Consider the following 134,896-nt stretch of genomic DNA (forward strand, 5'->3'; position numbering starts at 1 on the left):
CACCCGGGGTACCAATAAACACTTTCTGGGGCAGCAAAAAACACCTCATTTTCTCACCCATTGAAGTTATTTTGGGCATTCACCACAATTCCTAATTATAAAGAATGTATTGAAAATGTAAATAATTCTCAAAAAAGCACTGCAAAATTTAGAATTAGTGACCAAAATAGCAAAAAACTAAAGCACTGCACACCGAACATATTTGTCAATAGATTTTTCATCATTTTGACATCATGCGACTTCTGACTGGAAAGCAGCGCCACTAAAATCGTGGCAAACACTGTACCTAAAGTTCAAATTTCACGCGCTCTTCTTATTATTTGTAATAAAATCGAGAAATCAGTTGTCAATCCTTGATTAAAATCACTTAAGAATCATTAAGAATCATTTAATGCAAAATTGGGTTCCTGAAACTATATTTCTCTTGAGTCTTGAATGAAAATCCCATGAATGGATATAAATTTCTGAAATCGAACAAAGAGGGAGATGAAGAGTAAGAAAGATAAGAGGAAAAATTTTGCCATTCAAGCTACGCTCGCGACATCTGCAATTTTGAGAAATTTGGCTGTTTTTTGATGCCCCAAACTCTGTTTTGTGATGGATTTTATATTCTTTTAAAAAAATGTGAACATTAATTTCTTTAGTAGATACATAAATATTATCAGAAAACATGTAGGAAAATACTGGTGTAGTGAAATTTGATGTAAATTATTTCAGTTTTATTTTCCAGGTAGATATATAAATTACTAAAATTATCAAAATCTCACAATTTTGCGAAAAAAGATTCTTATTTCTGAACTACTTGAATTATGTGGAGCATTCTTTCTCTGGACAAGCATCCCTATAGTATCTATGATTTCATGTAAGTCTCATTCTCTGAAGTCTTATACCTATTGAAAAAATCGCAGTGTTTGGTGGTACCCCTGTTTGGTGGTGCCTCGGTTTCCCCTATACAATTATGCAAGTTTGTCTTACCTGGGAGTCAATTTATGAAATAATTTTTGAAACACGCCTGAATGCATACTATGTTGGAAAGCGGGAAATTTGAAAACATTTTGCTACTTTTTCAGAATAAAATTTTAATTCCTTTTCTTAAGGTTAATTTTTTTAATATTCTAACCATTTATTGAAGAACTCTGGCCAAAAAGTACTGTTTGTTAATGCATTTCTATTAAACAGTTGAATCTTTTGGTTTGAACTACAGTGAGTGTCAATAGTTTGTTGCTTAATGCATGTTTGAGAAAAAAAGTGAAAAAATGATAGAAAAAAATCCTTTTTAAAATTTTTCTTTTTGCAGATGAGTTATTCCCTGTAATCCGTAGATATTATTATATTTTTCAAAAAGAATAATTTTATTTCATATCAAAAATAATAAGTTTTCCAAAAGTTGGTCATTTTTGAAAAATCAAAAGTTTGTTGCCTCATTTAAAAAACCAATTCAAAATGGTCAAAACATGCAACCAACTTAGTGTAAACCGGTTACATTTTGAGCTTATGTCATTTGAGTTGCAAATGGTGGATTTGTACATTTTTAAGGTTGTCAATGGTAAATATATGTATATAAAAGTGATTATAGATAACAAGAAATAATCTGTTTTTTGATAAATTTATAATTTAGGTTAAAAATGGCAAATTACAAAAGTTAAAAAGTGGGAAATTGTCCAGAGATACTGTTGGAATGAATCGGCGTCTCTTCATTTCCAAATTTTATGGAAACTCACGAAAGGTTATACCGGTTATACATACATATAATGGTCAAATATTGTATTGATGAGGCACGAGTACATCTGAAAAACGCTACTTGTAGACCCAGAGTTTCGACTCAGAGAGTCGATAACCGCATTGTAAGTATCTCTGATAGTAGTAACCCCATGATGTCTGTTCCAAAAATTCAGAGTCAGTTGGTTACAGAAGGCACACAGGCATTACAGATGGCATACACCATTTGCCTTTTAAATGACATAAACTCAAAATATAACCGGTTTACACTATATTGGTTGCATGTTTTGACCATTTTAAATTAGTTCTTTAAATGAGGCAACAAACTTTTGATTTCCCAAAAATGACCAACTTTTGGAAAACAATTATTTTTGATATGAAATAAAATTAATTTTTTTTTTGAAAAATATTATATAAATAATATCTACGGATTACAGGGAACTCATCCGCAAAAAGAAAAATTTGAAAAAGTATTTTTTTTCTATCATTTTTTTCACTTGATTTCTCAAGCCTGCATTAGACAACAAACTATTGACACTCACTGTACCTTTATTCCGCGCGAAATTCGTTCTATACGGCAGATTTACTCAAAAGAAAGCCCCTGCGTTGGGCATTATACTTTCTGTAAAAATACAAGTTTATTAAGCTTTTTAAATGATCTTATTGTCGCAAATGTAAAGATTTTTTATTTATTTGTTTTGAAAATGACTAATACCATATACATAAACATAAAAAGAAATAAATCAAAGTTGAAGTTAAAGAAAACTACTAATAGTATAGAATAGTAAAAAATTAAATTTGATCAGTAAATTATTAAATTCTGCTCAGTAAAACTCTAAATTTATACAAATGAGATCTAATTTATTTAATTCTAAGATGACTGCAAGTAAAATCAAAACCTCACGTTCTTTTTAAAGTTTTAAAATTAGTACTTAACCAAATTAATTTTTTACTGACCAAATTAAATTTATATCTCATCATTTGTATGATCCATAAAATTTAAAATGCAATTAGCAGAACTCGATGTCAATGTGCTTGGATTGGATATAATCTAAATCCGATATTTCCATTAAATATCACGAATTTTAATAGAAAGTTAGTTTTAAAAAATCGAGTATTCTTGCCTTCCGAGTTTACTCACATTGAATTTCACCTACAATCAACTGATCTGCTTATCAGTAATTTTATTTTTACTAGAGCTAAACGATATCTATTTTATTAGATTTTATAATCTTAATAAAAATTCTTTGAGTGCTAAAAGAGTAAATACATCGCTAGGTTCAATATATAGAAGGGAGTGTGTCGTAGTTTCAGGAAGAGGCAGAGGCAGTTTCATTATAAATCTTTTGATTCTTTAGCTTCTTGTATATAACTTAAAAATCGAATTTGCAATTCGTTCTTAAACTACTCCTGAAAACTCCTTAAACTCCTAGGCGAGAAAGGTATATTAAGTATGGTGTAAACTTATATTATTTCTTTCCTAAGCCTAATTCAATAACCCCTAATTTTTCCCAAAGCTGGACTATTTTTTTAATTGGAGTGGAAGATTTAAATTTAAGACACTTAGAAAAATCAATACTATTTTTCCTTGAAATAACTTGATAAAACCATTAATTATATTATTAAAGATGTTGCTCGTGGGAGTTAAAAAAGGGTTTTAGGACTATTAACTTTTTGTTTACAAGTTGGAAGAGGAATATTCACACTTTTAGTCTGATTCTTACACTTTTTTATTGAAATATAAATTGTACAAATAGCGTAAATTGCTACTGATAAGAATGTTTACGATTTTCTCAACCTGCTCTCATAAATGCTAGGCTTTTTGTAAAGAGTGAATTACCAGAGATGAAAAGATAATTGGGCCAATTGGGGGTTTCTACTGTTCTGACATTTTTATAATTTAATTCTGTCTCTATGCAAGTTGCATACCTCTCATATCTGCATTCTAATTCAACCCGGAATTTAGCCCAGTTGTCGAAGATTGAGCAGAATACCAGGGAGAATTGTTTAGAGCGAACACTTGAAATTTTATTGAATTGACCAAAGTGCTTTTATAAAGATAATACTTTCTGGATGTATCTTTGTATTTTCTCATCCTCAAGCACATCAAATCGACAATATTATGTGGAGCATGGAGACGTATCTTTATCATTGCCGTTGATAACTTACCAGAGCAAATTCTCATGAGTTCCAAATTAGTCTTTATACGTTTGCGGTGTTGAGAAGTTCATTCAAAGCAAAGCAACACTTGTTCAATTAAAGAATGAATTAGTTCAGTAATTTTTAAAAATATTTTTCTAAGTGTTTTTTTTTATTATTATTTCAAAATGGCAATACAAAATATTGAAAATTCTGTTGGAATCGCTGGAGATGTCGGTGAAAATCCAGAAAATATCAAAAAGGATAAAACAATCAGGTGATTTGATTTCAAGTGGCAATATCTGTTAAACCCAAGCTATATAATCTCAAAAAAATCTCTCAATTTTAAGTGAAACTTTAGTGGATGATAAGATCACATGGAGATTTTGGAGGAAGAGACGTTACGTGGTGGTGTTAATGGCCTTTTTGGGGTTTTTCAATGTATATTCCTTGAGGGTGAATCTGAGTGTGGCTATTGTGGCCATGACCGAGAAGAGAAATGTAACTCTCCAAAATGGGACAGTAGTTCAAGAGCAAGATTTCAATTGGGACTCAACAGAACAAGGACTGGTGCTTAGTTCTTTCTTTTATGGATACATCTTAACTCAACTAATTGGAGGATATTTAGGATCTAAGTTTGGTGGACATTATGTAAGTTTTTATCTCTGATTAATTTCCTGACTTCCTGTATTTATAAAACACAATAATTTATTTACGCATTTAGTATTAAAATGCAATATATGAAGAAATGTGTATTTACACACATGTGTAATCTTTACTTCAAGTGATACTAGTAGAATCTACTTGAATTCACTTACCAAGGTACTTGAAAAGAATGATTTTGCAACTGAAATGAGAATAGAAAACAGATTCTACATCTATCTCTCATTTCATCTTCACTCAAGAGTACATAATAAGATTGGATTACCTACGTAACTCAAGAACGGAGTTAATTTGGGGGATTAATAGTACTAAAAAAAAGTAATGTGGAAAAGTTACACTAAAGGGGTGTTATCATGCAAGAAAGAATACGTGATCAGTTCTTGGTTTCTGAAAGCAATCCTATATCTTTTTCCTAAAGTCCGAAAATTGTTAAATATTTTAATGGGATCAAAACATGTAGGGGAGACCGGGGTACTTATAGCCAGGAATAGAATTAGTCAGTGGATTTTTCTCATATTCCTTAAAATGTACATCGAGCAAAGTATTTTTTTTAATGAAAGTAGGAACACATCCCCATATTTTCAGAAATATTTATAACTCTGATCCTGTTATCCTACAATATTTAGAAGCATTTCTATTATAATATTTAATAGAAATGTATAAATCTCATAGGAAATATCAAAGAAAATTCACATTATTTGAAGACATGAACGTTCAAAGTGAGAGTACTTTCCCCTAAACTTAAAATATCAGACGGATTGATGCCGGTGGTAGTCGACTGGATCTATAAGGATTTCAAAAGGTGTGATAGATAGTGATAAAATCACATCCACATTATAATATTACTAATTTTGCTAATGATTTTACTTTAATTTTAACTAAAAATAAAATAGAAACATATAAATTGTTCTAAACCTACATTATGAAGCATTTTTTTCCTTCGACAAGTCCAGTTATTCAGTCCTTTTCCTATTCGTTTGAATCCACAGAAAATTGCAATATTGATTATTTTAATACCTCATAATTATTCTTTTTTCTTACAAAGTTCTCGACCTTCCTCTTGTTAAATTTTAGATTTAACAATTAGGTTCTTCCCAATTACCAATATTCTCATTGAATTTCGATTACTTTGTGTACTATTTTTGCTAAATTAATTTATATTTTGGCATTACTAGGATTTTGACCGGGACCCATTCAAGTAACATTTCAGGTTACTTTCATATCTCGAAGATAAAGAAAAAAATATATGGCAAAGCGTTACAGTTTTACAGAATACTCGAACTTACGAGATAGAGCTATTCGTGAATTTTCTTTTCGCTTGATTTTCTGAGCACATAATCATGTAATTTATAAATTATCAGAATTCCATTCTAAAGTCGAAAATTGAATGAGTAGTGTATTAATCAGAGGCCTCTCGGCTTTTCATTTTTCCATACGTTTTTGCATAGTGGCACTGCAGACTAATGGCAAGATTTGTCCTAAATGCAATTGACTTACCACTCTAATATATTTCGAAATCATGCATTAAAAGCAATCTAAAAATACATCATAATGTTCCCCGAAATATTATAAGAACTACGAGAAAATTTATTTAAGTCACGGTGCAATATCTGCAAAATTTTTACAAGAAAAAGTGAAAAATAGCTTCACTTTTTATTAGGCTTGATGCGGGCCCCTGGTCTTAACATTAGTCATAAAATTATACACAAATAAGAAGTAAATATTCTAGAAAATAAATCAAATAACGGGTATTTTATGTAAGGGAAAGTGCCCATGCTTGATACCATTGGAAGCTTCGTAATGACTAAATTTTTCCTATGTTTTTCAATAAACATGACTCTGAAAAATATTTTAAAAACTGGCCACTTTCCCATAGTTTTTAAAATATGGTTCCGATGAGTCACATATATATTGTGAAGCATAGAAAATTTAGTCATTACGAAGCTTCCAATGGTATCAAGCATGGAAACTTTCCCCAATTCATTTCTGACTGGGACTAATATACGCCGATGAGAAATTTTAAGACATTTCCAAAATATTCAAGTTTGACTAAATCGGTTGCGAATAAAGCTTTCTAAAGAATAGTTACAGTTTGACCTTCGAAAATTCAAAATAGTGTTTTTTTTAAGTCGTAGATGTAGTTTTAAGTCGTAGATATAGGCGAAAAGATCACCTGAAATATTCCCTAAGGATATCATAATCAAAGAAAACGTAGAGACTGGTTTCGAAATAAACCAAAAAACTTGGTTTTGGAGAGAACAAAATAAGTTGATACACTGCAACGATACCCATGCAAAAATATTAAATAATAATTTTCAACTGTTATAGGGTAAAGTGATATAATTTGGAATTAGTGTTACAAATTGGACAATTTGCCGGTACAAGTTGGATATGGTATTTTTCTTGATAAATATAGTACAAAATTTGTTTTTAAGCATAAGGAACCAAATTATAAGACTAAAGCATTAAAAATATACAAATAAAAATGAAGTACTAAATTTATCAAGCCAAAAAGCCCTGTCCAAATTGTACAATTGTCCAACTTGTACCATTTTACCCTAGGTCTGCAGTCTACACATATTATTACATTTTAATTTTCTGCTCAAAGTTTTTTAAATGAATCCTAACATTCCACGGGGTTTTCGGTCAGGAGGATTATCTGAATAAAATTTGTAGTGATTTTTATATTTTCAAAAAGAACCTTAATCTTTGTCCGTTATGAAATAAGATAGGTTAAAGATTCTTTAAGTTGTAGTCTCACTGAGAGGAATCCGAAAAAGTTAAAATAACATTCCGGAAATGTTTATTTTACCCTGCAGTATTGATCCGAAATCGGTGTAAATATTACCCTTTTTAAGTGTATTATGGGTTAAAGTGACCCTTTTTCATGTTAATTTCACCCTTAAAAAGATGTAAAATTAACATTAAAAAATGTTGATATATTTTTACACCTTAAAAGTGTTAAAGTTATGAGGAAAAAATCTTATTCGCACCCCCGTTTTTCTCTCAGTGCTGAAGCCATAAGATCCGTTTGAACTACATTTTTTCTTCATAGGTTTTTGCCAGTGGCATAGGGGTAACTGCATTGCTGACAATCCTGACTCCAGTAGCTGCAAATCACAGTCTTTACATGCTTTTAGCTGTGAGAATAATTGAGGGCATCTTTGAAGGAGTTACATTCCCTTGTATCCATGCTGTATGGGCTCGATGGGCTCCAGTTTACGAACGTTCCAGAATGGCCACTATTGGCTTTGCGGGAAATTATGCAGGAACAGTAGTTGCAATGCCCCTTTCAGGTGTTCTTGCTGTTGCTTTAGGCTGGGAAAGTGTATTCTATTTCTTCGGATCGATTGGAGTTGTATGGGCAATTGCATGGATATTTATCGTGAAGGGTGGACCCGATGAAGACCCCTATATATCTGAAGAAGAAAAGACCTATATCATGAACAGCATTGGTCAGCAGGAACAAAAGAAAACAATTGTACATCCTTGGAAGGCAATCTTGACATCAACTGCAGTTTGGGCTATTATAGCATCGCATTTTGCTGAGAACTGGGGATTCTTTACACTTCTTACTCAGCTTCCGACATTCCTTAAAGGTTAGTATAGTCAATTCGGATTAACACAGATTTATAACATGAGGAAAATATGAAATTTCAGATACTTTGAATTTTGAATTGGAAAAGACCGGCTTCATATCTGCCATTCCATATTTGGCCATGGGATGTCTTCTTGGAGTTTCTGGATATCTGGCTGACTGGAGTCAAGTCAAGGGATACCTAACTACTGTGCAAGTTCGTCGTTATTTCAATTGTGGAGCTTTCCTCGCTCAGACAGTATTTATGATGTTAGCAGCCTACCTTCTAGATCCTGTGGGAACTGTCGCTTGTATCACCGTAGCTGTTGGATTTGGAGCTTTCGCTTGGTCTGGATTCATGTAAGATCACTGGAAATGTATATAAGCAAATTGGTCTGATCAATTTTATATCTTTCAGAGTAAATCCTCTTGATTTAGCTCCAAATCATGCATCTGTAATTCTTGGTATATCGAACACCTTTGCCACAATTCCAGGCATTGTGAGTCCCTTGCTAACAGGGATCATCACGAGTGATAAGACTAAAGAACAATGGCAAATAGTTTTTTACATTTCTTCAGGGATATATTTGGTGGGTTGCATAATCTATTGGATTTTCTGTAGGGGTGATTTACAGCCCTGGGCGCAAGTAAACACTCAGGATGAGTTTTCCGTAGAGTCTCCACAGGAAAAACAACTGGGAATAGTTAATGACCAATTTGATATGTCCAGCGAAGGGAAGAAGATTGAGTGATAGTTTGTGCTAAATAAAAATAAATTGTTCAACATGCCTTACTTTGGCATTAATTTTATCCTGTAAACTATTTTTAAATAAGAATTAAACCCAGATTGTGTCATAAATGGTGTTATAGTGTCATAACAACGAGAATATTTCAAATAGTTTTACACTGAATTCTACAATTCACTAAGGAAAAGAATGGCACAAAGCCAATTATGATGAAGCATCGAGAGGAAGTTCATGTCATCTACCTACACTTTACAATAATTTTCACTTTGAAAATTCTTTTTTCTTGGAGTTATCACGAGATTTCGGGGAAATACATAAAAAAAAAGCTTGTGGAATGTGTAGGCTTTATTGCGCGTGTAGGTATAATGGTGTTATAGGGAAAACAAGTACACTGTATGGCCATTGATAACTTTGTAGGATGTTCAATGTTATATATAGACATACCAGAGAAAGCGGGGAAAAGAAAAGCTGTGAGAAAATTTTTCGTGAAGTGACGCGCAAATGAATCAGCCACACAAAAACAGACGGTTTTGAGGAAAATCGAAGCACTCTGTGCCTCAGTCGCCTAGCGATCGCCTACTAGATCACTCACATCGTATAAATATTTCCCTGAGATATTTATTTTTGCGAAAAACCCATAATTACGAGTTTGAGTTCTTCAGTACAATATTCACATGAAAATTTAAGTGCTTTTGTGTTGAAAAAGAGCAGTGAAAGTGATGATATTTCGGGTGAATATTGGTGCATCGTAAATTTTATTGCAATTGAGAGACTTTCGTTTTCGTTGACTTTTGACAAATTGTTTATTAGAATATTTTGCAAATTATTTCTTATCAAACTGAACTCCATTCAAAGCGGCAAAATTTGAGATAAGATGACGGAAAGTGAGAATAAACTTGCTACATTCTTCTGTGATACCCTTATGCAAGAAAGTTGTCAACGAGAGGATCCTGTGGAGCATATCTTTGGCAAAAAATTATGCGTATTAAGTTCAGGAATTGAGGAAAGGTGGGTGACTCTCTTAGCTCTAACTGATGGTTTATTTTTGGCAAAACATTAGAAATGCGTTGTTTTAATTTTCGTTTTTTTTCTCACTTGTAACACCTCCATTGTGCCATTTTTGAATGGAATTTCAGTCCCTAATGAATAACAGGCTCGTGTAGCTGGTGTTATTATAAAGATCAAAAATACTTGAGATATTTGGGCTCACTGCCAATTCATCAGACTCTATATAATCTCATACAAAATTTATAATAAAGCGAAATAATTCGTACTTTCGCAGAAACATGTGAGGTTTATTGCTAAATTGAGAATGTTTTTATTGAAATTCTTCTGCATTTTCTTTTAAAGTGCAACTGACTGGGTGTTTCGACTTTCCAAAAAAAAAAAAATTAAATTTGAAAATATAAAAAAAGACTATACAACCAGGTGCTGCAGATTAGATATCTGTCTGTTTGCCGTCATGAAAAGTAACACAATCCATTAATCTGCTATCCTTCGCATTGATAAATTGCGACACACTCTTTTTATGTTGTTATCCAACTAGATCTGTGAACTACCATGACCTATATGCTCTGTTTTTCATCAAATACAAAAAAATCCCTGTTCAACATTTCCTGCTCTGCGTGGACATCTGACAGCCCTGTTGAAACTTTTATAGACTCTTGTGACTAAACTCGTGATATTGCCAAATCTTAAGATGTGTCTCCTGCATTAGTGAAAATATGTTATATATCTGGCATCAAAACAATCTTGTTTACCATTTTTTTTTCTCCTCAAAATTTTCACTTCACCGTTTCTCACGCAAATGAAGAACTGCGCTTTTAAATTGCCAAATAAATATTTTTAGAAAATAATATTTTTAGATGAAATTGTTGTCTTATGAGTCATGGAATGTTTGCCTGAATTCCTTTCAAAATGTGCTGAAATGACAAGGATGGATTCTTGAGAAATCAAAAAGAATTGGGGCGGTAAAGAAATATGATTTTTTTTTAATGATGAGAATATATCTTTTTATTTAATTTTCATCCAATACCATTCAATAAGTTTTATTGTATCAAGTCCTCGAATTGCATTAGGGGGAGGTGGGGCTACATTGAGCTGTGGGGCTAGATTGTTATACGACTTTTTCGCATATTTCTAAATGAAACTGGTCCTTGCAATTATTTTATTTAGATTCACAATTATTTTGTCTATCCAAATTACATCATGTTAAAACCCAGTTTCATTTAGAAATATGAGAAAAAATCGTATAACAATGTAGCCCCACAGCTCAATGTAGCCCCACCTCCCCCTAGTGCTTTTATAATTTATAATTATAAAGAAGTTTAATAATTTATTAATGTAAAACTTTCTGTTATTTCCTTTCTTTGAATAGACAAAATCCCAGTAATTCACTCAATGGTCTCTCTCAAATACTACCATCCTTGTATTTATGTGGAGCTGGAGCAGCACGTCCGGACGTAATATCAGATCTCGGTGTCACTCTAATAGTCAATGTGGCTCCTGAATTACCGGACACACCATTGCCTGAACCTCCACCTGCGTATATGCGTGTTTCAGTTCTGGATAAGGGAGAGAATGACATAAGGACTCACTTTGATGAAGTAACATCGAGAATTGAGACTGAGAGACTGAAAAAAGGTGTAACCCTCGTTCATTGTGTGGCCGGGGTCAGTCGGTCAACATCCTTCTGTCTCGCGTACTTGATACGCTATTTCGGTATGACCCTCAGAGATTCCTTCCTATACTTGAAGGCAACAAGACCCCAAATACGTCCCAATGTGGGATTCTTCAGGCAACTGATAGCGTACGAAGAGGAAGTTCTTGGCCTCTCTACAGTGTCGATGATCTTCATAGAGGCCATCGGTCAGGAAGTTCCCGATGTCTACGCACCGCAGTACAAAGCCATGGAACAGTTCTACAGAAAACACCGAAAGCATGCCAGAAGGAGAGATTGAAGAAAACTGACAACATAAGACATTTTATAAAATATTATTCATAATTTTAATTTAAAGTGATTAGAAAATAAAGTACTTTTAAATTGACAGTAAGGAGTTCGTTTATGTACCGTCGTTGCGGGTGACTTTGCACTCGGGGGGTGACTTTGCACTCTGCTGTTCGTGAGACTTTGAACAATTCTAGCACTTATTGATAGTCTTCGCCGATCCGGTCTACCATGTCAAAGTATATAGGGATATGTTAAGTACCAAGTAAGATACAATGATCCTCAAAAGGATTCTTGTGGTTTCAGTAATAGTCAATGAAATGCTAATATAGGTATTTTGTCAAAAAACGGCTCCGTAAAAAAGTTATCTGAAGGTGCAAGTTTAAAATCGATTTCAGAGTAGTAAATTGCCCAAATCTATTCTAAATTTATCTGTCTAGAACAATCCACTTCGATTTTGTTCATTATTTTTATTAAAATATTTATTTTCCCTATTATCATTCTAAGAACGCATGATTTATATTATAAAATTGCATGTAATGGTCTTTCTAAAGCTTTATTATAAAAGTATTTGGCTAAAAATTATCCAATTTTTTGATAATTTAAGATAAAGTGACCGAGATCTACAAGATGGTGTGGTCGCCATCTTGGTTTGACGTTTCTGTCCGCCATTTTGAATAACTGTCAAAACCTAAAACTGGTCCGATTGAGCTGAAATTTTAATATGTTCTAGCTGATGTCAAAACCTTTTCAGAACATATATAACATCCGACCTAGGTCAAGCGATTGCCTGGATACAGGAGCTCCAAGTTCAAAATTTTGACATTTTCATGAATACAGAACTACGGAGAGCTTCTTTTATCGAAATCATCACAAAAAAGACAGTACTATCGTTAGGCGATGAGATCTAAATAACAAATAAAAAGAAAAGTAATGTTTTTCTTTATAACAGCATATTATTTGAATATCTGAAAAACTGTTTTTGCAAAAATGAAAAAATAAAAAAAATTAATAAATGCACTTTTCATTTATTTTTTTAATTATGTAAGAGTAAATAAATATATAAAATAAAAGCCTCAACCATTTTTAATAGTTACTGAGGCATTTCATTTAGATTTTAAAATTAAGGATTAGTAAATAAAGATCGCCAAAATATGATGATTTCAAAATTTTAAAATTTGAGCCTCTGTATCTAGGTAAATACTTGACGTAGACTGGGACATAGATACGTTCTGAAAAGGTCTTGACTTCAGCTACAACATACTAAAATTTCAGCTCAATCGGACTAGTTTTAGGTTTTGACAGTTATTCAAAATGGCGGACAGAAACGTCAAATCAAGATGGCGATCATGTCATCTTGTAGATCTCGTGCATATTACCCTTAGATGTAAAGATCTTCATTGTCGTTTATTATCAGAAATTGTTGATTTTTTAGTATTTATTAAAAAGTGCAAAGTCACCCGCACCTTATCCCCAGTGCAAGCCTTTTTTCTTGATTTTTTTAAACATAGTAAAATTTTATAAAATTAATGCTAGTGGCACAAAATCCATTCATTAACAACTGAATACAAATAATTTTACTCAAAAACCCCCCTCCCTTCACTTTAACTATCCACTTTTAGAGAGCAAAGTTGAAAAATAGCGAAAAAACGTGCAAAGTCACCCGCAACGACGGTAAATCTTTTAAGTGGTCAAACAACAAGGGTGACATGATAACTTCTTTTCGATAGTATCGACTGTCGATTCTGAAAAATTAAAATGATAGCTGTACTTTTTGTAGCTAATACAAATATTTATCAACAGTCACATTCTATTAAGAATGTCACAATAAATGGCCTAACAAAGCGTAAAAAGTCATCATTCACTTAATCTAAAAGATACAGATTTATCGATACAATCATTTCGATAGTATCGAAAAGTTATCATTACACCCCAGATTTTGAATATGTTGTGGAAGAAGAGCCTAATATTCAGGATAGATGCTGCTTCAGTTTAAGATAATTGAACAAATAATCGTTTTGAAAACTTAACTTTCAAAATCTTCCACATTTGGCCCGTTATCTTCCCGTCTGTTAAGAGTCCCGAGGAGTGCAAATCGTTGAAGATTTTTTTATTATGCAAAATGAGTCATGCCCACGAAGAAAATGGGGATAAAATTGTTCTGATTTCTCTGATCTGATTTCAGAAAAATCTATAAATACAGCGACATCGGGATCTTTTGACTATAATTCCCCCCTTTTCTCCCTGTCTGAAATCACTAAGATAGATTAAGAACTCATTCAAAATATCCAATCATTTCTCACCATAAAAACTCCTTTGGAGATTATCGTCCGTCGATCATTGTCGTATCTGCATTTATTTTGTAACTGAAGTTTTGAATTTCTTGTATCAAATGCTGACACAAATACAGATACGGTAACGGTCGATGCAACACCGACGATATCTTAAAAATCAAAACAGAAAAACCATCCATTATTGGATATGTTTAGGAAAATATCTTTGTGACGTCTCTCCCTCTTTCTGTTTGTGGTAACAATCCAGTCAAAAGAATGTAATTTCTTCTGATCAATTTTTTGATAATAAGAATGATCTTGATGTCAGTAAAAAATGTGATTATATAAGAATCCCACGTAAGTAAAGGATATCTGCAGAAGTCCATGTCCTCGGGTATAGATGGCGCTTCTAGGTTGGGACCAGTAACTTTTTTCCAAAGTACCAACATTAAAAAGATTAATTATCAAGTTTGGCGGCAATGCGCTGCTTAGTTTTTTTTACAGCTGTTAAAAGTGGATGCTCAGAAAAACAATTTTGAACACGGAAAAAATGGGCCATCGTTACGTGATCCAGTACCTGTTTTTAAAAGGTCTTAAGGCACCCAATATTAAAGCCGACCTGGATTCTACTTTAGGGAAGTCTGCTCCTTAGATTTCCACTGTAAAATTTTGGGTAGCAGAATATAAGCGTGGTCGAAAGAGCTTAAATGATGGTCAACGCACTGGTCGCCCTAAAGAAGCGTCCTCACCGCATGTGACGAAAATCCAAAAAATTATATTGAGTGATCGTCGATTGAAAGTGCGTGAGCTTGCTGACATGTCAAGCCTTTCAAAAAGTGCCGTACTTCGCATATTGACAGAAAATTTGAACATGAAAAAGTTTTATGCAAGATGGGTGCCGCGTTTGCTCACACAGGAGCAAAAACACAGTCGTTTCCCGATGGTCAAAATCAAGGTATTGAAGTTCAAACTGCTTCTCCACGCCCCCTACTCTCCAGATTTGGCCTCATCGGACTATTTTCTGTTCCTAAACATGAAAAAATGGCTGGGTGGACAAAGATTTTCCAACAATACTGAGGTCGAACTTGCAGTTGACGCCTATTTCGACAACCTGGACGGAACCTACTATAAGATGGGTATAGACGCTATCCAGCCAGTATCGCTGGGAAAAGTGTGTCGACCTACAAGGAGACTATGTTGGGAAATAAAAAGTAGGGGAGACTGGGGCAAAAAGTCACAAATCGAAAAATTCAAAATTCAATATCTTCCAAGGTAAAAAAAGATAACGACTCAAATTTTTTTCTATAGATAGCCTCCAAATACCTTCTTCAATGTCGTAAATTTGTTAGAATTCGAACAAGGAATTTAGAAAATAAAAATTATCGAAATTTTTAGCCCTATTTTTGAAATATTTTCCTTGCAGAAGATAACAATTATTACCTACTTATTTTCCAAAATTGATGCACTTGGTGAATATTTTCTAAATAAATCGGATTTTTTAAATACAAATCCGCTATCTATTTTAGAATTTCACAAAAGTTCTTTTCTCCAGAAATGCTTTTATTCAAATTGGCCATTTGGGGTAAAAAGTAACAAAAAGTATAGAAGAAAAAGTGACAAAAAAAGCGAAGCAATTTCTGATGTCTCACGGCGAAAAGAAACGTCATTATCATGTCTTGCCGCTTGTGGTTTGCATTGGTCAAACGATTTGCTGTCTTTTGTGTGTGTTTTTTTTTTCTAAAATAGCTTGAAAAGCACTTTTCTCGCAGAGAAAACGGTGTTTTACAAAGGTGTAGATGAATAAATTTTCTATGAAAATATGACCTCTAGGTATTTTTCCAAATTTACGGAAGCCCGTAATGAAGCGAATCAAAATATGATAATATCCAATATCTGGTACTATTTGCTCCAGAATTTTTGAGAATAGTCACAAAATTACCTTTTAGAAATTGGCTCGATAAACGTATTTCCCTACAAAATAGAGGAAAATTACATTCACAAAGTTGTAGAGCGGTAAATTTCCTATGAAACTGCGCTAATTAGAAATTTTTGAAGCGCTCGAGTAGCTTGTAAAAAAATAAAATATCCGTTTTGTGACTTTTTGCCCCAGTCTCCCTTAAAGTTCAAAATATTTTTTGTTTTTCCTCCGAGGCCAGGGACTTCTGTGACTGTCCTCGTAACGTACGACTTTTTTCGGAACGGAGGGAGTAAAACGAGTAAAACATCCTGCCAAAATAAATTTTTGGCAGAAAATTTTGCATTTCAGATTCTATTTACTAAACCGGCATCCGAAAAGCTATGAGGAAACTTTCCGGAATGCTTTAGAGGCAGAGTATTATTTTATCTGTTAATATGGATTTTTTTTCAAACTTTACCAATCAGTTTCCGTTCGTATTGACCTGCTGTATTTGACCTATTTGAAAGTATCACTCAATGATAAATTTGAGAAGACAAACTGTAGCGAATGAACCTATTAAAAAGTTATATCTGATCTCCCAAGATTCGCGGAAAGTTCAAAATGAAAAGAGTTATCTTCTGAATTAGGTGTTGAATTTTCAAAAGTACTTTTAAGAAATGTCAACGTTACCTGTCAATTGACTACTTCGAACAATTAACAAACCCAAATTCAAAACCATCAAATTCTTAAGGTTTTAGAATACCATAAAATAATAATTAGTTGTCATCCCTTTTTTGCCCGAACTCTATAGAAAGAGCAATATTTCATGGTTATGATGTTGACCATCTTCATAAATTTATCAATAACTGTACCAGAAATAAACCTAAAAGATACATTTTTGAAAGATAAGAAATTTTGAGGCATAATACGTAAAATCAAAGGTAAATGTTCAGTCAAGGTAAGAGATTCCTCCTTTTAAATGACTGTGTTAATTATAATACTTATTAAAATAACATCTTCTTATTGTATCTAAAATCTGGAAAAGTTGGGAAAAGTTTAATGTACAGATACTAATTAAAAAATTTAAGATCGATCAGTGCCATTATTTAAGGGATTTTATTTGTCTACTACTTATCGTATAAACCAAGCTTTCGCATGAATTCCGTTCCGTATTGCCTTATTTTATTGAAAGACGTTAAAAATAATTAACAATAATAGAATCCAAATTATAAAATCTCTTATTTTAAAAGTTATTTCTTGTAGAAGCGTATACATTTAGGCTATTTCTTTAAAATCCGGAAATTTTTGTTTGAAGTAATTTTATGCAAGAGAAATGATGAAGTCGCAATGCGCTTTTACCGCTAAATTACAATATGCAATATGCTCAATAAAAAATTGATGGAAATTTGAGTTCAGTCAATATAAATGTTTTGGAAAATCTCTCCCACGCTCAGTCAAAAAATGAATTGAGATCTTTGGATGTCACAGATACAAATGCAGAGGTGTTTGACCATTATGTAGATTGACCTGTATGTTATATATATATATATATATATATATATATATAAATATATGTATATATGTATATATCAAATTAAAGAAATGTTGAAGGTACAGTAATGGGAACACAATCTAATATATCAGAGGAAGTTGTGGGTCCATGAAGACGAACCATCATGACCTACGCTTCTTGGTACTTCTCCATTCTATTTCTTGTGTCTGGTTTCTCTCACCGAAATCTTCCCCCTCGAGAAAATGGAATTCTTTCTTCCATCCCAAAATCGACTCGAAGAACAAGAACAAAAGAAGGTGGGAGATGAAAAAGAACTGAAGAATTATTTTAATGTATGATCGGGAGAAAAGCGAGATGTATGTTGTCTCTCGTGAGTTCTCACCAATTGCTCTTAGTATATCTCGTAGACGGTATCAATTGGATTTTAAAAGTTTCTAACTGGATTTCTTCTTTGTATTTTTCTTCGAGCGCATCAAGAGAGCATTTTCCTCTTTGTAGCCGAAGAAGTTCACAACCGGATTTCTGTGACACAGTGTAGATAGTAAAAAGAAAAAGCTCAACACCAAGATGGAAGAATGTTCTGTTACTTGAGTGGCCTATTTTTCAGTCTCAATCGACTGTGTTCCCCTCAACAAAATTACAAAACGGAAATCTGGTGAACGGCCGCCTCCAAGGAGAAGAACAGCACTTTCAAGAACAGTCACTGTTATTCCCAGCAAAAATGATGAAATGACAATCCCGCAGAACAATTATTCCCATTTTCGAACAATCAGCGTGCAGAATTGTACACTCATACCGCAAACTTTAGAAATAGCAAAAGAACGGAATATTGGATGAAACCGAGTGAAAGGTGCTACTTTTCTTGCCCATTTGAAGCACTAAAAAAATATCATGAAAATCTTATAAAGTTGCTGAATTTATCTAGAGTCTCTTGAACACAAGAAAAAATAAGCTTTCTAAGAGGTTTATGACCTCTTAAGAGAAAAAACTCTTGGCATATTGTACGAATCTTGCAAATCTAATATTGCACAAGCTCCAAAGCCACTGTACATAAAGACAAAAAAAAATCAAATAAAATTCCTATCCTATACGGAACTGAAGAATTACAATTTATTAAAAAAATTTAAAAAAGGGCAAATTTATTTTATTAAAAGCACAGAATTAGTTTAAAAAATTCATAAACTTTTGATTTTTTGTAAATTCTTCAGTGGATGAAGAGTGAATAAACTAAAAAAAGATAATTTTAACACTTGACTTACGTGACTAAATTCTTAAAAAAATGAATTCTTTATTATGACAATCAAAAATATAAAGTACCTAATAATACAACCACAGTATTTTCCAGAGTATGATGAAATTTAAAAATATTTTGTTTTGTTTATTAAATATATGTAATTATATGTAAAATATAGATATTGTGAACGCAGGCAATAATTAAAAAAATATGATGTACTAATTACGGGTATAGGGGAAGGATTTCAGGCTCCGTACAGACTCTGACTTCGAATACATTCATATTTTTCCCATATTCCTTTAATGAATCTAATTTAATCAAGGGGGAGATATTTGGGTAAAAATGTGTACACCATTTCCAGGCACTTCCACAATTTGTATGGAAGAGGCCCTCACACTTCCGAAAAATCGCAATACTCCCGAAAATGTTGCAATACTTCTAACACTTCCTGCACTTCTCATACTTGGAAATCAATAGGGGAAACTGGGGCACCACCAAACACGGGGTACCACCAAACACTGCGATTTTTTAATCGGATATTGGATATCAGAGGATAAGACCGATAGGAATTTATAGGCATTATAGGGATGCTTGTCCACTGGAGGAATGGTCGAGATAGTCTAAGGAGTTTAGAAATAAAAATTAGTGTTTGGTGGTGTCCAAGTTTTCCCTAATTTATTTAATATGATGAAAAATCAAATTAGTAAAACTTTTAAAAAATTTAACAAAACTTATTTTTACACATATTTTTAACATTTCCCTTATATTTTGAATTTCTAGCGCCAAGTATTCTTGCATTTTTTAATATTATCTGAGTTTTACGAACATATTTTGAAATTTCCTAAAATACCAGTGAAGCTACTTTTGGAAAATAGAGTATCTAAAAAAATGTATTGTCATTTGTAATTATTGAAAGTATGCTGGAAAGTCTACAAAAGAGTCCAAAAGTACGAGTGCAACAACTAATTCAGCACTTCAGACGTTATCTTCACTTTTTATTAAGCTCCCCTTATACCTTTCAGTGAAAGAATGTGGCACCCATATATCGAGCTTTTAACCATATCCAGGCTTTTCTAAATAAGAAAATACGATCTAAGTATTGTTTTCGAACATTTTAACAATCTCTTTAATTGTTATCCAAAAATTTTCTTTCACTAGGATACTCACAATATTGCCATCAATATTAGAGACTGTTTAAAATGGAATTGATATTTTGAAGGATAGATCGAGATAAATGTTAGAGCAAGAACACGATTTAAATAAACCTCCAAAATGTTTTTTTTAATGGAAGTCCATCAGATATATCTTTCCAAATTTAGTCTAAAATTAAATATTACAAATGCGCCTTGTGTTACTTATTTTATAAAAGTCCTCAAAACCACAAATCGACTTTTTTACGAATACTTTTGGCATTGAAGAGATGTAAAACACTAAAACCTTTCCAGTATATGCAAAAAGGTAAACAAAAACTGGTGGAGATAACCTATAGGATACATCTAAAAATTAGAATAAATTAGAAAAAAAAATTATATCAAATTAATTCACAGTCAATTGTAACAGCTATGTCATTATTGGTGAGCCCATTACATGAATTTTAAATTCCTGTGAAAATTCAGGAAAATCATTATTCAACTGAATATTTCCTCGGAAAAATTACGACACAAATCAAGCTATAATAAATTTCAATGTCATAACTGAACTTGAAAATTTCAACAAACCTTTCCAAATTATACTGTCGCTCGAATTAACTAAAATTAAAAGGTAACGTTGTCTGAAGAATACGGAATTAGACAGAAAAATACTTTATATTCGAGTACTCCCACTTCCAAAGACTTCCAAGCACTTCATTTTTAGCTGCACACTTTTTCCGACCCTAATATCTCCCCCTTGAATTTAATTTTTTTCAAGAAATGTGTGACTTAATACAAGATATTAAAATATATTACCACATGTCAGATTCAGTAATATGGTTAAAAAAAAATGAAATGTTCGAAGCCAGAGTGTGTATGAAGACTGAAAGTCTCCCCCAAGTATTTGAAAGTCTCCCCGTTGGTATTTGAATTGACATCATATACAGTAAAGTCTCGCTATAGGCCATCGCTCTATAGTCCACAATTTATCGACCGTTGATTTCAAAACACTGATTTTAAGTTAGGTTATGTTTTTTAGTATGCGACATGCATAATTATTTTAATATTTTTGGCAAACTTTATTAAGTAGTTGTGATAATTGTGATCCACAATGAAGAGAGCAAGGACAAGTACCACAATCGCAAAGAAAGTGGAAGCCGTCGAGCAATTTAATACTAAAAATCGTTGATAATTTTAAAAAATTACATGGACTATAGTGCGACCCAAGTGTCAAATTTGAAACCAAATATGGACTATAGCGAGACTCTACTGTATGTCTCTTGGAGCGGTGCCGATTTGTCCTAAGAGCGTTCCTAGTGTTAGGCTGCCGTAGAGAGTTTTAGTATAAAGAGTTAGTTCATGTTGGATCATTGTAGGGAGTAGATCGTTAGAGGAACAAGGTAGAGGCACAAGGTAGAGGAACTCTGAAGGCTTTGGTGAAATCTTTGGTGGCCAAGGTATTCTACCACGTCTTACAGGGCTTCACCCTTACAGATTCCTTGAACGGATCCGACGGATCTAACATATGAACATTCGTTACTTGAATTATTTTTAGCTGAAATTCTTTTCAGTCTCAGTTTTTGCAATTTGAGGTTGAATTTGAACGATTAGATGTGACCCGTTTTAGCTGTTGTATAGAACTTGTTATGGAGAAAGAACGGATTCAATGGACAGTCACACGTTAATGATGTCAGATTTATCCTTTTTTACTTTTTTGACACATTTTGGGATACACATTTTTTATTAGATATTACTGATTAGATTAGATTTGATTTGTTTATTGACAATATTTTTAATAAAGCGTATTTGACCGTAGTCTGTTAAATTCCAGAAGTTTCAACAGGTTATAAATCGATTTATTATTTCGGTTTTGAAAAAAAATATTTTAAATATTCCTAGACAATTTGTTTAAATTTATTTTCAATCAGTAAATATGAAAAGGGTAAAGGGAAACATAAAACATTTCGAAATGTTCGGATTCATACGGTTTATTCGTGTATATAAAATTGTTTTATTCGGTTTTGTTTGTCTAAATAAATTTTGTAAAATCACTCTCTCTAGGCTATAGAGTCTTATACGGTTGTCTTTTCAGACTAAAGATTTACTCACCTTCTTCTTGAAAATCATTAGTTTATAAATTTCTCAAACAGGATCGCAAAATCTTAAGAATCCTAAACAATAATTGCCTTTGTTCTAATAATATTATCCATGTCGAAATTTCTTCAAGAATCCCTACTTCCCACTTTGTGGTTAAACATAAGTCTGAAGAGGATTTTAAATCGAATTTTGAGCTTTCCGTGAATTGTTACATAATCTCTATTTTTACAAAATTTAGCGACATTAGTTTTAACCCTATAATTAACACAGATGTGAAATCTTGAACTTTGTGATTATTTAATATTTTTTTTATATTTGAAGCTCAGAGATATTCAAAATCAATTTTAAAGTTGCTAATAGTTTTATTCTTCCAATGATATAACAAATATTTATTCTAGAAAATTAATGTGATGAAAAAAATTATTCTAAACATTAACCTAAAGTAAAAAAAATGATCCTAAAAAATATGTAATAGAAAGTGGTGCTCTTTTTCTTAATTTATTCCATCTCAATGACCATTAAAGTTACTTGTATTGATTAGCTTTCGCAACAACAAAAAAAATTAAATATACACATACTTGCAGGAGATTCAACCGAGATGAAAATCTCTAAATATTAACATGCAACATAAATCACTCATTTTTCATCTGAAGAATTTGTTATGTATATTCGAGATGAAATGAGCCTACGACGCGCCTCTTCGACCAAGGGCAAATTATGCCGTTTGAACTTTTGACCTCAAAAACGAACATTCACGACTCTTCCGCTGTTTTGTGATTGAACGTGAATGACTCGTTGTGGCTTCAGAGATGTTGCTGTTCCAGTATGAAGGTGCAAAGATATAGAAATGGGAAATGAATGTGAATTTTATATAATAGTAAGTGTAACGAATTGAAATTAGAAAGAATAAGGAAAACAATTGCTGAATATTCCACTTTGCTGACAAATTAAACAATGAAAACGCATAATGGTGTCAATGTACGAACTTGAACTACAGACGTTCACAGACTTTTACACCACAAACACACCATGGATGAAGAAAAATGAGTTCGATTTTTCTTTTTATACTATTTACCTCTTCTCACTACCTTTTCGATCATTATGTGCCGCTTCATGGTGCAGGTATGCAATTGAAATTGTTATCTCGCTTTTGCTTCATTTCAGTGTCAAACACTGTTCAATTTGCTCCAAATTTCTTGCATCCTGAAAATATCCATTTTTCAAATATATCTTCAGAATTTTTAGATTTGTTCAACAAAAAATAAAACATTTATGATCAGCTCCTGAAGAACTTCATCCAATTGAATGTTGAATTTACCGAGAAATATAACACAGAGTCTGAGTGATTTAAGCAATTCACACACGATCTTGTGAGAGTGTGTGTTAAAAAATGAAGAAAATAATATAACCTGAAGCATTCTTCTTTCTTTCATTCGAACGAAAAAGTATGCCAATGAACTTGAGCGACCGAGTGAACGAACATAACTACCAAATGAAATTTTATAAGCGCATAGCAGCACGATCGCAAACTATTACAAACGGATTTACGTTTCAAAGACCCAAACATAATTTTTGCAGTTTTGAAAGCAAAGATTGCATTTAGGAGAGAATGCATCTGAAATACAAAGATTGCCCCTAAGCAATGATAACTTTAAGAAATTCAAACTCTCAAGATCAAAACTCAGCAAAGAAGAGAGGAATCTCAAGTTCAAAGTGGGATGCTGAAGAATTCTTTTCTTTTCCTCTAAAGACAGTTAAGAAAGATTGCCTCAGATTTAAGAACATACAATCCTTCAGTCACGCATTGGATCTTTGTTTTCTTTTTGCAAAATATTGCATGTAATTACTTCAATTAAAAAGTAAATGCTTTAAAGAAACTTCAGACAGGAAGACTTCTCAAAAGGAATTGATTGAATTTTAAGCAAAGACTGCATGAAAGCAAGGCAAAATCACTTCGCAGTACGTGCTTGTATTATTTTAAGCACTATGACAGCTAAATTAGGTTTTCCTTTAAAAACTATTTAACAGGATTGCTTATGTGTTAAGCTTAAACTTACATAATTTTTTTTAAGGAGTTACATGGATTCCTAAATTTCAAATACCAATCCATATAAAAATTCGAATTTCGATTAAAAAAAATCGTTGTACGTAAATTCTAACAGAAAATAATAACTGCCACTACAAGATCTATCAAAATACATTATAAAGATTTATTAAAAAAATCAGTAATACATTTTGAAATCTGCTAATTGTATTTATTTAAAAACATCTGAATAAAACAATGGTTTCATTATATTAAGAACTGTTTGAAACCGAACAAACGTCAAATGAAACTTGTACGTTAGTGGTCAAACGCTACCTGAACAAATTTATTTTGACGTTTATTCGGTTTCAAACGGTTCTGCACACCCCTGCTGTAAAGTGTCAAATTTTTGGAAAAATATACGTTTACCTATAGGATTGCTTATCCCTTTAAGGACGATTGCAACACCGGTGTCCCATAAAGAAAATAATTTTTCCTGAGTACCTAAAGTTATATTTTTCTTATGTTTATACGTAATTGAAAAGTAGTAGGTTTAAGGAATCTAGGATATTTTTTCCGAGTCTTCACCTATTTGCTATATGATAAATATTTAAACTCAAAAATTACGAATTTTTAAATTCTCATATTGAAAATTGATTTTAATTATTTTTTATACTTCATTTTTTTTTAAGTAAAACTGTTTTGAAAAAGGAAACTACAATACACAAACATAATATTTTTCGATAGAGTGAAAATTATGAATCATTAATATCGTCAGAAAAATTACTTGAATTTTTGGGCTATTTTTGCCCCTATCGTTCATAGAGACAAAAAATACACGAAATCAGACTCTGTTGGCTTTTCGAAGGTTAGATGTAAGACGTTTTACAAGTTTTGTTTAACGGTTTTATTTTTATTGCTGATTTTCGGTCAGCGAAAACTGTCTCGTCGTTAAAGGGTTAATAAAGGAATCAAAAGCTATATTAAAATAATACAAAATTGATGAATTGTATTACAGTAGAGTCTTCCAAATTCGAACGCTTCATAGGTATAAATCAAATTCAAAGGGATCTCAATGGCGCAATAGGCAAGACCGTTGGGTCTTGGGCAGTGAGATCTCTCTTTTCCACACAGGAGAAAACCTTCATCGGTAGAATGTAGTAATTCAATATCATTGCAACTTCTGAAAATTCTAATATGTTTAATTGATAGTGGAATATCAATATCCTTACACCTTACACTAACAATTAAGGGATAAAATCTTTCGAGAGAAAGTTTGACGAGCTATAGTAACAACTATTTTCTAGAATAAAACACCATTGTCCAGAGGAACAGAGAAAACCTCGGAAACCCATAGAGTTAAGTAATTGGCCAGTAATTGATACCTACCAATTAGTGGCCAGTAGACCAATGACCAGTAATTGGTTGTAGAACAGTAATGGTATAAGTATTCCCAGAACTTTTATTGAACATTGTTATCTGACACGTTTTAAATATGTCAATTAGGATAAATCTGGGGAATAAGCTTAGACCCAGACAATTTGTTTCTGAAATTAATTAATTTATTGATTTTTAACCGTTGATATTTATGTCGTTGCCATCATTATAGGTTAGTCAAATTTAGTGCTCCTCCAGAGTTAGGTTTATCAGTCTGATGGTGTTTTGCGTCTCTGTGACTATAGATTGATAATAGCTTGTACGTTGTATTTCTTCGATCGTTATCAGTCTAAAACTTCCGGAGTTCGTCAGGGGCAGCTTTTTCCTCAATGTAAAACTCAAAATTTTGCTCCAAAGCTTTCGACCCTTGGTATCGGTTTTCCTCAGAATTTCTTGTCAATTGGGAAACGTCTAACGCCTTGACAATCGCTTTGTCTCAATAGACGTTTCCTAGTTGACAAAAAGTTTTGAATTGACCCACTGAGGAAGACTCCTACCAAGAGTCGAAAGCTTTGGAGCAAAATTTTGAGTTTTTAATTGAGAAAAAAGCTGCCTCTGACGAATACCGGGAGTTTTGAATCCAATACAACCCGTCAGATACCCCACCTATAGGTTATCAGTCTATTTCCTCCGTCACAGAATGCAATCCTGAGGATATCGTTTTGAAAATTAAAACGTCTTTAACCTATAATTTTTTTATTCAAAATAATATTGTATCAATACTCCATAATTTTCTATAACTTCAAAAATATTATATAAATCCTACATTTTTTACGACCCAAAATTTTCACCTTCCAGCCCCTGAGCTTTTCGCATCTTTTCACAACATATCCTGGCGATTCCAGGCGATTTCTGAGAATTGATATTGAGAATTGGTAGCGAGATATTGTATTATAAGGTAAACATTTTTTTCAATTTTATATCCTGTGTTCGAAAAATCTTCTAAAGGTATTGTAGCGGTGCATTATATTACGTTATTATTACATGTGAAAATCGTGTAAATCTGACATTCAAATCTTGCACCGGGCGGGACTCGAACTCACAACAGAAGTCAAGTCGAGGATCTATCCGCCCAAGAGCCAAAGGTCTTGTTTATTGCATTACTGAAATCCCCAAATCATTTCTAATAATGGGTTTTCAAGGTTTAAGTTCAAAAGGCTCTAGATATCGGTTTTCTTCCTTTCGGTAAAAAAAAGTTCATGAACGGTTGGGATCTATTCAAACTTACATGATATTCTAAGACCTTACCTTATGAGAGTCTCATTAGTACGGTCTTAGAATATCATGTAAGTCTGAATAGGTCCCAACCGGGCATGAACTAGTTATGGGTTGTAAACCGATAACTAAGTTTTATTCAAAAATCAATTAAATCCCTCTTAGGGGAAACTGGGGCACCACCAAACACGGGGTAGCACCAAACACTAATTTTCATTTCTAAACTACTTGGACTATCTCTACCATTTCTTTAGTGGACAAGCATCCCTATAATGCATAAAAATTTCTATAGGTTTTGTCATGAGAAGTCGAATATCTGATTAAAAAATCACAGTGTTTGGTGCTACCCCGAGTTTGGTGGTGCCCCAGTTTCCCCTAAGCTATTTTGTACGTTTTTTTGTGTGATTCAATCGATTGTGAACCTTTGAGGTGTACAGTAGAGCCTCGCTATAGGCCATATTTGGTTCCAGATTTGACACTTGGGTCGCACTATAGTCCATGTCTTTTTTGAAAACTATCAACGACTTTAGTATTGAAATTGCTCGACGACTTCCACTTTCTTTGCAATTGTGGTACTTGTCCTCGCTCTCTTCATTATGGATCACAATTATCACAACTACTCAATTAAGTTTGGCAAAAATATTAAAATAATTATGACAACATTGCATGTCGCGTACTAAAAAGCATAACCTAACTTTAAATCAGTGTTTTGAAATCAACGGTCGATAAATTGTGGACTATAGAGCGATGGCCTATAGCGGGGTTCTACTGTAGCATTAAAGTCACGAGTTCGAGTTCGAGAATTTCGTAAACGATGGGACGTCTCGTCACCCCTTTTATACAAAGATGAGGTTGTGATTCTAACAAATTTTATATCAGGAAATATCTGATAATCTAAAGCGAATTTGAACCCAGGATTATAAATCAAGTGCTTTGACTGACGTTTCTGTGTTCTATGTGAATGCGTTCAATTCTATGATTATGATCTTGTGCATTATGCTCTTTCAAATTACTCAATTATAAGAGGGTTGCAAAGCTATAATAAATAAAACTAATAGACTCGGATAGGTCTTATGAGAATAATCCGTTAAATATTTGTTTGAGTTGAAAATTTTCTAAATGCTTGTAGCGATATTACAAATAAAGAAAGTTTCTGACATAGCATACACAGAACTATTCTGTTGGAGTCAAGGGACCATTCTCTTTTTGTATGAATAATTTTGCAAGTGTTCACAGAATGAATTTTAATTGGATCAATCGCGATAGATATATAATTCAAATAAATCTCTTCAAATGAATAAATGCGAACACAAGGAAACGCGAATCAAAAGTGGGTGAATGTACTGTAAACTGTTAAACTCTGCTAAATGTAGCTATAAGAGAAGTTGATATCCAGTGCTAAAGTGTAATTCTTCTTAAGAGTAATTTTTCTTTTTTTTTCTCATTTTAGAGATTATATTTTCTCACAAGATCAACCTTTATAAGATATTTTCTTCAATGCTCTCTCTCTCAGCATCTTCCTTATGGAAATCTCTCTCATTCACCTTTTAGTTTGCTCTCTACGTTATTCCACCATTTCTCTTTGAGCACGAAGAGAGTGTGCTGTGTGAAAATATAAAAAGTAATTGCATAACTTTCATTCTACTTTACCATCCAGAGTTCATTTGCCTCTTGTGCCGCAGCTTTATCACCGATTCCAATTCATTTTATTCAAACACATTTCGCTGTGCCAGAGTCGGCTACACGTGATGATCGAGAGCGCTTTCCTTCGCGTTCGTAGTGCTTTCCGCGAGAAAGCTTTCGGACACGAAGAGATGGCAACAGCCAACGGTTGAGGTGAGATGCAGTGTTCGCGAACAAGAAGGCATTGAACTCGACTACTTTTCTTGCCACTAAAATGGAACACTTCACACAAGAATAATCAACCAGCGAGTGTATTTTTCTGCCTTCTTGCAGAGCAATCCATCCAAAGAGACAAACACACCACACCGATTGAACTCACCATCTCTCCAGCGAATCGATCGCAAAGAATGAGGGAATGTGTGATCAAGAGGGACAGCCATAGCCCAACCAACCTATGCCAGAGTAGGATGGTTGGAGCAAAGTGTGGCAAAAGAAAGCTCTGTAAAAAAATTTTGTGTCTCTCTCACCATCGTACATACTCTCTCTCTATCTGCATGATCTTGATCTGTCCAGGTGAGAATATATGTTGGAAATACAGTGAGACTCTCTTTCACTTCTTGTTGTATATGTGAAACCGTTTGCTTACGTTTTGCGCACACAAGACGAGCCTCGGTCATTGGCACACATTTCAGTTTCGTAATAGAAAACGCAACAGTACATCGATCTCTTCTCTCGATGGAAAAATTGTGTCAACAGTCGCGTCCGTTCATGCCACGAGAGAGATTGTAATGGAACTGTAGGTGATGGGAGGATTGCTGGGATATTTCACAGATTCCTGACCAAAGTAAAGTCCTTGATCCTTAACATCCTCAAATATGTTCGACTAGGGTTTCTAGGTGACATATTTGATGATTTAAAAGTCATTAAGGACTTCGAAACATAATTTTATTAATTGAAAGCTTTTGAACAGCATCTAAAGAAAGATCATCATCTTTGATCCCAATTGATCCATTTCAGAGTAGACTCTTATTTTCACATATGTAATTAAAACGAGGATCGAACTAAAACATGATGGTATTAACAATTTTGTTGTTGACATTTTTTTAATCATGATTAGAATTTTATGAATGCAATTACTACTGTACGAAAGTACTAGGTTATTTTTACACAACGTTAATAACAAATAGACAAAAATGGCTTACAGAATCAAAACGTAATGGATTTACAAAGGAACTTATATGAAAAGAAGAACGATGTAATAAAAATAAAGGACATGATGATGCAAAAATTGATTTATCATAAACTTTCCCAAATGCCCTAAGTCGTTATCTACAACTGCTTGGTTTTTATCTCTGAAAACAGAGAAACTGATCAACAAACAGCCTGATTTGCAAAAATCTAAGAGGGGTACCAGAAGATATATGTTTTGAAATGTGAAAATTTTGAAATTATATGTAGCTATTAAAGTGTGCCAAATTTCGGCATAGTTGCATGCAAGCGCCAAAGTCTCAAGTTTGAAATGTAATATTTTTAATACTAATTGAATTATTTTATTACTTCTTCTTAAGGAGTGTTCCCTGGAACTTTGTAGACAGTTTATCATCTTTATTTTCTCTAAAATCATTTTTAGTACATTTTGAAATGAATTAAAATGTAGACATAGCATTGGTGGCCTATTCCGGCCACCTTCATTCTTATAGTTCCGTGTCCTTCCGGAATTCTACCAACATCTTTTTCAAATCATCTTGTTTGTCGATGCGACATTTTTTTGTTATTTTTTGAAAAACTGAAAATTCATGGAAATTCGACGAACAAAAAAGGTGGCCGAAATTGCAAGCTGGCCGGAATTTAGCACACTTACCCTAGTTCTCTAAACAGAGTTCGCACACTAAAGGTATCCTTTTCAGTGAATTACAGTTTTTTCTTTAACCTAAATCTTTAAAGACTTTCTGATTTTAAATATGTTCTATGAAGAATATTACAAATGACGATTAACAAAGTGACGAAGTATATGTATAGAGATCTCAGTGGTGCAATAGGCAAGACCGTTGGGTCTTGGGCGGTCAGATCTCTGACTTGACTCTCACAGTTGTGATTTTGAATCCCGCCCGGTGCAAAAGTCTGAATGTCTAGAAAAAGACATTTTCACTGTGATATAACGTACTAAAATGCACTGGCTCTGCCCGAAAAAATCCCGGGGGCACGGAAGAAGCATCCACAACGCGGGGAAGGCCCTCCTGGGCGGTCTACAATGGACTTAGCACATTCTTCCAACACGGAATGTACGACTTTGCAGTATGATTACACTGTAAAAAATATATCCCGACACGATTGAAGTATAAAAAATCATTAATTCATGTCGATGTGATGAATATCTCCAATTTTTCTGATTTTCTTTTTGCAGGAAGTAATAACATAAACACTGAGAAAAAAACGGGGGTGGGATTAACTTTTTTTCCTCATAAATTTAACACTTTTCAGGTGTAAAAATATATCAACATTTTTTATTGTTAATTTTACACCTTTTTAAGGGTAAAATTAACATAAAAAATGATAATTTTAACCCCTAATACACCTGAAAAGCATAATATTTACACCGATTTCGGATCAATACTGCAGGGTAAAATAAACATTTCCGGAATGTTATTTTAACTTTTTCGGATTTCTCGTGAAGAAATGTGAAGCTTCAAGTAGATTCAGGTTGATCTTTGAGAATATTTAGCCCGTAAAATGTTGCGGTGAAGAATCAGGTAAAGGAAATTTATGAAAATAACATTTAAACCATGATCATAAACTCTCAATGTATTATAATTTGGGCTGATACTTTACTATCAAATTTTACACGCTTAACATTGAGGATCAATTTTGAAGTTTAGTGATAAGGAATCATGTGAACCTGTTTTTGGGCACGGCTCAAATAAAATTGGCCACAATTCAATAAATCATAGATGTTCTAAAATCTCAAAGGAACCATTCTCTACATTTAATAAACGAACGATAAAAAATTTTAAATTTCTCTCTTTATGAAATTGAAATCTTTTGATTTTTAGTTTTTAGAATTTCTTTTATCCCATTTTTCTATAAATAAAAAAAACACATTACATAAAGCAGAGGTGTGGAAGAACCGTTTGGAACCGAAGAAACGTCAAATGAGGCTTGTACGTCAATGGCCAAAACGCTACCTGAACAAACTTATTTTGACGTTTATTTGGTTTCAACGGTTCTTACACACCTCTGACATAAAGGAAGCACTCGCTGAAGGGATCAATACTGAAGACCGGATTGTTACTCTAAAATAAAATGATCTTTTTCAGTTTTTTGGAAAAGAATTATCCTCTGCATAATGTGTTCTGTTAGCGAGTAATTTTCAAAAATAAAATTATTTTGGGTGACTATTCGACCTTCAGTATCCAACTTCATTCGTATAGAATTTTAAAAGTTTAAAAGTTTTCCGTTAAAAAGTTTCCCGCTTAAAATTTTTAAGATATTCCCACATCAGTTGCAGTCTTTTGTACAGTAACACTTTTTTCGTATTTTAACACGATACTGCTGTAAATTTACATGAACGTGTACACTGAGAGAAATCCGAAAGAGTTAAAATAACATTCCGGAAATGTTAATTTTACCCTGCAGTATTGATCCAAAGTCGGTGTAAAAATTACCCTTTTTAGGTGTATTAGGGGTTAAAGTAACCCTTTTTCGTGTTAATTTTACCCATAAAAAGGTGTAAAATTAACATTAAAAAATGTTGATATATTTTTACACCTAAAAAGTGTTAAAGCTATGAGGAAAATAAATTAATCGCATCCCCATTTTTTCTCAGTGTATAAGCTATGTGTACTAGATACACATGTTAAAATACACATACATTTACGTATAAAATAGTCAATAATAGTAATAAGTCAATAATTGTCATCAGTCATCACCGTTTTTTTTTTTGTAATCATAAGGGTATTGATGAGTACAATAATAAGTAAAAGAATCATTTACACAGAATTGCATTCTCTGTGACTTTAAAACTATAATTGTAGGATGACACTAAAAATTGACCAGATAATTTACTTTATTATTTATAAATCCTTTCAAAATTATTATACAGAACCAGAGTAAAAAATGATTAGAATTAAAAGAAACAAATAATTTTATCCTGGCACATTGGTGATTTAATTGTTTTTTATATGGGTTAATTCAAGTATATAAGTGTATCTCCGGCAAAATGTTATAGATTGTTTCTAATGTATTTTGTTGTATTATATTATTTTTACTACACTGAGATAAATCCGAAAAAGTTAAAATAACATTCCGGAAATGTTAATTTTACCCTGCAGTATTGATCCGAAAACGGTGTAAATATTACCCTTTTTAGATGTATTATGGGTTAAAGTTACCCTTCTTTCATGTTGATTTTACCCTTAAAAGGTGTAAAATTAACATTAAAAATGTTGATATATTTTTACACCCAAAAAGTGATGATGAAAAAAAGTTAATCGCAGCCTCTTTTTTTCTCAGTGTACTAGAAATACTAGAAAACTTGTATTGATTGAATATTTAAAATTGTGGTAAAATGTTTCACTTAAATTTTAAATGTTGTCAGAATTGGATATAATAGGGACTATACAATTTAATTTAAAAAATAACAAAACTGAATACATATTACGAGTGATTTACTAGATGTCTATATAAACTGCTTCAATAATTTCCACTCTTTCCGCTATATGTTTTGTAGAGATATTACTTGTGCTATATTTAGGTCAGCGGGTTCAGCGGCCATTGACTTCTTAGTAGTGTCTTGAGAATTGTTATGTTACTGTAAGCCATGCTAGAATATTTAAAAAGAAATATTTTTTAAATTTATTTTGTAATATCCTTTAAGGTTGTGAATACTAAAATTTCTGACTGAGAAAGAATTTGAAAAAAAAATCACTTTTTTGGGATTTTAAATAAATAAAATTTTACTTTTCAACCTATTTAAGATCGTTGAATAAATCCTTATCCTTAGAATCCCTAGAACTAAATAATTCTATGAAATTGTATAGCCTTTGAATACAATCGCTAAACTTAAATCATGAGCAATAAAGGTTTTAGCTACTGAGGATTATTCTAGAACCTTCGTCACTTTAATCGTAATTTTATCACGATCATATATGAACTAATCCAGTATCCTCAATACTATATTCTTCCGTATCAATAAGTTATTGTCCAACATTAGAAATACTCTATTCTTGGTTCCGATAGTCTTATATTAGTGCTTGGGGTAATTTACCAAGAAAATAAATATTTCAATTAAATAATCCTACTGATTTTGATGTAGTTAGTTTCAAAGCATTTAAAGAGGTGCATCTGCCAATGAAGAGCATAGAAATAACGAGGAAAAAAGCGAAATACTTTTTGATCTATGCACGATGGGTAGTGAAACCATCAAAAGAGTGGCAATTGACTGATATACGTTTTGAAATGAAATCGCAAGAGCATGGACATTGTTTAGAAAGCTCTTCACTGGAATGAAAAATGAGAACGTTATTCATTTAAAGGCAATGAACGGTATACTGAAGAAAGAAATTCGCGGTACATTGATGGTGGCTTGTCTGTTTCTCGAGAAAAAAATTCACCTCAGGAGACAATGAGAGAGGCCGAAGAGAACTCCAAAGAGATACAGCCACCTAACAGTTTTAGTTCAATCGCTCACAAACACTTCCTCTAAATACAACCTATGAGAATATTGGAATACATATAGTAAAGATTTTAATAAAGTTTTAGGTTAGAAAGATGTTCAAATTCGAAAAATTGGTCGGAAGGATATGTATTTGAAAAAAAAATATGAGGCAAAAAAAGGAAATATATAAGTGATATGAGATGATGAGGATGGACAAAGAGAGAAAAAGCTGGTAAAGATTAAATTGGAGGGAATCAGAGTCAGAGTCATCGACCGCGAATGCGAATCTAGGCTAAACGTTCAAGAGTTGTAATGAAAACGAAAAGTACCGTAAGTTACCGCTACTTTTTATCTTTATGTGTTGGTTATGCTGCCGAATACACCATGAGATAGGGTGCCCTCGACAAGCTGTGAATGTCAGATGCAGTCGCCTAACAGAACAAAGAGCATTCGTGGCAATTATTCTGACCAAAACTATCCTCTCCCGCCACCATAGAAAATCTCTTAAATCTCATACCCAGAACCCACAATATATCTATTCTGCAGATCCACAAATGTTGGAGAGTACCACATCTTCTGGGTATTCTGTGGGTCTCTTTGGAGAGGAGAACCACTCGCAAGAGTCAATAACCTTATATGAGGTGTAACACAAAAGCCTCCGTGGAAAGAAAGCATTTCTAATAAATACAAGCAGTGAGCGCTTAAATTACAAAATTCACTGTTATATTACAGTCATGTTGCCCTAGAGATTGTTTTGGATGCATGAATATTATGCTACATCTCTTTGGCCATCTTTCACCTCAAAATGCACCAACGGACTCCATGAAATAACATGGAGATGCAATTATGCTGCAACTTTGTGTTCAATTAAAAAAAAATACAAATTCAACTTTTCCAATTGAAGTGTCTTATCGTTAAGCAAGTTGTATGAAGACTGTTTTATTTTAGTGAAGATAATTGTGATTTTTATGTTAACCAATAGGGTAAGTGTGCCAAATTTCGGCATAGTTGCATGCAAGTGTCAAAGTCTCAAGTTTGAAATGTAATATTTTTTAAAATTCAAATTGATTTTTTTTTAATTCTTTCTTCTTAAGGAGTGTTGCTTGGAACCTTGTAAAGAGTTTACCGTCTTGATTTACTCTCAAATCATTCTTAATACATTTTAAAATGAATAAAAATATAGACATAGCTTTGGTGCCCTATTTCGGCCACCTTCATTCTCATAGTTCCTTGCCCTTCGGGAATTCTTCCAATATCTTATTCACGTCATCTCGTTTTTTGAAGCTAATTTTTTGTTATTCTTTTGCATTGTACAATCTCAAGAGTATGTAAAAACTAAAAATTCATGGAAATTCGAGGAACAAAAAATGTGGCCGAAATTGCAAGCTGGTCGGAATTTGGCACACTTACCCTACCATAGATTTATAGTACAATTCTTGTAGTAATATCGGACATAAATTGTTAACGTATTGGATTAAGAAAAAATAGGTCAAAATGGTGGATTACATAGTCTATAAATATAATTAATGTTTGCTATCAAAGTGTGCAAAGCATTCCAGTTTTATAAGTTCCTAAAAAATATTCATTTATAATCTCTTGAAATTTAAAGAAAAACATAACTTGTTAATTTTATGATATCTATATAATGCATTCCGCCAACCCCTATCTTTTTTACAATTTTACAGTTTTTTGTAGTTATTTTAATAATTTTTAAAATATACAAATAATATTACCGATTATAATAGTTGGGGCTTCAAGGATTTAGAATAGCACTAGTTAATTCTATTCAATTCCTTACTTCCAGAACCACGCGGTAAGCCTTATACTTAATTCAAAATTTTTCGGTTAGATACAACGGAAGAATATCTGTCACAAAAGGGTGGTGTGTGGAAGAGCGAGCACTTTACTTGCCAACGGACAGCCCCAAAACCATTCAGATATGGTTACTAACTTAGCGTCCGGTGGCAATCGGTCGTGAAATTCAAAACCAAAATATTTTCCCTTTGTGCATTATAAAAAAATGTACAACGAGTGTGTGATTATAACAGGTTTGTATAGGTAATAGTGAATTTGCACATTAGCCATATACTTCATGAGAGCAATACGTATACGAACTGAAGTAAGACACTGTGTGCTTTGAGTTGAAAATTAAGAATTTGACGTTCACCCTATACATTTGATGTTCTAGAAACAGGAAAAGCTTGCTCCAACTATCCTTCTTGCACAATCATGATTACCCTCTATAGCCCGAATGACTCCTTTTTGCCCTAATTATCTGCACAAGTTTCGTTAAACATCTCCTTTTGTAGTAAAGCAGTAAAGTTAAATAAAGTGTTTTGAAAACTACTTTTTGGGTTTCTTGCTGTATTCCTGCAAATCCTCCAGGTCTGTCTAGTCTACTAATAACATATTTTGATAGTTTGGAAGACGAAATTACTTTTTCGAAAAGTTAACTTTATTGGAGTAAGTTTAATAATTAATTTTAGAATTGTTAGATTAATAGTTTATATTCAAACGTGAAATAATTTTACCTTCCAGCAAACACCGTATCTTAAAATGTAGAAAAATTAGACAAAAACTGCTAATTTAACTTTTGAGATGTTCGCTATATTATGTTTAAAAAACCTGTAACCACATTTTACTGTTCGAACTCCACAGACAAATCAGTATACAGTGGCGGCCAAAATAATACATAGAATCAGCTCCGCGTATACCAGAATTTTTTCTTTAGCATTTTTGTGTATTTCAGTTCGTTGAAATAATTTTGACATAGAAATGTTTAAATAATTACCTATGTTTTTTAGAGTTTAACCAGGCGGACTATGACTATGTGTGAAAATACCGTTGAATCATTCCTAATAACAGGTTTTGGAGGTCAAAGTTTGTACCCAAGGTTTGTACTCAAAGTCAATATTTGGGCTCATTGAAAAGGTCTTGTAATTTTAGAAAAAAATTGAACCGGTTCTAATCGGTTTTGAACCGGCAATGAATCGGTTTAATGAATTTTTATTCGAAATTCAATTATAATAGTTCTAGGTTATTTTGGGCAATTTTTTGAGTGATTTATAAATCCATTCAAATCGATTGTGATCCGGTAATGAACCAGTTATGAACCGATAAGTAATTTTTGTCCGAAAATCAATTTTATTACTCTTAATTTTTTGTGGGATCTTTTCAGTAATATACAAATCGATTTAAACCGGTTGCGAACTGATAAACGGTAAATGATGCGAAAATAAAATTTAAATTTTGCTTTTAAATTAAGAGATGAGAAAGCTCACAAAATTTAACTGAAATTTTTGATAAATTTTAAGGATATTGTCCTTTGAGGTCGCATGAGAATTACACGATGTAGGCTTCTTAGATACATTCACAATTAAACTTAAATTACAGATTAAATTAAATTATAGGTGTGATAGATTTAACAATATTCCAATACACCGAGAAAAATGGAATTTATTTAAATTGAATATTTTGCATTTAATGTTAAAAATTCTGGGTAAATATTCGAATCAATTGACTTTTCTTTCAATACAAACGAAATAATTTTGATTTTGAAAGTAATCACAATAATTTCAAATATTTTTGCATTCATACGGAGAATAAATAATTTTTCTTTTAGCGCGAATGTTTAAATATTTGAAATAAATACCTCAGCTTTTGAATCAAAGATAATATATGGTAAAAATAACAATTATACATTGAAAATGAAAAACTACACATTTATATTAAATGTGGAACTTTGTGTTGTCAAAAATAAAATTTTACTTTTGATCTAAAAGTACTGTTTTATGAAATCAAATGCAACAAGCATTTATTTAATGGGTAAAATTTAATATTGACATTTTTGTATACATCTTAATATTATCTGTATTTATTTCAAATGAAAAAGACTTTTTAAACAATTGTTTCAAAATTTTATTTCAAATGATTTTTTTTCTATCTAAACATTAAATGACCAGGTATTAAATTGAATTGTGAGAAACTTTTCTGTATAAAATATGCATTTCATTTAAATGTAAAAATGAAATAACTTTGAGTAAATATTTGATACGAATGGTTTTTGTCGTTAAATATAAATAACACTGGTTTTTACATTTACTGCAGTCGTCATAATTTGAAAAATTATTCATTTAAATTAGGGTGAAAATTAAATTCCTTTCATCATAAATATCAATACGTTTTAAGTGAATAACTACTTATTCTAATCGAATACAATATGTAAAATTAATTACATTTTATTATTCAAACCTAAAATTTAGCCAAATGAAACAACATGTTATTTGCAACTAATTTCACATTTTCGTAAAAACCCTCTTTTTTGTTTTCTCAATAGCTTGGTCTCTATGGCATCGATCACGTTCAAATTTCAGTAAGTTATAGCTGGGCCTTAGAGCTTCGACTAAAAAAAAACGCAAAACTTCCCGGGCTAGAGTCAAATTATTTTTCTTTAAATGGTTATAGCTCCGTTTCTAACTGTCATAATTTGATCAATGAGGGCGTTTTGGTAAACTTTCGTGAAATGCCGATCTCCTTTTGACATCATAAGTTCATAAAACTACAGCTAGGGGTGCTATAATTAAAAAGAAAACTTTCCAATTTTCTAAGTTAATTAGCTCCAGCTCTATAGCACGGATCGGGCTGAAATTTTGGTAGAGGGAGCGGATTGAGCTAAAAATTCTTCATGAATCTCTCTTAAACATGCCTAAGAAACTTACTTATGTTATAAAGAATAAGGTAAATACCAATTATTAAAGCATTCTTATTGATTAGGTTTTTTAAATTTTCATTTTAAAAAAAATTGAATGAATTTCGCTCTAAATCATCCAAAAATTTAATATTTGGCTGGCGTACACGCACGAACGCAAATGCACGAGGGTCAGTGTATTGTGTTCTTCAAATGACGTGATTTGCATAAAATAAATAATATTAGTTTCTATATGCATTGGTAAATCGTGGTTAAAACAAATATTTCTACTATTGAAACTATGGTAGTGTTACCCAGAAATTTTTGATTCTACCCATGAAAGTGTTTAAAATCCACTTTAGAAATAAAGTGCAAATGTATTTGATTTAAAAGACATGTTTTCTTTTCAAATACAGTGCCATTCAAAATAAATACAAATATATTTGTTGTGGCTGTGATTACTGACTTTCAGATCAAATGTAAAAATATTTGAAGTAAAAGTCGTCTGTATTCAAATTAAATAAAACATTAGAAACAAATGTATTTCACCATTGGCTGACGAAAAAAATATATTTTTTTGATTTTACCCAGAAAAACATTAATACTACCCATAAAATTTTTCTCGGTGTAAAATTGCTTTTTTAAAGTCAGGAATATTAAAGATAATATTTTTTTAAATTATAAAATTTTATTAATTCAAGCAAAATAATATAAAATAAAGGACAATAATTAAAAATATAATTTATTAAGATTTTTCTGATCAAAACGAATAATAAAGCCTTTTGACATTGAAATTCTTCAATTTAATCTTCGAAATTACATAAAAAGGTTTCTAATGGGACAAAGTATTTTGTATGAGTTGACTGTAACAAACGTAGATTGTAAAATTTAAAATATAAAATAGAAAATAATAGATGGGTTTATATAAAATATACCTCCATAAAATCAAAAATATGCTTTATAAAAAGATATTATTATAACGAAGATTTTCATAACCAATTAAAAATCGCTATCTTTCGACGTACAGTGCCCGCTCTCTAATCCGGATCGGCGTAATCCGGATGAGTTATCGACGGTTACATTTAAAATAATTTTGAGGTCATGTGTCTTCACCAATGAAAATGATTTATCCTGTGATGTTTTTGTTTAATAAATGAAGTATAATAGCATAGAATTCTCTAATTATGTCTTTTTAATCTTCTTTAAAACCGTTATTCTAATTCTACAAAAAAACCTTGTATTATATTTTCGAGACGTTGAACAAATTAAAAAAATCCATCCGGATTATGAAGCGGACATCTGTCATATTGTCTCCCAATAATCCGGATCACACACCAGGCACTGTATATGATTTCTCATTTACCAGAATAAATTCTTCATTGACCAAATGTACTGTTTTTTAATATATTGTCATTCCTGAATTCTATGTTACTGTTTTTTTTAAACTCAAATATTGTAAGCAAAATACCAATCAAAATGCAATATCTGTGAAATTCTTTATTATGAAAATATCTATATAATTCTAAAACACAAAGAAGTTCATGGAATTTGCTAAATTTGTTTGAATTCATACATCAAATATTTGGTTTTAAATGCTTGCAAAAACTAAGTTCTGGAGAAAGTCCTAAATCCTCCGTTTACTATTACAAGCAGGAAGAAGGTCCTCCCAAATGCAAACAGGAGAATTCTCGGAACACTTTCGTCCGCATTTAAGTGAAACTGTCCAAAATCCAATTGATTTATGGTCTGAAAGTGAAATAAACACACAAAAATAAGAAGAGACACTTTGGTCTTTTCTTTTGAAATTCTTTGTGCTTCCACCAAATTTGCCACACTTTTGTCCTGTTTTTATGGCCATTTCTTTCTCAAGCCCAATGAATTCTGAAACAAGGAAGCACTGGCAGTAATAAAAGAAAGCATTTTCAAGGAATAAAAAAATCAAAAGTTCTAACAGAAATTTCAATCTTAAACCTCTTAAACAATTAAAAAGAAATATGAACTAATAAGTTCAAAACAATAACTCTTCATGCATCCGCAGAATCTCTGATTTCCAAACGTTCCCAAAATTTTACCGTTAGTGCGGTACAGGGCTTTGAAAGCATGTTTGAATTTGAAGAAAAAGGTCCTACGGCACAAAAAATACACAAAACTATCAAATTCTGCACCACTCACGATTTTTTGTTGGAAATGTTCATTGAGTGTCTGCTAGACAGGCAGGTAAATATTCAAGAGGTTTCTGAAGTACTGTATGTAGCAATATTTCACTGAGAAATTTTCTAACTGGGATTAGCTGAGATTTTTTGTTTCTATTATATTCATAATCATAATATTATTTTATTGTTTGATAGTGTGTTATATATAATATAATTGAATTACTGAAAACCTTAAAAATTCTCTTCTTTGGATGAGTCATATTTTTATGTAATAAAATTCAAACGTTATGAACGAATTTGATGACGTTGCTAAATTTGTGCGTCCGTTCGTCAGCCTAGAAGAGATAGGGGAAAGGCTCATAATTTTGTCCAGTTTCCTATTTTGGACACTTTGAGGATAAAATTGGACACTAAAAATAAATTGATTAAAATTATGGATTTTTATTCCAATATTTGATGAATAATATATTCTATCTAAATATTTGTTCTTTTTGGAAGATTTTAACACTAAATACGTTAAATTTTGAATATGATTTGAGTTGAAATTGCTTTGTTGAAAATTCAGTGTGAGCAATTGCTTATACGAGAAATATGACAGAACTTCGTGGCTTACTTCAGTCTTATTTAGCTGTGGTGAAGTACTAACAATGTTTCTTCGCTTTTTTTGATTAATATTATTGAATATTCATTTAATATTGTGTTGATTCACGTTAGTGGTGATTTGTACATTTGATCTGAAGTGAGATTTGCCTTGTGAATTAGATTTTTCGTTTGAAAAATGGGAAATTTTCTAAGATATTCACCATTGAGGTGATAGTCCTTATTTTGGACAGGTGTTTTTCTTTCGAAATTTCGTGAAGTTTTAGCTTTTGTGATGACTAGGTTGGACAAATGCCTGGAGAAACAAAGGAGCATTATCTCTACGAAAGAGATGTAGCGAGAAATGCATTGAAAGGATCCCGGAAAGGCCAGAGAATGAGCAAATCCGCACGTATTTGGAGTACCGAAGTCAACTCATTTTAATGAATGATATGGAAAGTTTCCGGGCTTCTTGTGACATTCTACGTTTCCCTTACATGACCAGGAAGAGGACTTGGTAAGATTGGTTCAAGAAATGAAGAACATTGGGCATCCTGTTGAGGCGGATTAGCTGTCCAAATTTACAGCCAAGTTGTCCAAATTAATAACCGAGTTGTCCAACAATTAGAGTCAAATTCACCTCTACATATCAATTGATTTTTAAACGTATTAAAACTAATTTCAGTAAAAACAGAGACGATAAATAGCTTGCTAAGTTTCTAAACAACCCTTCTGAAAAGAGAGTAACAAAAAATACCAATAAGTATTCAAAATATCGCACTTCAAAATTGGAACATGGATACTTATAAGCAGACTGTCCAAAATTATGATCCTTTACCCTATCCGTAAATTATAGGGAGAGCAACATTTTGCTTTCGCAAGTCTCCTAGAAGTTGACTATCTTTTACATCTTTAACATTGAATTTGAATTTTATTCATGCCCATAAATACAGAGTACTTACATAGGACTATATTATAAATGTTGTCTTAATATAAATTGAGTTTGTATCTAGCTCGGAAAAATAGTAGCGGATGAGGAATCGAGAAAAATAAGTTACAAGTGTTTTAGATTATTATTAATTAACATTTTAAGATTAGTGATATTTAAATGATCATTTAAGTGAAGTCTTGCTTGAAATTTATTTTTAAGTGATACTGCAGAAAATGTTACTGAGTTTAATCAATATTTTGTTGTAACTGGTTTGGAAATGGCTATTATGTTACATTTTCTAGTGTTTTTATGATTAGGTTCTATTTTTAAATTTTGATTGGAGTGTATAATTTTATTATGGATAGAGTAAGTTGTTTCAGTTTTAAAGTTTGTTCTAAATTATTTATCTCTAATTTTTTTATAAAGGATGTCTGTAACTCATGATTTTTATTTCGCTCATCCTTTTCCATCCCCATCAAAACCATATTCTTTTAAGAAGATTTTTATGAGATTGTCTCTACCTAGAATGTCTGAAAACATATTTTGATCAAATTCTCTAATAGCCTAGAAGCTGAAATAACTGTATTGCGGTTACGCTAAGGTCTAACAGCTTTTAGTAATTTTGATGATCGGGAAAAACTTTTTTTTCTTCTCCTTAAACAAATTTAATTTTTTAGAAAAATTTAAGGTTTTTATATCGGTTAATCTGTGTACCTTCTATTTTCCAAATGAATTAAAACTTGGTTTTGTCGGAAAAGTAAGGGAGAGATTAGGTTGAGTTTTGGGGGGTGATTCCCGATGGTTCCAAATGACTAGCTCTAACCATTTGGCTTTAAGATCTAATAAGCTCTGGTAAAATTAGACCGACAGACGGACAAGAGGACAAACTTAGAGGGAAAAACTTAGAGAATTATTTGGACTTGTGAGTACGATGCTTTTCTTGATAAGTCTAGCTAAAAAACTATATAATTAAAGATAAGGTTTTTTTTTGGAATATAGGGTCAAATGAACAGCTCTTCGACAGGGAACCCCTATTGACACTTTTGTCAAATTGTTGAAATTTATTTAGTGCATCTAACAAAATCTAGGTAATATGAAGTTTTACATTAATCTGGGTTTTTCGATAAGGTTAAGTGTTCAAATTTCGTATTTCAAATGGTACAGAGTAGGGTGTCAATAGGTCCTGTCCTGACACGAGTTCTTAAAGTGTCAATAGGTCTTCCTTTCACCCTAGCATTTAATTCACGAACTCGAGAACTTTGTAAAGTTATGGCGCATTACCATTCCTTTTGTTTTAAAATTCCACTGTATATTTCTGCGGAAAGGTTTATTTAATTTAGTCTTACTCATATTCTTAAAATAAATTAGGACCTGAATTAAAATGCGCACAACTGTTGAGGTTCTATTTAACAAATCAATCATAGTTATTTCTTTTATAAATTGTAATCTCTCCCACAAAATATCGTGGCATTATATTTTTTCCTAAAAAAAAAGATGAAAAGGAATGAAGCAATATTTTACTGCTGTCGAAATATGATATTGCAATGATGCAATGTGTGGAGTATCCCTTTGGCCTAAATAATATTTAGAGGCAGGATTTTTTTTTTAATGATTTTCAAATTATTGAATATTCCGGATGGTAGAATATGATTGCGGCTAAAAACACCCTCTGCTGCTAAACCATATGCATAACGGTAAAGCAATCCAATGCATACCGAAAGGGTTTTATGCCTAAACCCTTTTTTCTTAACTTCCAATGAGAAAGGAAGAAGAGAGCCCATTTGCCCATTTGGTGTTGATGGGTTGTAAAAGAATGAGGTAAAAATTTTACCGTAATCATCCCGAAAAAAAAACCTTTATTTTACCCTTTTCTCAACACCCACAAATAGATTTTTTTATAGCGGAAGGCAATCAGTTATGCGGAGATTGAAGATCCTTCGCATCAGGCTCATTGCTAGACTCTTCCTCAGAGCAGGTAATTTTTTTCTGATAAAACGGGAATGTGTAACAAAGACAGATCGTGAACACCGTGAATGAAAGGTAAAATTGTTTTTTTTTCATCGTTTTACCGTCTTTTTTCGTGTCTTTTGTCATACAATGTTGCGTGGTGAAAGATACAGTTTTGCATCCCTGTTTGGAGATGGATTACTCATTTTATATTCGCTGGAAAAGAAGTCTTTATTGTACGGAGAGCGGAAGAACAAGAAAATAAGAAAGGAAAAATTACAGGGTGTTTCATCAAAATGCAAGCAATTGCGTCAAAAGATTTGAAAAACATATCTAATGATTGAACAATTACATATAGGATCTTCTTATTGTAATTAAGTACAAATCTTTGTATTGTTTCCATTAACTAAAGTCCTATGAGTGTTTAGGGTGGAGCGAACCCTTTTAGCCACTTAAGCGCATTTGAGACACCTAAAATATAGGGTAAGCGTGCCAAATTCCGGCCAGCTTACAATTCCGGCCACATTTTTTGTTCCTCGAATTTTCATGAATTTTTGGTTATTACATACTCTAGTCTAGAGATTATACAATGCAAAAGAATAACAAAAAATGTAGCTTCGACAAACAAGATGATGTGAAAAATACATTTGAAGAATTCCCGATGGGCAAAGAACTATGAGAATGAAGGTGGCCGAAATAAGGCACCAAAGCTATGTCAACATTTTTATTTATTTTAAAATGTATTAAGAATGATTTTAGAATAAATAAAGACGATAAACTGTCTACAAGGTTCCAAGCATGACTCCTTAAGAAGGAGTAATAAAAATATACAATTTGTATTAATAATATTGCATTTAAAACTTGAGACCTTGGTGCTTGCATGCAACTATGCCGAAATTTTACACACTTACCCTAATCGCTTTTCTTATACAAAATGATGAGTATGTACTAAATCGGTGGCAGCCAAAATCCCGAAAGCCAAAATTCCGAAAGCCAAAATCCAGAACGCCAAAATCCCGAAAAAGCCAAAATCCCGAATGTTCAAAATCGTCAAAGGGATAAAATTATATGGAGGAAAATGTTCAGAATAATTTCCCAAGACACAGAAGATTTCCCTTTGCCTCTAGCAAGCCCGGGTACAATCGTAGGAGTAGCTATGACACTTCTACGATACCCTTATACATAATAGCAATAAAAATAATGCTCCCCGTGACGAACTAGACTTTCAGCAAAGGAATTTCTGGATATGCATTATTATTTTTTCCTTTACAGGTTTTGGAGTATCAGTCTCATGCACCATTTAAGCACGTGCAGTGATACTAGATGTAATTAGAACATCTTTCTTGTGAGGAAAATTCATGGTGATCCAAAGAAAATTTGAACATAGGATTGCATCATAGAACTAGTATAATTTTTTAGTTCTATATATTGACAATCATAATAATTTTATTGATTTTTCCACCTTTATGAAGTCTTTATTTAGATCTGAAAAAGATTGAACAGTATTTTTCTAAAAATTTTCAGAAAAATGAATATTGATAAGTAGTGAAATACTCCTCTCGTTCAGTAATAACGTTCCCGATTTGAGAGCTATCTCCGGTTGAGGTTTTTCTTTTACCGATTCGAAGAGGTATATCAGAGAGAACTTACCTAAAAACTCGTTGAAAGTTTGAACGTTTAAACCGACGAGTTACACAAAAGTGAGCAAGTTCATCAAAAGGACATTTTTTTGAATGAAATTGCAATTAAGACGATCTACCATCCTTAAATTCCACAAAACTACACAAAAATTCACTTTTTGCGGCAAAAGTTTGCACACTGTTGCTGACATTGTTGACGATTGAAGTGTCAAGAATATCGAAATTTGAAATGATTTTCGAATAGGTTTGGCTTGGCTTTGGAGTGGCTTGTCTCTTCGAAAGGTTATTACTGAGCGGAGCCGCTATTTCCAAAAAGAAAATTAAAAAGTTGTGAACCATTTTAATTTTTTACTACCCAAAATAGATTTTTTCATTAATTAACTCAGAGAAATATTTTTTTCCCTTATTTAGTTTAAACTAAATTTAACTAAACTAATTGAGGTAATTGAGGTTTTTTTCTTAATACTTAATAGCGTTATATTAAATTACGAAAACTAGGACCTAAAGTATCTTGTGTAGAAAATTTGAATTTGAGAAAATTTAATATTTATACGATACATGTTGGCGCAGGCGATGATTTTAATTTTTCATATACTTGTGACTTTATTAAGGATCTAGAGAAGCTAAAAAAGTTCAGATATGAACTGAGTTTCCCCTATGATCTTCATATTTCATTTTCCAACAAAGTAACATAATTTTTATTTGTCTTTTCATTTTTAAAAAATCCTTTGTTTAAATTTTTTCTTAAGTTTTTTTGATTATCCCTGTAATCTCTGTTTACCAATAGGTAGAATTCAAAAGTATTATTTTCCAAAGAACACTCTTAGAAACCATTAGAAGACTAAAAATATCTTGGCATGGGAGGAGCACAGCACATCTCTATAAAATTATTTCTATTCAGTTCACTCAACTAATTTGTGGCAAATTCCACTGCTAAAAGGCCACGGTGTGTTGGTAGTAAAAAAAAAGTGGTAAATATTTTGTGAGCCCTGCATGAAAGTGTCTGTGAGTCAGAGTGCGATCGCGGTCATTGGCCTAACATACATTCACCGGTTTTGCTGAGTGTTTCTGATCTGCGGAGAGTCAATAAAATATGCTGCTTATTTCGCTATATATTTCCTCAGTCGCGCAAATAGCAGCCACTCGCGATGGCCGCGAACTTGAAACTTTAACACATACACCGATCGCGAAGCTTTCAACTTGCCTGGGATGCTTTGAGCAAGAGAGAGAGAACCTTGTGTAATCGTCATGGTGTTGATCGTGACACACGAGAACTCCCCTGGAGAAAAGTTTTTATGTAATTATGCCGTGAATGAGCTCCAATTGCACTCTTGGCAATGAAATGTATGATGGTTTATGTTGGGGAGAGAATGCAATGTGTGCTCTATGTGAGGTGAAGATATCACCATCTTTAACTTCTTTCACCGATCAATTCAGCACACAATTCCTGCTTTACTTTATACTTCAATTCCGCATCGCTATCCCCTCCGTTCGTCTTGAATTTTCTCTTTAAGAACCTCCCTAGAATGAAAGACAGCAAACTTGTGGGTTGATTAAGCTCTTTATCAAAGAAATTGATTAAAATACTTATGCTCCCTAATTTATACGATTTAAAAATATTTACATGCTTCTTTCGATAGGGGGTAGATCAAGGTAGATCATGACCAATGTAGAAAAAGACGAAGTATCGTGGTGGGCTAGGTCTGTCAGAAGTTTGGGGATGTGTGTATTATAGCCCTTGAGCATACTAACCGGGATCTCTGGAAATCACGAAATGCGATACAAGAAACCTATAGGGGAATCCTATAATATTTAAGGAAATTTCGAAAAAAGTTCACATTTCGGATTTGTCCAAAAAAAGGACATTCGACAATCGGATTCGAAAGCCAAAGAAAACATTTTTACTTATTTTTCCGTTAGCGTTGTGGTTGAAGCACTTCTCGTTCGAATTTCGAAGAGTCTCAAGTATCACCAATCTCAACTTTGTTGTAAGAAAAACCAAAGCAGTATGCTGTTCCACTATTACTCTCCCGGTGGCAGCCAAAATCCCGAAAGCCGAAATTCCGAAAAGGACAAAATCCCGAATGTTCAAAATCCTGATAGGGATGAAATATAATATGAAGGAAAATGTTTAGAATAATTTCCCAAGACACAGAAGTTTTCCCTTTGCCTCCAGCAAGCGCGGGTACAATCGTGGGAGTAGCTATGACACTTTTAAGAATTCGAGATTTTGGCTTTCGCGATTATGGCTTCCGGGATTTTGACCGGGACCCTTAATCTCCATAAAATCACTGAATAACTATTTTAACAGCTTCTTTACGTGGTAGTTCATAAATTTTCCCAACCTCGTGCGAGAATTTTGATTGAAAATTCGAAATTGAATTTAAATTGTTGTTGTTAAAATATAGTTCCATTTACTTTTTATCCAAGACACTATACATATTGTTGAATCGAAATCTAGCTGTGAATAAACGGATTGCCACACGTGAATTTTATACCCGACAATGCCATTCAAGCTTTTTGTTGCATATGAGTACGGAAGTACAATTCATAGAATATTATAATAAAAATTTCTTTATTTAATTTTGTAAATATTACACAATCCGTCTTATCAAAAAGTCGCCGATTTGTTTTATCATTGTCATTTGAATTGCTACCAATTTCAAATATCAGTCTTATAACGCCAGACAAGCTTAAACGGCAATATTACGATTATAGAATTATATTTTCGTAAAAGTTTTCTTGAAATCCAAACGAAATTCTCACAGAGCCTTGTCAAAGTGTTACAAAATTTCGGCTTCCGTATCTGGTATAATATGACTATAACTGCTCATTCATGTTGTTACGAATGTTTCAAAACCCAAATTAAAAAATTATATATATATTACATGGCATTTCTCTGTCCGTCCGTCTATTTATTGACCTGTTGAATGACTGATTTAGGCTGATTACAGATACGAGAACTCTTCAATCCAAAAGATGGGAAAGAAACTGAGAGCTTTTGATTTTCGAAATTTAAGGTGTAAAGATTTTAAGGGCACGCAGTATTATTACAAAAGTAATGATGTAGACATATGTCATCAAAATATTATGTTCAAATATTGTGCATAAAAAATTAAACTATAAAAAAAATTATAATAACTATTGTATAGTCCCGATTTGTTGCATTCAACCGGGGCATTAGTCTCCAAATAAATATTCTATCCTATCCTAATAATCTCGTTCCAGATCTTCCCCATATTATAAGAAAATATCTACCAAAAAAATTGTCAAAAATAAACCAACAAGACGCGTCTTGTGATTTTACTTTTATTTTCAGATAGATTTTAAATATTATCTAAAACTCAATTCAATTCGCTGAATTGATTCTGTAATGTAAGTTTTTGGATCATTGATTGATCATCGATTTTTATAAATCGCTTAATAAATTTGAAATTGTCCCATTTGGTTATAAATCGAATAGATTATGTTATTATAATATATCTTATTTAGAAGTTCAATAATAATACCCTCGTGGTTTAGTTCATAAAATCTTTAGATAATTTATAAGTCCATTAAAAACTACTGTAAACCAGTTAAATTGGCGGACTTGATGAAAAAAAAACTTTTAAATTAAACTATTAAACTTTTTTTTTTAAATCTAGCCATGTAAATTACTTTTTATATCTAATTTCTCCAAACTACATATCAAACTCATCTATTCAAGATTTATTACATCTAATATCGAATTGAAATTCACTTTAAAATATGTAGCGGTTAGTTACTATAACAAAGATTAGTTATTCGAAGCGTATGTAATCTATATGGTCAACGAGATTTTAAAAAATTTAAGAAGATCCATGACAATATAGATAAATATTCTTTTCATAGCACTTCTGCCAAAAATTTGTTTAATACTACTAATTATGAAATTTACAAATGCTTTAAATGGTGAAAAGTGCTTACTACACCCTAAGTCATGCGTTCGGGCAATCCACAGAGCTGGAAAGCTTTGCTATTCCTTTATTTTTTACATTTTGTATGTTAATTTTTTGAGTGTAGAAATATTAATTAATTAAACTAGATGTAATTCTTTTTAATCCCATTTCTTTTTAGTTATGTATTTTTAAATAAATTTGGTGTCCTATCAGAAATTCTTTTAAATAATTTAAATTTCCTCAACGTAAATATTCTCAGGTACATTATATGATTATTATAAAAGTTACCGATTTATTTCTTTGTAAGGTAAAGTGACCTCAAGTCGACTGGTTCCTCAATTCGTCCGGTAGAATTATTTATTCAATTTATTTATATTTGCACTAATATTTGGCGTATGATCTAACATCAATATGTCAATTATTCCATAAATAAATACGATTCAGTGACAATTTTATAGAAATTCACCATTAAAACATTCAAATATTGACCACCGGTCGAGTCGAGGAACTGGTCGACTCAAGGGCGCTTTACCTTATAAGATAGTTTATTGAACTGAAAATAGGATTGCCCCTTTACAATCAGTTTAAAAGAGAAAGGAAAGAGATTATGAAAAAGTAAATAATAAACTAATATGGCACAATAGAGACAATCATCTCAAGAAATACCTTTGCTTCTTCTTTAAATTTAAATTTAATTATGTAGAATTTAAAATATTCTCATGGCTAACATAAGAATCACCGAAATCAAAAGTTGTGCACATTACAATGGTTTGGTTCTAAAAAAGTATTGGTATTGGAGTAGAGTGTGCGTATAGCGTAAAACTTTTTCCAATTCTGCAAGGAATTTACCCTGAAACGAAAGACTTGAATGCCAAAAGTGACGAACCTCATTTCGCTTTTTCGATGGTCATCAGCCCAGTGTTGAAGAAAAAGTCAATTTAGAATCATTCTTTCGTGATTAAAAAATTATTTTACGATTCTCGCTCTAGCATAACTCACTAAACCTCTCGCATTCTTTCCAATTTGAGTGTATGTGGGAAAATATGTACAATTTTGTGTGGATTCTAACGGTACAATTTAGCAAATCGTTTTCATCATGATGGTACCATGGAGGTCATTAAACTCCAAGCTGTTTTCGGACTCACAGTACCAAATCTTATTGGGTTTTTGACATCTTCGCTCTTTGTCCATTTGTCGATAATAAAAAGTAATTAAATTTTGTGTACACTCTTCTTGGCTATTTCTTTTCGATTTCTAATTTAATGAGTAAATTTTCATTGTCTCTTTTCACTTATTAGATGGTTTTGTTTTTTTTTTGGCAATATTAGTTGACTTTTCATTTCAAAAAATCACATTTTCAATTGTTAATTGAGTGGTTAGTCAGTTGGTTGATTGTGGAGTCCTTTAGAATAGCATGTTTCGTTTTGAGGTGTATATTTGTTGAGTTCATTATCTGCAGAGGTGATAGGAAAAGTACAAAATCTGAAAGTGTAATTCGATGTCATCTTCATTCAGCTCTTGTTCGTCTCTTACGGGTTTCTTTTTTATTGTATTTCGGTTTCAGGAAATGCGGAATCTGAGGAATATTTTCATTTGGTGATGGGTTCTTTCGTAAAAGGTCTTCTTCCCATGTCATTCTCATGTATATAGATAGCTCTTTCTCAAGAATACTTCTTTCATATTGAAACCAATGTCTTGAAGACTCTCAATCTGTTTGGGTACCGTTAGTTCCTCCTCGAAAGACCAATACATACACTTCTTCTACTCGCTTTTTTACTCTGTACACTATTTATTCTTTTCCTGAGAGAGTCATGAAAACATTTTTCCTATACCTGATGGTATTCCAAGCGAAAGAGATTTAATTTTACCAGAGTATGGGCTGTGTGTTGGTTCTTCCTCAAAAGCCGAAGCTGATATTTTTGCTGTTTTCACAGGTGTATTTGTGATGATGTGTGAGAGAGAAAGAATGGAATATGTGGAAGAGAATGAGAGAATAGTGACTGGAGTGGGGAACACCTTGACCGTCAAAGCTTTCTCCCGAAGCAAGTAAACTAATCCAAATCGAAGACTGTCTTCCGCGATTCAGTTTCCAATACGACAACGTAAGATATGGACGCTGTTACTCGTCAACTTGTTTCGAATCTCTTGGTGGATGCGGAGTGAATCTTTTTTACACCGAGTTGACTTTTATCGGCTAAGAGTTTACTCACCAGACACCAATATGACTCAGTAGAGTGTTGTTTTTTTCTTAATTTGTGGCAATATTTATTCTGTGGTGTTACTTTTTGCACAAAAGTGAACATTTTCGAGAGTGTCAGTGAAGATTGAGTTCTAAAAACTATGAAAGAATTTCAGTGATAACTCTCAGTGGTTTAAAAAAATAATAATAAAATAAAAAAGAAACGTTTTTACAATGTGTGTGGATTGACCTTAAAAAGCACAACTATCAAAAGGATATTTAGACTTAAGACATAACTCATTATACAATGGACAAGAATGGGAATATAATCTCTGTGTTCCCGAGAAAAGAATCGACAACTATCCCGAGATACTTCTAACTTAATCAACATACAGGAACTTGGAGATTACCTTAAGCATCGGCAACGCAACGCACAAGACACTTACAGGTAAGAATTTCTATCTTTCCCAATAGACGACCATTTTTTTGCAACCATTGGCTAATTCAAAATTGCAGCTTAGACTGATCCCTTGACCATTGCATGGACCAGTGGTTTTTTCAATTATACCCATACAATTGCCCTTGAGAAAAGAAATACTGATTTTACTTCAGTACGATCAGGTTTTTAAATTTGTTCACTTCGCAATTTTAACACTGTAAAAACTGCCTTAGAATCAAAGTACAGGATTAGTACAAATAGTAGTTTACTTGTGATTCTTGAGCAAACTTCCTTGTTTAAAACAATACAAGATTTATTAAAGTTTTAGAACACCATAACCTCAAAAATATTGCTCGACGGCTGAGACTGAAACTGTACTCTTTTTCACTGAAGTGAATCAATTAGTAGTTCAATGCTCCACCAACAGTACAACTCTGTAGTAGACATAGTGAATCACTTGTGCTGAAAAAGACTATCACAGCTTTCTCTCAGAGGAACTTTTAGTAGGCTCTAAGAGAATTTAAAGTTATTTTTTGCCGAAAATAATAAGAATTTTTCACATTTTCCACCATAAAACATCTTGCTCAAAATATTTAATCTAAGTATTTAAATTTTATTGTTGAAATTTTTTTTATAAATACATTTTTGTCAACACTGAGTTGATGAAGTGGAAATTTATCTAAATTTTTGGATTAAATTATTTAATCATTTAAAGAAGCTCTTGAGTAAGTTACTTTGTTTTGATATTAAGGTAAACTACAACAATATGGATACAGGTTTACTTAAAATATGTAAACCTAAAATAGGTTGTACCCGTTTTACCTAATTTAATTCCTTATTTGAAGTTTCTTTTTATTTCTCAATTAAAAAAAAAAATTAAAAAAATTAAATTTTTATAAAGTTAGATTTTCTAAATTTTTTTCTCAGTATATGTTTTCACATGAAGTACTGTTGTCAAACAGTATCCATTGTAGGTTGTACCTACGGCGATGTTGATCTTGACATTGACACTATAAAGAAGAAGACAGTTTATCAGCTTTGTAATGTGAAAAATCGAAAAATCTGGAAAATTAAGTTCAGCGAATTCATAAAAAAAATCCAACAGATGTCACTCGTGTATTGATGAGAAAGTTAAATCAGACCGAAGATTTTAAACTGAAATGCGCCATATTGAAATTTCTAGCGTTATTAACATTGAACTTTGGTTCAATGAAAAAAGTTATAAAATATTCGACAATTGAGTTGCGAATAATGGTATTTCGCCAAAAAAAATGGTAGCCACGAAATTTCATCAATTGCGCGCTTACATCATGAAAGCACGAGGTCAAACGTCTACAATTACAATAACACCATCATCTCTTGTATTGAATAATACGATACATCTCTTTTGCAGTGCTATACTAAATATATTGCTGTATGTAAACTAATGTAGAAATCTGTCTTGATACGTGTATAATACACAAAGTCCTTGACAATGACTTGTTGATTGTGACTTTGAGATGATTCTCTTTTTTTGCTTTTTTAAGCATACGAAAGATAATATTTTGCTTTTTTTCTCATTTTTTTTCCTTTATTTTTATTCGTCATACGTAGTGTATGCATGCGACTACATATATTCTTGGATATTCAAGTGGGAGAAGAGAAGAAAAAATATATAATTAATGGTGAATTCTTGCTGTTTTTCTTCTTCGTCTCACCAATATTATAAACTTGTCTTGTTCTATTCTATTTGAGAGTCATCTGAGTGAGAACTTATGACTTGTGAGGTAAATTCTAATTAGCGCGTCGGCTGAAAAACACCAAGTGTGTCTGAACTCCAACCAACCAAATATGTCAATTGATTAAATTCACAACAATATTTTGAACATTTTTTTCACAAACCAAAAAGGTCTCTTTCACTCAGCAAAACTTGATTTTCTGGGCATATTTCTCAAAAAATGAACGAAAGAAATCTGAAATAGGATCAACAATGGAGTCAATAACCTTGTTTTCGTCTCTCTAACCATACTTGTTTGTGCTAAAGGCGTGTCAATGTTTGTAAGTACTTCTGCAAAAAGTTCTTTTCCCAAAAAAAAAAAAGACCTCAAGTAAAGATATATTTGTCGTGTTGTATAACTAAATAGATTCTGTAAAGGCTTATCTGTTGGATTGTTTTGTTCTAAAGAATGTTCTAGAGAATGTTTCTAATGGTGGAAGTTGTTGATGTTTCGCAAAGACGAAAAAGGTTAGTTTTCTTGGTTGAAACTGGTTCCTCCAGATTGATTCTTGCGAATGAACTCAAGAGTATTCCGGTTTCTCATCTAAAATCCATCTTAGACGCGTCACAGTAATGTTTATATCATTTGCATGATTCTTGAAATTTTCCCCGACATCAAGGACAATATTTTTATCTTAATAGAATGCACTCAGAAAAAGACAGTTTCAAGACAAAAATAATCACAGACACATTTAAATGATTTTTATGAAATATTTTAACAAAAAAAATAGCAATAAATTTAACGTAAAAAAGACAAATAAACTTACTGCGAAGATGAGCTTATCGTAAGTCGCGCAAAACTTAAAAAAAAACGGATAATCATGCAAATAGGAAATAAAAAAAATTAAATCCAGAAAAATTCAGTAAAATTGATTTTGGTCAATAATTCCTCGAGCTCATCTTTTATCTACAAAATTTCATAAAATCAAAATATAATTTAAAAGTATTACGCATTTCTATCCAACTCTTTTAGACTCTTCCTAGACTGAATTAAAATTGTTGTGATGCCTCCAAGAGAAAGAAGAGTGTGAAAGATTGAAATAGACAAATGTAATACGTCTGAGAAAAAAAGAGAGGAAAATTTTGATTTTATGAGATTTTACTAGTAGGATTTACATAAAGCAAAATCAAATTTAATGAGTTAAGTTTTAAATTTTACCCAGAAAAAAAATGCTCAAATTTCATCCAGAATAATTGTATGATGCAAGAAAAGCTGTACATAACTGTATAAGGGAGGAGCACCAACGATCGACAGTGTTCCTCGGATCGTCAGGTTATTACCATATTGTTGCACCAATTCAAATTGATTTTTAAAATTATTAACTACTGTTTCCCATTTAACTCTCACAAGAATGCAGTGCAACAGTTCATGTTTAATTTATAAAACCAATTTTTCAGGAGATACCAGATTAAATTCGTGACGATCCGAGGTACAGAGAACATAGTTGCAATTACATCTATTTTTTATTAACTTATTGTAAAAATTTAAAATGCAAATACACAGATATAGTTAAATGGATCGCTAATATACCGATTAGCATACACAAAAATACCAAATAGTATTTTGAGGCTTATATTTTCAACTAAATAAGGAGCATGTCTCTTAACATTCCGATCTCGGGTGCTCTTCCCTTATAAAAAATTTGATATTTTTTTAATTCAAAATCGCTTATTTCCAGCAATATGTAGTAGAAGAAAAATTATTCTTAACGCTCTGAAGATGAGTAAATGGAGAAAAAATACTCAGTCATAGTTTTGTCAACGGTATCTGCTAACATAAATTTCTAAAATCTGAACTATAAAAATTTTTGGAGAAAATCATATTTAAAAATGGAGGAAAGCATTTAGATTTCATTTTAGTCACTTTTTATTGTTTAAAAAAAATATTTAAAAAAATTATAAATAATATTGATATATAATATTTGTACAATGAGACAATTATGTGTAGTAAATTTTAGTTTTTCTTAGATTTATTCATTAAAAACAAAAATTCGGTATATCTGGGCGATCGATATTAAATAAATATCAGAAAAAATAGGGGGAAATGGGCACCTTTGCAATGGGATACCTTTGGAATTAAGCTCTTTTCTTCTATTTTTAAATGGAAGTGAACCATACCGTGATATAATTTAGTTTCATAAACTAGGTATGAAGCTAAATTAAATTATAATAAGCCTTAATTCCTTTAAAAAAAAAACATGAGAAAAAAGCCCAATTTCAGAGGTACCTCAATCAAAGGTGCTCCACTTCCCCCTACGTTTTTTTCAGTAATTGCTTCGCGAGATACCTTTGTAATCCTTAAAGGATTAATTTGTGTTAATTTTAAATTATGTCATCTAACTCCTAAAGACTTTTACAAATTGTGATAATTTTTTTGTCAAAATGGAGCATTTTAAATTTGAGTAAAGCCTTTGCACATGTGCTGAACAAATTAAATTTTGATATTAATTTCTCATAATACGTAGAGACCATAAGAGTCTTATGATAAGAGTAACCTCGACTCTTAATAATTAATTAAGTTTGGGTTAATAGAAATTCGGAGGATATTTTGACGATTTTATAATTCTTTTCTTAAATTTATAACTTCAATTTAGGTCACACATGCCAGGTTATTTTTTTGCAAAAAGCTCTGTTTTTAGCTGAGATTCTTTACAATCTCAGCTTTTGAGGTCAGAAATAGAATCCGATCTCTTCAGATTTACACGTTTTTCACTCAGGATTTTCTCATTCCAAGATTTACATGTTTTGACACTCTTAGATTACGAATATTATATGCGTTAAAAATCGATTTTCGTGGAAGTCCCGTCAGTCCGGTCCAGAGCTCGAACGCTTCTGGTTTTAAATACTTTATCTCTTAATCCCTTAAGGACGATTGGAATACCGGTGTCCCATAAAGAAAATAATTTTTCCTGACTACCTAAAATAATTTTTTTCTTATGTCTGTACATAAATTGTAAAGTAGAAGGTTGAAGGAAACTAGGATAATTTTTGCAAGTCTGTAGCTGAGTAAATATTTAAGCTCAAAAATGGCGAATTTTTAAATTCTCAAATTCATAATTGATTTTATTTATTTTTATACTTCCAATTTTTTTAAGCAAAACCCTTTTGGCAATAAAAACTACAATACTCATAAGTAATATTTTTCATTAAAGCGAAAAATATTATTCATTGGTATTGTCAGAAAAATTACTTAAATTTTTGGGCTATTTTTGTCCCTATTGCTCATAGAAGCACAAAATACACCGAATCAGACTCTGTTGGACTTTCCAAGGTTATATGTAAAACTTATCATTGATTATGCTTCTCAGTTTAATTTTTATTGTTGATTTTCAGTCCGTAGAAAGTGTCTCGTCGTTAAAGGGTTAAATTCTCAAATTTAAAAATTAAAAAAATCGAAATACATGAATTTCAAAACAAAAGAGAAAAGAATTGAAAATTATAGGGAAAAAAATCAATGAGTATACGCACATTTTTCTGAGTGTAAAAGAGACCTCATGGGCAAGCAGAAAGTGGTGATGTTTGCTGCAAAGATGGTTTGATTGATTGAGGTGAAATTAAGAAGAAGTGGAAAAGGAAACCCATCAGTTCATTGGCCATCTTTACTGTAATAATTAAAAAGATATGTAAAGCGAAAAGTTCTTCCTCAATGTTTTTCTTCTTACAATGTTCTGCTTGGATAATCGACGCAAGCACCCAAGAATTTCTATCTGCGTGTCTTATTCAATTTTTCGTGAAGAAGCCAACAGAACAACTTTTATGGAATTGGTGTGAAAGAGAAAGAGGTTAGAATTTAAAATAACTCATTCATTTTTTCCTTTAAACATGCTCAACATTGCTCGGTAGTCTCTTGCCATCATTATTTTGTTGTTATATTACAGGTTATATAAAAATATAAGAATGAAAATGTATATCGCGCGTAAGAACATTGGAGTGCATAAATGGTTCTATGTGGTGTGTTGTGCGCCAACAATCGGCGGACTTCTCAAGTTTTCGAGGTTCGTTTTGTACGAAACCAGCGTGAGGGTCGTTGACTCACAGCCGATGACTTTTGCTGGTGTGCTGAAAATGTTTAAAACGACACCAATTTTCGCTCACTTCTTGTGTGTAATCTTGAGTGGTGTTACCACGAGAAACTCTACTGATGAGCTCCTTCCAATAATCCATTCTCTCTTTTTCTCGCGCATCACTATGTCTCATCATCTTCCTCATCATGAATCACTTCTCTTAGCATTTTGACGCTCAGCACATCCAATGGCCAAACAACTATTAAAATTCTAAAACTTTGCATTTTATAAGATTCTTTTTAAAGTCTATTCGCAACTAAATCTTCAATTTTATTTGTTTTATATTTAGAAAAAAAAAACAGTATTAAAAACAGGCTTTTTGTCATAGAACGATATCGAGAAGAGAATCCTCTGTACCTCCTAAAGAAATACTCAATCACATAAGAATACATAATTTTCATGGCGTAAATAACCTCATGGAAAAGAACCCACATTAATGTGAAAGTCCATTGATTTTAATGCGATTGTACCCTGTGAAAGCACTTACCTTACCCTGGTGCAACTTGCTAAAAATATTTTGGGTATTTGCAAAAATTATGCCTGCTGACCCCCGAAAATTACTTTCGGAAATGATTACTGAAGAAACTGAAATTTTATTGGATTTTAATTGAGTTTGTGCCCAAATGGTCGGCCCCATCCACCAGGTTCACCCAGTGTCAACATATTTGATCGATGAAGAAGATCTCAGGCACTTAAGTATTATGTGTGGCTTCTCCTTCCAAAAACCTCAGCTGCACATGAGGTACAATCTGTACACAATGTAGGTTACATATTCCCATCATCTCTGTTCTCTGGTGCTGGACAAAAAAAAAAAAAAGAATGAGCCAATACACAAGGTGTGAGAGGAAAATACCAACCCACAACCGTTATATTTATTTATGCACTTTGACTCAACATGAGAAATATCTATTGACTGTCTCGGCCGCAGCATAGAACGGTACTTTATAGTTGTTTAGATCGATCTCTAAAATGAGAATACACGAGAATTGCTATATATTTTAGTAATCTGGTCAAGCATACAACCAAGACACGGGGATTGCTCTATTTCTGAGAAAAAATCAATAATTTCCTAGTATTTATTTTTTGTTAATAAGCACTAAACGTTCCATAGTGTTGCATTTTATTGTGATATTTAATACACATATACCGAAAGAAAGGCTTTTTTCCCAGAAAATTAGTCTACAGCAATTAAAATTTCTAAGTTCTAAGTCTCATTTTTTGTATAACTGGAATATGAATATGACATAGCGTAGTATTTAACTTCTTAAAAGAAACAATCAAACAGGAGTACCACTATTTTTGTTTATTTTTAATGTTTGTGGGTATTTCTTTTAACCTAATAAAGGTAAACAAAATAAAGAGAGCAAATATTTAAATGCCCTTTAAAAAAAATCAGAAAAACGTTAACATTTCGGTAACATAATACGTATATTCCTTAAATCGACAGCTCAGAATATAAAGCGAATAAGTCGCGAATGGCCAACTTTACAGGAGAGCGATTTCAAGTTCAAATTTTACATGCTTAGTATAGGATTTTTAAGATTTGAAACCTCTATAACTTTGGGAATAATGAACTTTCCGGGTTAATATTCACAGGGAAAGTTGAAGGTGTCAAGAAGTATTCGAAAAGCGAAAAAAAAACGAATTTTGCAAAAAATCGACTTATTCGACTTATATTCAGACAAGTCGTAATTATCTATAGATTATCTTTCTAAAAAAGTTTTAATTTCTTTTAACGATTATAAGGACAGATAAATAAGTAGATTTTTAAAATGCAAGTGGATCGTATTTCCGTAGAGCCAAGTGGGGAGTTTCACGCAATTAAACTTCTTTCAAAACTTATTTGATAAACAATTGCACTGAGGAAAATAGAGGCTACGATTAATTTTTTTTAATGTTAATTTTACACCTTTTGAGGGTAAAATCAACATGAAAAATGGTAACTTTAACCAATAAAATACCCAAAAAGGGTAATATTTACACCGATTTCGGATCAATACTGCAGGGTAAAATTAACATTTCCGGAATGTTATTTTGACTTCGGATTTCTCTCAGTGTATGAACCATATTCAAATCATGACCCGATAGTTTTTCTTGGATATTGATTATTATAAGTAAATATTCAGCACAATTACTATATAATCATTTATTGCTTTAAAAATGAGTATTTTCGAAAGTGAAGTGTACATGAACTGCCTCAATTTCCCCTATAAATTTTTGTAACCAAAAGATATGAGCAATGATAATGTGACCTAATCTTTTACTACCAAATTTGAGAAGTTAAATATTCTCAAGGATCAGTCTGAGTCTATTTGAGCATTAACCTTCATCAATAAATTGATGAAGGTTAATAAGGATTGTTTGACGGTGACCTTTAACAATTGCGTTAGATACGTCTGTGGTCTCGGTCCTCGCGATCACATTTCTAGGCACCGCAACATTTTGGTGGGTTGTGATCTCCCATCACTCCTCCGTCAGAGAGCGGTTTCTTTTCTGTTTCGTCTGATTTTATCTGGGGGACCGCGTTACTTGACCTCACTTCTGATTCCTGGGGCCTCGGCCAGGGTGCGGGGACTCCTGGTGCCGAGGGCGCACTCTAACCAGCTATCGCGAACCATTTTTGTCGACGGGGTTGTCTTGTTCAACTCCCTTCCCTTACATGCCAGATCATCACTGATAGGCATCGCTAGATTCTTCCAGACTGAGTCAGGTTAAATCCATAATCTTTTTATTATTCTTCTTCGAATACTTTGATATGCTTCCTGTCTATTTCTTTTTAGTTTAAACTTAATCAAACCATGTAAGAGGGGCAGACCCTATAGGTTCTGATTTAAATTAATAAAATAAATAAATAAATAGAAAATAGAAAGACCTGTTACAAAAGTTCTAAAACATTTTTTTCTTTTTTTCTTTCTTACATTTTCCATTTTTATAGTTGAAATGGACAATATATAATTTTTTTTCTGCCCAGCCACTGGAGAAAAGCTCAGAGTCCACGTCGAAAGCTTTTAAAAATCGCAGAAATTCGTCTTTTTCTGAACTATATCCCATACCCTGAGACTCACGGTACTCGCATCATTGATTAAATTGTCAGTATTCAGTAAGCATGGAAACAATAAATTGTAAATGGCCAAGAATAGTGAAATATTCTTGGCAAAGAATAAATGAAGAAGTTAACCCATCCGCAACTTATAACACATCACACTCAAATAAGATGATATAGTATAATTTATTTTTGCGCAATTGATATTCTAAGGGTTTTTAGTTACTCAAAAAAGTGGTACAAATACAAACACATCTTACAAACACATCTTATTTACAAGTTAACGCAGAAAGTTTAACTTTAATTTAATTTCCTTTCCTGATTTGAATTACGTTTTGCAAACTCTTTTCTTAGATAAATTGTACTGAAAGAATTTAATGTCAAAAATTTAAATTGTGACCGTTATGACGCACATTTAATTGACGTCTCCCCGCGGCTTTTTAATAGATTTTTGTTCCCATAGTTTACAATGGGGTATTTTTGAACAGAATTTATTTTGGACTTTGAGATGTCGCACTGTTTCATACGAACTAAGGCCACAAAGAAGTTCTTTTAAGTGTAAAGTTTAGACTTTTCCGTGGTCTTCATTTGTCCTTGTCCATTTGAAACAGTGAGAGATCTCAAAGACCAAAAATAGTTTCTATTCAAAATTACCCTATTATACCCCAATCATCGACAAATCTGTAAGAAGCCCATTCCAAAATATTAAAAGTCTATCTCCGTATGTCTGATACATTATCTGAATGCTGAATGGGTTAAAAATTTAACTAACTTGAACACCAAAAGATCTTACAAGTAAAGTAACTGGAAATTATTCCTTTTTAGTTTTTTTTACTGAAAAGATTGATATTTCCTACTGCAAATAGAGTCAAATGAACACCTCTTTGACAGGGAACCCCTATTGACACTTTTATCAAAATGTTGAGAATTATTTAATGTATTTAATAAAATGTAAGTAACATGGCGTTTTTCCATTAATCTACGTTTTTTCGATAAGGCTAAGTGTTCAAATTTCGTATTCCAAATGGTACATAGTAGGGTGTCAATAGGTGTTCCTTTCACCCTAATTGATTTTTTTTCCTGATCATTTTCCATTATTCACTGTCAATCTGATTTTTATACGAATCTACTGCTAAATTACTGTACCATTATTAATTGTAAATTGAATTCAAATAGGATGAAAGAAACACCTATCGTCACCCTACGCTGTACCATTTGGAATACGAAATTCGAACATTTATCCTTATCGAAAATCGCTGATTAATGAAAAAAAGTTGTAGTGCTTAGATTTTATTGGATGCAATTAATAAATTTCATCATTTTGACAAAAGTGTCAATAGGGGTTCCCTGTCGAAGAGGTGTTCCTTCGACCCTAGGGCAAAATGACCTACCTTCGGATGATTCAAGCTTTGAACAATTCATTCTTTTCGATATGTTTTTAATGAATTTGACCCATTATAATATTACATTTTTAATACCTAGTTCGATGCTTCAAATTTTCTGAAAAAGTCTGGGGTCAAATCCATTAGAAAGAGAGAAAAATTGAGTTGTTCGATACTTGAATCGTCCAAAAGTAGCGCGTTTTTCCCTATATAAGATGTATCAACAAAACAAAGATGTCTTTTTTAAATTTTTTTCATAGTCTTATATTTCTACAAGTCCTAAGAATCAGCCAAAGTTCAAAAAATGCAAGTAAAAAAAATTATAAACAGAACATTTGTGTGATTTTTCAGACCACCATCATAACAATTTTTTTAAAAAGTCTGTATAATTTGTAGGCTGTATTTGTGAGTCTCAGAAGTCATACAATTTATATAAACATTAAAAACATTTTTACTACTAGGGGAGACTGGGGCAAAACTTGTCAAAACGCATATTTAATCCTTAAACAAACTCTGAGAAAACTTAAATGTTTTATAATGAGCATTATTCTTTTAGGAAATTTACTGCTCTACAACATTGGAGAAGACTATTTTCCTCTATCTCGAAAGAAATGTGATTTTCGAATCATTTTCCAAAAGTCGATTTTGTGGAGATTCTCAAAATTGCTGGGGCAAATTTTGTCAGTCTTCGGATAATTTGTGACGTTTTAATCTCGCAAACGTTAAAAATATCAAATAGACATATTTTTATAGTAAATTTATTCCTCTACAACTTTGTCGAAGATAATTTTTTTCTATCTTAACGAGAAATGTGCTTAAATTGAGCTAATCAGTATTGATATTTTCTGTAAGCCAAATATTCCAAAAATAGGGCTCAATATTTCATTACTTTTTATTTTACATAATCCTTCCTCGAATCCTTTGAAACTTTGTAAGTTTAAGAATGTTCATGAAGGCTATCTATAATAAAAATTTCAAGCCTCGTCTCTTTTATTTTAAAAAATAGTGAATATTTAAATTTTCGTTCTGACAAAAATTTCCCCCAGTCTCCCCTATACCGCAAAAAACATTTCTTTCAGTGTTCCATGGAAATGATTTATTCTAAAGATATGCGTGAAAAGAAGCTGTACAAAATTCTTTGAATAAGTCTTTACTGTAAATTTCAGCATCAAATCACTTTTCCTGACAAGAAAGTCTTTTGTGGTCGAGATGACCATATGCCTGCCCTTAAGTAGGCAAGAAGAAAGAGTGACAGATCGTACAAAAAAAAAAAGAGAACTCTTTCATGACCAGTTCCTGTCGATGGGCATGGCAGAGGGAGAATTATGAGGGATGGGTTAGTAGAATTCATATTTAATCTGCTATTTCCAATTGTTGTCCATTTTTCTGGTTATCCTTTCGTTGCATTCTTCTGCACTCATTGCTCTTCCCATGGCGGACTTTCTATTCAATCCAAATGTGCAAATGTTCTTTTGGCGAGGACTTCTTTTGTCAGTTTTCAATTTCGAGTGAAAGGAGAGAGAGAGAAATGAATATGAAATCCATATCCTTTTCTGAATGCCTAATATCCAGGGAAGAGGATCTCTTTTTTTTTGTGAGGCATGTGCAAAAGCGTTTGTGCCAAAAAAAAATTCTTGGTATTGCTCTGTAGCAGTTCTCTTCCGTGTTTGAAGAGGATTTCTCAGTAAATGAACCAATTTGATTTCCTCTCGATCGACATCACGTCTCCAAAGAGTGACGATGAAAAAAAGTGGAATCAGTGACGAAGAAAAAAGAAATAAAGATACAAATGTCTATGATGAACACAGATTTAAAGTAGAAAAATGTATATACGAAGCTTTCGAGGTTAATGACCGACCTACTCAAGCGACTGCCTCGATGGTTCGACATTGGCTCCCAAGAGGGCACTGAATCCATCCGAAAGAGAATGAATTTACACGCACAAATCGCGCTACGTGGATGGTTGTGCACTTGCTTCGATGTTTTCGAGAGAAAATCTACACCACGAATGCGGTCATCTTCAAACACAAGCCCGTGCTGTTGCATGACTTTATAGGGCAAATCCTCTCTTTTCATCTTTTTTTTTAGATATTTCTCTCCTCAACATTCACAAATTCACCATTAATTGGATACATCAGAATTTTTGCACTATTTGACATCATTTAATTTTCATAAGTGATCCAAATGTAGGGCAATTAGAAATAACTTCGCAGAGTACTCGAAGAAAAATAAATTCAAAATTATTCTCTTTTGGATATATCCATTGGCATATATAATATATTATATATGGTTTATATTCTTATTCTTATCCTCAGATTCCTGGATCTTCTTTACAATTGCCAAAAACTGCCTGGTCAGTAAAACATTAACTAAAAAATCTAAATTGATAATATAATTACAATAATAATGCAGTATAGCACTTTAATAGTGTAAGAAGTTTTAAAATGACATTGCTAGTGTAGGGTAGAGTCAGCCCTTTTCGCCATGTAAGCACTTTTTCGCCACCTAATATAAAACAACTAATTTAAGGCATTTAAGAATAAGTAGAATTTCAACACTCATAATATGTTCTGTTCTAATATCCCAATACGTTATTACGTCTTTTAGTTAATTGAAATTCGTTTTAAAACTGGTGGCGAAAAGTACTGAAACAAGCTTAATTGGGGAAAATGCATATTTTTCAATGAGATTCTCTAAAATTCTCGAGACATATCCTAGATACATAGATAGATATTGCTTCAAAATATCTTTATACAAAAATTCATTTAGTCTGACAAAAATATCACACCTTACGAGGCCCCTAAAGCTTAATGGTGGCGAAAGGTACTGACTCTACCCTAATAAGTATAGAACTATTTACTTTTACGCTACAAAAGTTCAAATACTTCCGTAGTGTACGTAATAGTTTTTCATATAACTGGAAAACTAACACCATTAGAGGTTTACACTACTGAAATCGCACTTCAGTTTTTTAACTTATATATCCTGATTCGGAGGCGGCCAAAATCCCGAACGCGAAAATCCTGAAAGCCAAAATACCGAATGTTGAAAATCCCGAAAGCCAAAATCCCGAAAGTCAAAATCCCGAATGTTAAAAATCCTGAACGGGTTGAAATTATATGTAGGATGTGTAGGATAATGTGTGGAATAATAATGTGTAGACGTAGACACAGAAAATTTCCTTTTGCCTCCAGTAAGCGCAGGTGCAATCGTGGGAGTAGCTATGACATTTTTAAGAATTCAGGATTTTGGCTTTTGGGATTTTGGCCAATTCGGGATTTTGGTTTTCGGGATTTTGATGTTCGGGTTTTTGGTGTTCGGGATTTTAGCTTTCGTGATTTTGGCTTTCGGGATTTTGACCGGGACCCTCCTGATTATCATTTTAACTTTACACAAAACATGTTTCAATTAAAAACGTGTTATTGAGTCTTATAATCTTTTGTGTACAATTAAACATCTAAAAAATGTGTAAAGATACTCTTAACAGACAGGTTCTTTTTATAAAAATTAGCATTAGTCGTAGAAGATATTTTTTTAAAATGTTCTTTTGGTAAAAATTACATGAAAATATTGCTGCTTCTAAAATTTTAAATAGAATGCTAATCAAATCCAATATTTTACGGACCAATAGACAGAAATTCTATGATCTTAAAAAAATATTACCAAGATTTCGGAATAATTCTGGGTAGGCAAAGCATATTTCAAAAACAAAAGATTATCAAAGTTCATGCAATAATAAAAGTGTGTCTAATTAAGAGTCTAATGCCCTAGACAGACTCACGACTTAAGCCGAGAGACGGCTTAGTGGAAAATGACGGAAATGTAGTTTGACCATTATTTCTAATATATTTACACTAAGTCGTCTCTCGGCTAATCCTCAAGTCTGTCAAGGCCCTAAGATCGTAACATTAAATTCTTTTATTTAATACTCGGTAAATAAACCTTTTTTGTAATGTATACACCTTCAGAAATTCAAAAACATATATTAATTTCCAATATTATACTTTTTGTAAAGTCTTTCAAATGAATTTTAGGATATATTGTGTCAGTTTATTTTTCTATAAAGTAGTCGATCGGTAACTCTGTTGGATAACAGCCCGTTAAAATCCATTAAGTAAAGGAAATAATCTTTTCTACAACTTATTTTTACGTCAATATACTACGGCCTTTATCTTAGAATATAAGCACAGATAATGGACAAGTTGCATAATCAGATTACCCCTTATTTACGTTTTTTTCTTCAATATTTGCACGCAATGGATTAAATGACAAAGAACTTACTGAATAATACAAGAGTCCTGAGTTGGATTTAAATCTAGTTAATGCCACGATAGGATTAAAAGTCTTTGAACCATATTCCATGAGTTTCACTACACTTTCCTTAGTCTTTCTCCTAGTTTTTCCTCTGTCCAAAGATATTACAAGATATAGGTACAATAAAAAGGAGTGTCTATCCTACAAATATTTTTGAAACATAAATATTCATATACTACAAAACCCTTAATTTTATTTGTATCTTTCGTGTATACAAAATTGATTTTTAGTCTTCCTAGTTAGTCAATAGGGTCGGGATAGTCTGGAAGGATTTTCCCCAAGTGAGAGGCGAACATTTGCAGAGAATAATATATTGAGGCAGGAGAATTCCCAGGAATTGAGGAGAGGGACGTAGCTGAAATTAATTTTCATAGTGCGCCTTCATTGATCAGTTTTCGGCGCAAGCGAGAGTGTAACTTTCCTCCGTGGACAACACGAGTAGTCCTTGTATAAGGATGCACAAATCATTTCCATTTCTTTGACATCTGAGTAATATTTTATTTTAAATAACTGCATGTTATGAGCAATATTTCAAAACCTTCTAATATGATATAAATTAAAATTTGAAAAAAAGGAATATAACAAAAACTATTCCAACTATGAAGACAATTATTTACATAATTGTAGGGAAGTTAAAAGTAATTCGTAAAACTTTAACAACTAAAGAAAGTATGAAAGCACCTTTGTGCCTGCACAATATTCCATGGTAATGTATGTCAAAGTTCCATGAACGGAACGCTTTTTCGTTTTTCATTGGGAATATCGTGGCTAAACGGGATGAGTCGGGAAAGAGGAGAAAACATTAAGGGTGTGCTCTCGGTTTTCACTTGTCTGTGGTCATGGTGACGTCGACGTCGCCAGCGAGCGTCAGGTTCATGACCCCAGCAATAGCTACAGTCACAGTCATAGCATAGTGTATGTAGGTTCAAGCTCTTCCAACACACCAAACCTCCCGGTGGATGCAGATAGTGTTAGAAAATCACATAGAACATTATGATAACAATAAATGCGCCAGCTCATTGGTGAATTTCAGGGAGAGCTTTTTATTATTTATATTTTTTTATTACTTTCAATAGAACTCTGCAATTTGATAAATATTTGGGCAATTAATAGCATTTTATCAATATTTTCAAGAATATTGACCTCAGAATACTTTCCCTTTCGCTTATTAGGTGAGATTCTTAACAATCTCACCTACTATAATCCTAACAAAATTTCATGTCGTCCGATCGACCTCAAATTTGGCCAAAATGTGTTTCAGCACTTGCTGATTCCGAATATATATGTGGCTAAGTTACGTTCCCGGCCGGCCGGCCGGCCGGCCGCTCTTTGGAGCTTAATAGCTCCTAAACTAAAAAAGATATCGACTTGCGGTTTTCGGCAAATGTTATATATCGGGTGAAAATTGCAACTTGGTGCATAGACCCCCCACCCCCCACCCCTCCTTCCGCCATTTTGAAGACCCCCCTTTTTTTGTTTTCTCAATAGCTCCGCCCCTATGGCATTCAGCGGACTCAAATTTTAGTATGTTATAGCTGGGCCTTAGAGCTTTCCATCAATACCAAACTTAAGGTCCCCCGACCCCCCTGACCCGAGCTATAAGGGTCCAAAAAATTTTTCTTAAAATGGCCATAACTCCGGTTCTAATTGTCAGAATTTAAAAAGTGAGGGCTTTTTGGAAAGCTCTCGTGAAATGCCACTTCTCCTTCTAACATCGCAAGTTCATAAAACCACCGCTAGGGGCGCTTTTTTTAAAAAGAAAATTTTTAAATCTTAAAAGTTAAATAACTCAAAAATTCCATTGTGCATCGGGCTGAAAATTTAGTATGTTGTAGCCGTTGATTATACCTATCAAACAAAAAAAACCTTAAGTCGATCCATAACCCCTGACCCGAGCTATAAGGGGTCAAAGTTCGAACATTGACCGGCCTATATCTCCGGTTCTAATTAACATAGCGACCTAAATTTTACCTTTTTGGTTTCGTCTCGATGAGCACTTTCAGATGGAAGTTCAAAAGGTCACCACAGGTGGCGCTGCGATAGCGTCAAAATTCATCGAAATTCAAAGTCACTTTTCTCAAAAACGGCATTGTGCAAGTTAATGAAATTTTAGTATGTTGTAGTCCAGTCTAGGACGTTTCCAAAATGGTGCGTATGCGCGCTGTGGTTTCAATAGAACCGGAGATATGAGGGGTCAAAGTTCACGAAATTCAAAAAATCATATCTCCGGTTATATGTGACCGATTTTGATGAATGAGGGCTTAAACGAAAGATCTCACCAAATGCTACAACTTTCTAGAATATTTGAACTTCGTGGGACCAACACCAGGGGCGCCACAGTCAAGAAACTAATTTCAATATCACATAACCTCAATTATCTCGACTGTCGCTGAACCGATTTTGATGATTACTTCAACATAATTGTAGAGCACATTTGTCTCTACATTTCGTCCATACATCATTTTCCACTCAGACCACGCTATCATTCCGATTTTGCCGTTTAAGTGTGAAAAAATTGATTTTTCCCATAATAACGCTTTGAAATCACTCAGATGCCAATTTGACTGCCTCTACTCCACCAGGAAAGTCCTCCTCCTGGAAAGTCTTGCAAAATACAACAATTCCTTGATATAGTTGAAGTTCAACAAATGACTACTTGGGGCACTCTGGGATGAAAAAACGAGTTAAGAAACAAAAAACCTCGCTTATCTTGGCTTCTGAGTAATCGATGAGATCATGTTCTATGGAAAAATTATAGAGAACATTCTGGTCTACATTTCACCCATATATCACTTTTCTGTCAGTTCATCCAAATCCTTGACATTTTGGTTTAAATACAAAATTTGTATAATTTCACGAATTTGATTCAAGATAACTGAATGGCGTCTCCCAACTTCAGCTCCAAATCGAATTTGCATGCACTCCGAGTTAGCTCACGTTAAGAATCTCACCTACATAAGCCGGTTAGGATTATCTGTCCCTTTCTATTTTCATTACGTTTTACGTCAAAAATTAAAAATAATTTTTCTTATATTTTGTAAGGTACATTTATAAGCAAATTATAAACTTGCAAGAAACGCAAGAAACAATGGATTCTTAGTTAAAGAGAAGGTAGTCATATAATTACAAAATGACAGTGTAATTTTAAATTATCCGGAAAAGTTTTTTTCATATTTTTATTGTTTTTCTTTTCATATTTTTGTTAAAAGAATTGAAATTGATTATTCAGGCTGAAATCCCAAATTAATATTTTAGGTTTTCAAAGTAATTTGGAAATTTATTTTCAATTGAATAAGTCATTTGTAAGCATTTTAGTGTATGAAGTTTTATAAAGTGTACTAATTTATGATTTTATTGTCAGATTTTGCGGAAATTTTGTTTTATTATTTCCGTTGTTAGTAAAAAGTAGTTAATAATTTTTTTTTAATCAAAATGTCATAAAATGTCAGGAGCTTTTATTAAGATTTATACTTTCATATCAACCGCAATCATAAAGTTCAATTAATTATTTTAATATCATTCAGCAGCTTCATTCTATGCTATCCTAAATCGACTTACGATAGCCTTATGCCGAAAATAAACACAGGCTGATCCTCGAGAATACTCAGCTCGTAAAAATTGGCGGTAAAGGATCAGCCCAAATTATCATATATTGAGGATTTACGATCAAGGACTAGCGTTTTCAGCGTAAATTTCTATTAAATGTGTACACTTTGATTCCTGAAAGGCTTCTTAAGTGCAATATCAATGGATTTTTCGTACAGAAAAGAGCATTCTGATCTTCTCTTTACTCCAATTTTAATGCATTTTAAGATTTTCCGATATTGAGTACCATTACTCTCCATGTTTTTTCACCAAATTGGCATTTCGAAAAGCACCCAAAAACCACCAAAGTGAAGCTTTTTATTTTCAGCACTGGCGCTGATGTCGCCCAATCCCCCTAATTTCACTAGACCTTATGAATTTAGAAGATCAGCCTGATCCTTTTTCGGGCTGATCCCTAAGACCGTCTTCAGACTAGAGGTTTAGCCCAGTTCCCGAGGGTCTCAAAACCTTAAACAGCAACCGATTTTATTGACTTTTCAAAATGTAATAGGTCATTTGCCCTTAATAATCCGATCCTAAGTCAAAATTTTCCAAAAAATCTTGACTGATAAAATATTAGAGAAGTTAAGCCATATGGCTAAGCCTTAGGTCTGAAGCCCGTATAAGCCGATCCCTGAGTCTATTTTGGGCTTTATACCGGCTTCAGACTGGAGGCTTAGCCCAGTTACCAAAGGTCCCAAAAATTTAAATGCTAAACAATTGTATTGATTTCTCAAAATCAAATGGATAATTTGCTTTTTAATATTCAAACCATAAGCAACAATTTTATCAAAAAACTTGGCTGATAAATAATTAAATTATCTATGCCATGTTACTAAGCCTTAGGTCTGAAGCCCGTATTACTCTAAAAAATATTCCTGGTACAGAGTCCTAGAACTGCTAAAAATTTGGCTGCTGTTTATGTATGGTTCGGTTAAAGGAAGTTAAAATTTCCGTGATAAATTATACAGGAAGCTTACAAAGCCCTACTTAATGATTCTAAAGATTTTATTTTGAGATAGAATAGTAAATAATGGAGCCGTCATATTACTTTTTTTTAGTAGGTTTAGAAACAAAATTATTTTCGTTATTTTGGAAACATTGTACCTTTTTAGAAAATCTTTTCAACAAAACGCAGCTTTTTCTCAAAAGAAAACAGAAATTGTTCAGAATTGTGAGCTTTTGATAGAAAAGCTTCTGTTCTTTCAAAATTTGTTTGAAATATGCGACGAAATATGCAATAATGGGCGGATTTTGTCAATAAAACCCCGAGTAAAAAGCATTGCAGGGGGGTTTTCATCGCATCGAGCGGTGCAGATGCATCGGTGTTGGTTTGAAAATAAAAGCTCTTGCGGTGATAGAAGGGCATGCGCGAAGCATCTGAGAGTGCATGTCGGTTGTTTTTCCTCTTCGGAAATCTCACACTTTTCGCCCCCTTAATGTGAAAATTTTATCAAATGCTTATGTATATGTGTGATGTGCATTGTGTGAGACAAAGAGAGCAGAGAGTAAGTGAAAAACCTTGTGCCTTGCTCAGCACAAAGCTAAAGTGTTGTGTTAGGTCGGAATCAGTCTCTCGAGCATCGTTAGAATTTGTCTCATGTGCTTGAAAGCTGCACTTGGTCAAATCTCCTGTATTCTCTCTTCTAACTTTGAATTATATCGTTTTATTTTCAACACTGTATTCAGGAAAAATCGGGAAAAAATAACAATAATCGATTGAATTGCCTCCATAAAAGTGTTTAAACTAATGAAAAATAGCTGCAGTGTAAGAAAATTCTATTAATCAAGTGTCTCACAAACTTGCAATTGACAGTGAAATTGAAACGAAAGATAAAAGAGGTGACAAAAGCTTCAATGACGATGTGCTTGTCTATACGGAAAATTTATCAACAGTAAATAATAAAAAAAAAGAAGTGTGAACTGTAGCGATAGTGAGAAAACCCAGAAGTGACCTTGCTGATAATTCAGTATTTAAAATTTTAAGCTCTTAAAAAAATAATAATATATCGTTGTATAGTTTAGCTCAAGTGGAACTATATTGTGACTGAAATAGCCGTTTCAGTGATATCGCGGTTTATCGCGTGAAGTTTTTTCTTTCATAATTATATTTTCTTAATTTATAATTTTTCTTTTAAACATATTACCCCAGTACGATGATCGTATAAAAATTTCCTAGATTTTCCATAATATTGACAATAGAGAGTTTCTATTGAACTTGGCATTTGAACAACTATGGCATCCTTCAAGGCCCCAACAGTCAAAGCTTCTTCCCTGAAGTTTCTCCTACGTAGAGAGTTAAGTTCGTTCTTGTGTAAATCCTGAAAGGAAAATTACTATTTTCAAAGTGTTTTTCCAAGATTTTAAATCCAAAAGCAAAGTTTTCATTTCGAACATCGATTATTTTGCATTTTTTTGAAATTCGCCCAAAATCTTCAAGAGGAAAAAAATCCAATTGAATTTCAAATTATTTTTAAAGAATCGTAAATCAAATGCAAATTATTTGTTCAATCTACAATACTTCCTAAATATTTTTCTTTGGTATACAGTTAAATAAACTATTATCTAACAATACTATTAAAATTGGTTTTAGCGTAAAACACAGAAAGAAAACAAAATCCCAGTAGATGAAAAAAATACAATCAATCAATTGAACTTAATTGATATTTAAAAGTGATTAGAGGAGGCCTGAAAACAAAAGCTCTACCGGGCATCATATGCAATTTGTATTCAAATGAAAAGTGAAAAGCCAAAATGGCCGCACGGAAAATACGAGTGGGAACCGGTAAAAGATCATCAGCAGCAGTTTTCAACAGAATTTTCAACTGAGAGGGTTGAACAATATCATGGTGAAAATGTGTGAGCAACTGTGTGAAAAACTGGCAATTTGTGACATTTTCAAACATTCTAATTCAATAAGTTGAATTACAATATAAAGATTTTTAAGTGGTATAATACGCAAAAGGAGGGAGAAAAAAAGTTCCTGGAGACCATATAAAAGTTGAAATTTTCAACCCTTTTCTTCCTTCAAAGTTCTCCGCAAAAATTCCAAGATGGAGGGGGAGTATGAATATGTAAGTTTCGTTGCTTTCTCGATTTTGTTTATTCTGCAGCTATACATATCATGATTTTTTTTTTTGCCTTCAAACTCTTTATGGTAACTGTTAACTATCTCACCCCTTTCATTGCAAACAAATTGTCTTGCGCAAAGTGCATTTTTCAAGGTTACCGCACATAATGTAACTCCCACAAACTTTCGACATTTCCTAAAAAATTCAATAAGAATACGTTTATTTTATTGATAATCTTATATTTCAATACTACGATAATTCACTATGATTGAAAACAACAGGTAAAAAAAACTACTAAATTACTTTCAATTAAAGAAAAAAATTAAAAATAAGAAAAAAATTATATTTCTGTAAAGAAGAATTGATATTTCCTCCATTTTGCACTTAAAATATTAATATACACACTAACACACCACCCCAGTAAGATGATGTGGGTGGGAAGTGAAAAGTATAAAATGAATTATAAAATTGAACGTGTGCTGTTAGTAATATTAGTGAAAATACGCAGTTAGTCCGCGTCCTTGATCTTCACATTGCTATGTGTATAATATTTTAGTAAATATGAAAAGCGAATCTGTGTTGTTTTATTCACATGCTAATTGCGTCTAAGTCTGTAGTTCTAACTACTTTAGACATATAAGGTTAACAGAATATCTCTTGTTCGCAAATGTGAATAAAATAATATATCACTTAATCTTTGCCTAAAGTTTAACATTCAAAAGAGTCACTTTGATGTCATTTTCTTGATATTATCTTAAGACTTTGCAATCAATAAATTAGTTTGCAATATCACAGTCTCGCAAAGATATCTTAATTCGTTTAACATACTGTTCGGTCTTATACAGTGACGTTCTTAATATATGTAACACTACATGAAATAGATATTAAACCGCTGAAAATTAAGCATGTCCAAAATGCAGGAATAGTAACAGGTAACATTGTTGATAAACTACATGAAAATTTGAGTATATACTAAATTAAATAGGTGTGATTATGAAGGAAACACACCTAAAATCTTTAGACCAAATGTTCAATGCATATCTTAAAATATTTTGGGGTAGGGTAAAGTGGCACAAGTTGGACAGTGGTACAAGTTGGACAATGGTACAATTTGGACAGGGCTTTTTGTCTTGATAAATTTAGTACTTCATTTTTATTTGTATATTTTTAATGCTTTAGTTTTATAATTTGGTTCCTTGTGTTTAAAAATAAATTTTGTACTATATTTATCAAGAAAAAAGCCATGTCCAACTTGTATCGGCAAATTGTCCAACTTGTAACACTAATTCCAAATTATATCACTTTACCCTACTCAATCAGTTAGTGTGAGAACGTCTTTTAAGTAACTGTTCTTACTAATCAACTCAAGATTTTATGAGCTAAAATTTTAAGAAAACTATTAAAAGGTGTTCAATTAGATGTCTGCTTTACAATTATTTCTGTCCAACTTAGAAATGATTTTAGGGTAAGTGTACCAAATTTCTACTAGTTTGCAATTTCGGCCACTTCTTTTGTTCCCCATATATACATTAATATTTAGTTTTTGGGTACTCTGAAGATTTTACAATATGCATTAAAAGAAAACATATTGCTTCGACGAACGAGACGATGCGACGACGTCTAAAGAGATCAATGTGTCCGAAGGGACATTTTTTACCTAGACCTCGGCGAAGTGCTTTTTTATATGGAGCTGTTTGAAGCCAACTCACAAATTGATCAGAAACTCAGCTTACACTTCTCAGAACAAGACCGCATTTAGACAGATATATAGCATATTTATCCCTCTTTACAAGGCTCAGAGTCTTGTACACAAGGCTCACTTCAATTTTTGACATATATCGTGTACGGTCACGAGTGCAGAAAAATTCCCATACGCATTTGTATGTAAAAGTAAAGAATTGGCTTCAACTTTGAACCGAATAAAAAATTGTAAATCGAATAATGTATAAAATGGTAAATATAATTTTATGAGTTTAATGTTTTCTGAAAAATAATGGAGCAATGTCGTCTGTTCGTCCCTTGGGATGTGGAAGCCAAACAGATAGAAGTGACCAAACAAATCTAAGTGGGGATCTTCGATAGGTTAGCATCGATAGGTTCTATCAGTTTGCGCTATAGATTAACTTAATCTTCATTTTCCTCTCGGATTCTCATTTTTCCTTTTTCTGATATAATTGAAAGATTTATTTTTAGCTGAATCTTTCACCCATATCGCTGATTTTTAATTACAAGGTATCTCAGGTTCAAACATAATGTTATATTGTGAATATTGGGAATGTGAATCAATTTTCACGGTTCTTGTTTGACTCTGATCATTTTTCGAGCAATTGTTCAAATTGATTAATTGCTGTCTGTATAGCTACTTAGGGCACTCAATGGGTCAAGTGGTAGAGCACTCGCTCTATGATGCAAGTGTCCCGGGTTCGAATCCCCTTTAGGTCATCAGGAATTTTTCTGGCGTTAAAGGTGTTGGAATTGCATCCAGTGAGCTTCACTGCACTTGATTCCACGGGCATGGGACTGACAATTTCATCCAGTACAAGAAAAAATAATAATGCATGTCTAGAATTCCCTTTGCGGGAAGGCCCTATTTCTTCATGGAATGTTGTGCCAGTATTATTATTATTATTATTATTATTATAGCTACTTGCTCATAGTTTTGTAGGTTTCTGCGATTGTGTTTTTCAGATAGGCATCCTCTTTGGTATTTGGTTCTTCAGTCCCCAGTCTTGAAATCATCATTTTGAAAAAGTACAAATGATTTTTTATGGATACCTCTCGAAGATAGATGTTCACTATAGTCTTCCTTAAATAAACGATGTTTTTTTTTCTTTGAAATCTAGGAAGAAAAGCAAAGCTTCCTTCAAATGCTGTTCTTTTAACATTTAACGGGATATTTTAAAGCAATATAAAAAAATGTTATTGACGTTTGAGATAGCGCTATATAGGGCAAAACATTAGTAATAATACTAAAGTACAGAGTGAAAAAATTTCTAGAAGATCTGGATTTATTCATTTTAAATTTTACGTTTTTGAAAGCCGTACGTATGCAATATTGTGTACGACCCTTTTGCAAGATATATTATATTTCTCAACCAGCTTTGTTCAGTTGTGACTTGCTTAAGGTATTTACGAAAATCAGTCAAACTTAAATCTGTTTAGTATAAACATTATTATTTTTTTTTTATTTCAAAGATGTATCATAAATATACCCATATTTTTTTATAACAATTTAACTTAATATACGAGTTCTTTTATACTTTTAAATTTTTCTTCCTTGAACTTAAAGATCAACGTATAGAATCGTTTGTTTTCAATTTCACTGGATTGTTAGACTTCCAGTTTTCAGTGATTCCCTTTTAAATTTACATAAAAATGGGATTGGGGGTTCGTAATGCAGTCCAAAAGTTAAAACAGCGTCTATTTTATGCTAATCTGCAACGTTTTGGTATACTTAATACCATTATTAGGCTTCTAGACGCCTTAGTCAAGATAAAAAAGATACACGTTTAGTCTAATAAGGAAAAACCCATAAACTGTCACAGAGAAACTAAACACTTAGGGGAATGTAATGTAGACATGGTTCGCACAGAGTGAACCTTCAAACGATGTAAATTTTCTCTTCGTTTGTAAAGAGCTGACTTACCATTTCTCATCTCGTCTCATGAGCTTAGTAATTATCTATCTTATATAGCTAAGAAAAGACGGACTGGCTCTTTGTAAACAAAGAAAAAATTTGCGTTGTTTGAAGGTTCACTCTGTGCGAAGCATGCCAACATTCCCCTAGAGCAACAATCTGATGGACGCCTCCAGATCACTAATTAGTGATCAGTGATCACTAATTAGACGCTGTTTGAAATGAAATCGACGCTGTTTTAATTTTTGGACTGCATTCCGAACCCCCAAATTATTCAACATCTCTCAGTCGTTAAATCATCTTCTTACATAGTTTTTTTTCTATTCCCTATATAGGGGAAAGCAAGGTACCTTCGGATGATTTATGCTTAGAACAATTCGTCTTTTTTTTTTTTTAAATATTTTATAAATAAATTTGGCCTATTATAATATTATATTTTAATAGCTAATCCAATGCCTCAAATTTTCAGAAAAGACTTATGGGTGAAATCCATAAGAAATATAGAGAAAAAATGAATTATCCGAAGTCTGAGTCGTCAGAAGGTAGCGCGCTTTCCCCTATATCTTAAACTTTGTTAAAAAAAAACTTTATTTAAACTAAAATTTATTTCAATTATTTTTCTGAATAGTATTACAATTTTTCTACTGTTCCAATTTATATTGTTGTTACCGTATGGTATGGACGATATGTATCCAACACATTGGAGATATGGTAATGTATTCACAAGCCTGAGACGGCTGATTTGTGTAGTGCATCTTTATAATTAGGTGCAAGGTTAAAGTCGCATGAAAATTTCCTAATACATAGTTACGATAGACTTTATTTCTTCAAGATTTCTCATATCGTTTAACTTTATACTTCTGGATTATGTATTTTGGGTTATTTGAATGTTTTAAGTTTCGAGATGTTTATGCTAAAGAAATTCTAAGAACAGAAATTCTCCATTTGAGACTTTAAAAACTATCTCAAAGTCAATGTGTTTTTATTTGACTGCAGCAATAAAGAATAATGCTAAAAAAAAATTTGCGTGAGAATTTTTATTTTTAGATATACGAGGAAATACAATTAGATATGTGCCCTTGACTCCCAAACTCTCATTTCTCGGTGGTAGAATTTTCTCTGACTGCATCAAGTGCAAGAGTGCATAAGAAAATACACTTTGGCATACAATTATTTTTAGACACCAAGTGTTCAAGGTTTTCCGCACATTAATTTTTTTTACTGCAGATCATCGTACGATATTATACAAAAATTAACGCAGTGCTTTATGAAAATTAGTGTAATTTCCTACATCTTTTCTCACATATGCTATTTTAGGGATTTAAATTGGACAAATCGCACTATATAATTAATGTACGACAGCAAAAGACAAGATAAATGAAATCATCTTCAACAAAATTATTCAAATTAGATTAAGAAAATCTCAAATGTGACATTTTAAATTCCCTGAAAATTCTTTTTTTTTCCTTTTTTATTAATTACATACACATACTATTCATGTTTACTTCCGCAGTAATTCAGGTGTTTGCAATGTTATTAATCATTTATTCTAAGATCTAGACGTATTATAGGAATGCAACGAATGCACATTTGAACAAATAAACATGTTGTATATTTTATGAGTAGTCGGACGCAATATACTGAAAGTGAGTGTATTCTCAATGTGACCCGAGTTGATAAATCTATTTAATTTTATTGCAAATAACTTTTTGATTTTTCCTAATACCAACACGTTCGAAAATAACTCGATCTCATGTGAGGCAACTTGGAAAATTGATGTGTGAAAATGCAATGAAGTTCCGTGCAAAAAGTAATACTGAAATACATACTCGTAAATTAAGTCATTTTAAAGATGAAAATTTTACTATAAGTCACGTTTACTGCAATTACTTTGTAGAATGTAAGTAATAGAAAAAATGCATAGAAATGAAGTCTATGCGAGACGATAAATAGTAATAAAAATGCATATGCACTGTTGGGATAAGGTCATATTCATATCTGTGATTTTATATAACTGTCATACGTTGGAAGATTAGGATTATTCACTGAAGTTGAGTGTGAGAGTGATTGACTATCACGTGTTAATGCATCGCTAAAAGTCACCATTATCATTTCATTCATTTATAAAAGAATGCATTATTTCACATGATGTGTGTGACTCTGATTTCAGCACTATGCACTTGATATTGCATTTTCCGTAAGCGCGTCTCAAGATCAAGTTCAATTGAACTGGTTGATTTGAGGTTGAAGGCTGGATATATGATAAAAACTTGTGATGAAGCAATTTAAGAGTAAATTATTTGCTCTTGAGAGAGAATTTGATTCTTCTGTAAATGTAAAAGTGGTAAAAATTAAAATAGAAAGTAAAATAGTTTATTTTTTATTTGTGTATTGTTAGTGAAATATTTTATTTTAGAAAAATAGCATTCTACAAATAGTTCGAATTCTCTAAATATAATATTAAAGAAAATCCAGATTTTAATCTTAATTCAATAAAAAATAAATTGAGAATTATACAGTGGGATCTCGATAGAGTCAACCCCCGATAGAGTCAATCTCCAATAGAGTCAACAGCTATTTTTTTACTCTACGGACTCCGATAGTGTCAACTTGGACCGAAATTGACTCCGATAGAGTCAACTTTTCTTGTATTTATTGAACCAATAATATTATATGATTTTATTATGATCTTTTCGAAATAACCAGTCTTATTGTGTATCAACGTAACACTTTGAATACAAGAAAAAATATTTATGTAAGGGCATGGTAATTTTTTGATAAAATTCATGTATATTAACCGCGTAATCATTTTCCAACAAAATATTTTTCTTTACGTTATTTTAAGCTTTTTGACGGATTGAAAGCTCTCTTGTCTTAAGATTTTTGATTAGGTCTATGATCACAATGTAAGGCATTTTGAGCCATCATTAACTTGTAAGTGAATAATATTATGGCAAAAACAAGAAATTGAACTCGAATTACAGAAAAACGTACATGATGCTAGATTTTTTGAGAATAACATAGTGAAGGAACTTTTCTAAATTTATTCGAACTTTTTAAAGACCTTACTTCTTTAAAAAATGTACATGATAAACGATTATAAAAAATACGCTTCTAAAGAAAACGTCTAAATTCATTAAAATATCAGTATCTCAAAAGAAAATTTGGATTAAAAACAAAAATAAGCAACAAAAAATTAAAATTTTTAAGCAAATTCATTGAAAAGAAATCGCCTGCGGGTATGCAAATTTTCTTGATGCATAATGCCATTTCGCGCGTTTTTTCGGTCCCAAAAATGTGGATAAACCCGGGACTAAGTGTATTTACTAATAATAAAAATATTCTTAATCATTCCTTAATCTCCAAATTTTGCCTAAACACACGACTTTTTTGGGCCAGAAGATGTACAATTTATTAATTAATTTAATAAAATATTCTACTATCGTATTGAATTTATCAATGATCTAGTACAAACATAAAATAATACTCCTTTAAATCAAAATTTCACATTCTAATTGATTTTTTCGGACTCCGATAGAGTCAACGAATCCAATAGAGTCGACAGACCTGGAAATAATTAGTTGACTCTATCGAGGTCCCACTGTATTTACAATTTTTAGCGTTTGGGAATCTTAAGAAAGATTTTATTTTTTAATCTACTTTTAAAAATAATTCTTTTTATCTTGCACTATTCCTAGGATAAAATTGTTTAGCTTTTCCAATGAAAAACACCACAATAATTTTATAAACATAAAAAAAAATATCAGAACCACATTAGATTTCATCCAGTTACTAAATATTTTATTTTTATCATAAAACAACAAGAAACCTACTGTAATTTTGTTACTTTGATAAATAATTGTAATGTTTCAACAATTACCGAAATTTGTAAAAGCAATGTCGTGGGATGTGTCATGACTCATGAGAATTATGGCCTCTACACATTGGGAGCAATTTTTGTCAAAAATTGCTTTTTTGAAGGAAATTCCCTGCAGCGTTGTAGGGGGAAACGTCAAATTTCTGTCAAAAACGCAATTTTTGATGAAAATTGCTCCCAATATATAGACACCTTTAGAGAGATAAACTTATTCCGGGTGCATTAGTGGTTTTTATCCTTTTTGGATAAGAAATAATTTATATTTTTGCTAAAGGTTTCAGTTGCTACAACGCTGCTTTTTTGACCACTGAGGAATGTGTTGCAGCGAATAAAAGCTTTACCGGTAGCACTTTATCTTCCTAATTTTCATGATTATCGAAAATCACGAATCGCAGGAAATTTCGTATTCATGCATTTTTGCAAAATTAATCGCAAAACTATATCGCTTTCAGCTTATAAAATTAATGATTTTAACTAAAATTGAGTTCAGGTACAGCTTTAGTAGAATGAAGATCTTATTCCATTATTCTCAAAGAGGGAGAAAAAATCACGGTAAAGGAAACTGTCCTTTCCTGAACTGTCCCACGCTCCCCTAAAACCCTTGATTGAAATTTAATTCTCAAGTTACATCTTCTTCTTTATTCTCATATTATATAAAATTTAGATATTTGAAATTTTATCATATAATGCGGAAATAAAAAGGAAAACGAAGAAATTGAAAAGTTTTCCTATGAAAAAAGAAAAATATGGAGTTTTAAGTGAAGATCTTCACTTTCGTGAACCCGGCAAAAGAGCCTTGTATGTGAAAGAGAATCGAGGGTGCGATGGTGTATATCCGGAAGGGGTAAGGATGGGCTCGAATGGAAAGTTCTTCCTAGTTTTCGTCAAAAGGAAAATGAATTTTGCGATTTTCACTGTTGGGAAAGGCGCGATAGTTGCCGAGACGATATCGCCCAAGAGATGCGCTCTGAGTGCAACTGCGCACACAGCACACAACCACTGCCCGGCCACCAATATGCACCTATCCGTGTACCGGAGTATGTGGCTTGTGTCTGTAGCTGGTGCATAACTGGGTCAGTAGAGAAATACTCGCCGTTTACATCGATCAATATGTGCTTTCTCGCATGTAGCTATATTGGTGCCGATTGTCGAGATTGCTTCTCAGTAGGCTGAATTGTTTCTCTTTTTCATATTTGACATGCCTACTGCATTTTTATTTCAAATTCGCACACCATTTGACATACACAGCTTTTCCTTCGCGCTACCACATCAAAGAGCCCATTGCACTTTTCCGCGCCGCAACGAAAACGAGCAGATTTTTTTTTCTTTCAACCACATCTCCCTAAACGATCCGGTATAGAATTTCCCGAATCCCAACGAAAGCTCAGCGGTTCATTTTGTACTTGTATTGAGGTATAGCTTTTGTCGATTGAATAGGAAAATGCATATCTTGCACTCTCACTTCCTGTACAACTACACTTACCAAAGTACCGAAAACATCCCAAAAATATATGTTGACAAGAAAAGGAGCAACTGCGGAAAGCTCCAAAGCTCTCGAAAAGCTATAAATATTTCCACGAAACTATAATAGTGTATTAATTAAGAAATAAATTTAGATGAAAGTGTAATATGGCCATATTTATCTGGTACATGACCTCAGTCATTGCCTCTGCCATTGTCAATTGTGCAACTTCTACATCGTTGAATGTGTGTGAAAATTTCTTAGCCGACTTTAATACTTACAATTGCGTCACTTCATAGTCTTCGGCTTTGTGGGTTGGCTGTTAGAGGAAGTCGATGACGCTCAAACAATTTTATATCTATGTTAAATTAAACCATGAACATACCTCAATTTTTAGAGGTAAAGAAACTCTTGAGAATACATAATTTTCTATGCATTTTAAAAATAAAATTTATTTTGTAAAATTTTTAATCCTGATTTCTAATAGACCATTTTCTGTCTGATTCTGTTTTAGGAAGAGCTTCATCCAGGCTTCTCAACAGAGATATCCTTGCCAGTGATGATGAGTGGTTCTGTGATAGTGTCTGCAAAGAGTTGTCCAACTGGTTCTACTATCCCCCAAGAGAACATGGACGTGTCGAATCCTTCGCGAACTCCAACACCGGGCAGTAGTCAGCAGCAGCAGCATGAATATGATGTCACACGCATGCGTGAGGAGGATTTTGAACGCTTAGCTGTTTACATAGTGCCCGATGTGCCCTGTGAACGAGGTGTTGCGAATCGGGCGGAAAAAACACTCCCACGAAGCCTAACACTAAAACCATCCTTAGTCCTTTCAACACCAAATGTGCCGGTAAATTTATTTTAGTCCTAATCTTGCTTTTTCCATGTATAATGCATAAAAATTAAATGCAATTTATATTTTAGACTGAAGGTGTTTGGAGCACTGGTGTTATTCCAAGGGGTACGAGATTTGGACCCTTCGAGGGTATACCAACGCCCAACTTTCCCAGTGACAAGAGGTCATGGCGATACTTCTGGAGAGTAAGTGGCTTTGCTATCGGGCACACGACACACGAGCTCTTCTCCGATAAGCACATGTTCGGGTCTCAGGTCCCACCGTTGCATGACATGACTGTACATAAGCACGTTCTGATCATTTGAGATCTTTAAAAATTCCTTGTCTTCAACATTACAATTAAATTTCTTAATCTAATTTATTTAAGATGTATATACAATACCTACAATACTATGACATATCCTAATATATGAAACATTGAAAATTCATTTTGCTGCTTAACCCATTCCTTACCATGGTATTATATATCATACGCAAATTGAGTGATTTTAAATGATTTATTCCTGGGCAACTGATACTAGAATTGCTGTCGGGAATGGATTTTTAGTAACTTTAGTTCTTCAATTACTTGGAAAAAATAGTCTAACAGAGATGAAAATACATTTTGTTATAGTTTTCTTGCTTCGCGAAAGGTCATGCAAAATTTTTGCTCAAAATGGCGGACGGAAAATTCGACATCCCGTCAAATTTATTAAAATTGTCCTCTTTCCTCTTTCCTGACTTGAATTCTGCTTACCAATTTATTTTCTTGGATAGCTACTCTATCTAAAGCAATAGAGTTTATAATGAATTAATGCACAGAATTTAAATTCAGTGACCGTTAAGACGTCTGTTTGAAGGCGAATCCCTGCGCCCCCATAATAATTTTTTTTCTTTTCAAAAAAATTCATCTATTAATCTGTAGGAAACTAATCATAAAATATGAACATTCTATCTCAAGTATTGCTGGTACATTGACTGAATGAGTTAAACTCTCAAAACAATCTTTATTATATCGACGGCTCCATTCCATATTATTCTAAGTCGACTTAGAATTATATTACTCCGAGAGATATGTTGTTCCTGGGACCGAGATCTACAACCAGTGAAAATGTGGTGGTCATCCGGCGTTCGGGTAACGAGATATAAATTTTTTTCGAAAAAAATTTACACGGGCAGCATAGGAAATCGCCAACTTCAAATGGCTCTCCTGAAATGTTGTAATTCTGAGATAGAATAGTATAGAATGGAACCGTCGATATTATTACACATGGTTAATAGGCTAAAATTCTTTCAAAACAGAAAAAATACGAATCTTTGGCCTTATTATTTTTTCCTTGTTTGCTTTTCTAGACCTCTGTAGGTCTTCAAATTCATCTCAGACAATTTTGTATAATTTCTTATATATATTGTATAAATAAATAAAAAATCTTATTTATCATAAATTAGGGGAGACTGGGGCAAAAAGTCACAAATCGAAAATTTTAAAATTCAATATCTTCCAAGATAAATAAGATAGCGGCTTTAAATTTTTTCCATAGATAGCCTCCATAGGTCTTCTTCAATGTCGTAAATTTGTTAGAATTTGAACAAGGAATTTAAAAAACAAAAAATATCGAAATTTTTAGCCCAATTTTTGAAATATTTTCCGTGCAGAAGATATCAATTATTAGCTATTTATATTAAATTTGATGAACTGGTGAATATTTCCCAAATTATCTGGATATTCCTTGAATACGAATCCGCTATCTATTTTAGAATTTTACAAAGATTCTTTTCTCCAGAAATCCTTTTATTAAAAACGACCACTTGGGGTAAAAAGTAACAAAAGCTATGGAGCAAAAAGTAAGAAAAACCGAAACAATTTCTTATGTCCCACGGTGAAGAGAAACGTTAATGCTATGTGTCGCCGCTTGTTGTTTGCACTGGTCAAACGATTTGCAGTCTTTTGTGTGTTTTTTGTAAAATAGCTTAAAATGCGCTTTTCTCGCTCAGATAGAGAAAACAGTGTTTTACAAAGGTGTAGAAGAATAAATTTCCTATGAAAATATGTAATCTAGGTTTTTTTTTAAATTTATGGAATCCCGTAATAAAGCGAATCAAAATGTGATAGTATCTTATGCCTGATACTATTTGCCCCAGCATTTTTGAAAATGATCACAAAATTATCTTTTAGAAAACGGCTCGATAAATATATTTCCTTGCAAAATAGAAGAAAACGACTTTCACAGAGTTGTAGAGCGGTAAATTTCCAATAAAACTGTGCTAATTAGAAATTTTGGAGGTGCTCGGCTAGCTTGTAAAAAAATAAAATATCCGTTTTGTTACTTTTTACCCCAGTCTCCCTTAATACTAAACTATCTAGACCTTTTTACAATTACTAAATTACAAAAAAAATATAGGATCTAACAGTTTCCTTTCCTATTAACATTTCAATGAAGAATTCTTCTCTACTTTCATGTTATCTCAGGTGCAGGGTACAACACATGTTACTTATGGAAATATTAAGGTACTTTGACTACACAGAGGTGTTGGCAACTTTAATCATCCGATACAATACTCAATTGGGTATTTTCATACATTCCAGATATTTAAAGATGCTGACTTCTACTACCTGGACGGATCAGATACGAGTCACGCGAACTGGATGCGATATGTAGCGTCAGCGTATAGTTTGTCCGTTATGAACCTGGTGGCATGTCAGCATCAAGAGCACATATACTTTTACACAATTCGCGATATCATGCCCAATGAGGAGTTAATGGTGTGGTATTGTCGTGATTTTGCCAAGAGACTGGGCTATGATGTTGATCCAGAACGGGCAACATATAGCATCTGCAAAGAGGAGACTATGAAGAAGGCGTATGGAATTCAAGTGGCGCCCGTTCATCCGGAAATCGCTTACAATCACATGAAATTCGTCATGGGCTTCCACATTCCGCGACGTACACCAACACCGAGTCCATCACCACCCCCACCCACCGCTCAGCGACAGGTACATCAAACTGTTGTGCATTTACGGACGGAGGTAGCAAGAGAGGCTAACAATGCATTGGGACGTGAACAGTCCCCACTTCGTGAGGGATGTAAAGAAAAGGATGCTGAATCGCCAGTTAGCCAAGTGAGCAAAGATACAACGTATGAGCACCAACTCACCCCGACTGATGGATCTGTACGGTCCGACGAAGGGTACCACAGCAATGGGTACCACGATGATGGATTTACACCCCCAGAAGACTCAAGTGACAGCGAAAGTGAGAACAATTATGTGTTAGACTGTTCAAAAAAGACTATTGCACCTAAAGAAACCACCGTAATTACTTTGAAAGCCGACGTGGCCGATAAGAATGAGTATAGGAAGGTGAAGATGAAAATGCCGCTAAAGTATGAATTTAAGAATAGCAAGAACATAAAATTAGCGCCAAATGTTGAGGGTGAAAAGGAGGCTCCTAAGGAGGTGACAATCGAGAAGACTGCGAGTCCCAAGAGAGTCGTTACACCGGCTACGAGTACCGTTATTGTTCTGGACTCATCTCCGCATGCTGTTGTACCGCTCACGAAACCCTTCTACGAAGCTGAAACGACATCACCACCGCCACCGGCTACCTACATGAGGTATACACCACCTAGTTCTAGCATTTTAGAGACAATCCTCACTGGGAATCGACCAGATGAGTCTGTGAGACGTCAGCCAAATGCCACACCACCACCGACATCACCTACAGAGATGGCATACTCCTACAAGAAATCTCAGCGTTACGGGAACGCATGCAGCCCTGATTCCAGTTCAAACTTACAGAGTCCTATTGCAATCACTCAGATGACGTCTGCAGCACAAACGCCCAGGTTTACAACAGTAACACACACGCAAAAAGAATTGTCGCCGCAACCGTCAACGCTCATATATTCTACTGGTCAGATACCTATTACAACCAATGAAAATTCACGATCTCCTACTTACACCTACGGCATCTACTCCAGTGCTGGAAGCAATGTAATTACGCACACCCCTTCCTCCTCATACTCTCCCCATGAAGGCCAATATGAACGGTTGGGTAGCCATTCCCTAGCATCTTCGCCAGGGTTGATTACTCTGCAGAATGGGAACCAGATCCAGTTGTCGCATCATCTGATGACTCCCCTAACACCCCTCCAAAGACTGTCTCCTCATCGAGTCTCACCACCCTGCAGTATAAGTCCAGATGGAATGTCCTGTACGCGAAGCGGAAGCCCTCTGAGTCCCAATTCAGCTGGTTCACGAGGCTATCGAAGTCTCCCGTATCCGTTGAAAAAGAAAGATGGTAAAATGCACTACGAATGCAATGTATGTTGCAAGACGTTCGGCCAGTTGTCCAATCTCAAAGTTCATCTGAGGACACATTCGGGCGAACGTCCATTCAAGTGCAATGTCTGCACAAAATCTTTCACACAACTGGCACACCTGCAGAAGCATCATTTGGTGCATACGGGTGAGAAGCCCCATCAATGTGATATTTGCAAGAAGCGTTTTTCCTCCACATCAAATCTCAAAACTCACCTACGCCTCCATAGCGGACAGAAACCCTATGCCTGTGATCTCTGTCCGCAGAAATTCACTCAGTTTGTCCACCTCAAATTGCATAAGAGACTTCATACGAATGATAGACCCTATGTGTGTCAGGGTTGTGATAAAAAATATATAAGCGCATCAGGATTGCGTACGCATTGGAAGACAACCAGCTGCAAACCTAACAACATCGAAGAAGAACTGGCCCTTGCTGCTGCAGCCACCTCAGAATGTTTCGGTAGGTATTGCTTTCGAAATAATAAAATGCTATATAAACACAATTGAGTTACGCCTTTCTACTCTTTTTGAAATTTAAAATAAAACTATATAGTAAAAGTTCTAAATTAAATAAAATATAATATGTTCACTTGAAATCATATTAGATCGGAATATTTCATTGTGTTTTGTATGGAGTTCCTATAATAGATCACTATTTAATCCTTTATATTGTTGAAGTTTTAGTTAATTGAAATATACAGTGAAATTCTATACAATGGATATTGAATATTTATTTGAAGAAGAGAATCAAAGATATTTACCGGTTCGATACAATAAATTTTCTAAATTCACGTTGAAATTCCACAGGACATAAATATACAGGGTGGCTGAAAAAAAATGCAACAAACTAAAGCGCTATATTATCCTCATTTTTTGTTCAACTTTTTTGAAATAAAGAAAAAATGGTAGTAAATACATCAAAATTTTAGAAAATTATCGGTTTTGTTCAATACGATCTTATTTTGACTTAATTATGGTCTTAAGTCTGTCGGAAGTGCTATCGCAGTTTACACGAATGTCAGCCTTCTGAAAGTCCTGCTATTCACGAGGAAGGGCTGCCTAGCTCTTCGAAACTTTGCTACTTTTTAGTCCTAACCTTGACCAACAAAATGCCTCTTTTGGAGAAGTCAAACGATTTTGCATCGAAGAATTGTGGAGGTCGTTGTTTTCCCAAAATGAAATGCGAAACGTTTTTATTAGCCAAATCTTGTTCGGAGCGTGATTTCTGCGACGTTGTCGAGTCTTGATCGAACTTCCATTACTTCTTACTAAAATTTTCAAGTCCTGACCTTCAAATGAGGTGGTCCTTGACTTCCAGTAGTCATTAGAACGCGTAAATTATCGTATGATCTTTCCTTCAGATAGACACACACATTTTGTTTGCACATCAATTGCTAAATTGAAAATTTTTCTTATCAGAAAAAATGACATTCTGGTACTGACCACGAACGTGCAAGCGAATTTACTCCTTCGTCGATCGAGCATAACTTCTTTATAAGAATCGACGATGTCTCTTCCTTTTCAGGATTTTTAAGGCTTCAATAGAGGTCCTTTAATAATATTTATTTCATGATTATTTATGATCAATGCATCTCACAGATCGTTTGTTTGCAAATATGACGCAGATTTTGTTCAATTTGCTTCTTCACTTTAAGAACGATGACTAGCGATGAAGCAATTTTTTTTTAGACCTACACCAAAGCATTTTAAAATGCTACTAGTATCCCTGTACAAAGTTATGTTTCGAAAAACGGAAAGTTTAATTACATTCAGGGTTTTAAAGAGCCCTAACGATAGCTGCTTCCGCATTTCCTGCAAAATGCTTTATAAATGACCTTCCATCTGTCTTGCAGGGCTGTTCATATCACTTGTATGCGGATGACCTGCAGATATATGTAGAAGGAGATTCTTCCAATCCCTCTTCAGCCTTCCACCTCATGAATGAGAATTTATCTCAAATTGAGCACTGGGCGTCCACTAATGGACTTCTCTTGAATCCAAAAAAATCTCAAGCCCTTATTATCTCCAAAAAATCAGTCTGTATCCCTACGTATCCCCTCCTCCTGCACGGAGAAATTATTCCTTTTGCGGATCAGGTTAAAAACCTTGGTATTGTTTTTAACAACACTTTATCTTGGTCTGATCATGCAACCTCAATTTGTCGAAAAATCAATTACTCCCTATACACCCTCCGACGTTACCGGGACATCACACCCTACGACACACGCCTACTCCTCTCACGAGCGCTACTTTTACCCATATTTTCTTATGGAGCTGAGCTCTTTTTCCTTGCAGATAGTGATACGATCAACAGGTTAAAAGTTGCTTTCAACAACTGCGTAAGGTATATCTGCTCGCTTGGTCCCCGTGATCACATTACTCCTCATAGGGACGTGTTTGTTGGTTGCGATTTACCGTCCTTCCTTCAAATGCGTGCCCTTCTCTTTCTGCATCGCCTGGTGACAACTGGATCACCTGGTTACCTGGCTTCCCTCTTGACGAGGGGGGGTTCTGCTAGGGTTCAGGGATATTTGGTACCTAGGGCGGAGCAAGATCTTTTTTACCGCACTCTTTTTGTAAAAGGAGTTGCATTATATAACTCCCTTCCCCGTGAGGCACGTAGCTCTCAACGGGCGATTCAGAAACATTTCCAAACTGGGCTTAACTGATTAATTTATATTCTTTTTTTGCTTTCTTTTTTCTCTTTTTCATATTATTTATTGTTTTCTTTCCTTTTTCCTTTTTTCTGTTTTTTTTTCATTTTTTAAATTCTTTTTTCTCGCCACGCAATTGTAAGAGGGTTGTACCCTATTTGTTGTGGATTTTTTGAAATAAATTGAAATTGAATTGAATTGAAATATAGCAACATTAAATTGTCACGTTTGAGTTCCATTACGGTTCAAAAAAGTTTTGCAAAATATTACCGAAAATGCTTTTGTAGGCTTTTATCCGATAAAATGAACTCTATGTAAAATATGAAACCGCTGTCATCAGCGGTTTGATAGCTATGCGCTCTGAAAGTTGTTGCATTTTTTTTCAGCCACCCTGTAATTGAAACTTAACACAGTTAAATATTTAGAAAAATAATTTTGAGCATAAATTACACGCGATGGATAAAAGCATTGATTCCTAAAAGCAGGTGCACATCAAGCCTAACAAAAAGTGAAGCTATTTTTCAGTTTTCATTCTAAAAATTTTGCAGATATTGCACCGCGACTTAAACAAATTTGCTAGTACTTATACTATTTCGGCGAACATTATGAAATATGTATTTTAAGATTTAAGAAATACAAGATTTCGAAATATATCAGACTGATAAGTCAATTCTCTTTAGGAAAAAACTTTCCAATAGTCTTCAGTGCATCTATGCAAAAACGTATTGAAAAATGAAATGTCGTGAGGCCCCTGCCTAAAAGAGTATGCAACTGGCGAACCCATTTAAAAAATAATAGTAATGCGTGCAAAATAATTTTGAATTCTCTTACCTTTTTCCTTTTTTTATTTTGAATCTGAAATTGGGAGCAGTTTCGCAGCACAAGCAATCTGGTGCAAAATGTAACAAACCGAAAATTTTCAAAATTCTATTATTCTTTATCCCTTTCTGGAATTCCTTAAAATTTTAAACATATAAGAAGGTTGATGAAGGCTACCAATGATTTGAAATTTTGACCTCTTTAATATTACACTGAGTGAGAGAAATCCGAACAAGTTAAAATAACATTCCGGAAATGTTAATTTTACCCCGCAACATTGATCTAAAATCGGTGTAAATATTACCCTTTTTAGGTGTATTAGGAGTTACAGTTACCCTTTTTCATGATAATTTTACCCTTAAAAAGGTGTAAAACGAACATTAAAAAGTTTTGATATATTTTTACACCTAAAAAGTGTTAAAGTTCTCGGGAAAAAAAAGTTAATCGCACCCTCTTTTTTTTCCTCAGTGTTGAAGATGACAAATTTTGAAATTTGCGTTTTTTTAACATTTTTAATTTTTCTCGTAAATCGCGAAATTTAGTCTCTAGTTAACCAATAACTTCTTTTCCGTAATAACAGCGGGTGCATCAGAGAAGGACCATGGCGACCCTGTTCAGCATGATGTGTACGAGATGCATCACGTGAGTAGTCATTCTCACCTGAGGCATATTGGACAGCCACCTCCAACGCTTATTACCATCGCAAGTTCCCCGCATCATCAAAATCCCCCCCAAGGATCACCGTTGACTCAGATGCGAACGCACGTGGTTCCGTCCAGCATACAACAAGGCGTATCTGGGCAGCCTGGCCAAAAGATCGTTACAATGGCGAAGGACGGAACTACATCTATCCAGAGTGGGCACCCCTCGGGCCAAAGCAATCATTACAACCACTCACAGAATGGTGATTCCAGGCCCAGTGTTATTGAGTCAAGTCAGCCTCTTATAATTGAGTGTACATAAGGGCTACGTTATGTATATTAGGAGCGATTCACCCAAATCCACAAGAATTAATTAAAACTTAATATCAGTTATTACTAATTAGTCAACTGTATTGAAAAAAGAAAACAACTAATTAGGAATATGGATATTCTGACTGATTAGATTAATGCTAAAACATCTTATTGGACAAATACTGTATTATTTGACTCATTAATCAATTCAACTGTTTGACTGATAGTTGAATAATTGTACATATATTTAAATAAGTCTCATGTAATTTGAACCATTAACTCATCACAAGTTCTGCAAAAGAGGGATATTGATTTAATTGGGAAGATTGAGCAATTCTGGATTAAGATTTTAAATGTTTTACCCCGGGTTATGACCAGCGCACAATAACTTTTGTTTATAAACATGTTTTCAAAATTTTCTGTGAGAGTGAGCGAGATGACTATATCTAGATTTCATTCACTCTCATTGAAATGTCAAAAACATATTTACAAAACAAAAATTATTGTGCGTTGAGCATTAAAATTAATTTCTAGAGTAACATAACAAAACAGATTAAACAAATGTTGTTTTTTAATATATTTTACCAAAATGTTATTATGTGTTTGAAAAGAATTACTTACGTCCTCTACTATTTTTTGGTTTACGTTATTATAACAGTTTTGGATTTCTGTTGGTGTGTGATGTCTGTGTTGCATTTTGCAATGTACCTCAAATTCGACATCCTTAGGACATTCATGAATAATTTTGAATACGGTTTCTTTTCTTGATTTTCTGTTCTTGGAAACTTCTCTTATTAAAGTTAGTAACCGCAGTAACCTATTTACCTTTATAGCTTTCATCTTTCTGTTATAAAATTCGTTTTGACGCCATCTTGCTTTGTTCCGCTTGGTAAAAATTGGAGCACCCAATAAACAACTTAACATTAGCACATTATTCCCTAATGTAATAAACAAAAAAAAAATTATATTGTTAATAAAAGTGTTCGAAACTGAACCCAAGTCGAACTACAATGGATTATGGTTTTAGGACTTGTTCTTGTTGTAACGATCTCAATTCTTTAATAACAAGAGCAAAAATATTGATAACATCTATACATTTCACAAAAAAAGGTGTCACTATTTATTTTAAAAAAAAATGGGAAGTCGTCATACTTTTTCCCAAAAATATAAAATCTGAAACTTAAGAACACTAAAATCTTCATTCCGGAATTGTTAATATGTTCCAAATGTTAATCAAAATCATTAAGAGTAGGGTATGTGAATTTGGATAAGACATTCAAATTGGCAAATTCTGTTAACAAGAAAATATTGTACTTATCCTAAGCACCTCTAAAATAAATATATTTCTTATATCATCCCCAAATTCCATCATAATACTGTTACTTTTCAAATATCTGAAAAAAACGAAGATCATCTCCATGTTTCCTATAAAATAAATAAAAAAATCTTCAATAAAACTCACTGATAGAGTCTTAAAAAAATTGTAAATAGATCCGTAGATTGAAAAAAAAGAAATCATTAAACTTTATTCTGAAAATATAGCACACACTGTGTAAATTGTATAAAATAATATGAAAAAAGAGTTTCTTCCAAAAAAAAAACGGTAAACAACATAATATTCTTGATTTTATATTCTATTTCTTCCATCTTAGTTTTGTCTATTTAGTTTCTGTGTCATTGCTGAATGATGGAGTATTACAAAAAAGAAAAAAACAAATTAAATACTATTTAGTATGTAAGAAGACCCTTTCTATTTATTGAAACTTTACCGTGTAGTATAAACAGATATATTTATATGCTCTTTGTATTTGTTCATATTTAAGACAAATAAATTAGGAAAAAAACATATTGCATAATGTAATGAATATTACACACATTTTAGTAACAATTAAATGATGTAATAGACTACAATATTTCCACACAAGAATAAAGAAAAAAACTAAGGAAAAAGGTTAAAATCTTATAAAATAAAATATTTATAAAAGAAAAAAAAGAATATTATGGAGAAATATAAATAATTACATCAAAAAATTAGCTGAAGATCGGTGCTTAACCTGCAATATTTAGGGTTTTCTATATAACTAGTAAATAAATAAATGTAGTATTTAAAGTGACAAAGAAAAATTGAATAAAAGTTGAAGGATATTGTATTATACAGTAAATGTGAGAGGAAACTTTAATTCATACCCAAGAGGAAGATGATGAAGAAATTTTCAAAATACATTTTCTATTTAAAAAAAAATATTTCTGTGGCCAAAAACAGCAGGTAAAAACAATTATCTTATAAAAAAGAAAAGAAAGTAATGTAAATTTATTGTTTAAGTAAAGCTCGACGTTTTTAGGGCCATAGGCAAAAGGAGTACTTGTAATAAAAAAAAATGAAGAAAAGGATTTTATCTATAATACAAACCAAATTATTGAATCCCTAACTAAAAGCCAGAGAAAATTAGTGACAGTAAAGGGTTATCAAAAAAATTACTCAATGAAATAAAATTTTTATTAAAAAGAAACTTTAAAAATTATAATTTATTTGGTAACGTGACATAAAATACTTTCGTAGACCATTTCAAATTGGAAAATACTGTTAAGTGAGTCATAAATTTGTGAAACTTGACATATTTCTGTTCAGGTTTTGTTAAAATTATCTTACCGAATATGAAATGTTATCGGTTGAATTGGTAAATTATTTAAAATTCTATAATTTCTGACCCCCAAGCATAATCATGTAAAATACAGAAACTATTTCTTTATTTAATCTTTATGAATTTTCAAATGTTTGCTAACTTTATACAATAATTTAAAAAGGTTTTACAAGATTGTGACCCACTTGCAGTACTTCCTCTTCATTGAGTTCCACAATACCCTCCACTTTGCTTCTTATCACTGAAATTATTACTAAAATACAAATGATTTTTATTTTATTGAATTTATTTTTGTAAACTATAATTTGATGGTACTATTTCAAAATAATATACATTCTTCATCTCCCCTTAATTGATAAAGACAATAAGTGCTTTCTTCCCACCGATTTTTTCCTCAATTTTTCCTTATGTTCATCCAAATCCAATAAGAACATGTCACAAGAAATCATCAAATTGGCAATTACAAAATAAAAAAAAAGAACGAAACTTCTTGACATCACACTCGAGCAGTGAGGAAAAGGAGGAATAAGAAAACTTTCCTTACTTTTTTTTAATGTCATTTGAGGCTATAAGTGTATAATATTTATTAATTAGTTTATAAAATCCTCATTTTGTAGCATGTTTCACATTAGTTCGCGAGAAATAATTTGTTAAATGTAATTAAAATGATTATTCCACCAACGAATTTTATTATATGTATGTACCGTGTACACAGGAACATATTGTTGTTTTGGCAAAATTTAAAAAGTAAAAAGAAATTGTAGAGAATCTCAGCTAAAAAAAAAATATCATATTTTTTCCCTTCCTCAAAATGCCCAATTTCTTTCCCAAAGTATCCCCTCAATACGTTGCAAAAAGAAAATGTTTTAGGGTTATTATTTTTAAATATTAGTAATGAGAATATTTATATCATTGATGAAAGAAAATTAATAAAATATCAAAGATGTAAATGTACTGTGTATTTGTAATTACTGGAACCATTTATTGTACAAAGAAAAAAAAAGAAACTAAACATCTATGGAAACACTTTTGTATCTATACCACAATCTTTTTGGTATTTGAAATTAGATGGAAAAGAAGAGGCGGTAAAAATCATCAATAAATGTTTAGATGAAAATATGCAGAATTCACAACACAATCCATTTGAGCTTTTTTTTGGGCGTTAAGTTGTGCTTAAAAAATGTGGGCCAAATAACTAAACCGAAACTTGACTTTATTTGGACTTTGCGCAGCTTAGAGACTTGAAAAGTATGTGTTATTCTTTTAATTTTCTTTTTCACACTTTAGCGATTGAATATGATGCAACATGCACAAAATTTTCTTTAAAAACATTTAAAATTTTATCAAGAATTGAGAAAAATTATGAAATTCATTTGGAAAACATTTTGAACTTCCACTGTGTAAAAATGATTTTTTGTTTGAGTTCTTGTGCAATTTTTCCTAATAGGGGAAAATGGGGTATTTCTGAATTGGGGCAGCTTAAATGAAACTGGACCTTATTATGATATAATGTAGCTCAACAAACCAGTTTCGTAGCTAAATTACATCATAAAAAGGCTAAATTCCATTTAAAATGCGAGAAAAAACCAACAGCAAAGCTGTCCCAATTCAAAGGTACCCCTCTTCCCCCTACTAGGTCCAATAACTTATGAAAATGTTTATTATTTTAATTTCAAATTGCATTTGCGTCCGAAATGTAGGGAAAATTCTTTTTGTTGTTTTTGATACTTTAGTGGCCATTCTTCGATTCTACCGATTCTACTAAAATGATCTGATTCTGCAATAAGAGAAATTTGAAGATTTTCAAATTTTCTTCAATACTTTAGAACTAGTTTGTAAAACTAGTGAAGTTTGTAAAACCTATAAAAGATGCGCTGTAGCCTCAAGTATGCCACAATGCTTGGAGAATATCCCCCTACCCTGCGGTGGAATGATAAAACTTTCCGATACTATAGAATCAATAGTATCGATTAATTTGTATCCGTTAGATTTAGCAAAAGACGGATTTTTAAAAATTATTAAACCTGTAGGGGAGACCAGGGTAGCATTAGCCAGCAAATGAAGCTTTTTTCTCGCGCGTGATTTGTGAGAAAATGATAAGGTTTGTCTAATGTTTTTATGTTTCATAAGTAGCATTAGGATTTTGGCTGTATGAAACAGTGTAGTTCAAAGCTCTAAAATCCTTGACTTTTTCTAGAGAGGATAATGGAGAAAGTATGACACAGTGGCTACACGTACCCCGGCCTGGATAGATATAGCCACTTTCAGTCACTTCAGTCACTTATATAAATAAGGAGATAATTATTATCCAAGTGAAAAATATCTCTTAATTAACTTTATTAAACCAGAAACAAAGTAAAACTATGATATTTTGACTAACAACTTAGAAAACCAAATGCTGGGCCAAAAACTGTTACATAAAAATTACAATTTTATACCCATTTTATAAAAATGCTTCTAAATTGTAGGATAACAGGATCAGAGATATAAATATTTCTGGGAATATGGGGATGTGTTCCTGCTTTCATTAAAAAATACTTTGCTCGATGTACATTTTAAGAAAAACGAGAAAAATCCACTACCTAATTCTACCCCTGGCTATATGTATCCCGGTCTCCCCTACTCTTCTTAAAAGAATGTGACTATTGATAAATACTTATATTAGCTACAAAAAGTGCAGCTATCATTTAAATTTTTCAGAATAGACAGTCGATAGTATCAAAAAGAAGTTATGTCACCCCTGGTATTACTAATTCGTTTAAAATTTTAATCTTGTTTTTCATATAATTTGCTTTAGTTGTCGCTAATGAGCATCCAAATGTGTATTTTGTTTTGAATCACTTAATATTTAAAACTTGATCTATTATGGCCAGCGCACAATAACTTTTGTTTGTAAACATGTTTTCAAAATTTCCCATGAGAATGAGCAAGATGACTAGATCTAGATCTCACTCACTCTCATTGAAATGTCAAAAACATGTTTACTAAACAAAATTTATTGTGCGTTGGGTATTATTAATGAAAAGGTGTACTTTCCTGCAAGGTTCTATGTCCTTCAAAGGCAAAAATCACACATTAAGATTCGCATTACCAACAATAGCGCAAATCGCATTAAATTTTTAAAGAGTAAGTGTGATATCACCATGTTCACCTTTACAATGAAAAGGTACAAAATCAATTTTTCTTGCATTCCTTCTTGAGTTTGGTAGAGATTTTTTTAAAGTACATTTAACCTTTTTTTACATTCGTGTAAGATGTTAGTGTTCAAATTAAAATCGAGTTCTCATCTGGTTAAAGAAAATCTTCATCGTTATGCCTTTGACAGACTTACGGCTTAAGCTGAGAGATGACTTAGAGAGCGAGACTGATAAAATTTAGTTTAATCATTATTTTCTTTATAATTATGTTAGGCCGTCTTTCGGTTTAATTCGTACACTAATAAGAGAAATCCGAAAAAGTTACAATAACATTCCGGAAATGTTAATTTTACCCTGAATTATTGATCCAAAATCGGTGTAAATATTACCCTTTTTAGGTGTATTGGGGGATAAAGGTACCCTTCTTGATGTTAATTTTACCCTTAATAAGGTATAAAAGTAATATTAAAAGATGTTGATATATTTTTACACATAAAAAGTGTTAGATTTCTGAGGAAAAAATGTTAATCGTACCCTCTTTTTTTTCTCAGTGTAGGTGTATCCAAGCACATTACAGATATTTCTAATCTTTTAAAATTTTTAAGGGCCTGTACAGACCTAAAAAATGACCGAGTGATAGTTTGGAGTTATTATGCACAACCGAAATAATAATTAAACTTACATTTCCATCAATTTTCCACAAGGTCGTCTCATCGATAAGTTGTAGTTTTGTCTAAAAGAGCCTTATGGCCACTACACAGCACAGAAATTTATGTTTATATTGACTGTTTTTCTTACACAGGCGTAGGCGGTTTGCTACACTTATAGACATAAATTAGTAAATTTGTAAAAATTATAAAAGTCATAAGTATCAAAGGCCTTTTTACTGGTACTTAAGGCGTAAATGTCAATAAGAGTTATTACTTATATTTATTTTAATTTTCCTTTTATTATCTATTTGCTTCTGAAGAATAAATTGATTAAGTAGAATCGTAATTATGGTTACCTGAGTTCCAAAAAAAGCAACAAAAATAAATTTGCCTAACTATGGACGTTAAAGTAAATTAAAATTAAAATGATTAACACTTTCATGGGTCATTGGACCTCAGAAATATATAAATAGTATAAAAATTCAAGTGCAGAAAGAAATCCAAATTATTGCATAGTTCAAATATAATTTATTATGTGGATGTAACTATACAGCACAGGTGTGCAAAAACCGTTGAAACCGAATAAACGTCAAAATAAGTTTGTTTAGGTAGCGTTTTGGTCATTGACGTACAAGTTTCATTTGACGTTTGTTCGGTTTCAAACGGTTCTTGCACACCTCTGCATGCAGCACACTCACACAAATTCTTTCAAATCAAATTATTAAAAAAAAAACGATTTGTTTAATGATCTTTATTTCCAAAACCTGCGCATCACATTTAAATTGAAATATTTTATATGTGCATGAGAGTCCATGGGAGAAACGGTTATGGATAATGGTTGAAGGTTTTCAAAAATTTGTCCTTATACCTTTTCTGTATACTTTCTAAGGAGCAAAACTATTTGAAACAACATTATAGTTTTGCAATTATGTGGTAGATGTTATCAAGAATGAGTGAAGTCGTTTCTTATCGTCTCGTTGACTCGCAGTTAATGTCCTTAAAACCTCTATTTTCAAAATATCAGTAATTCTGTTTTAGTAATTGATGGTAGCTCCACAGTGATTGAATGACTAAATTGCAAACGTAAGATTACAATATATTCTTTACCTTTGGAATTTTTTTTTGTAACTCCCACAATTGCTGTATTATCAAAAATTTATAAACACAGTTTTTTTTTATTGAAATCTACGCAGGGGAAACTAGGGCAGAGGTCAAATTCTCGAACGTAACCAATCACAATTGTTTACTAGTTACTGTCTATTTCGTTTATCGATTGCCTGGTTAATCGAAAATTTAGCCATGGCCAAAACCAATTATCTCGTACAACACTCCATTTTCTATTAATCCTAGAAACTTTCCCTTCTCTTAAGCAGTGAGACAAAATTATGAATCCTCGTGAATTTGGACTCAGTAGTAAACATGGGGTAGTTATAAACATTGATATTTTTGTTGACACTACTTGGACTTATGTCGACCATCTCTTGAATGTATAAGGACCCCTGTAGTATCTATGAATTCATATAGGCCCCTTCCTCTGAAGTCTAGTATTTAACAAAAAAAAAACGTATTGTTTACAACTACCTCATGTTTACTACTGCCCCAGTTTCCCCTATGCAACTTTAATTTCAGTTTTGAGTAGTATTTTCTTTCATTTCGCTAGCTAATTTCAAGCATCAACCATGAACAGTAGGGTAAAATGAGGTAATTTGGAACCATTTACAATTTGGGACATTTGAGATTTTCTCACTGTTTCAAATGAGCAAAGAGAAAACAAAGACCGCAAAATAGAAGAAAAAGACGTTTAAGAAGACAACGGACAGATTTCTTCCTTTTGAATCTCTAAAACACTGAGAAAATCTCAAATGTCCCAAATTGTAGATGGTTCCAAATTACCTCATTTTACCCTATGGTTTTTGAGATAAAGAAATACTCATAATACGCAACATTTTAACAACCAAATTACAAAAAGTCTACTAGCAATTGGATGAATCACCCATCTATTCTTCCTTGATGTCAGGATCATGAGGATCACTCAAAATTCAAAAACTCTGAAAGTAATATATTTCACAATAATTTCCGGTTAAGAAATGTAAGCCCGCTGTATATTCACCATAATTTGTTGTCGAAAAATGTTCTTTTATTTATATAATTTTCGATTATTTTTCGTTTCGCAACCTTCTAAAATAAAAGGAACTATTATGACAACCCTTTGATAAGTATAACTCTACCTTGGAAGAATACTACACGTCCTCTCCGTTACTGTGTTATCACACTTGCACATTAAAATTTTAATATGATTCACATTAATTGTCGCTGGTGAGAGTCCAAATGTGTAATTTGTGTGTTTGAATCATTTTATATTCAAAATTTGATCTATTTGTCGATAAAAGGGTAGACTTGGCCCGCAAAATTGATATAAATTGATTTATAGCATTAATGCGAAAAATTAATGCGATTTTCTCTTTAATTTTTTAATGTGAAAAATATTTATGCTTTAGGTAAAATTAAACTTAGTTTTGCAGGCCAAGTCCACTTCTTTATAAATAAATAGAAAAACCCCAAATATTAAGTGACTCAAAGACACAAATAACATATTTGGACGCTCACAAGGGACAATTAATGTGAATCACATTAAAATTTTAATGTGCAAGTGTGATAACGCCGTTAGTATTGCTCCAGGAATTTTTCCTCTTTCGTCGCTTTTTTTTACAGCAATTTTGCATATATACAAAAAAAGCTGTTTTAAGTGATGATTTATTAAAAATATAAATTTTAATATATGAAAGACTGGTGCCTTGCTCACAAATTATTTGAACAGTAATAACAGTAACATAATTAACAAATAATTATTTGTAACATCACTACATCTATGAGGAAATTTTGGGGATAGTAAACTAAAATTGTAAAAAGAATTGACGAAAAAAAATATAATTGTGTGTAAAATAGTAAATCTTTGTAATAAAGTACTGGATTAATATTATGATTGTATGTTCCAAAGCAATATTCAACAATAAATCTAAGAAAAAGTAACTATGACTTACTAATAATTTTTTTTCTGTTTTTTAGAATTTTTCTAAAATTTGAATAAGAATGCAATGCAACTTAATAGCAGTTTATCAAATTTTTGAATGACTATAGTGTGAAGTTAACGCAGATATTATTTTTTGGTGGGAAATCAAACCACCTTGCGGATTTTTCATAAGACTCTAGTTTTTCTAGTTTTGTTTTTGTGGTTTTTGTTGTAGCAGTAGATAAGAAAATTGCTACTTTTCTTCGTGAAATATGTTAAAGTGAGTGATATCATCAAGAAGCAATTAAAGCACCTTTTTTCATGATTTATTTTACACGTAAGTACTATTTTATCTCTGCTATCTTATACAAATGGAATTATAAAGTTTCTGCATAACCTCAAACACCGTAAATTTTACCCTGAAAGAGTAAGATTTCTTCAAATATTTATTGAAACAATGAATAAGAAATGCCAAGATATAGGAATTTTTGTTAAGAGTCGATTGTGATATTCTCTGAATCGGGCGTTGCCTCCTTGTTATCATGATTCTCATGATCTCCATGTCCGGAAAGCTTAAAATCGCTTTGGAAGTTGTCCAGGACATATTTCCAGTATCTGCAGCGGATTGTATCGCATTCATCTATCATCATGTTGCATAGATCAATAACCTTTTTGGCATGATCATCTCTGGATGGTTCCCTGGGTCTTAGGGCTTTTTCCGTATACAGATCGATGAGAAAGGCAAGAAGATGGGGCGATCTGGAGCCAGTTTCAAAGAGTTCCTCACAAAATGCCACAACTTCGGGGTATTGGTCAAGGGTAGGATCTTCTGCTTGTCGCAGGATGCCCCTGAGGAAGTTCCATGAGCTCTCATTAGTCGTGGCTAAGCGTATACGATTCATGGCGTAGAGAATTTCTCTGGAGATCACATGGGTGTCGATTCCAGTGAACTTAAGCACGAAAAATCTCTGATTCCACGCCGAATTGTTCCGGACATCATCCGCTAACAATCTGTCCACGAAGTTCAACTCATTCTCGTAGAGCCTGTCCATAAAAAAAAATAGTCCCATGAATATTCAAGGTTTCTCTAATTTTTTATAGTGATTTTTTTAGTAATACCCGAAGGTCGCAATGACCCACTGTCGATGCTGCCAAGCGTGGTAATTCTTAGAATCTGCCATAAGAATTTTTGCCGTCAGATCAAGCTCCTTGGAAGCATCCTGGAGCCACTCAACAATGACCCTTCTATGGTGCCAAACTTGGTAATTTTTCCCATTGGATTCTATCACTTCCGCCACGTAGTCAAGTTCCCTGTCCAAATCCACAGCACTCGCGTTCAATGCCTTCAGAATGTCCCTCCTGGAAAATAAATAATGCTCATGTACCGCCTCCTAACCGGAAAGATAGTTATTTACCGATATTGCCAAACGGTATAGTTTGCCGGATTGAGTATCAATGCATCTTTGGTGAGTTCCAGGGCTCTCTTGGACTTCTCTCCGGATGCCACAATGGCTCGGAAGTAGTTGTAAACATCCTTGACTGGAAGTGCCATTAGCCTTGAGCATGTTGAACTTTTTTCCTGAATTTTTTCTACTCACATTTCTCACTGTATGCAATCACGACAACAGGGTTTTCACCGTCATCCTGCTCAATAGGTATCACATCCGACCACTCTGGTCGTTCACAGTACATCTGCCACTCTTCCGGCAACTCATCGTCTGAACTTGAGTCACCCATTGTCAGTAAATCACTGGCAAATTCTCTCTCTCAAAAATTAGAAAAACACACAGTGAAGCGAAAATGCCTAAAAGTTGTCAAGAGTCTGCAGAACTTCAGAATGTCCGTCGGAGTCGTCAGAGTCTGATAAAACCCACATTCAAAACTTCTGTAACCGTTGTGCTTACACTGTAAAATATTTACTTCAATTTATTGTATTCAGGAGATAGAGGAGATAGATAAAGAAGATAGGATAAGTGTGCCAAATTCCGGCCAGCTTCCAATTTCGGCCGCCTTTTTTGTTCCTCGAATTTCCATGAACTTTTAGATTTTACGTACTTTAGAGATTATACCGATTATACAATGCAAAAGAATAACAAAAAGTGTAGCTTCGACAAACAAGATGACGTGAAAAAGATACTGGAAGAATTCCCGAAGGGCAAGGAACTATGAGAATGAAGGTGGCCGAAATAGGGCACCAAAGCTATGTCTATATTTTTATTCATTTTAAAATGTATTAAGAATGATTTTAGAGTAAATAAAGACGGTAAACTCTTTACAAGGTTCCAAGCAACACTCTTTAAGAAGAAAGAATTAAAAAAATCAATTTGAATTTAAAATATTACAGTAGAATCTCGCTTATCCGTGGACTCTTTTTCCGGGTGACATAAAAAAAAACCGTGAGACAGTTGAATTTTAAAAATTTTGTTGACATATTTTCCCCGTTTTGGGTTTTTTTGTTAAAGCAAATGTGCTCTATCTTGTTAATTCTTTCTCATTGTAACTTTTTTGGACAGTACGCATGTTTAGAGAGAATGTCGATTCAGTCAGATCAGAATTCACTCCATAAATTTGCAATGTAAACGAAAAAATCGTTAGATTTCAAACAATTTGATGTGTATCACTCTCAAAATCCGTGTGACATTTCGGTCCCGTTCCACGGATAAGCGAGAGTCTACTGTACATTACAGACTTGAGACTTTGACGCTTGCATACATACTATGCCGAAATTTGGCACACTTACCCTATTAATATCTTTACGAACCAATGTTAGGTAGGGCCTAGGGCCAGGAAGGTTACTAGTATGAGACAACTGCGGACCAGAGAACGTGGAGAGTTTTCTGTGTTATAATTAAAACGAGAGATTTTTTTTAAATTAATATAACACCAGGATGATAAAATTCACCATCTATTTTACAAAATTTTAATAGCCGGAAAGTCACTCATCAAACTGGATATTAGATTGAACAGAAAAAAATTGTAGAAAAAACATACTCGTCTTTAGAATTTACAATTCACAGGATAGTAAATTCTAATAGCCGCATAGTACTTTCTACTCGGTGGCAGCCAAAATCCCGAAAGCCAAAATCTCGAAAGCCAAAATCCCGAACGCCAAAATCCCGAAAGCCAAAATCCCGAATCTTCAAAATCTTGAATTTTCAAAATTCAAAATTCAGAAAAAGAAAAAAAAATCAAATTATACGGAGGAAAACGTTTAGAATAATTTCCTAAGACACAGAAGATTTCCCTTTACCTCCAGCAAGCGCTGGTATAATCATGGGGGTAGCTATGACACGTTTAAGAATTTGGGATTTTGGCTTTCGGGTTTTTTGCCCATTCGGGATGGATTTTGGCTTTCGGGATTTTGACGACCCCTTTCTACTATCCTCTTTCAGATTTTACCTCACGCCTCTTCTATATAATATCCGCATAGTAAATTTCACTAGCCGGGTATTAAAATCTAATAGTTGGACAGTAAATATTACAATTCTCCTCTAGATTTGACCGCAGATTATATTCTAATATCTGGATAGTAGGGGTGACTGGGGCACATATAAATATTTTCGATAGTTGCGAATTTGAGGTGATTTTCCAAGAGCACCGTGATTTTTGGAAAATCTTTCTTAGCTCATGTTTTACCCTTTGGTATAGGCAATTCATCAAGGGTAATACGGATACTGGAAAAAAATTCAGTTTTCCATAATAATAAAAATTGTGTCACTGTGCATTTTTCTCTTTTCACAAAATACCTGGGGTAGAAGTAAACACTTTCTGGGGAAGATGTAAACACCCTTTTTTCCACCCTTGAAATTATCTTTGCACCACTTTCGATTATTTTAATTATTTAAGAGATATATAAAGACTATTTTTCAAAAAATCTTGACACTCTTTACAAAGTATAATTAAAATAGCAAAAAAAACTAAAAGCATGGAAATCAAAGACATTTTTCAATGGATTTTCCCCATATTTTGACATCATGTGACTTCTTATTGAACACAGCGCCACCAATTTTTTCGTAGCCAATGAATTCGACATTTCGCATGAAGGTCAATTTCCCGGTCTTTTACCTACTCATTTTGTGAAATTGAAATTGCCTGTTTACATCTACCCCAAATGCTGTTTTCTGACCAATTATTAATTCTTTTAAAATAATGAGATTCTCAATTTCTCTAGTAAATGCATTAATATAATCCTAAAAGATGTGGGAAAGAACTGATATTAAGATTTTGCCAGGGGTCAGTTCTCCATTTCGGATTACCGATGCATCCATGCCACAATTGAGCCCCTTATGCTTCCCCACTCCTATTCTATCTTATCACCCGATACGGGTAGCCGCTCCATATCACAGCTCTGTGGGCAACCCGTACCGCTACTATATCACAGCAGCCCATCTCGGTGTGTTTGGATCAGTGACAGTGAATATTTGTATCGACTGAAGTACCACTTTCATGCCGAAACTCGTTCTCGTACCAGCCTCTAGTGTTTAGGCAGTTCATTTTTTTGCCAATATTCACCATTGACATTACTATTCATTCATTCACTGGACGAATTCAAAGTCGATATGACATGAGAATTTTTTTTCTGCTGTTGCTCAGCTTTGAACCCGAGACCTCGCAGACATAGAGCCATTACTCTATTCACTGACCCACTTGAGGCAACGTTTTTTTTTTTCAACAGATTTTACACTTATTTGAGTCATTTGAGTCCATCAGACGATCGGTTGTGAATTCAGATATCATTTAAAATTTTAAATTCTTTTTGACGTAATAAACTATGATTTTTACTTATTTCTAAAACTGCTCCAGGATTTGGTTTTATTTTTGGATAAGTTTTAAAACCAGTCTAGAAGTAAATTTCGTCCAAACATTACCATGACTAGACGATTCACCATGTGCACTTTATTAAAGTGAAAGTTAAATTATTTTTGAGGGCTTATACTGAAAATGATATATAATGATTATACTAAATGAACGAAGTTAAATCTCTATTCTGAAGACCAACTTAGGAAACTGTCTCCTTATGGTTTTTCTTGGTTATTGGCTATCTGATAATAATCCGTACAATTCCTACATATAGTAATTTGTGTCTGAAAAATTCATGTTTTCGAAAATAATACATGCATGAATTTACCTCACCTTCCCCTATATGTATTTCTCAAATAATTTGGCCAAGATTGTATTTGAATTAAATGTGTTGGTATTTCCAATATGACTGCATTCGTGTCAATTGATTAAGAAATAAATTGTCAAAAAACACAAAAAAAAAGTTATTTTGTGTTGGGCATTATTACAAATGAAAACTCATATTTTGGCTTTTGTTAAATAAAAAGAAAATTTATTGGCGTAAAATCTACAAGAAATACCTATTCTGTTGAAAAATACAGCGCCATTAGATAGTGACAATATATTCATTAATATTAGAATATATAATTTGTTCAGAAATTCGAAAATCCTAGCAAGACTTTTGTTGTCAATCTTTTTTTTTAAGTTTTAATAATATATAAGAAAAAAGTTTTGGAGGAAATTCAACGTAAAAAACTACAATTTCGTTTCTTGTTTTCTTCTCTCATATCATTTAAACATTTCTAATTTTCTATCACTTGTTTTGAATTTTCATTTTTTTAATTTAGTTTTATTTCTCGTCGATTGGACCATTCCAATTGCATATTACACTTTTTTTATACATGTTCTTTCGTGGTTCCACTAATTTTTTTTCTTGTGAGATATGACTATAAGTAAAGCACATTTTTAATCATATAAGTTTCTCCTTTCTATTCTGGTGAAAGTTTGCAACATTTCCTCGATATTTCTAACACTTTATTTGCTTAAACATTTTTTTTGTATTAAAAATACTTTATTGGGCTTTCTTATATGCTATAGCATTTTTTTTTCAATAATGTCGCTTATAAGAAGTTTTTCATCATTTTTTTTCTTGAAATTGTTAGTTTTTATTCTTGATAATTTTTCTCCTTCGTATCTATCTAAATCGTGGTGGTTTTTTTTTAATTTTCACTAATTAACTTTATAATGAGTCAATCGTCTTAATATTCAATAAATTTCATTTCAAAAATTAAAATCTTAGGAAACAACACTTTAAACGAAAATTGGTTCAATGTGGTAAATATTCTATTGAAAATTGTCCATTTTGATTACATTTTTTTCCTTAACTTTTTTTTTGCTTTTGGCTATATTTTAAAATAATATCTATAAAGTGAATTTTAAACATATTTTTGAAAAATTCTCAAATATTACATGAAACCCGTATTTTAACTAGTACAAATTCGAATTTCGTGTAATGATTTCTGCTAATATTTTTAAAAATTATTAATATAAAATTCACTTTATTCTGCGTGAGATAAAATCGAAGGCAATTTAGATGATAATTCTTAAGTTGCTTTTTTTATGGTAAAGTCTAAAAAATTTTTGGCAGCCGATGTCAAAAAATTGTCTCGTGTATAGATTTTTCTTCTTTAATAATTTGTTCTTATATCGGAATTTTCAAGAGTGTTTGAGATATAATCCTTTGGTTTTTTCAAAGCTATTAACGTGTTAGAGGGAGGGAAAAGGGTAGGCAAAAAGGAGAAATTATGATTATTGACTTGAGAAGATATCAATTTGGTCACAATCGATCATCTGCTTTATCCAACTTCTTCGGATGTTTTTGAACTTTGGGGTGTTGCCTTATCTTCAGGATTATTGCTATCCTTTCGATAGAATTCCACATCTATCTCCTCTAGATGATCACCATTCTCTCGTACAGGAATACCATTGACATTGTCGTTGTTTGGACTGAGAGTGGCTCTTACAGTGGCAAAAGACCTCTCAAACCCTAATTTAATGTAGAGACTCTTGGACGCATCATTTTCCGGTCGGATCACGACAAATGGCTTATAACCACGTTCCACCACGAGTTTCGTTAATGCTTGAGCTAGGTGGATGCCGTAGCCTTTACGCCTAAACTCGGGCTTTGTTTGCATACTGCACATCGCTCCATAGTATGATTGCACCATCCAAGCGGCCAATTCACCGGAACCCACACAAAATATCCCGAACCCAGGTAGGGAGCTAACTAGCTTCTCAAAAACCTCAATACACTCAATTTCACTGGCCGGGTATAGGTCGTGGATGGCTTTAACGTTTTCCAGCGCAAGAGGACGCATTTCCACTTCACTGGACGGCAAACTGTAAGAAGCAAGAAAAACGAAAAATAATTAATCATTGGATTTTTAAGGATTGAGCATAGAATTTTTTTTAACATTTTAATGGCACCAAGGTATTAAGTGGATTGATTGCGTAAAATTTCCTTCCAGGATTTTTAATTTATCTGTCTTCTTTTTTTTCTCAATATTTTATTAGAAAGTATTTTTTCACTTAATTTAAAATGTCCTTTCATATTTAAAATTTTTTTTTCTGGATTTTCGCAATCTTATTCTCTACAAGGTTTCGAGGATGGATGTCGTCTTCATCAGTTATCGAATATGGCAGGAAAAATTACGTACATTCGACAATTGTTACACTGCACTTGGACTTGGAACACAACTTAGGCCGTAGTTCACCATGACTGACTGACACATTCTGTGTGAAGTTATGATCAAAGTCTAACTGTAGTGTAACAATTCCTACTTGTACTTGATTTTCCCTGCCATATTCGATACCTAATGAAGAGGACATCCGTCCTCAAAACGACGTAGAGAATAAAATTGTGAAAATCAAGAGAGATTCCGTGTCTCCGTTCATTTCCTCTTGCATATTTTCTGGTTAAATTCACAGTTTTTGTATCGTTACTTTGTAGAAGATCACTCTTGATTCTTTTAAGGAAAATAAATGAACGATCTTACATGATATAAAGAGCAAGTTCATCTTCAGTTAAGTTAAGATTATTACACTGTGCAATAATTTTAAACTTTTTTGTCCCTGGATTCTCATGCTATTTTTTCTATTGCTAGGGTCAAATGATTTACGAAAATATTTATCATTTTGATTCCATTTTGCTTTTGCGCCTGGAATCTAGGCAAAACCGTTTTTGCCGGTTTTTGATACTTAGGTGCCTATATCTCCAAATCTGCTGAACCGATTTATTTCTTAATATGGGAACATTTGTTCTCCTTTAGATACCCGATAATCCTTTGAACAGATGGAGTTCGTACAACTGACACCAGGGGCTCTGTAGTCTCATATATGTCAGGAAATATGGAAAAATCGAACTTTTTAGCAACTTTTATCAAAAATATCTCGAAAACAAGAACTGTCCATAACAATCTGTTTTGTGGGTTTGATAGAGAATTTTATTATCAACATTTCATCTATGTACAGTACAACTTTTCTCTCAGATTGTTTTTTAACCTCGATAAACTTTTAAAACAATGGTGGTAAACCTATTTGAATTTCGCACAAATCTTATCCAACTTTTCATAAAATGGTGATGACATTTCGTATCTTTTTCATATATTTCTCTTCGTAATAAAAGAAAATAAGCTGAAGGGCTGATATTTGTTATTGTTTAAATAAAACCAAATTAGCATTGAGTAGTTTACTATAAACCCTAATAATCTGTCTACTGATGTTGTTCTTGAAATATTACGTGAAATATATGCACAATAAAAATTTTACAAAGTTAAAGTCAGACACATGTTAGTCACAGTTCGACCGTCAGATCATCTGAGAACATCTGCAACAAGGATAGATCCAACAGTCTATCCACTAATCCACTGCATACCTAATGGCCCCAATTGAAGAACTAGTTTATCGGATTCACAAGAAAAAATACCTTTCCTCAAACCTTAATCTTAATTTTAGAGCAATAAGAAAGTTTTTGTACCTAGAACTTGTTCTGAGGAACAATCAAATGCTTATAACATACTACGTGATTTAAGCGACGTGATATATGCAGGTATTTTAGAAGAGTTTCAATAGTTTTGAACATTTTCTGACGAATAATTTCTATAATAGAGAACCGGTGAGCGTCGGGGAATGGGGTAGCTTTGAAAAATACGATTTTCCCCAAAGCTTTAGGCTCGGACTCCAAGCCTTCCTCAGTGGCAGCTATAGGGGAATGTAGGCATGATTCGCACAGAGTGAACCTTCAAACGATGCGAATTTTCTCTTTGTTTGCAAAGAGCTGACCTACCATTTCTCATCTCGTTTCATGAGCTTAATATTTATCTATCTTATGGCTAAGAAATGACGAACTAGCTCTTTGCAAATAAAGAGAAAATTAGCGTTGTTTGAAGGTTCACTCTGTGCGAACCATGCCAACATTCCCCTAATTAAGAAAAATATCAGTAATTCATATTGTAGAGCCCCCAAATCCCATGTCCTGTGAAGCCCTAGTTCAATTGACAAAGCAAGAATATTATAGATTTGAGTAAGTCAGAAAATAATTGCAAATTAGAATAGAAAATAAAAAGTGCTCTCTCCCACCCCAGCCACTGAGGAAGGCTTGGAGTCCGAGCCGAAAGCTTTGGGAAAATTGTCTTTTTCTAAGCTACCCTATCCTCCGACGCTCACCGGTTTTCTATTCTTAAGAGATTCAATTTTTGCGGTTTTATCCTTTGTCAAAATAGGCTGAAAACTAGGCTAAGTTAAAACAGCATTTAAAAACCATGTTCAAAATTATCAAACTTCATAACGTTTCTCGTTTGAATTCTACAATTGATTTTCTAAAACCGCATATAAATGGAATTTCCCTGTATGTTTTTTTTATTTTTTGTCAATCTATGTAATTGCAATGGTTTTTTTTTTAATAGGTTCTTTATATTATTCATAGTATAGTATACTATACATGAATTTTAATATGCATCTGAAAATCGTGTTTTAAGTTTTGAATGTATGTAATGGACAGTTTTACGTATGCTCATAGAGTAGTTTTTTGAAAAATAATTCCAATTTAAAATTCTTAAAGTTAAAATCGACCTCCCCAAAACAATGAATTTTAAGGATTATGGGTTTTCAATTCAATTTAAATTCAATTAATAGTTTATTTCAAGGATACCATTGGTTTCGACAGCTGGCTATACATATACATTATCTTAAATAAATTATAAAAAATGGTACGAGATGATTTTGACAATTCAATTACACTTTCTATGGATAGCTATTGTATTAATTATTTTATCCCATATTATTGACTAAATATTTCACTAAAGCTAATCCCTTAAATTTAACTATAGCTCAGAATAATAACTAAATTTTAGTTCTGTTTGCCATCTTTAAAAAAATCAATTCGAAGTTTATGTGTGAAACTTTCCTATACCCTCATCATATTAGAAAGTCGAGAGGTTATTATTATTATTATCGTGTTCTCTATAAAGCTATAATTACCAAAAGTCAACTGAATGACCTTGATTATTTGCATAATAATCATGATACCGTAAGTGCGGATGATTTTGTCCTCTACGGATAACTTTGCAACCCTCCTGTTCGTAAGCTTTTCTTTAATTCTAATATTTAAGAACGTTTTTTACCGATCAGACATGGTAGATTGGATCGGTAAAGACCATCCTTAAGTGCTAGAAGCAAAGAAAAGCTTGCGAACAGAAGGGTGTCAAAGTGAAGGGGACAAAGTCACCTGCATGCAGTAATTCATTTTTATTGTCTGGTGAAGGTCTGGCTTTGTTGTTGTTTACAATATCCGTTTTAAGAATTACACATTTCTCAGTGATTCTTACCTTTCTAATTCAAGACGATCCGGTGGACCTTTGCAGATATAAATATCACCTATGAGCTTATCGATGCTACCTTGCGCTGAATAGAATTCCTCAATGCGTTCCATTATGGCAATGTGCGTAAAATTCAGGTACAAAGGCTGTGTCCATTCTATTAGAACATCCTCTGTCCTCAGCAATTCGACATATTCTAATTGCGAAGATGGACAAAAGATGCCAAAACTCTCGTAGATTCTATTATTGGGCTGTATACAAAATTAAAGGAAAAAAAAACAATATTAATTCTTTTGGACTTTAGGGTAAATTAAGCTAATTCAAAATCTGCTCTAAATGGAAATTTTTGGCTACTCCAATTGGAAACGTCATTGTTTTCACGATAAATACAGTACTAAATTATTATTAATATAATTTTCTATACCACAGTTTCATTATTTAGTTAATTTTGCTCCAAATAAAGCAAAAATCCATTCATATTCACAAATTTTAATTTGTTAATTTCTCAGAAAAATTAAAAGTGTACCTTTTCACCATCGAATTTTTCATCGATCGACCATGAAAAATGCAATGACATGACTGTTGTTTATTCGTTTTGTTTAACATTTATGTCATATTTCTGGCTAATTTTAGTTAAATTAAGTGCTAATCTTTATTGTTAACGGTACGAGAAGTTTTCAAATGAAATAATTACCTATTTCGTGAACAAAAAGGGTTTTTTCTGAAGTATGTGCAATGCTTCTATAGGAAACCCCGGAAATATGATTTTTTTTTGGAAAGATTTTCTTATTGTTTTAGATGGGAAAGGAGAAAAGACCAGGAATAAGAACAAATCTTACATTCAAGAACAACTCAACAGGGTTTTGGAAGCCTTTCGTCGTGGTTTCAATTGCATTGTTTGTCTCCAATTAGAAAATTTCCCTTGTCTCCATTTGCATTAATTTGTTTCCAATAGAAGCATTTTATACTCGCGTATTTTTCTTGTATTTAAGAAGGTTTCAAATAATATCTAAAGAATTTTCACTAAACAGTAACATTCTAGAAGAGTGAAGGAGCAAATTTATGTAATTCTAAATAAAAAAATTGAACTTAATGTGTTGAATCTTCTGTCAAAGTTAAAGTGTCTGGAAATGGTTTTGAATTAAGATATTTACCCTACTCATACTAAAACTATTAAATTTATTGAGTGGAAAATATGTCACAGTAAATATATCTTACGGTTAGCGTGCATCCTGGAAAATGTAGACATATCGGCTCCTCAGGCCAATTTTTCGACACGTAAAAGTAAAATTGCCAAACTCGGTCATTCAGGTACGTTTTCACCGTTTGATGAAACTGTCCCAACGTTATTTATTTTATACCAATGTTGAAAAGAAATTAAAAGAAATATGCATATTAGAATTTTTTGTATATACATAATATATATTTTATAAAAGAAATTATATGCAGAGCAGAATAAATTTATTATTCTAATGAATTGAAAAAAAAAATGTATCAGAACAAAAACTCATTATCTGCACGTTTTCACTCTTTGTTGAATTTAAAAGCTTCTGACCTTACAACAACAACAAAATATACAGTGTGCCAACAAAACACCATTGAGGCAAAAAAAAGGATTCTTTTAGTGATTGTTAATGCAAATTTATCGTGTTGTGCCTTTATAATTGAAATTTGTTCTCAACCTTGACTTCTAACAACAAAAAAACTGGTGTTTACAAAGAAGGTAAAAACTGCAATAATACACGAAAAAAATATATACAAAGGACATAGCTAGCAACAAGCTTAGTGTAATACAACCGTGGAATAAAAACTTTAAATGATAACTATCTGCAACACTTTAATTTTATTACTTCAACTTTTCAAAAGTAATCTAATAAGTGTTTGCAAAAGTTCTTGTAAAAGCTTTCTTTTCAAACAAATCATGCTGTTGTCACAAGTTTTTTTTTCTTATGAATTTTGAAAGGTTCGTTCATATCATAAACAATGTAATTGCCACATTCTTCAATACGGTGGCACAAGTGTGAGGTGTAAACTTCAAAAAGCACGAAATGCGGCATTTTCCCACCCTTAAATGTGGAAACTTTCAACCCACTATTGTTAGAATGGTGCTATACGAAGGTTAAATACTACAGAAAGAACTGCGTGCGATAAAATTAAAATATCACCAAACTGGTGATGATAAATTCAAATGGTAAAATCGTAAAATGTATTTGGAGAAGGTATAGTAGACGTATAAAATTAGATTATAACACGAAAAGTTTATAGTAATATCACAGAGAAAGCACTAACCTTTAGCGATTCCGGTAAATATTGTTCCAACACCTCCAGAATTTGGGGAAGCTCATTATCTTGCACCAATCGAAAGTTTTTCCCTTCTGGTATGATTTCCATTTCTATAAAAAAAAGTATTAAGTTAAATAAAAAGTTTTCTGTACATTTTGTGATCAAAAGAAATAATTATTGCTTGGACGACATTGTTCAATTTCAATAAGTTTGAATTGTTTCCCATTTTTGATCGTTTGATTTTAATCAATTGTCTGTCTCAAATTTTGTATGATTCATCAAAATTTCTCTATTTGGCTTGGCGTGGTTATTATGTAGTTTTTCAACTGGTATTATAATCTATAGAAGTAATGTGTACATTACATAAAAAATCTTGTTGGTTTTATAAATGGCGTATAAATTTGAATAAAAAGGGAATTAACATGTAACGATGTGTATGTAATGGCTTTTTTTGTAACCTTAAGGTTTAAGTAGTAAGATTTTGAGAAAAGTTTTTTCTACACTGAGAGAAATCCGAAAAAGTTAAAATAACATTACGGAAATGTTAATTTTACCCTCCATTATTGATCCGAAATCGGTGTAAATATTATGCTTTTAAGGTGTATTAGGGGTTAAAGTTACCCTTTTTCATGTTAATTTTACCCTTGAAAAGGTGTAAAATTGACATTAGAAAATGTTGATATATTTTTACACCTAAAAAGTGTTAAAATTATGAGGAAAAAAAGTTAATCGCACTCTTTTTTTCTCAGTGTATAAATGTATAATAAGTAATCTTTTTTATAAACATCAATTAACAAGTTTTGTCTACCGATTGCCTTATCAGCATTTGAGGATTGAACGTAATCAGTTTCACATAAATCTTCTGCATATAAAGCTCTTTACATTGTGAGAAATTTGTGTCAAAATATACCATCAAATTTGATTTTGATATAACTCATCTGTGCATTGAAAGACGTTCAAGACGTCACTATAAAATTTTGACATAAAATTGGAATTATGAAATAAAATTGGTACACTGAGAAAAAAATGAGGGTGTGATTAACTTTTTTTCATCATAACTTTAACACTTGATGTAAAAATATATCAACATTTTTTAATGTTAATTTTACACCTTTTTAAGGGTAAAATTATTTTAACGGAATGATATTTTAACTTTTTCGGATTTCTCTCAGTGTAATATCTATATATTTCATTCAATTACTTCAATATTCGCATTCATTTGAACACTGAGAAGAAAAGGGGGTGCGATTAACTTTTTTTCCTCGTAACTTTAACACTTTTTAGCTGTAAAATATCGACATTTTTAAATGTTAATTTTACACCTTTTAAGGGTAAAATTAACATGAAAAGGCTAACTTTAACCTATAATACACCTAAAAAGCATAATATTTACACCGATTTCTAATCAATAATGCAGTGTAAAATTAACATTTCCGGAATGTCATTTTAACTTTTTCGGATTTCTCTCAGTGCACGAAAACTAAGTCGAATCGGTTGGGAAATGTACATTCTTGAGAGTGTTTTCAATTTTTTTAAGTTTGAAACCTCGATATTCTGACTGATTCATCGGTCCGTTAATAGCGTATACACGTATAATGCCCTTATTGACATCTACTAAAACTTATGACCTCTACGCTAGACAAATTTGTATCCATATTCAAACAAATAGCCTACGCTTGTCTAGGAAAAACTGGAAAATATGGACATAAATTTCTCTAGTGTATACACCGAGAAAAAAACGGGGGTGCGATTAACTTTTTCTCCTCATAACTTTAACACTTTGTAGGTATAAAAATATATCAACATTTTTAATGTTAATTTTATACCTTTTTAAGGGTAAAATTAACATGAAAAAGAGTAACTTTAACTTCTAATACATCTAAAAAGCATAATATTTACACCGATTTCGGATCAGTACTGCAGGGTAAAATAAACATTTCCGGAATGTTATTTTATCTTTTTCGGATTTCTCTCATTCAGTGCACGATCTATCCTACGAAGGCAAACTAAGTCGAATCGGTGGGGAAATGTACATTCTTGAGAGTGTTTTCAATTTTTTTTAGTTTGAAACCTCGATATTCTGACTGATTCATCGGTCAGTTAATAACGTATACACGTATAATGTCCTTATTGGCATCTACTAAAACTTATGATATGATCTACACGCTAGATAAATTTGTATCCATATTGAAACAAATAGCCTACACTTGTCTAGGAAAAAACTGTAAAATATAGATATAAATTTCTCTAGTGTATACACTGAGAAAAAAATGGGGGTGCGATTAAATTTTTTTCCTCATAACTTTAACATTTTGTAGGTATAAAAATATATCAACATTTTTAATGTTAATTTTATACCTTTTCAAAGGTAAAATTAAAATGAAAAAGAGTAACTTTAGCTCCTAATACACCTAAAAAGCATAATATTTTCACCGATTTCGGATGCAGGGTAAAATAAAGATTTCCGGAATGTTATTTTAACTTTTTCGGATTTCTCTCACCAGTGTAGAGGCCATTATCCAGAACTAAACAAATCGAACAATGTGATTTCGCGATATCAAAAAAATCTGAATTTAAGTTGAAAACGAAATGGGTTATATTATATTATATTATATTAAATGGGTTATATGGGTCATATTAAAAATTCGGAAACTATTAAAAACTGCAGATGCGACAACTGTTGATGCAAAAGAAAAATTAATTTAATTATTTAACCGTCAAAATTCAGTAAAGTTTAGAGTATTTTATTGCCAAAACTAAAAAAAAAATCATTTATTACTAAATTAGATCCCTTACTTTTTGTGGAACTTCATGTAAGAAGCGTGTAGAGAAGTAAAAAATCGATTTTGTATATTTACCGCATGTAATTAGAAATTGCGAGGTGTTTTCAAAGAATATATAGAATATTCTTCGTCCATATATGGTCAAAGGTGTTTAGAGTTTGGAGGTTTCTGCAGACTTGGATATTAACTCAAGGTCAAGGTTATTCAAGTCTAGATCATAGATGGGTCTAAGACTATTCGGTATAACGAAATTTAAATTGAATTACGATATGAGAAACCAAAATAAAGGAATTTAAATCTTGTAAAATTTTTTATTTGATATGAAACATAGTATTTATGTGCTTTTATTATGTACGACGGTTCTTAGTGGATTGGAAAATGTGGTTAGTGTTTCGCAGTCGCGGCAGATAGGGTGTTTGGGCATTGGTACACGTGATGACTGTCAACTTGTGTCTGCGTCGGTGGCACTCTCGGTGAGCCTCATGGTGGAGTGTGGGATGATAGCGAAAAATTGTGTCTGCATTTCCATCAAATATGCTTATCGAAATGGTATATAGCATTTTATCATTGGTATACCCTCTTCTATGTCACACACTTTCGAAGGCTATTTAGGTGCGATAAATCATATTTCTTTGCCCCTCCTGAGATTGAGCGTTTGTATAAAGATGATACATGGGCCACAATTTTACCTCTTGGATTTATATAGCGGAAGAAATCAATCGAGACCGCTATAGCAATGATACAGAGGAGACACAGAGATGATTTTCTTTCTTCTCTGTTGAAGTAGGATGGCTAGTTATTTGGGGTTCGTCTCTGGATGATGCATTAACGATCATGAATTGAGATAGAGGGTTGCTACTGAACGGAAATGAATGGGGAAACTAAAAAGCAAATAGAACATAAGGGAATCTATAAGAAGAAAATCGGAACACAATGTGTGTATTTTGGTTTAAGCTTTTTGGGCACAATATTCGATTTTAGTCTTATACTATTGAACAAACTTTGCGTTTGCATTGAAAATTTATTGCTCTCTCCCACGATTTTCTTCCAGGGGATCAAAATTTGTGGTATGTTTGACGTTAAATGAGTCAGGATTTGCATAATATTACTGATACAAGGACAGCATTTCTTCCATTCAATGCTAGAAGGAAAACAATTTAAACTTTTCAAATTTACTTTTAAACCGATTGACTTAGACCGTGGTAAACCTTATCATTTTACTTTTCTTGGTGTTAACGGAAATATTTATACATTGTAGCAAATAAGATTGAAACATTTGACTATACTTACATTTATATTTACAACACTACACAAAAGAATGCCTACAGGAACGCAGTGTACAATTAAATTGGAGAAACAGAACTGTAGATTTTCCCTCTTTGATTACAAGTCACACTCCACGAAAAAGAGATTTATGAAAGAATTTTTTTCCTTAATCACAGCTCGCTTATTAATTTCACTTGTGAATTTTATTTTATTTATTTTTTATTTATTTACATTTTATTTGCAATTTATTAACATATTTTTAGGATACCGTGTCTTTATTGAAATAAAATTATTCTTCTGTCTTTTGGAATTTTTAATTTGAATATTCTAAGTATAGAATGCGCTCTTGCTTTGCAATGTCAAAGTACCGGGGGTAGGCCTTCAGGAGGCGACGGGAGCTTTTCACAAATACTCAATCCTTAGCTGCCGTATCCTGTTATGTTTTTTGTTTTGTTTTGGGGGCTTCTTGTGTTTGCGAAATTCGTGAAATTTCACCCCCAGAACACCTCCAATGGCCCCAGCCCCTTGCAAAACTTTCTTATGCACTTTTTTCCCTAAACCTATCCCAAATTCACTCTCGATGCCAGATACAGTTGATCCTGTAGCTGATATTCACTAAAACTTTTTCTTTTGCTTTCTTTGAAATACGTCCCTTGACACTATCAGATCAAAATCGCAAATAGGACCGTGAGATTTTTTGGTATTATTGAGTGTTTTTGCAAGATGAGAAACGCCCCGGATTTTATTTGCGTTTTCGATTTAACAAAACCGTATTAACTCCCGTATTCTTGTTTTCGACCACACTAGAAAGATCTACCAGTGATATTTTTGACTGGTATGTTTTCCTTTTCTTTTTAATTTTTTGATTGGAAGCAAAGAACAGAGGAAAATTATTAAGACTTCGAACGGGACACGGGCGCGGTATTGATCTGGGGAGCGACCGTGCGGAGAACTGATGTTCGATGCCGTTGACTGGAAGCCTTCTGGTGGCTGGTGGCTGGCGGATGTGAAAGAGGGATGTGATTTGCGCCTGTGTTTGTGTACACTGCAACGAGGGGTGAAATTTTGCTACTTTCAGTAAGGGGTGAATTGTTGTTGGCTATAAGAGCTGTGTTGCCAAATTTTATATTGTCGTCATATCCCATACGTAAGTTTCTACGTTTTCAATAATCATAATGCTGGGTACTGTATTTTGTGATTCCTCAATGTATAAATCAAGAAATATTTTCGGTAATTTTGGGAAGAAAAATCAGTCAAAATTCTGAGGTGGAAATTAGCCAATAGGTAGAGATTGGCGAAATGGAAAAGAGTAATTGGGCCGAACTTTGCAATATACTCGTTCTCGTTTAAATGAACTCGTTTATACTAAGACAAATATTTATACAAAATTAATTTATGCTTTATATAGTGACGATTAATTTAATTAGGTGAGAATAAAAAAAAAGTCCACAGCAGAAGTGCAAATAAACAGTAGGGGAAAGTACAGGGGAGACTGGGGCAAAAAGTCACAAAACGGATATTTTATTTTTTTACAAGCTACTCGAGCGCTTCAAAAATTTCTAATTAGCGCAGTTTTATAGGAAATTTACCACTCTACAGCTTTGTGAAAGTAATTTTCCTGTATTTTGTAAGGAAATACGTTTATCGAGCCAATTTCTAAAAGGTAATTTTGTGACAATTCTCAAAAATGCTGTTGCAAATAGTACCAGGCATGGGGTATTATCATATTTTGATTCGCTTCATTACGGGCTTCCGTAAATTTGAAAAAATACCTAGAGGACATATTTTCATGGAAAATTTATTCATCTACACCTTTGTAAAACACCGTTTTCTCTGCGAGATAAGTGAGAAAGCGAGAAAAGAGCTTTTCAAGCTATTTTAGAAAAAAAAACACACAAGAGACTGCAAATCGTTTGACCAATGCAAACAACAAGCGGCGAGTCATGACAATGACGTTTCTTTTCGCCGTGAGACATCAGAAATTGCTTAGCTTATTTGTTATTTTTTGCTCTATACCTTTTGTTACTTTTTACCCCACGTGGCCATTTTTAATAAAAGGATTTCTGGAGAAAAGAACTTTTGTGAAATTCTAAAATAGATAGCGGATTCGTATTCAAAAAATCCAAATTATTTAGAAAATATTCACTAGTGCATTAATTTTGGAAAATAAGAATAGGTAATACTTGTTATCTTCAGCAAGGAAAATATTTCAAAAAATTTCGATATTTTTTATTTTCTAAATTCCTTGTTCGAATTCTAAGAAACTTACGACATTGAAGAAGGTCTATGGAGGCTATCTATAGAAAAAATTTGAGCCGCTATCTTCCTTACCTTGGAAGATATTGAATTTTGAATTTTTCGATTTGTGACTTTTTGCCCCAGTCTCCCCTACTCTCCCTTCGGACGTTAATGCCTTCGAATAATGTAAATTTCTTTTATTTTTCCTAAGAGACTGATAAAAAGTTAACCAATATTTAATAAAAATGTATAAGTCTCTTAGGAAAAATAAAAGAAAATTCATATTATTCGAAGGTATGAACGTTCGAAGGCAGAGTTCATTTCTCGTTACTTTTTAAAATACTCTAGTAAGTTAAAAAAAAGTGAATTATTGTTAAAACGCAGTCCCCAAATCCCATGTCTTGTGAACCCCCAGACTATGTAACAGACCTAAGAAATCCTGAAATTAGACTATTTAGGAAGACTTGGGGTCCAAGCTAAAGGGTTTGGGAAAAATCAACTTTTTTTAAACTGATCATATCTCCGATGCTCTCCTGTTTCCACCTCATCATAAATTCCATAATATTTTCAAAATATCATGCATATTTTTACTAAATTAAAAATAATCTAATTTTAAAGGATTAGGATCAAAATCAAAAGTGAAATTTTATAGGTAATAGGGGAAAGTACTCTCCCTTCGAACGTTTATGCCTTCGAATAATGTGAATTATCTTTTATTTTTCCTAAGAGACCTACATATTTCTATTAAACATTATTTAGCTTAATAACAATTATGTGATAATTTTGTGTAAGACTGTTAAAAAGAAATTCACATTATTCGAAGGCATGAACGTTAAAAGAGAGTAGTTTCTCCTACATTTTACAACCCTAAATATTTAAAATTTAAAATGTAAATCTTAAAATACTCAACTAGTGAGATCTTTAAGCTACCATAACTTTAAATATAAGCTACCATAAGTTTAAATATTTAACGTGTATTTTTTCTAATTAACCAAAATTTACGGTTGATTCCCATATTACTCTTCTCGAAAGCTTTAGAAGCGAGTTTATGGAGTTAAATCCATGTCCGCAAGTTTCTGAAATGCGCAGACACACTTTTACATAACAGATGAGTGTATTGAGAAGGAAGAAAGGAACGTCGCGACGCTTGTATAACTATATGAATATTGTGAAATATTTACCGAAGATATGCGCTTGCGTCGATATTGTCATGATTTCATTTACCATCTACACATCTACACTTGCAGAATTATTTCACAACAGGTCCGTTTCATTTGTACACTTGTGGGCATTTTAGCTAAAGTAAAGAATTTCTGGCATCCTGCCCACTGAGAGCTTTTCTCAAGGCGACTGGAAGAAAAAAGGACAAGAATTCTCTTCATTAAGGAAATCAACTTGTTTTCTCCGTCTCACCAACATTTTTCTCAAATCAGTCTATTTCGTGTGAATCCATTTCTTTTTGGGGGTATAAAGGATAAGCGTAAAAAAAATCTCTTATGTCCCTGAAAAACTTCCTTCCGACGCAAATTGCCCCAATTGTACGATTTAACCTCCTGAATTTCAAGTATCCCCGGTCTAACTTTTACAGTCAAGGCTTTCCAATAGTGCTTTTTTAAATTGAAATTTTCCATGTTAGGTTTTAATTTTTAATTCATAATTTATTTCATACATTTCACTCTGATTTCCACTCGTTTTTCCAATTGCCACTGTTCCAATCATTGATGATGGTTTTCCGTTCTTGCAGACAAAGTGACGCCTATAATTGTATAGATTTTTCTAAGTTCTCCAGCACGCAAAAATTCTATATTTACCAATATCTCATCTACAATTACTACGAATGAAGCACAATATTGTTATTTTCTAAAATGCATTATAGTACTGTTTCCGGTTGAAAACTTTTTTTTTTATTTTAATACATTCAGAAGTTCTTTTAGATTAGGAAAGTTTCATGAAATCAAAATTTCACCTATACTCATCTCTCAGAAGTTTTTCATATGGTTTTCCCACTCTTTCACACTGAAATCTAAATTTAATTTCTTGTTAAGCTTAAAAAAAAAGAAGAGTTTCAAAAGTGTGATAGGAACGAAAGAAAGGAATAGATAACGAAAATTTCGATTTGATTAAATTCATTTCCTTGATATCAAAGATGTGCCGGAACCTTTAACACTAAACCTACCAAGACCGGTCAAATTGAACGGTTTAAAAATTTTTAAAATTAACACATTAAACGGTACAATACTTACTTACTTAAGTGGCCACCTACGTCCCTTTAAGAGACAAGGCCTTCTGCACAACACCTCTCCATTCCACACGATCTAAATCTAAAGCCAACGTCGCAGCACCCGCAGGGTTTTGAGGACATCGTCCACTATGTTTTACCATCTCGTCTGGGGACGCCCCTACACCTCGTTCCCTCCGGATTTCGCTCATACAGTTTCCTGGGCATCCTCTCCTCTGACATACAGCAAATGTGACCGAGCCAGCTCAGTCGAAATTCTCATCTTATTCGGAATTCCCCTGTAATGGAAATGCCCGTAGATTCATCGTAGGGCCCGTCTCTCAAAGATCAGCAGCTTTCTCTCCTCTGTGCGGATCAACGGTACTGTTTCCAGACCATACGTTATGACTGGCTTCAGTATGGTTCTGTATATTTTGACATTTGTTGACCGCGAGACGTTCCTTGATCGAAATATCGACGAGAGTACAAAGAGACTTCTACTCCCTACCGCGAGTCTCTCATTAAACTCTATTCCGACTTCATTACCCATCGTCAGTACCGTCCGAGGTATTTGAAGTCCTTAACAACCTCAAAATTCCACTCGTCCAAAGTGACATTCTGTGGGATCTGATGGATGCTGGGTCGCCAATACCAGAGACCATGTACTTCGTTTCACTTTCGTTAACCTTGAGTCTCATTCCCTCAGCTGCTGCGGCTGCTTCGACGAAAGTCTCCTTAACACTTCGTAGAACCCTAACTAAAATTGTCACGGAAGTACCAAGTGGCAGCCACTGCCATTGTTAAGATTTTACAAAAATATATTGGCATTTTTTAATTATATTTTAAGATTCTGAGCCTCATTCAGTTCTTTTCTGGTGTCTGAACCAGAAATTTCATATCTTTGATCACTGTATCTAAGACTTTCTAACCATTCGATGTTTTCATCTTCATCAGAATCATAGAAGAATGCTTTTTCATCGAGCGTTTTACGATCTCAATAATTCACTGAATTTTCATTATTTTTCTTCTCAATGATTTGAAATAACACTGTCAAACTGTTCTTTTAACGCTTCTACACATTAATCAAGAAAATTACATTTGCAAAATGGCAATTCCCATATAAAATGCATATGGCAGTAACTGCCACTTGGTCCTTCTGAGTGCAGTTTTTTGTTTTTGCAATATTTTTACATTAATATTTAATTTTTATCAAAAATTAAATAACGAAAAAATAGCCAGATAAATTCTGTACGCATTCAATCAGGCGTCCAAGCGAAATGATATTATTCTTCATTATAAAAAATAAAATTGGCAGCGGCTGCCACTAGGGTCCTTCCAAGTGTTAACCGCGAATGTGGACTGTGGAGCGCGTATAATGTCGCTATCAAACTTTATGAATTTCTTAAAATATACATGTAATTTTTTTTTCAGTGTTTAAATTTTATTTTTTCCTCTTCCAAGAAAAATTTGTTGAGTATCCTACCTACAGCGGTCTGTCATTTGACGGAACGTGCTAGGAAAAACGATCAAAAACGCTCGGTAGATTTAGTGTCAAGAACAAAAACATAAAACCGAAAACAAACCTGTGCAATAAGATACAGAGGTAAAGAAATAAAGATAAATTTCTCCATTTTTTACAGTTTCAATTTTTCATTCTTATCTTTAGGCTACTGAAAGTCTTGTCATTTTACTGGTTTACTGCTATTGGGATATATCGGTAAAAAAAAACTTTGGATCAAATCATAATCATCATAATCATTTTAAAACATTTGGACCCAACCAGTAAGAATAATAATTCAAAATCATCTATTTACCTTTTATTTCTAAATTAAAAATAATTTGTCAGAATTTTGAATTTTTAATAATGTATAAATCAATACAAAAGTGTTAACAACAATACTTTTAAAATCTATTTTTAAAATTTGCAATAAAAATAAATTAAGAAATAATAAAAATTTGAATTAAATTTTTATTATAATTTCTAGATTGATTAGAGATTAGACTAACCTAATCTGAAAAATATGAGAAAATTTCTTGATTTTCAAACACTGCTCCGAAAAGCACTCTACAAAGTTACTTCACATTGAATTTATTATTCACATAGAATAACCACTGGGCAGTAAATTAGATGTAAAACAAAAAAAATGCCAAAGTCATAAAAGTGTTTGAATTGTGAAGGTTAAAACAATTTTCTGAAATTAAGAAAAATCAATGTATTATGCACTGTTTCATATTATATATTGCTGGTTTTTTTCTCCTCACGAGTTCACATTCACATGGAACTTTTATTATGAAAACTCTCATTTAATTAGTCGTTTTTTTTCTGAAATGAACCGGAATTGATGTATTGAATCCTTTGCTATGACTAATTGTGCAGAACTTTTCACTTCCTCGTGCTAGTATGAGAAATATATATATGAGAATGAATATTTAATTGGCACTGCAGGTGAAAAATAAACTTGTGGAATCAATTGAAAGTGCCAAGATGTCTCGCCGGCGAATTGGCTATGAATATAGGAGGATACCACAGGAAGAAGTCTTCTCGCGGGATTCAGTTGATGGATTTACGCCAGAGCAATTCCTTAAGCCACCGCAGAAGATCCCATGGAAGGCCATAATTTTTTCAACATTCCTCTGCATCACAGGAGCGGTATAAATTGATTTATTACCCCAGCAAGGTTCACTTATCTGCAATTAATCCGCAATTCTCTTGTTTTTCCAACATCCCCTGTAGATTTCACTGGTTTTTGGCATCCTCATTGCCATTGGACATATTCACGAGAAATACCTCGACCGGCAGCTGCCGCTATTCATTCTGGGATCGATAATGTTCATCCCTGGCTGTTACCATGTGACTGTGGCATATAGGGCCTTTATGAGACATCCTGGGTACTCGTTCGAGGACATACCTGATTTTGATTGAATGCCCGCAGAGACATCAGCAAACTCAGGTAAATATTTAAATGTTTATCAAAAGAAATATTTGTAGTTATTGAATAAAATATAAGCCAAAGTAAATTGGTTTTTGAGACTATCCCAGTCCCAAGCCTCAATTTCATCATTGATTTTTGGAAAAGTTCATGATAGTTTTTAGATTTTTCCCTCTGCAAATTAATAAATTTATGTCCAAATTCGATTGTGAGTTAATTTTTTGGAACAGAGGATCACGTTGCGGAAACAGATCGCCCCGGTCGAACGGATAAAATTGGTTTGATGCGACTCTTTACCCCCCAAAATTAATCTCTTTCCGAACGAATATGCACGCAATCCGCGTTTCATGTACTTCTTGGTTGCCTTAAAATAATCTCAGCTAATAATAAGCCTATCTAAGGCTATTTATTGGTTGTTCTATAAATATAAATATCTAGTATTGAATGAATTCTGTAATAGTTCTGTTTATTCCTGAAATCTAGAATTCTCAGCAAATAAATTTGGCGTCAGTGAAACCCTCTTAAAATTTGATTAAAAAAGCAAATAATCATCAAAGGTCTTTAGAATTACATATAGGCTGAGATGGGGCTACATTTGTTGCGCTCACAGTGTGGCACACTGTATTCTAGAGTGATCGTATTATAAAAACCCCACCTAATTTATCAAAATGAGCCTGATGAGGAAGGGGGAAACCAAATCACTTGATCCCACAAGATCAGTAAAATGTACTTTCACTCTCTCTTGGTTCCTGACCGTCCCCGAGGAAGCATCATCATCAGTCCTGGCGCCCACGGAATCCTACTCCGGAAAAATTATAGAATTGGGCTGAGTATTTTGTGCAGTTTCTCGAGGACTCAGCAGGAATACGCGCAATCAGACTATCTTGTAAATTATAGTATTTTGCATCTCAGGAATTACATTTCTTGTGTCTTGTTAAATTCAATTTTTTTTCATTAAATAGTGTTATGTGCGAACCAAAAGTTTAATTTTTTATTTTGTTTGAAAGTAGTCGCTACATAAAAATTTGACGCCCAACTTGGTGCTCGAAATATTGAAAAACCTCATGAAATAGCCGGACATTAAATTAAAATTCAATTTTCTTATAAGAAAGTCCATTTTTTCTATATCATCAAATTGTCTGATTGCGGGTATTAAGCATGAGCAAGAGACTTGTCCATTTGTGCAATTAGTGTTATTTTTCATCCAAAGCCATTTGTGACCAATTTATTGGGGGAGATTGAGTGAAGAAACACCGTTTAGTGATACGATTTTATGATCCTCGTGTGTTAAAAATCTCTCTAGTTTGATCGCATTGGGCTGGGAGCATATTATTCCACTGCTGTGTAATTTTGCATTTTTCCCTCTCGATTTTTTTTTCTCCCAACTTTGTGAAATGGCAGAGTCACTTGAACTCCAGTTGGATTTTTCATTGCTCCAGCGAAGTGATATGGAATTTGAGCTTGAGATTCGTGGTCATGGGTCTCCATTTGGATCGCGGGATTTAAGCAAAGAATTAAAAGAGTTTTGGAATGATCCTAAGACAGTGGTAACCGCGTTAAAGGGGTCAACAAAGCATTTAACCTTGCGTGTTGCGGAATTTGGGTATAATCTCGTGGAAGCTGAACCGACGGAGCAGAATTATCGCGCAGCTTTTGCATTGTATAGCACTTTATATAATCGTTGTAGATACACCTCCGATGAGGATGATCCAGATAAATCTCAGGGTCGGAAAATAGTGAAATTGCTGAGGGCTCATATGGATGAATTTAGTCAGAGATGTAAAGAATCTCAAGCCCCCACTGTGAATAAGAACAACGATGATAATGTCACAATTCTGGAGGGAGAATCTCCTGGTGGACGTTCACAAGCTACAAGATTTTCGCATGGCCGGGGGCGAGGCATCTCTACAATCCCATTTCCGTCTATAGATTTTGATGGTAGATTTCCCCCAGGTAGATCCCATTTAAACATACCAAATTATCGCGATATCGTGGGATTCAATACCAGTCATTTGCGGTGGAGTGATCCTCAACCATCTCCTTTCCAGAATTCCCAAGCATTCCATGAGATGCGTCCAGTGCCATTTAAGGACTAGGGAATTAGTTTTTCGGGAAAAAGGAGTGGCAAAAAGGTCCGTATATTTATCATGGAATTGGAGAGAATGTGTGTCGCGCAGGGAATTTCTTTGCAAACCGTTGCTCGTGCAGCAAGATTATTTCTCACAGATGATGCACTCGTATGGTATAATAATTGCTGGCAATATTTGTCCACTTGGCAGCAGTTTAAAACGGCAATACAATCTGCATTCGAGGATTTTGAGTCGGATTTCTCTATTAGGAAAAGGATCGAGGAACGCAAGCAGAGGGTGGGGGAACCTGTAGAGGTTTTTATCGTATCCCTATATGAATTGGTTCGCGAACTCGAAGATCCTATATCAGAAAAAGTCCTGATTCACCTCGTTCGTAGGAATTTGCTACCGGAATTTTCCAGTGCTCTGGCTCTTGTGCAGGCAGATTCAATGAATCAGCTGGTTGATTATTTAAAGCAAATCGAACGTAATCGGTTAATTTCATCCCCAATTCCACCAACCAATACAGTTTCACGTAAAGCATCAGTTAATGTTAGCGAAATTTCGGCTGATAATAAACCTCTGGAGAAAAAAGTAGTGAAAAAGAATGTTCAGAAGAAAAAGTCGAATTCGAAAAAAAAAGTGATGCTATTTTAAATAAATGTGTGAACTGTGGTGAAGGACATAATATTAGGGATTGTGAGAAACCTCGAAAGTGCAATGTGATGTGTTATCGCTGTGGATTGGAAAACACCATAACTTCGCGGTGTCCTGTATGTAATAAGGAAGGGAATGTATCCGCGGGGGAAGGGGGTGCAACTCAGTAAAGAAGACGTCTGCAGTTGCAGCTGAAGAAATTAAAACCGTCTTCTCAAAAACCAGTGATTCTTCTGTGATTTTTTCCAAAAGTGAAGTCAGTGATACACATTCTATTGGTTCTGAGGGGGGAAATATATTTCGGTCAGCTGTGCAGTACGTAAATTTCGTTGAATCGGATGATGTATTTCATAATTGTGGTTTTGTGTCTCAACTTTCCGAGGATCATACGGGGAGAGTGTATTATGATGTGTTAATTAAGGATAAAACGGTGAAGGGTCTCTTAGATTCTGGTGCGAGTTGTACTGTGCTAGGACGTGGTGGTCTAAAACTTCTTAAAAGTCTAGGAATTTCACCCGTTATTAATCCGTGTTTTATTAGGACCGCGGATGGAACAGTTCATCATACGTCTTATAGAGCAATTATACCGATAACTTTTCGCGGAATTACATGTGATTTTCAAGTGGTGGTGTGTACAATCGTATGCCGTTTGGCTGTACAAATTCAGCACAAGAGATGTCGCGCCTCATGTCAAGGGTTATTGGGGTGGATATGGAACCAGAAGTTCACTGCTTTATAGATGATATATTTATAGCCACAGATACTTTTGAACAACATATTAAGTGTCTTCGTGAAGTTGCTAGGCGTCTTAAAAAGGCTAATCTTTCAATAAACTTAACTAAATCACGATTTTGCGTTCCGGAATTAGTATATTTAGGATATACGGTGAATGCGGAAGGAGTTAGTCCAAATACGGATAAAGTTAAGGCAATATTGAATTTAACAGCGCCAAAAACGGTTAAGCAAGTACGCCAACTTTACGGAATGCTTTCATGGTTTCGTAGGTTTATCCCAAACTTTAGTGAGATAGCTCACCCAATTTCGGATCTCCTTAAAGGGAAACCTGCAAAGATAGAGTGGTCTTCAGAGGCCGATGCAGCTCTTACTCAGCTAAAAGATCTCCTAACAAGCGCTCCTATTTTGGCAACCTCAGATTATGAACGCGAGTTCATCGTGAAATGTGATAGTTCAGATTATGGAGCTGGAGCAGCCCTTATTCAGAGTTCGGAAGAAGGCGAAAAAATCATTTCGTATTTTTCTCACAAGTATTCCGCATCTCAAAAGAATTATACGACCACAGAAAAGGAATGTTTAGCCGTTATTCTTGCGATCGAACATTTCCGGGATTATATTGAGGGTTCACAGTTCACAGTCGAGACTGATCACTCGGCACTCCTTTGGCTATTAAAATCAAAGGAAGTTAAGGGACGTCTTGCACGTTGGGTTATGAAGCTGCAAGCTCACAATTTTAAGATTGTTCATAGGCCCGGTAAACAACATATCCTTCCAGACTTTTTGTCTAGAAATGTTGAGTGTTCCGCAGTTGACATTGAGGATCCATGGTATATGAAGCTTCGCGAAAAGATTTATAAGGACCCCACTAAATTTCCTGATTTCATGATCAAGGAAGACAAAATTTATAAAAATTGTCGGTATCTTGATGAGGCTGGTGTGTCAGCACACAAATGGAAATTAGTTATTCCTAAGGATGAAAGAGAGAATTTAATATCCCAATACCACGATTCTCCAACCGGTGGCCATTTAGGGTATTTTAAAACATTTCATAGGCTGTGTGATTTCTATTATTGGCCCGGTATGCGCCGTGATGTTTCCAAATATATTAGAAATTGCGACGTTTGTAAGTCAGCCAAGGCCCCTAATGTTTCACTTGTTCCACCAATGGGAGGATTCGTAGATGTAGGCCGTCCATGGGAGTACGTATATGCTGACTTTGTAGGTCCATTGGTACGCTCAACACACGGTTACATCTGGCTTTTGGTCATTGTGGATAAATTATCCAAATTTGTGTTAATGTTTCCATTAAGAAATGCTACTGGAAAAGCATTAATCAATGTTTTGAGGGTGCATGTTTTCTCGGTCTTTGGATGTCCGAGGGTATTCCATTCTGATTCAGGCTCAGCGTTTGTTAGCAAGGAATTTAAATCCTACCTTGCGGGTTTAAATGTTGAACACCTGACTACGGCGGGGTACTCTCCACAGGCCAATGCCACTGAGAGATACAACCGTAGCATCATAACGTCTATCAGATCTTTGATCAACGACAAACATAACAAGTGGGACGAATTTCTTCCAGAAATTGCTTCAGGCTTAAGAGCAGCTGTTAATCAAAGTTCTAAATATAGTCCCTACTTCTTAAATTTTGGGCAGACCATGATTAATAACGGTCGAGAATTTAATACAGTGAAATTAACTAAGCCCAATTCAAGTGAGGATCGCATTAACATCCTAGAAGTTGCACGTGGTAAAGCCAGACAAAATTTACGTAAAAGTCATCAGAATTCTGCTAATCAGTACAATATCTCACATAATGTGAAAGATGTTAGATTTTCAATTGGTGACACTGTCTGGCGCCGAAATTTTAAATTATCAAGTGCTGCGCAAGGAATCCAATCAAAGTTTCTTCCTAGTTGGATTCAAGCAAGGGTGATTGATGTGAAAAATCACGTTTATGTTGTTCAGGATCTTAATGATAGTAGCAGAAAAGGGATCTATCATAAAAAGGATCTCAAACCCGATTAATGTTTTACGTTATTTGTAAGATTTGGGGAATTTATATTTATTATATTTAATTTATTAATTATTCTGTGCCTACAAATTTCAATTTCTCTTGGTTTGATTTTTTTGTCTTAATCCAACTTTATTTAGTATTAATTTTCGCGATTTAGATGCAAATTACCGATCTTCTCAGCCGTTTGTGCATAGCACGCTTGATCTGTTCGAGTCATATTCTCCAGTTCACATCGCAGAACAAAAATGTTTCTTTTTGGAAAATTATTTTCTAAATGAACAGTTTTGTCGGGTGGATTTTAGAACGGTTGAGTTTGGCCCATGATGCCGAAAAATTTCGTCACACAACTTTTCTAGTAAGATCTTGGTCTCTCATGTATATGCAATTATAGGATCCTGTTATTATGTGATCTACAAGATTTTTCTAGTAGTCGCAAACGATATCTTACTCAGTGTGGATTCGTCCCACTGTCTATAAAATGAAACAAAATTTAGTAAAGGAGCACGGAGGAGGCATCCCCTTTATAAGGTGGCGCTCCAGGGCAGTCTGATATGATAGACTGGCGAATTCTTCCATGATAAGAGTCAAAATTCTCTGATTGAAGAATTTCTATGCAATCATTATCCTCTTTTAAATGGCCGAAAATGGCAAATCAATTAGGTTTTTGTTTTAAAATTGGTACTTATCCCACTTAGAGTGGTAAAAGAGCGGATCATTTAACTACCCAAGTATGGTAGAAATTGGTGTTGACGTGGCAGAGGCCGGAGAGGAAGAAGAAAAACTCAATCCAGAATTTATTCCACCAGACCAGTAACGTAAATTATTCGCGGCATGAAAACTGGCGTAGAAACATTAGTACTTTGTTGATGGGGTGGGTTATGCACGGTCCAGACTAGTATGCTATGATGATCGTCACTTTATTGAAGTTAATCTATTCTCAAAAGGGAGAGTATCATGGTTGGATTCTGACTACAATCATTCCTTCAGGATTGATAAGACCGGTACAGAGTATTTAATATATCTATCACTGAATAATAATATTATTACCTTTAATTATTTTTTTATTTAATTATTTATCCTTAAGATACCCCAAGCAAAAGCATTTTTTTTCTTTTCTTGTTTCTTTTTTTTTTAATTTTGGGATGTTGTTGCGCTCACAGTGTGGCACACTGTATTCTAGAGTGATCGTATTATAAAAACCCCACCTAATTTATCAAAATGAGCCTGATGAGGAAGGGGGAAACCAAATCACTTGATCCCACAAGATCAGTAAAATGTACTTTCACTCTCTCTTGGTTCCTGACCGTCCCCGAGGAAGCATCATCATCAGTCCTGGCGCCCACGGAATCCTACTCCGGAAAAATTATAGAATTGGGCTGAGTATTTTGTGCAGTTTCTCGAGGACTCAGCAGGAATACGCGCAATCAGACTATCTTGTAAATTATAGTATTTTGCATCTCAGAAATTACATTTCTTGTGTCTTGTTAAATTCAATTTTTTTTCATTAAATAGTGTTATGTGCGAACCAAAAGTTTAATTTTTTATTTTGTTTGAAAGTAGTCGCTACACATTGAGCTTGGGCTCCATTGAAAACGCTATTTTTAGCATATTTTTAAAGGAAGTCGAACCTAGTTTGATTCTAGGATGATTAACTAAGGGATGGAGCATTTTAATGCACAAATGGTATATTTTTCTTAAATTCTTTATAACTTTTAAACTTTAGATTCTACAAAAATAAATAAAACACGAAATGGTAGCCACATATACAGAGAATATATTATATTTTTATTGAATTTAAAATTTTACTGATGTTACAGATAGAAAATTTGTCAGAAAAATTTAAAAAATTGCGAATTTTATGTCTTTTTCATAACGGTTTTAGGAACTATTATCCTCGTGCAATCATTGTAAATTTTGTTCAAATAACATTAACATTAGATACTCTTTCATTTGGTAAAGGTTTTAAAATGATTGCATTTGGTTTTATACCAAAACTAAAAAATCACTTAAGACAAAATATAGCACATTTTTGTACGGAAAATGTATCAGAATGCTCTGCCCTGGTTTGATTAAATATACACAATTGTAAACAATAAAGAATATATCCTAAAAAGAACTATTATTGGGGTTTCTTAAATTAGACCAAAAGTTTAGGCAAGTTACCTGTTTTTACATTTTTTAGAAGAAAAAAACGAGATGGCAAAACGTTTCAGGCTTTGCAAAATGCTCTAACTCATGATTTAGATACTATACCTCAAAAGTGCTTATGCATCATTTACCGTTTACCAGTTCTCAACTGATTTAAACCGATTCATAAATTATTCTAAAGTTCCTGGAAAAATTTTAAGAGAAATATAATAGATTTTTGATTAAAAATTACTTATCAGTTCATAACCAGTTATCGTCTTCATCATTTTCACCCGCTTATCCTTATTGGGGTCGCGGGCCCATGACATCCAATTTAGCAGCCCAAAGTTCGAGCAATAAAAATGAAAGTAAAGTAAAAGAACTTTAAAGTTTTCAATGATCGCCCATGCGTTCGTAAACCTGTTTGATGATACTTTTCTATCGTCTTTATATTCTCGAAAAAACTTCGAATTCGGTTATGGCATGTTTTTTTTGTATTTAAGCTATATAATAAATATCGATGAATTTAATAATGTAATTCAGGAACCCCCCTTAACTCTTTCGCGATCGCAGCATACTGCAAACCGATTTCACGTTTTTTATGAAAAAGGGACAGATAATCCTAACCGGCTTATGTAGGTGAGATTCTTAACGTGAGCTAACTCGGAGTGCATGCAAATTCGATTTAGAGCTGAAGTTGGGAGACGCCATTCAGTTATCTTGAATAAAATTCGTGAAATTATACAAATTTTGTATTTAAACCAAAATATCAAGGATTTGGATGAACTGACAGAAAAGTGATATATGGGTGAAATGTAGACCAGAATGTTCTCTATAATTTTCCCATAGAACATGATCTCATCGATTACTCAGAAGCCAAGATAAGCGAGGTTTTTTGTTTCTTAACTCGTTTTTTCATCCAGAGTGCCCCAAGTGTTCATTTGTTGAACTTCAACTAAATCAAAGAATTGTTGTATTTTGCGGGACTTTCCATTTAAACCCCTATTTTAAGTGTCTTGGTGGAGTAGAGGCAGTCAAATTGGCATCTGAGTGATTTCAAAGCGTTATTATGGGAAAAATCAATTTTTTCACACTTAAACGGCAAAATCGAAGTGATAGCGTAGTCTGAGCGGAAAATGATGTATGGACGAAATGTAGAGACAAATGTGCTCTACAATTATGTTGAAGTAATCATCAAAATCGGTGCAGCGACAGTCGAGATAATTGAGGTTATGTGATATTGAAATTGGTTTTTCGACTGTGGCGCCCCTGGTGTTGGTCCCACGAAGTTCAAACATTCTAGAAAGTTGTAGCATTTGGTGAGATCTTTCGTTTAAGCCCTCAT

The 134,896-nt window shown here is 33.1% G+C and overlaps 6 protein-coding genes across 17 annotated transcripts; 4 read left to right on the forward strand and 2 right to left on the reverse strand.

The window, feature by feature from the left end:
- Positions 1–3,651: 3,651 nt before the first annotated feature.
- Positions 3,652–8,957, forward strand: LOC129801336 (sialin-like). Its single transcript, XM_055846272.1, has 5 exons — positions 3,652–4,135; positions 4,209–4,509; positions 7,577–8,120; positions 8,182–8,458; positions 8,517–8,957. The coding sequence occupies exons 1-5, from the start codon at positions 4,047–4,049 to the stop codon at positions 8,848–8,850; spliced, it is 1,545 nt and encodes a 514-aa protein (XP_055702247.1). The 5' UTR covers positions 3,652–4,046; the 3' UTR covers positions 8,851–8,957.
- A 70-nt stretch (positions 8,958–9,027) lies between these two features.
- Positions 9,028–11,893, forward strand: LOC129801342 (dual specificity protein phosphatase 18). The gene is made up of 2 exons (XM_055846280.1): positions 9,028–9,852; positions 11,222–11,893. Exons 1-2 carry the CDS (start codon positions 9,719–9,721, stop codon positions 11,802–11,804), a joined length of 717 nt encoding a protein of 238 aa, XP_055702255.1. The 5' UTR covers positions 9,028–9,718; the 3' UTR covers positions 11,805–11,893.
- Positions 11,894–52,073: 40,180 nt separating this feature from the next.
- On the forward strand, positions 52,074–95,921 carry LOC129801328 (uncharacterized). Of its 12 annotated transcripts, none has more exons than XM_055846255.1 (7): positions 72,070–72,804; positions 73,096–73,854; positions 83,064–83,402; positions 83,477–83,593; positions 85,858–85,896; positions 85,975–88,171; positions 91,765–95,921. In XM_055846255.1, the coding sequence occupies exons 3-7, from the start codon at positions 83,109–83,111 to the stop codon at positions 92,145–92,147; spliced, it is 3,030 nt and encodes a 1,009-aa protein (XP_055702230.1). In that variant the 5' UTR covers positions 72,070–72,804; positions 73,096–73,854; positions 83,064–83,108; the 3' UTR covers positions 92,148–95,921. The 12 variants fall into 12 exon arrangements, with proteins under 12 accessions (XP_055702232.1, XP_055702229.1, XP_055702228.1 ...); XM_055846246.1 differs by having other exon boundaries at positions 73,096–73,576; XM_055846247.1 differs by having other exon boundaries at positions 72,070–72,799; positions 73,096–73,576.
- Positions 95,922–102,009: 6,088 nt separating this feature from the next.
- On the reverse strand, positions 102,010–103,460 carry LOC129801338 (protein farnesyltransferase/geranylgeranyltransferase type-1 subunit alpha). Its single transcript, XM_055846276.1, has 4 exons — positions 103,175–103,460; positions 102,992–103,115; positions 102,696–102,935; positions 102,010–102,620 (listed from the first exon to the last, which is right to left on the reverse strand). Exons 1-4 carry the CDS (start codon positions 103,311–103,313, stop codon positions 102,068–102,070), a joined length of 1,056 nt encoding a protein of 351 aa, XP_055702251.1. The 5' UTR covers positions 103,314–103,460; the 3' UTR covers positions 102,010–102,067.
- Positions 103,461–106,879: 3,419 nt separating this feature from the next.
- On the reverse strand, positions 106,880–119,554 carry LOC129801339 (uncharacterized). The gene is made up of 5 exons (XM_055846277.1): positions 118,588–119,554; positions 114,521–114,624; positions 113,450–113,566; positions 112,241–112,482; positions 106,880–108,755 (listed from the first exon to the last, which is right to left on the reverse strand). The coding sequence occupies exons 2-5, from the start codon at positions 114,620–114,622 to the stop codon at positions 108,212–108,214; spliced, it is 1,005 nt and encodes a 334-aa protein (XP_055702252.1). The 5' UTR covers positions 114,623–114,624; positions 118,588–119,554; the 3' UTR covers positions 106,880–108,211.
- A 5,950-nt stretch (positions 119,555–125,504) lies between these two features.
- Positions 125,505–125,942, forward strand: LOC129800975 (transmembrane protein 230-like). The gene is made up of 2 exons (XM_055845724.1): positions 125,505–125,669; positions 125,754–125,942. Exons 1-2 carry the CDS (start codon positions 125,505–125,507, stop codon positions 125,940–125,942), a joined length of 354 nt encoding a protein of 117 aa, XP_055701699.1.
- The last annotated feature ends 8,954 nt before the right edge of the window (positions 125,943–134,896 follow it).

The sequence above is a fragment of the Phlebotomus papatasi genome, chromosome 2, assembly GCF_024763615.1.
Source record: "Phlebotomus papatasi isolate M1 chromosome 2, Ppap_2.1, whole genome shotgun sequence".
In the NCBI taxonomy this organism is placed as follows: domain Eukaryota; kingdom Metazoa; phylum Arthropoda; class Insecta; order Diptera; family Psychodidae; genus Phlebotomus; species Phlebotomus papatasi.

What these genes read in the sequence shown, in the direction of transcription:
- LOC129801336 (XM_055846272.1), top strand. Translation starts at nt 4,047, where the DNA reads ATGGCAATACAAAATATTGAAAATTCTGTTGGAATCGCTGGAGATGTC. An exon ending in GCTTCCGACATTCCTTAAAG is followed by an intron (nt 8,121 to 8,181) that starts GTTAGTATAGTC and finishes ATGAAATTTCAG; the next exon opens with ATACTTTGAATTTTGAATTG. An exon ending in TTCGCTTGGTCTGGATTCAT is followed by an intron (nt 8,459 to 8,516) that starts GTAAGATCACTG and finishes TATATCTTTCAG; the next exon opens with AGTAAATCCTCTTGATTTAG.
- LOC129801342 (XM_055846280.1), top strand. Translation starts at nt 9,719, where the DNA reads ATGACGGAAAGTGAGAATAAACTTGCTACATTCTTCTGTGATACCCTT. An exon ending in AGTTCAGGAATTGAGGAAAG is followed by an intron (nt 9,853 to 11,221) that starts GTGGGTGACTCT and finishes TTCTTTGAATAG; the next exon opens with ACAAAATCCCAGTAATTCAC.
- LOC129801328 (XM_055846245.1), top strand. Translation starts at nt 82,925, where the DNA reads ATGAACATACCTCAATTTTTAGAG. An exon ending in TTTCAACACCAAATGTGCCG is followed by an intron (nt 83,403 to 83,476) that starts GTAAATTTATTT and finishes TTTATATTTTAG; the next exon opens with ACTGAAGGTGTTTGGAGCAC. An exon ending in TTACTTATGGAAATATTAAG is followed by an intron (nt 85,897 to 85,974) that starts GTACTTTGACTA and finishes CATACATTCCAG; the next exon opens with ATATTTAAAGATGCTGACTT.
- LOC129801338 (XM_055846276.1), bottom strand. Translation starts at nt 103,313, where the DNA reads ATGGGTGACTCAAGTTCAGACGATGAGTTGCCGGAAGAGTGGCAGATG. An exon ending in TATACCGTTTGGCAATATCG is followed by an intron (nt 102,936 to 102,991) that starts GTAAATAACTAT and finishes TTTATTTTCCAG; the next exon opens with GAGGGACATTCTGAAGGCAT. An exon ending in TGGGTCATTGCGACCTTCGG is followed by an intron (nt 102,621 to 102,695) that starts GTATTACTAAAA and finishes TTTTATGGACAG; the next exon opens with GCTCTACGAGAATGAGTTGA.
- LOC129801339 (XM_055846277.1), bottom strand. Translation starts at nt 114,622, where the DNA reads ATGGAAATCATACCAGAAGGGAAAAACTTTCGATTGGTGCAAGATAAT. An exon ending in ATTTACCGGAATCGCTAAAG is followed by an intron (nt 113,567 to 114,520) that starts GTTAGTGCTTTC and finishes ACGTTGGGACAG; the next exon opens with TTTCATCAAACGGTGAAAAC. An exon ending in TTCCAGGATGCACGCTAACC is followed by an intron (nt 112,483 to 113,449) that starts GTAAGATATATT and finishes TTTTGTATACAG; the next exon opens with CCCAATAATAGAATCTACGA.
- LOC129800975 (XM_055845724.1), top strand. Translation starts at nt 125,505, where the DNA reads ATGTCTCGCCGGCGAATTGGCTATGAATATAGGAGGATACCACAGGAA. An exon ending in TCCTCTGCATCACAGGAGCG is followed by an intron (nt 125,670 to 125,753) that starts GTATAAATTGAT and finishes CATCCCCTGTAG; the next exon opens with ATTTCACTGGTTTTTGGCAT.